The 139342-nt window shown below is 58.3% G+C and overlaps 2 protein-coding genes across 13 annotated transcripts; one reads left to right on the top strand and one right to left on the bottom strand.

Annotated features, from left to right (window-relative positions):
• Positions 1–70708: 70708 nt before the first annotated feature.
• DLL1 (delta like canonical Notch ligand 1) lies at positions 70709–78774 on the bottom strand. Of its 4 annotated transcripts, none has more exons than XM_036425557.2 (12): positions 77812–78774; positions 77653–77780; positions 77243–77536; positions 76704–76764; positions 76277–76534; positions 74578–74638; positions 74008–74138; positions 73727–73896; positions 73405–73621; positions 71948–72719; positions 71437–71551; positions 70709–71295 (listed from the first exon to the last, which is right to left on the bottom strand). In XM_036425557.2, the coding sequence occupies exons 2-12, from the start codon at positions 77704–77706 to the stop codon at positions 71260–71262; spliced, it is 2169 nt and encodes a 722-aa protein (XP_036281450.1). In that variant the 5' UTR covers positions 77707–77780; positions 77812–78774; the 3' UTR covers positions 70709–71259. The 4 variants fall into 4 exon arrangements, with proteins under 4 accessions (XP_036281450.1, XP_036281451.1, XP_036281452.1 ...); XM_036425558.2 differs by having other exon boundaries at positions 71437–71548; XM_036425559.2 differs by having other exon boundaries at positions 70709–71347; positions 77812–78773.
• An 11981-nt stretch (positions 78775–90755) lies between these two features.
• FAM120B (family with sequence similarity 120B) lies at positions 90756–122523 on the top strand. 9 transcript variants are annotated; one of them, XM_036425546.2, is made up of 11 exons: positions 90756–90847; positions 99746–101142; positions 103544–103724; positions 108199–108297; positions 108993–109165; positions 111525–111617; positions 114443–114649; positions 115552–115660; positions 117197–117289; positions 119996–120044; positions 121841–122523. In XM_036425546.2, exons 2-11 carry the CDS (start codon positions 99766–99768, stop codon positions 121851–121853), a joined length of 2394 nt encoding a protein of 797 aa, XP_036281439.1. In that variant the 5' UTR covers positions 90756–90847; positions 99746–99765; the 3' UTR covers positions 121854–122523. The 9 variants fall into 9 exon arrangements, with proteins under 9 accessions (XP_036281439.1, XP_045433042.1, XP_036281440.1 ...); XM_036425547.2 differs by lacking the exon at positions 90756–90847 and adding an exon at positions 91979–92061; XM_036425554.2 differs by lacking the exon at positions 90756–90847 and having other exon boundaries at positions 100842–100952; positions 101026–101142.
• Positions 122524–139342: the final 16819 nt, after the last annotated feature.

Genomic DNA, 139342 nt, shown 5'->3' with positions numbered 1-139342 from the left:
ATGGCCCCAGCTGGTTTGGCTTGGGTAGAGCGTCGGGTTTGATTCTGATCAAGGGCATGTCCCTTGGTTGCAGGCTCCTCCCCAGCCTGGGCCCTGGGTGGGGGCTGTGCAGGAGCAACCAATCGATGTTTCTCTCTGTCTTTCCCTCTTTCTAAAAATCAATGGAAAATATCCCGGGTGAGGATTAACCACCAACACTGCTGTGGCTGCAGGCCCAGTGACCCAGCACTGATAGCTGAGGGGGCTGTGAATTAGTCAGGCCAGAGAGAGGCCTAAAGAGATAAGCAGGGTCTGATCTGTAGCCTCTGTGGCAGCTGTTGATCAGCACTTGCCTCTCTCTTTCTCTCCTGGCTGTGCCTCCATTTTCTCTCCAGACCTCCATTTCTCTCCAGGCCTGCTGATCAGGCCCCCTTTCTGATCAGGCCCTGTTGATAGGACCAGAGACGCTGACTGGCATAGAAACTGACTAATCAGAACCAAATTGACTGGCAGAGGCAGGCAGTTGGGGAAGGCAGTTAGGGGTGATCAGGCAGGCAGGCAGGTGAACTGTTAGGAGCCAGTGGTCCCTGATTGGAGAGGGTGCAGGCTGGGCTGAGGGAACCCCCCTCAAATTTCATGCACCGGGCCATAGTAATATATAAATCCCCTACAAGCATGTGAAAATATGCTCCATGCAGTAATCATTAGGGAAATGCAAGTCAAAGCCACAATGAGACACAACCTCACACCTGTCAGGGTGGTTGTCATTAAAAACAACAACAAAAGGAAGAACAGTGTTGGGAGGATGTGGAGGAACTGGGGTCCCTGTGGGTGGGATGTAAAGTGGGGCAGATGCTGTGGACGCCAGCAGGGTGGTTTACTCCAAACGGCAAACTCAGAGCTGCCATTTGCCACAGCACCCCTGCTTCTGGGTGTGTGCCCCAAAGAGATCGAACCCGTGTTCACAGCGACACTATGACAATGGCTAACACACAGAAGCCACCCGGTGTCCCTGGGCAACGGTGAGTGGACGGGAAGTGCCGGCCACCCTGTGACAGGTGTGACTCAGTGGACTCCGTGCTGAGTGAGTGAGCCAGCCCCAGGAGGACGAACCCCATGTGATCCTCATGAGGGCACCCATCCACTCCCACCCGGGAGAGGGAAGGTGAGAGATGTGCTGGGCAGGTGGACAGCGTGTTCTACAAGATGAAAAGTTCGCAGGGCTGCACAGCAATGTGAGTGAATTTGGCATGCCTGGACTGTACACGCAGGGACTGTACACGCCTGGAATGTACATGCAGGGACGAACAAGATGGTGAGTTTCCTGTGCTGCTGTGTTCAGTGAATAATGCCGAGTGTCTGTGCTGCGTGGACACAGTGAGAAAGCACTCCTGCCTTCAGGAACTCAACGTCTACAAAAGGCAAAGCAGCCGGCCAGCGTGGCTCCGAGGTTGAGTGTCGATCTATGAACCTGGAGGTCACGGTTTCATGCCCGGCCAGGGCTAAGGTGTGGTCTCGTCCCCAGCAGGTGCCGGGAATGGGCAGTCACAGGTCCAAGGGGCACGCACCGCCCTGTGACCCAACCCTGAGAGAACCCAGCCCTGCCTGACCCAGCGTCCCTCCGGCTCAGGTCCCTGACCGTGGAGGGGGTGGGGTGCACTTTCTCCTCCAGCCGAACTCCCTGCAGCCTGGAGTGTCTGTCCCACTGAGCTTCACCTAACACCGAATGCCACCGGCAGGATGGAGAGGGGAGACGGAGTCAACGCCCAGGAAGCCCAGCGCACCAAGTCTGTTTCTGACGCGCCAGGAAAGCTTGTTCTCTGGACGCCCCGCATCCACGGGTTCACCCCGAGCCTGGCTCCGCGGGGAGGAGCCGGCTGGCAGCCACGGCCACGCGGGCGCACACTCGGGACTCGGTGTGAGCCTTTTGTTTCTGTATTTACCGGACATTAGAGATGTGACTGGGGGAAACGTGTCTTTGGGACCCGAGGCAGAGGGCGTCCGTGCGCCGTGAGTCGGGGATCCGGGCTAAGGTTTCAGAAATCATCTGATGAGTGTGACAAGCATATGGTCGCGGTGGTCTGTGCCAGGTGCTTTAATGAGCCTTCCGCGGACGGGCGTCTCCTGGGACCTCCCGGTGGGCGGCTCTCACACAGCCCCGCCCCCCTCAGGTGGGACCTGGCGCTGCACACATTAGCATGACAAAGGCTGCCTGGGCCTACTCCTTTTAATTGTGCTCCCGGCCAGTGGCTGCAGGTCTCCCTCTGGCCTGTAACCAGGCAGCAAGTTTGTGCTCAAATAGACGTGCTGGTAATTGCTCCGGGCCACCCTCAGGGCTCTGATAACGAGGGAGCCTCATCCATCAGGCCCGCCCACTCCGAGGGACCCTAAGCCGAACACTCCAGGGTCTCCGGAGTAAGATAGGTGAAGTTCCAGCGAGAAGAGGCTGTTTCCCCTGGACGTCTCCACTCACATGTGTGTCTGCCTTCCCCCCTCACGTGTGTCTGCCTTCTCCCTCACATACATGTGTCTGCCTTCCCCCCTCACACCTGTGTCTGCCTGCACCCCTCACGCGTGTGTCTGTCTGCACCCCTCACACGTGTGTCTGTCTGCACCCCTCACACGTGTGTCTGCCTTCCCCCTCACACGTGTGTCTCTCTGCACCCCTCACACGTGTGTCTGCCTTCACCCCCTCCTGTGTGAGTCCTGTGCCCTAAGGGGACAGGTAAATGCTAATTCATGACGCAAGGCAGAGCTGCCAGAGGCAAGGCCGCTCCGGGACTGGTCTCTGGTCCCGGAGGTGGGTGGGCGGGTGGAACTGGGTCACTGGAGGGACCATGAGGGAGTGACGGGAACTGAGAAGGTGCATCTATTTTTAAAATATATTTCTATTGATTTCAGAGAGGGAGGGAGGGGAGAGAGAGAGAGAGAGAGAGAGAGAGGAGAGAGAGAGAGAGGAGAGAGAGAGAGGAGAGAGAGAGAGGAGAGAGAGAGAGAGAGAGGAGAGAGAGAGAGAGAGAGGAGAGAGAGAGAGAGAGAGGGGAGAGAGAGAGAGAGAGGGAGAGAGAGAGAGAGAGAGAGAGAGAGGGAGAAACATAATGATGAGAGAGAACCATGGATCGGCTGCCGCCTGCACGCCCCCACTGGGGATGGAGCCCGCAATCCAGGCCTGTGCCCTGACCGTGAATGGAACCCTGACCTCCTGGTTCACAGGTGGATGCTCAGTCCCTGAGCCATGCAGGGCTGAGAAGGTGGGTTGAGAGGAAGAGGCTCCTGGGCATAAGACAGGAGAGCTCAGAGCCACAGGCCCAGCACCAGCCAGTCCGGTGGCTCCCAGGGTCTGCCCAGGGTCTCAGTGTAAAGACTGAGGCTCCGGGGTGCCTGTGCTGCCTCCTGGGAACCCCTTGAAGGCACCCCAACGCTGCTGCGCCCGCGGGTGGACAGGGCTCCAGGCGTCCTGTCGGGGAAGGACTTGCACGCTTTCGGGGGTGGAGAAGGGGGAAGGGGGAACCAGGGCGGGGGAGGAGGAGGGTTGAGGGGGGCGGGGTGTGAGCGAGGCAGGAAGCCCTCAGGGAGAAGAGTCCCAGCTGGACGGCTGCAGGAAGCAGCCACTGACCTCTGGAGATTCTAGAAAACAGGCGTTCCTGCATTTGCTGTGTTTCTAGTAAAATGAAAGAAAGTTCTGGAACCGGACTGGGTGGCCCCATGGAGAGCGTGGAGGACGTCAGGGTGGGCCTCACCGGGAGCCCCGTGGGTGCGCCTGTGTCAGTCCCACCAGCCCCAAGCCCCTCCTTGGCTGTTGCTCTGATCTCTAATTTTGTATGAGACACAGAACTGCTTCTAATTAAAATGAAATCTGTTAATGTTTTGAATTCAGAAGATAAGAAAAATTCACTTTGCACTGAATTAAGGTATTGCTTTCTTTAGATGAAAACACGGCAGTTTAGGGGCATTGTGAATGAATATTTGAAGAACAGGTAACGTGAGGGCAGCACCTCCAGGCTGACAAACATTCAGGCACAAAGAAGGTGCTGAATGTTTCCAATACTCACACAGGCCCCACCACACACACACACACACACACACACACACACACACACGCACACACATGGCAAACACACAGGGCACGTGATTCCCTCCTGCTGCTGGGACGAACGAAGAGAGTCCAACCTGTGCAGCCACGCTGTCGGCTCTCGGACACAGAGGGGTTCTTTCCGATGAACCCCGAGAGCAGCGCGGAGCCCTGTGATGTGACAAAGCGAACAGAAGCCACACAGCTGGGCCTGGCTCTCGCCCGCCCTCCCTGTGCCTCTAGCAGGAAGCTGACGGTCTGATCAAAAAGAAACAAAAAGAATCAAAAGAAAACCAGCGCTTCTTGGGAAGCTGTGCTCTCTCTGACGTCAGCAGGCCCGCACGCCTGAGGCCACACGCTGCCAGCACACATGTACGAGTGTGCACGCACATGTGTGCACACACATGCACACGCGCACACACGGAATTCAGCTTGGTCATCCTCCTCTGCAGCTCAGAGGCTAAGCCGTAGCGAAGGCACTGGATCACGGACCCCAGGCCACAGTTTTGCCACATCTGTGGCCAGTTCTGTGGCCGCGTTCCTCCTGCCCCCATGTCATGGAGAGCCTCGCGCTGACCGCGCAGAGGAGCCTCCTGTGCATAAGACACGATGCTGCTCTGGGCCCAGCCTCTCCTCTGGGGAAGGTCTCAGGCCTCCTCTGAGACCCCTCCCCTACGCTAACCCCCCGCCTGCTGTGCCCCTCGGAGCCCCTGCTTGCACTGCCTGGGACGGCAGGGCCAGAGGGAGGCGTCAGCAGGAAGGAATGAGAGACAGAAGGAGAGGAGGAGGCAGGAGCCGCCAGGCCTGGGAGCACAACCCTGAGTGAGACAGACACTCCCAGGCTCCGTGGACGAGCAGGTATCAACCAGCATTTGATCTGAGGTCACAGGGCTGTGTGAGGTCACAGGGCTGTGTGAGGTCACGGGGCTGTGTGAGGTCACGGGGCTGTGTGAGGTCACGGGGCTGTGTGAGGTCACAGGGCTCTATGAGGTCACAGGGCTGTGTGAGGTCACAGGGCTGTATGAGGTCACAGGGCTGTGTGAGGTCACAGGGCTGCTGGAGGTCACAGAGCTGTGTGAGGTCACTGAGCTATGTGAAGTCACAGGGTTGTGTGAGGTCACATGGCTGTGTGAGGTCACAGGGATGTGTGAAATCACAGGGCTGTGTGAGGTCACAGGCTATGTGAGGTCACAGCTGTGAGGTCATGGCTCTGTGAGGTCACAGGGTTATGTGAGGTCACGGGGCTGCAGTGAGGTCACATGGCTGTGTGAGGTCACAGGGCTGTGTGAGGTCACAGGGATGTGTGAGGTCACAGGGCTGTGTGAGGTCACAGGGATGTGTGAGGTCACTGAGCTATGTGAAGTCACAGGGTTATGTGAGGTCACATGGCTGTGTGAGGTCACAGGGATGTGTGAAATCACAGGGCTGTGTGAGGTCACAGGCTATGTGAGGTCACAGCTGTGAGGTCATGGCTCTGTGAGGTCACAGGGTTATGTGAGGTCACGGGGCTGCAGTGAGGTCATATGGCTGTGTGAGGTCACAGGGATGTGTGAAGTCACAGGGCTGTATGAGGTCACAGGGCTGTGTGAGGTCACAGGGCTGGGTGAGGTCACAGGACTATGTGAGATAGGCTGTGTGAGGTCACAGGGCTGTGTGAGGTCACAGGGCTGCAGTGAGGTCACAGGGCTGGGTGAGGTCACAGGACTATGTGAGTTAGGCTGTGTGAGGTCACAGGCTACAGGGAGACTTTCTTATGGAGGAAGCTGCTCCCTCCCCGAGTTCCTCCCCAGAGGACGCTCCTGATTTGCTGCTGGCAGGGAGACAACAGGACACAGGCCCTGCCAACCGGGAGGGCGGAGGGTGTGTCGGGGACCAGGCCAGGCCTCTAGGGGAGGGAGGAGGGGACTCGTTCCTGGTGGGGGAAGGGCAATCTGCTCCGCCCAGGGCCCCCTCACCCCGAGGGCGGCCGGCACTCCGGACGGAAGGACACGCTTCCTCCTGGCGATGACATCACCGCGTCCGCGGGGACCGGGCGGCACCTCCGAGGGAGCACAGAGCCCAGTGACACATCCTGCAGGGCAGCCCCACGACCTGGACTGCAGGAGCCACCGTGGGGAGGACACGCTGGCCCTTCAGCCACCGAGGGTTCTCCCTCTCGTCCTTCTGAGGGGATTGGTCCCCCCCTCCTCGTCCTGGAGGGATAAGTCCCCCACACAGACCCCACCCCCACCCCCTCCTCCTCGCCCTGGAGAGACTCCCCCCTCAGGCCCTGGCGGGGGGGGGTCTCTCCACTCAGTGATGGTGGGATGGAGTCTGTCCTACCTCAGACTCTGTCCGGGAATGTTTCAGACGCAGCCGAAGGCTGAGGGGACGAGGAGCCGGGGTCGCAGGCGTGCGTGTCTCCCCTGGCCGGGTGGCCTCGCTGTGTGTGTCCCGGGGTCTCCCCGTCCTGCCCCTGGCGAGGGACATGCAGATGGGACATGAGTGTCTTGCAGGAAAGAGGGCTCCGGCGCCTTCTCCACAGGGACGGTCATGCGTCACCTCCTGTCTCACACGCAGCCGGTCATCACACAGGGAGCCAGCCGTCGGTCCTGTTTTTAAAGTGTGAGGGTCTGGCGGAAGCAGGAGGACCCTGACTGCCTGCGTCTGCCTGGAGCTCCCGGCCCCGTGACCGCCGGTGGTCACAGGACTGCGGGGGATAGACTGTGGTGCCGGCGGCAGAGGCCACGGCGGCTGTGCGGCCCCAGCTGACGCACAGGAAGCTGTCGGAGCACCCTCCTCCGGGGAGCGCTGCTGAGCGGTGACCGGACGCGAAGGCTCCTCCAGGCGGGGCGGAGGCCGGCCTGGTGTCCAGCCGCGGAGCGTAGACGCCAGAGCAGCCGCGGCTGCCAAAGCCCCGATCTCTTCGTTCCCGAAAGGGCACCAGTTCCCACTTCTGGGCTTTTTGGAAATCCCCGAGCCCGGACCCCCTCCTTCACGGCCGGCCGCTGGCTTCCCACGTGGACACCACGGCCAGCCGGAGGCGGAGCATTCAACTCCAGTCAGCATCTCACCAGCTCGCCCGCCTGGGGTCTCAGGCGGCAGCGGGACAGATGCCCAGTGCAGGGCTGGGCTGAGGGGCATGGCTGGGTGCTTGGGTGAGGGCACTGCACACAGGCCTGCCTGCGGGTAAGCAGAACGTGTCTCGTGTCTGCGGACGGACAGACAGATGTGAGGCAGGAGGGACCCCCCCACCTCCCCCCCCATCCCAGCGGTGCCGCCCCCAGGCAGGAGGCTGTGCGCCTGGTGCTTGCCCTCGGGGCCGCTCCTGCGAGGTGGCGGCCTCGCCCACCTGTGCCGCCCGCCGGGGCTGCGTGTGGCCCGTGGCTCCACGGTTTCTCACCAGGTCCCTCCTGGGCCGCTGCCATGTGCTGCAGTGTGGACCCCCTGTGGGAGACTTGGGGCTTCGTTTTCTCCCCTGACTTTTGTCCTTTCGAGCTGCACCCCAACCCCAGCGGGGCAGGCAGTGGGGGGAGGCGTCGTGCACGGTGGCCAAAGCAGGCCACCGCCGAGGGTTTGCACTTCAGCAAGAGGCCCGACCCCAGGTCTAGAAGCTTCTAGAAGACAGACCAGCATCCCCCGTGAGTCTCGGTGAGTGCCTGCCCAGAGGCCGTGGCTCCGCCCTGCCTCTGAAGCCTGTGCTGAGTCACCTCCAGGAGCGGATTCCTCAGCCGGTGCTCCTGCCAAACACCTGCCGGGGGCCTGCCCGTTCTGGTGAGGGGTGCAGGGGTGCGCGTGCTGGAGCGGGCGGGAGGCAGTACCCGCCTGCAGCCGTGAGCATGGTGAGAGTTAACATGTTCGTACACGGGATTGTGCATAACTGCACAACACACACGTGTGCCAGGGATCTACAGATCCCGCCCGAGCCAGCCGGCACGACGCTCCGAGAGGTCACCTGACCCTGGTGCGGTGCGCCCTGTCCCCCGAGCTCGCTGCTCGCGCTCTCGGCCTGGTCAGCCCCAATCCTCACCGCAGACACACCCGGCGGGAACCAACGGGCCTTCCCCTTGGGACACGAGGACACTCAGGTGCGAGGGCGAGAGCCCTGGCCACAGGCTGGGAGCCCAGGTGACCGACTGCCTGACAGCGGGGCCCACACGGGGCGGCCAGCCCGCCTCCACCGCCTCCCAGGACCCTCCGAGGTCCCGTCCGGTTGTCTGAGCCTCCGCAGCCCACGAAGACAGGTCCGGTCCTTCTCTCGGCGCCGCCTCCCGGCCCTCCCGCTGGGCCGCCTCGCCTGGCTCACCCACCGCTCAGCCTCTCCTGGCTCCCCCCTCCGGGTCCAAGACACCGCCCTCCTTGTGACACACAGGTATGTTCCAGGGTGCACACGCATGCACACACGTGCACACACAGCACCGCCGCACGGCCTCTCGTGGCAGAAGCCTGTAGGACGAGGACCCACTGGAGCCCACGGGTAGCACCTTGCAGGGCAGTGCCCGGCACTGTGGGGATGCCCCACGCCCTGCCCGGTGTGCCCCAGGGTGGGGGAGCTGACTTCCTGGGCCTCCTCCTGTGGATTGGACTGCGGAAGTGCTAATGGGGGTGCCTCCTGGGCCCAGGACTGAGACCCACCCCGTCGGGCCCTCACCGAGGCCTGGCCTGCCCGTCCTCCCAGCCCCACCCGCTGGGCCTGGCGAGGCCTGAGCAAGGCGCTGAGCTCCAGGCGCCTCTGACGTCTGATTCTCAGGAACCTACCGCTCATCTGGCTTCTCTGTGATGTAGCAACAGCCCGGACAGCCCGTAAATATTTACAAAGCCCGGCTGCCGGCCCTGCGGGGGGGGGGGGGGGGGGGGCTCTGCACACTCACTTCCGCGGAAGCAGGAGCCCGCCCCCACCATCTGGGGCTCAGAGCCCGGCTCCGTGTGTGGGAGCTGCTGGGCGTCCCTGAGGCGTTCCTCTGAGCAGCACTCATGTCACCCACACAACAAGCAACCCACCTTCCCAGTGTTATAGGTAAACTGAGGCACGCCGAGAGCCACACAGGCCCCTGCAGGTCACGCTCCGCTGGAGGCTGGGAGGAGGGGAGGGACCCAGCCCTTCTCGAGCTGCTGAGGCTCAGCCTGTGGCCTCCAGCTCCTGCCAGGACACTCGACCTCGGCTCCATCCCAAACTCTGGGCTCCATCCACTGCCTCCCAGAGGCCTGGCCCTCAGGGCCTGCCCGGCCAGGGGGGCGGGGCGGGGGGGGGAACCCTGTGAGCTGCACCCAGTCCCAGGAGAAACCCGGCCCCACTGGAGACTGGGCTGGGGGCACCGCCCCCTCATCCCACCCCCGGCCAGCTCCCGGCCGAGGCCTCGTCTCACCATGGGATTCCTCTCGTCGCCCCCCTTCCGGAGGTTTCCAGGCTCCTAACTTTCCAGCAAATAAGACACGAGGAAAAGCCTTGTTTATCTCCCTAAATATCTCGATTAAAACATTCCGTTCCACAAGCGTGACCGGCCTGGCACCTCCCTGCTACGCAGCCGGCCTCAAGCGGGGGCGCTGCTCCCTGCCCTCCGCCACCATCCCTCCTGCGGGAACGGAGGCAGCACCTCACCAAGGGGCGAGGACGGTCCAGAAGGCCGCTCTCCCCGGCCGACGGGGCCTCAAGCCACCTCCATCCCCTGAGGCTGGACTGCAGGACCAACCGGGAACCCAGCCCCCAGCCCCGTGCACAGGTCCCTCCACAGACCTGTGTCCAGACAAGGAGCTGCCCCAACAGCTCAGATGCCCCCCGCCCCCCCCCAACCCCCCAGCCAGCTCAGCTGCACCCCCCGCCCCCAGCCAGCTCAGCTGCAGGGCGGAGCCTGCCCATCGTCTGTGTGTCTGGGTCTCTGTGTGGCTGTGCGTCTGTGTGTCTGTGTGGAGACACAGGGGCAAGCCCCCTGCAGGCCCTGTTCTTCCTGCTGGCACGGCACCCACAGCATCAGCAGTGGTTTCGGCCCCAGACCCTCCTCGCCGGCTCCCTGTGCTTTATAATCCACCAGAGACCTGGGGACACTCCCTCCAGAGCCTGTGACCTCGGCCTTCACCTCCTGGTGGACTCCATCTCAGCAGTCCCCACCAGAGGGGACAAGGTCAGCTGAAGTCATGACAGAGTCGGCTCAGGTCTGGTTCTCTTCCTGAGGAGAGGGCCCAGCCCCACAGCCCCGCTCGGCCAACACCCAGGATGGCATGGCCTCCGCCTCCGCTCCGCCCACACCTGTGCGTGTCTTAGCCACGCCACCCGGGGAGTTTCGCCAGCCGTGCGTGACCGCACACGCCTGGCCCGGGCAGCCGTCCGCTGTGGGCATGTTGGCATCTTCACAAAAATGGGGTGTGGGTGACCCCCTGGGAGAGCAGCAAAGGGGGTCCCCTGGGAACTGGCTCCCGCCACGTCCAGTCCTGAGCTCTGGGCCAACCTCGTGGCCTCCTCCGTGGCTCCCACATCGTGTGATCGTGATGGCTGGCTTCCAGGTGGCAGGGTCTGTAGGCGGAGGGAAGGCGTCAGCCAGGCGTGCAAGGAGGACGGGCCGGCGAGCCTCGGGGCCTGGTTCCAGGACTGTGTCTTCCCAGGGAAAATGCAGGAGGGTCTTCGGCTCAGGCCAGCCGGGCTCTGCCTCTGGGGTGAGCGGGTCGTTAACCAGCCGTGATTTCACAGAACACGATGGATCACGCCTGCACTGCCCCGCCCCCACGCGTGCAGATGCTCCTCCAGCCCCCGGCGCCATCTGCCTGGAAAGGGAGGGACTTTGTTCAGGAACCGTTCTTGTCGGAGCTTCTGAGCTGGGGCGGCCCCGTGTGGCCTGGGCTTGGGGGAAGCGGAGGGAGGTCCAGGGGCCTCTGCCAGGGGATTCAGGTCAGAAGCTCATTGCACAACAGGCTGGCAAGCATCTCTGTCCTGACCCAGCCCAGGAGAGGCCAGCACTCAGTGCCAGGTGTGTGTCCTGCCTGACAGCCTGCCCAGGGCACCTTGTGAAAGGCCTGGCAGCGACCCATGTCCCAGGGAATCCACACGGAGGCACTACCAGCCCATGCCTGTTGCTTTCGGGGTGCAATTGGGCCTCCCCAGGCAGAACCTGCCTCCCCTGTCCCTGGGGCACTGATTCAGGGGTCTCATGCACGGGGCCAAGGCCAGGAGAGGGGTGTGTGTTGGGGGACAGCCACACTCCTGGCGTCCCGTAGGCGCTGCTCCAGGAACCCTGTGAGTCGGAGCCGTGTCTGCTGGAGGGCGTCCGTTGGTCCTGAGACGAACGGACGGTCTGCGGAGAGGACAGTCCAGAATCAACACGGACACCCGGGGAGAGACAGCATGTGTGGGCTTCTCCCAGCCCAGGGCCGCTCACCCGTGAGTTCCCGGAACCACCCCTGCCCCCTGAGCCGCTGAGAAGGGAAGTCCCACCCCATGACGGAGGACCCATGCCTTGACCCACGGCCACGGCCCCAGGCGGACGGGCTCTGGGCGAGGCGTGGCTGCCTGGTGCATCTGGAAGGTTTTAGGCTGCAGCTGGCTGGTCAGGTTGCGTGTTTGTGCACAGAACACGTCTCGTCTACACGCACCCGCCAGCGCACGTCCGGGTGGAGTGACCCCTCCCCCCAGTCGAGGGGCTCCCGATGTCACCAACGCCTCCCACGCTCTCGGGTTCCCGGAATGGCCTGCAAACGAGGTGACTGGCTGCCCCGTGGGGCCTGCGTGTGCTGAGACACGGCTGCCAGCTGGGGGGCTGGGGGCTGGGGGGCTGGGCGGGGGTGCCGAGCTCCACAGCCACAGCTGCTCCCCAATGCTGTGGCTCCTCTCCTCTCCCAGCCCCAGGTGCGCTTCCTGAACGCTGGGCGTCCGGGAAGAGCCAGTGAGTGTGGACATCGTTTCCTGCCTGTGCGATGACGGACTGATCCGTGAAATCCCCTTCACCCCCTCAGCACGCGCTCTCTGTGCTCTGCCCGCGGAGCTTCGGGAGCCGTGTCATCAGGCGCGGCCGTGTAATAAACAGGAGTGTGGGGAGGCGGGGCCCGGGGGCCGGAGCTGTGAGGCGGCAGCTCTCACAGCCGACAGAAAGAGCATGGAGGCAGGGCTCTGCTGAGCCGGACAGCCACACACATCCCGCTCCGCCGGCCGCTCGTCCTGCCGAGAACGGGTCCGAGGCCTTCCCCGCGCCCCCACCCACAGGCCGCATGGGCAGCACGGGGCAGCGTGTCCTTGGCAGAGCTGCCGGCCGGAGCACGCTGGCGCATGGGCGGGCGCACGGTCCTCCAGGGCCCGCCTCCTGCTTCCGGGCCCCCACCCCGCTCCGTCTCACCTCTCCGTCCCTGCACAGTTGCCCTTTCTCCGGGGGACACATGCCAGGACCCCAGAGGCACCTAAAACCGCAGACAGTTCCAACCCCCGGGCCGACCACGTTTCTCCTGTGCGAACAGTCACACGGTTCGCATGGCCCTGGCTCCTCACGTGGCCAGCACATGGTTGGCCGGCACGCAGGGCCTTGTCTGTGGCTTCATTTGCGTTTCCTGGGACTGACGCCCCCGAGAAGCTCTTAGGTGCATCTTGGAGGTTGTGTGTCTTCTCTGGGGACGTGTCTGTTCACACATCTTGCTGACTTTACTGGCTGGTTTGCTTCTGATAACGGAGTTTTAAGAATGTGCCCTTTTCATTCATCCCGAACTCAGGCGCCTGTCAAACACGTGGCTCCCTCTCCTCCCGGTGGTGTTTGCTCAGAGCACATGCTCATCCGTGGATGAGCTCTGGTCATCGTGGGGTTTTAACGATGAGTCAGGGTTTTGGGGTTGCAGCTGAGAAATCTTTGCTCAGTTGGGGAATGCCCTCCCATGTTTTCTTCTAGAAGTTCTATGGCTTTAGGCTCTACGTTCAGGTCTAGGATTCACTCCGAGGTCCCTGCATGGGGCACAGAGAACATGTTGAAGATCACTTTCGAACAAGGCCACCAGTATCCCCGGCACCTCCTGGTGACCGGACGATCGTGACTCCATCGAATGCCGCTGCCATGCCGTCAGAAACCAATAGCCTGTTCGCCCCTTTCCTCACCGTGCGCCAGCTTCCCTCGAGGTGTGAGTGTCAGGATGTCAAGGCCTCTTGTCCTGGGGACGGCGGCCCGGCAGCGGGTCTGCGAGAGGGTCTGTGGGTCCCGTCTCCTGCCGTGTGCGACCTCCTGGCCTCCAGGCCTGTGGTTTGCCCGGAGAACGGAGAGGATGAAGGACAGGGTGAGCGTGGGAGGCAGGGCGAGGTCAGGGCAGAACAGCCTCCGCCCACAGGAGCCCAGCTCTCCGGGGCCCAGGGACGCCCGCGGCGGACTCGGCCACGGCTGGGCAGACCCAACCACAGACCAAGTCCCCGAACCAAACACAACATTCCTCCGTCCTCGCACGGCCGGCTTCCCTTCTCCTGGCAGGAGTTCAAGGGTGAAAGGTCGGTTTTCTTCACCCCGCCCTGTGTGGCTGGCCTCGTCGGTCAGACCCGGCGCCTGAGGACATGCAAGGGGACTGTTCTAGAACTCCATAAACCTCCTGGGTTTTGAATTCCCGAGGACGCAGGGGTGTTTTGTAGTTTGATACGGTTTATTTCAGAGAACACAGATCCACTTCCTGTTTTGCAATAAATCCTTTCATAAACCTCCGTGAAGGATCGGGCAGGGAGCTCAGCAAAGCCTGCTCCAGCTCCTGCCCCAGTGAGGGGAGAACAGGGGGTGGGGGGAAGGCCCAGCTCTGACACTCATCCAAAGCCCAGCTCAGGGCCCGTCGCTGCTCCAGGCTGCACCCGCTCTCCCTAAAGTCGGGTGTGGGCACCCACCGTGGCAAGGACATCGAGGCTCAGAGGACTGGCTCTGCAGTCACACCAGGGCCGCCTGCTGAGGCGTCGGGAGGGGGCATCTCGGGCTGTGGCCCTCACGGGCTCGCTGCCGACCATGAGCAGCTGGCAAAGACATCGAGGGGTGGCTCCATCTCCTCTCTCTGCCCTCACTCCTCGGAGGGCCCCCCTCCAGGCAGGAGTGGACTCCCAGGTCAGTGACCATCACCTCCGTTGCTGTAGAGCACTCGGGCAGCCTGCCCCCCTCCCTCCCCGCCAGTCCTCCACTCAGCAGGACAGCCGGCCGCTCCCGTGCGCCCACAGCTCCAGCCCAAAGCCAGGGAAAGCTGAGCCCGCTATGTGCCCGGCAGGTCATCTGCAGGTCACTGTGACGGGAAGATACGCGGACGAGGTCGAGGTGGGTGTGAAAATAGAGCACCTGCAGCTACAGTTAGGAAGAAGGTGCCTGTGAGCATGCTGGCTGCTGCCATTGCCGCACATCCCCACTTCCGCCCACCAGCTCACTCCGAGGCCTTTCCTCTGGTTTGATGATCATTATAGCATTAAAGCAAAACACAGAGGCCGCCCATGTCCCTCCGTCCTGCCAGAGCTGGCTTCAGCAGACCCAGCCAGGGAGGCTGGTCATGTGGGCTAAGGGCTGACTGTGCGCTCAGGGCTGACCCTGGGCTCAGGGCTGGCCGTGGACACATTCCCTTGGTCACATGCCCACCTCCTGGGGCCTGAGTCCAGAAACAGCTCTGCTGGCCACGGGCTGGGTGAGGGCCAGAAGGACAGGGACAGGGACAGGGGCGTAGGGCTGAGCCGGGATGGGAGGAGGGGCGTGCTCACAGAGGGAATGAGGGAGGAAGGGAGGAGGCATCAGATTCCATCAGACCTCTGACTTCTGGCTTCTGGGTGCATCCACAGCACACCAGGTCTGTGAGCTACAGACCAGTGCCCGTGGCCCAGGCCTGCCGGTGGCCTGGGTGCGGGGCTGCTGGGCATCCGAGGTCCAGGAGGCCTGGGCCGCGGGCAGCGCTCCCTCTGGGCGGCTCTCCGGGAGCCGCTGTGTAAGAATGGTGGGCAGCCGCCCCGCACAGATGGCTCTTTGTCCTGCTGACACCTGCCATCTGCTTGTTTGTCTAAACGATGCTGCAGGGGCAGGGCTCCAATCTGCTGCCAGGCCCCTCCCACCGCAGCGACCTCCTGACCCCGGCAGACAGCGCCCCGAGTCTGCTCTGGAGCAAGAGGACTCCCCCGTGCCCACGCCCAGCCTCTCCCGGGCCGTGCGCGGTGCCGGTGCCGGGTGCTCAGCGGAGCGGGGCAGGAGGTGGCCAGAGGAAGGCGGCAGGAGCAGCCCACGGAGGAGAAGCTGCAGCAGCAGCAGCTGCGGCCGGGCCTCCCGGGGCCTCCTGCTCCGGGGCCAGGCTGGAAGCTGGTGCTTCTGAAGCGCAGCCCTCGCACCTGTTAAGGAAGGGCCTCGTCGGACGAGGGCTTTGTGGGGAGAGTCCGGGGCAGATGCCGGAGCTGCCTCTGGGCTGAGCCCGCAGCTGCAGGGACGCAGGGCCGGGAGAAGCGCTGCCCGCCTGGCAGATGTGCGGGGGGAGGGGGAGGGGGAAGGCTGTCGCGGGCGTGTAACAGGATGGAAACTCCCTCCGCCCGCGGGGCAGCCAGGCCTGCAATGCGGAGAGGGGCCCGGCCGCATCTGTGCTGTCCCGCGGGCCACATCGCCACTTTCGCAGCTGGGGGCCGCACCTCCCTCCACAGCTGAGCTCCCCGAGTCTGCATGGAGGCCAGGCTGGGATCGGGGTCCTGGCAGCGGGAAGGTCGGCGGGTCGTCCGCGAGGTCGCACATACACCAGAGTGGAGGCCGGACGCCCCGAGAGGGTTCCGCCCAGAGAGGGACACGGGTGAGGACCGTGCGGGTGAGGACCGGGTGGGTGAGGACCGTGCGCCGAATCCTCGGGCGGCTTCAGAGTGACCTGCGCAGCTCCAGGGAGGCTGTGCGTGCCAGGTGATGGGAGCCTCCAGTTCCCGTGACCTTTCACCCCTGGGTCCTCACACCAGGACAGGAGCGAACGCCCATCTCCCAGCGCCGCTCCGTCCCGGTTCTGTCCGGATCTGTCCCAGCCGTGGCTCTCCCTTCCACCAGCTGGCTCTCTGAGCACCCGCCTGGCTTGGTGCCAGCCCAGTCAGCCCCAGTGAATGCGCAAACAGGGTGCGGACGGCTCATAGCCGCTGCCGGTCTTTCCACGGACCCCGTCTTCCCGGGGACGAAAGGCATTTGGATGGAGACATCCCTTGGAGTTCCGTCCCTGCCCCTGTGGGTGACCCACTTTCCGCCCCAGCCCCAGGCTCCCAGAGGCTATTGTGTGACAGGAATTAATTTTTCCAGTCGCTGGAAATAGAGTTCCACTGAAATAAAACCTTCCAGAACCCACTGGTGGCTGGGACAATGTCATCAATCTCGTTTGTATTTTTCAATTAAGTGTTTCCAACTGTCTTTGTACTAATTGTGTTTGCAGGAGATCAGAGCGGGTGCGTCTCACATGGAAACACAAGAAGTGTGGTCTCGGCCCCACCAGGGGCAGGACGGAGGCTGGTTCTCGTGGGAAACGAGGGGCCAGTCCGCCAGCAGGAGCTGGAGGCCAGGGGGCCATGCCGGAGAGAAGGGAGCGACATGGACGGGCACAGGAGGCACAGCGAGCGGGGGACATGGGCCTGATCCTGAGGGTGCACGCTGGGGTGCTCCTGTTCCCTGGGGGCTGCTCCACCCAGGTACACAGACCTGGTGGGTGGGAGGAGGGAGCCTGTGGCCTCATGGGGCCAGTACCCTCCCACTGCCCCCCACACACGGGGTGAGCCCTGCCGATGCCACCAGAAAACACAGGCCAGGGCGCTGGCAGTCCCGCTGGGAAGATGGGGTGCAAGGGCTGATTTCCCCAGGCCTTCGAGGCTCAGTGCTCACTGCAGGACTGACCCAGCAGGAGGACACTGGGGTGGCCCCAGCGGGGGGGCAGCACAGCTAGCATGGACCTGGGGGCTCGGGGCCCAGGGCAAGGACGCAGGGGCTGTGGAGTGGAGGCAGAGGCAGATGGGGGCGATTACGGGAAGGAGTGTGGCCGGGAGCCGTGGCAGGGAGCCGTGGCTGGGAGGGGACGCTGTGTGGGAAGGGGGCCTGCCCGGGAGGGAGGCGTCCTGAGCCTCCGTGCGGAGCCTGTGTCATCGGCACAAAACCGTGTTGGATGGCGATGCCGCAGCAGGACTGTGGTCCCCAGCTCAGCGCGGGGCACCCCTGGGACACGGGATGGTGTACGGCCCGGCTCAGGGGGCCTCCGCCTCCGAGACACTCGGGTCTGAGCGGACAGTGGGGGCCGGGCCTTCCCCCTCCCCCTCCCCTCCCGCCTGCCTGGCCCGGCCGCCTCCGGCTCCTGCTGGCTGACTGGCCCTGTGGATGGGTGGCACCTGCAGGGTCCCGCCAGGGCTCCTCGGGGTCTGCAGTTGGGTGACCCATGCCTCAGTCCTGGGTTGACCGTCCACAGTGCCCCCCGGCCACGGTGTCCGCTCCAAAGGTCTTCTTCTTCGCCTGAACGGGCACCAAGTGGAACCCACAGCCTCCGTTTCAGACACTGCAGGTGCCTCCCCGCCCCCCGCTTCCCCTCCCATCAGGGGCTCCGGTTCCCAGCTCCCCGCACCTTCCCTCCGCTGGGCCTCGGAGCCTCCAGCACCCCACACCTCTGGACTCCCCGCGGGCAGCCTGGGCACACACGGCCCTGCGCCTGTCCTTATCGGGACTTCCTGCTGTGCCTGTGGGCTTTCCAGCCAGGGCTGCTGATTGTCCCGGACAGGAAATGGCTCCTACTCCTCACTGTCGCCCAGACATCGCCCTCCTCCTTCCTGTCCCACAGCGTTCACTCCGTCTCCAGGCAGCTCCCCCGCATGCCCGCCTCACAGAGCGAATTGCAACTCTACCCACCGGGTCTGAGAAACGCACCTCCATTCCCGCCCTCATGTCCGCGTCCGGTGTGGGAACCCACACGGAGGCAGCACCCCTCCTGCCCGTTCACCGTGGCTCTCAGGAAGCCCAGGCTCTCCTGGCTGCCCCGTCCCTTTCTCTCCCTGTGGGGTGTCTCGGGCCCCCGTGAAGCTAAGGGGTCAGGTGACTTCTCTGAAACACTGGCCGTCGAATCAGTTCCTCACCTGCTACGCCGGGACGGGGGCCATGCCAGGTCGCGGCTCCTTCACGCCGGGTCTCGTGGTGAAACCGGGAAGTGTGTCCATAGGCCGACACGGGAGGGACGCCCGCAGGTGCCCCTGCCACCCCAGGACGAGCGTTCCCCCATGGCCCCCTCTGCTGCCCTCTCCCCAGAGACAAGAGCAGGAAGTGGAAGGCGTCCTTTCGAGTGGAGAAGCCGAGGCCTGAGAGTGGGACGGAGGCAGCACTTCAAGAGCCAGAAGGGGCACTCCCCAACGGCCCATACCCCAACATCCCCACATCCCACACCCCCACGTCCCAACACCCCAACATCCCAACACCCCACACCCCAACACCCCAACGTCCCACATCCCAACACCCCAATGTTGCATATCCCAACACCCCAACATCTCAACACCCCAACATCCCACATCCCACACCAACACCCCAATATCCCACACCCTAACACCTGAATGTCCCACACCCCAATGTCCCAACACCCAACGTCCCAACACCCCAATGTCCCAACACCCCAACACCCCAATGTCTCACACCCCAACGTCTCACACCCCAACATCCCACACCCCAGTGTCCGACGCCCCACATCTCTTCTCCTGGCCTGTGTCTGGACGCCTCTGAGCTTCCCATGGCCGCCCTCGCCCAGCCCTGCCAGCACCGTTGGACCTGGTATCGCCCTCCCTGCGGCAAAAGCGAACAGACATGCATTTTCCCGGACCACGAGGACCACGCACGTCGGGGACGGCATCTCATTCTGGGGGACGGCCTGCGGGTACCATGTGCACCGGGGACTTACATTCCACCCGGAGTGAGCAGCAGGTGGAGGGCGAAAATAAACTACAAAGTCGGAGCCCCTGTGCCTCCATCTGATCTGTGGGACCGCTCGCAGGGCTTGTTCCCAGCAGCCTGGTCACCCGGAGCCTGCGCCCCACCCCCTGTTCCAGCCCCCTGCTCCCCAACCCCACTCCAGCCCCCTGCTCCTCACCCCCAGCTCCGGCCCCCAGTGGGTTCTCTCCGCCCTTCGTGGCTCTCAACAGCCTCATCACTTTTCCCAGAGGAGCCTGAGCGCTGACTCTGTCCCCCAGGCCCGCTGGAGCACCCATGTGGCCGAGGTGAGCAAGCCCTGCAGGCGGGCAGCCTCCCTCAGAGGCACCTGCGCCTGTGAACGGCAAGAGCCCTGGTATACCTCCTCCTGGAGCCGGAGCAAGAGGTGCCACTCGGTGGGTTCACAAAACCACCAACCACAATGTCCCTCAGGGGCTAGAGTGCACCCTGCCCCCTCCTCCCTGCAGACACCCTGCACCCTGCCCCCTCCCTGCAGACACCCTGCACCCTGCCCCCTCCCTGCAGACACCCTGCACCCTGCCCCCTCCCTGCAGACACTCCACACCCTGCCCCCTCCCTGCAGACACCCTGCACCCTGCCCCCTCCTCCCTGCAGACACTCCACACCCTGCCCCCTCCCTGCAGACACCCTGCACCCTGCCCCCTCCCTGCAGACACTCCACACCCTGCCCCCTCCCTGCAGACACCCTGCACCCTGCCCCCTCCCTGCAGACACTCCACACCCTGCCCCCTCCCTGCAGACACCCTGCACCCTGCCCCCTCCTCCCTGCAGACACTCCACACCCTGCCCCCTCCCTGCAGACACCCTGCACCCTGCCCCTTCCTCCCTGCAGACACCCTGCACCCTGTCCCCTCCCTGCAGACACCCTGCCCCCTGCCCCCTCCCTGCAGACACTCCACACCCTGCCCCCTCCCTGCAGACACCCTGCACCCTGCCCCCTCCTCCCTGCAGACACCCTGCACCCTGCCCCCTCCTCCCTGCAGACACTCCACACCATGCCCCCCTCCCTGCAGAACCCCCACACCCTGTCCCCCCCTCCCTGCAGACACCGGCGCCCTGCCCCCTCCCTGCTGACGCCCTGCCCCCTGCCATGGGATCCCAGGCCCTGTCCTCGTGCACTCGTAGCAAGAACAATGGCTGCCGCGGAGCAGCCCTGTCATCAGCGAGAGGAAATGCCGTCTTCTGCCGCCTGTGAATCCAGCGTTTATGACCAAATGACTACTTAAGTCTCAGGCCTAATCATTACCATTTGCTTCCTAAAAATAACTGTCTCTCTGTCCGCATTTAGAGCAGACGGCTCTGCCCCTGGAGGCTCTGCCCCTGGATTGTGCGAGGGCTTCGGTCCTCGTCCCCTTAACCCCTTCCTGGCTGTGACCCGCCCTCCCCCCAACACCCTCCCCCCCTTCACTGCATCAGGCCAATGAGAACCGGGGGCAGCCGAGGGCCCCCCTGGGCCTCCGAGCAGCCTGGTCTTGGTGACTCTTGGGGCCCGGCCTGCAGTGGGGAGACCGCAGGGGCTGGGAGCCTGACGTGCAGCCATCCGAGGAGGGAACACATGTGCCCTGGTCCCCCGTCCTCCCAGCAGCGTGGGGGGTCGGGCAGCTCCTTTTCCAAGAAACGGCAAACGCTGACTCAGAGTGATGGCTCGTCCACCCTGTGTCTTCCTGCCGGGAGCCGCCCGGGCACCGAGGGTGAGGGTGGGCCTCCCGGGAAGGACCAGGGCCGGGACTGACCCAGCCGGCAGGAAAGGGCAGGGAAGGGCGGGGGCAGGGACAGGCGGGAGCTGATGCGTTTCCTCCAGCTGCAGCGGGCGGCAGGGGCATCTCTGGGAGCCGCACCCCAGCTCCCGGTGACGGACCAGGGCCCCACGAGCACTGACGTCGGGGCAGAGGACCAGGCTGATGCAGTGGCCGGGCCGGTGCCTCAGGCCGGCCAGGGTCCGGGCGTCTTCCCACCGGGACCCGGGTCGTGCAGGGGGCTCGGGGGGGAGGGAGGCATTAACACCCTCTCTTCTCTCCCCGGAACTCCCCTCAGCGGGGAGCCAGGCCTGGGGGCTGAGGGTCTCCCGTTTGCAGGCTGACGGGAGAGGCTGCCCTGGCTGGGTCAGGATGGAGAATGATGGTGACAGCGATGCGTCCTGCCCAGTCTGTCGGGATTCTCTGTGCCAGGTCCCCAGCCCCTCCCGCAGGCCTGCCGAGCACCAGGCGCCAGGGGCACATACGTGCTGGAAACGTGTGCCACAGGCGAGACCCGGGTCCGTCATGGACACCTGTCCTGGCAGCCCGGGGACACACGTGCTTCCCAGGCAGCAGGACAGCCTGGCCCCTGCTCGTGGGACGAGCGGAACAAGGGGAACGAGAGCCTCAGAGAGCTCCCCAGCACCAGGCTGCCGCAGGCCACCCCCATTTACTGCACCGGCCGCAGGGACACACCGGACCAGGCCAGCCAGGCCCCCTCAGCGGCGGCTGCACAGACTGGCCACCCAGCCGCGCTGGGAAGCATGATCAGCAGCCTGGGGAGGGAACGAACCGCCTTCCACGTGGACAAGCAGCTGCGGTTCCACGCCCTGTGCCTCGGAGGGAGAGCAGGTAGGAAACCAGACCGCCTGGTCACCTTCCGGCCCCAGGCTCTGAGTGAGTCCCGTCACTCGCTTTTGCTCCTCAAGATGTGCTGGTAACGTGAGGAGAGGCATTGCTCTGGGGAGTCGGTGAGTGAATGACCGTCTGTACGACGGTCTCTATCGCACACGCACAGCACGGAGAGGCTGCGTGTACACGCGTGGCGCGGGCTCCAGGCCGGTGGCCAGACCCCGGGGCGACTCTGAAGAAACAGCTTCACAGCGGCATGGGGTGACCAGCTACGCCCAGGCCCTCGGAACGCCCTGACGCCTCCCCGTTCCCCGCAGTCGGTTGGTCGGTCGCTGAGACAGTCGCCGGGAGGAGGCCGTGGGCCGCCCTGGAAGCAGCCTGGCCAGGCACCCGTGTTCTGGCGACGGGGACAGAAGCACCACCGGTCCAGCCGACCTTTCCCTTCAGCCCCAGGGCTCATCGTCCAGTTGCCGACAGTAGTTTTCACTAATCACAAGGTCATTGTCCCTGATTTGGAAGAAATTGCCCTCAAAATAAAAGGGGGAAAGCCTAGAAATGTTAACAAGTGATGGACACGCCACCCAGAGCTTCAGACAACCCGTACCCGCCATGTTCTCTGCGCGACGTTTGATAACAGAGACTCGGAAAGGAAAGAAGGAAGGAGGGAGAGGGCCAAGGAGGGCCCCCCTTGCCCTTAAAACTAGAAACTGGAAACCCGGATCCCCACCCGTCCTCTGCCCAACGCCACCCTGCCGGCCCCGCTCCCAGCTTCCCGGTTCGTCAGGCTAGGAAGTTGCCTCCAAAGCAGAAAATTGTAGGGAATGTGGTCCTTGCTGCTCAGAAACAAAATGAGCTTGTTTATCGGCCACAAAAAGAGTGGACATTCAAGCTGGGGACATTTTGCTCCTAGGGGCTGAGGGGAGACTGTGTCACCGCTGAGGGCGGAGGATGCTGGTGCGGGAGAGGAAGGGGAGATGGCGGGCACCGGACGCCCATCGGTCGAGGGCCCTGCTGACCCAGGAAGCACGTCCCGCCTTTGCCTGTTTCCAGTTCAATAAACAAGAGTGTGAACCAGGAAAATCTGGGTCTCGTGGTCCTGGCTCTGGGGGACGGGTGGGACATGGGAGCCTGGCCTGCTGGCCGGGAGGGCGCAGCCTCGGGACCCAGCCAAGGAGGACGTGGGCGGCCGGGGAGCCAGCAGACCAGGACGGCGTCGGAGACACCCACTGGGCACAGCCCCGCCCGGGGTGCGGACGGCCGGACGGCTGAGACACAAGGGCCGGGACTCGGGAGGAAGGACCTGGCGCCCTCAGGTGTGGCTGGAGGTGAGGGTGGTAGTAGCTGCGTGTACGTTAGGCATCGGCTCTGATATCAGCATGTGGTGGGACTCGACTGGTAAGAGTCAGTGCGGTGTCTTTGGTGTCAGCTTAGCCAGGGACACGGCCTTCGGGCTCAGGCGGGAGGGGACGAGCTCCAAGCCCAGAGGGACCTGCCTCCAGGGGCCAAAGTCCCCTTCCCTGGTCTCTGACTCTGTCCTCATGCAAATGAGGACTCCCAGTCCTCACAGTTCGCACTGTCCTGAACTGGACGGGGGAGCCTCAGTCCTGTGGGTTGAAGTGGGACTCCAGGAAACCTGCCGAAGGGCTGGCTCAGGCGCAGGCATTGGCAGGCAGCTCCCTGCAGGCTCCTCGGATGTGGGTTTGATAGAGGCCCCAGTGCAGACCTGGCTGCAAGGCTGTTTTTTTATTATTATTATTATTTGAGGACAGTTAGACACCAGAAGCCCTTCTTAATAGTTGTCTTTTTTTCTCTCGGTGTTCACATGCCTGATTTACCCCCACACCTGACAGGTCAGTGTGTGCATGCATGTGTTTGTGTGCACGTGTGTACATATATATGTGTGTGCACACATGTATACATGTGCATGTGCATGTGCATGTGAGTGTGTGTGCCTCTGTGTGTGTGTGTGTGTGTGCGCACACACGTGCAGGCGCCTACCTTCTGGCTCAGCGCAGGGTCTGTGATCATGGACCCCAACCAGCTTTCCCAGGAGTGGTGAGGACTGGGAGCGGGGAACGGGCGGGGTGAGCAGAGGAGGGGAAGGTTGTTCTCGCACAGGAGCTCCTGCTCGCTGCCCCACAGGCTGCCCCATACGCTGGGCAGGGTGCCAGCCCTTCGCACCAGAGCCCCTGGACTCCCGCCAGCTCTGCTGGCTCCCTCCGGGTGCGACAGAACGTGCTGCTCCCAGGGCCCGCCCGCCTGCAGACACCCGGCGTGCTCACCGCGCCACATATGCACAGAGGGAGGGCCGCTGGTTCCAGGTCCCTGTGAGAGAGGGGCCTTCGTAGAAGGAGCCTGGGATCTGCAGGTGGAGGCCCATCTGGGTGCCCCTGGCACGTGGTGGCATTTCCGTCACGTCCTGGAGGGTGAGGGACATTCTGTTCCTCTCCAGCTGCCGGGAGGGCCCAGGAAAGGGGAGGAGGGGCTGGGGGATAGAGGCCCAGCCGGCCCTGGCCTTTCTCAGAACAGCCCTGAGACCACTCACAGTGTGACCGCTGCCCCCCAAACGAAGTGAACCCCACGTGTGACAGACTGTCCTCCCAGAAAAAGGGGGCTCTCCGGGGATGGTGCCGCCAGCACGCAGGCTGCTGAGGGGTGACCTGTCATTCGAACCTTAGCCCAGAACAGACATGGACATGGTTTTCCTCTCTGCATTCGTTCTGGTGCTGAGCGAGGGGGTGCTGAGGCGGCCTTGACCAGCCCGTTGGCCTTGGACCCGTGAGGAGGGCAGGCTCCGTGCCAGGGCAGTGGTCCAGGTGGGATTGTGTGGCTCTGCTGCCTCCATAGACGAGGAGTCGGCAGGCTTCTGTCTGTAAAGGGCCCGAGAGGAAATGTGTTAGGTTTCATGCCATCCAGTCTGCTCAGCTCTGCGGGTCTGGGAGGAGCGGCGTGGACCCCTGCGTGTGTTCCAGTAACATCTATGGAGGGAAGCCGGCTGGGGACCACTGTGGCTACGGATCCTGAGGGAGGAGCCTGCCCAGGAGGATGTCCACGCACACCAGGCGGTGATGTTGCTGTGTCTCAGCCAGAACGTTCTAGAGGGAATCCCTCATGTCCGTCTCCTGGTGTGCAGGATGTAACTGGGCCGGCGAGGCCAAGGCTGTCCCCGGACGGAGGTTTTTGCAGGAAGCGTCAGTCAGGGTTTGTTCAAGAAAGACGCGTCGTCCTTCCAACACCTGCAGGCGGTGACTGCCTCGCGGGAGCCGGGAACCGGGCCCAGACCTCAGCGCCTCTCGCCCTCACAGCCCCCACAGCCAAAAACAGACACCGTGTCAGCGCACGCCAACGGGAAAATAACTCAATTCCCCCGAAATCCAATTTCCAAGCTGCATCTGGGGGTCTGGAGCTGGTGACGGCATAATTGCGCCCGTGGCGACGGCAGCTGCCGGGCCGGCGGGCGGAGCATGTCACCAGAGACTGTGCTCGGCGGAGACTTTACCTCTCACCTCCGGGGTCCCGGCTCCCCTTGGCGTGGCCTCCTGGAGGAGTGTCCAGTCCTGGCTCAGGGAACAGGAGGGGGCCTCCACAGGCTCACACGATTCCCCTTCTATTCTCTGTGCTTCACCCATGCTGCCCTGGGCGGCGGCTGGGGCTGCCTTCCTGACTCCAGGGCCGAGTCCCAAGAGGCCGTGACCCCTGCTCGGACCTCTGGGCCCTCTGTCCCAGGCTGGCCCCTGTGGGGCTCCCCATGGGACGGGTCCGAGCAGCATTTGAGAAGCTGGAAAACCGAGCTGGCATTAGAACCACAACCCACGGGGCCGGGCGGGGACTTTCACTTCAATCCAGCCAGACCACCTGCCAACTCGAGGGCCGTTTCCCAGAGGCCTCAGCGATGCCCCAGAGCAAGCAGTGTTCATGATACTCCGGGCGGATTTCTGTCTTTAGAGACGCTGACTTTAAATGTGTAGGAAAGAGTGAAGCAGCGCAGGCAGAGCAGTTTGGAGGGCGGACTCGAGCTCAGGGCTCTCGCCCGGGTTCGGGCTGTGGGAGCTCGGGCAGCGGGGACGCCCCGGCTCTGACGCGGGTCCAGACTCCTCCACGCAGGAAGGAAACTCTCGACCCAAAGGCCCAATCCACGGAGAACTGGTCCATCAGACTTCCTGAGATGGAGAGCTTTTGTTCTGTCAAAAGCACCGTGAGGACGATGAAAGGATGACCCCGCGGTGACCGGAAGGTTCACGGTCACATTTCCGGCGCAGAGCGTGCTGCCCGTGGGGACGGAACAGCCGAGCTCAGCGGCCGGGAGACCGGCCGCCCCGGGGAGCGGGGCGAACGCTTGGCGACGCCTCCACAGCCGCCGCCTTGTCAGGACGGAGCGAGCAGGTGGAGGTATGTATATCCTCCCAGAAGTGCAGACGGAGCCGGGCAGCCGGCCGCACACCTGTTCGTTTTAAATAAAACCACGCACGTTCCTGGTGGACACGGGAGCAGGCTGGACGTCAGCGGTTCTTCCAGGGCTGAGCACCCGTCCTTGACCGGGCGTCCGCACCATGGTCCTCACTGTGGGGAAGCTAAGACTTTCTTTCCCCGACTCCTACCCCCGAAACCTGTGCTCACACCTGGCAAAGACCAGAGACAACGCCGTGTCCCCACGCGACAGATAGGCACTGGGCCGTCCCCGCGGCGGTGGATAGGCGCTGCGGTTGTCTCTGCCCGATAGGTGACAGAGAGGCACCGGGCCGTCCCCGCGGCGGTGGATAGGCGCTGCGGTTGTCTCTGCCCGATAGGTGACAGAGAGGCACCGGTCCGTCCCCGCGGCGGTGGATAGGCGCTGCGGTTGTCTCTGCCCGATAGGTGACAGAGAGGCACCGGGCCGTCCCCGCGGCGGTGGATAGGCGCTGCGGTTGTCTCTGTCCGATAGGTGACAGAGAGGCACCGGGCCGTCCCCACGGCGGTGGATAGGCGCTGCGGTTGTCTCTGTCCGATAGGTGACAGAGAGGCACTGGGCCGTCCCCGCGGCGGTGGATAGGCGCTGCGGATGTCTCTGCCGATAGGTGACAGATAGGCACTGGGCCGTCCCCGCGGCGGTGGATAGGCGCTGCGGTTGTCTCTGCCGATAGGTGACAGAGAGGCACCGGGCCGTCCCCGCGGCGGTGGATAGGCGCTGCGGTTGTCTCTGTCCGATAGGTGACAGAGAGGCACCGGGCCGTCCCCGCGGCGGTGGATAGGCGCTGCGGTTGTCTCTGCCCGATAGGTGACAGAGAGGCACCGGGCCGTCCCCGCGGCGGTGGATAGGCGCTGCGGTTGTCTCTGCCGATAGGTGACAGAGAGGCACCGTGGCCGTCCCCATGGCGGTGGATAGGCGCTGCGGTTGTCTCTGTCCGATAGGTGACAGAGAGGCACTGGGCCGTCCCCGCGGCGGTGGATAGGCGCTGCGGTTGTCTCTGCCGATAGGTGACAGGCACCATGGCCTTCCCCACGGCGGTGGATAGGCGCTGCGGATGTCTCTGCCGATAGGTGACAGATAGGCACTGGGCCGTCCCCGCGGCGGTGGATAGGCGCTGCGGTTGTCTCTGTCCGATAGGTGACAGAGAGGCACCGGGCCGTCCCCGCGGCGGTGGATAGGCGCTGCGGTTGTCTCTGCCGATAGGTGACAGAGAGGCACCGGGCCGTCCCCACGGCGGTGGATAGGCGCTGCGGATGTCTCTGCCGATAGGTGACAGAGAGGCACCGTGGCCGTCCCCACGGCAGTGGATAGGCGCTGCGGTTGTCTCTGCCCGATAGGTGACAGAGAGGCACCGGGCTGTCCCCACGGTGGTGGATAGGCGCTGCGGTTGTCTCTGCCGATAGGTGACAGAGAGGCACCGGGCCGTCCCCACGGCGGTGGATAGGCGCTGTGGAACACAGGCAGCCGGCAGGAAGCTCGCATACCCCCACACACTGACAGACACGAGAGAGAGCGGCGGTGCCAGGCCTCTGGGGACGTGGGTGGGGCTGCTGGGCCCGGCCAGGGGTTGGAGGTCCCAGGTGTGTCCTGACTACAGTTACATCCCCACGTGTGTGAGCAGCCACAGAACCGTGCACCTTCGCACGATGAGGCGTGTGGTCCCGCCTCAAGCGACACGCATCTGCTGTGCGCGTGTGTCCGGGCTAGGGAGCTGGGTGGTGGCCTCACCGGGGAGGTGGGCAGCGCTGGGTGCTGGGTGCAGGCCTGGACCCCCAGAGCTCTGCCCAGAGGGAGGCGCCTGTGGGGTTCCCCAGCTCAGCCCCTGACCCCGGCTGACAGGCAGCAGCTGCCTGGTCTGTGGGAGGAGGCAGCAGGTCCGGACCTTGGAAACCCCCGGGGCCCAGCCGGGAGGGGCCTGGGCTGCGAGGGCACCTCCTCTGGATTGTCGGGTGGCGGAACATGGGTTCCCTGACAGGACTGTCCTCTGGGGTCCCTGGGAGTGGCCGCTGCAGCCGAGAGCAAGGCCTTCCAGCCACGGCGCCTCCATTGCTGCCCTTAGAAGCCACTCCGCTTCCCACATGGTGATTCCCACGAGGCCGCGGGGCTGCTGTGCACATGGTTAGCTCTGACCGAAACCCCAGCTCCCCTCACTCACAGGGTGCCCCCTTCCTGCTGTGGCTGGAGTTGGACTGTCACCTGCAGAGGAGAGGGTGGTCCCGAGGGCAGGGTCCAGAGCCACACCCAGGCCACACCCCAGGGCCACACCAAGAGCCACACCCAGGGCCACGTGGGTCTGTGGGATCAGCTAAGCTGCAGGTGGACCGTGTGTGTGGATTTGAGCAGAGACACAGTGTAGCTACCCCCCTAGCAGGTGACCCTCCTGCCAGCCCCCGGCCGCACCTCACGCAGGACTCAGCTCCCGTCTGGGCCCCAGAGGAAGGGGGCTCAGTGTGTGGCTCCGCCCTCACCCAGCCGGTTCCTCTCTCCTCACTGCCTCTCAGGGTAGACCTGAGCCGTAGCGACCGAGTCAGGGCTCCTGCAGGGAATGTCCGCCAGGAGGGCAGGCGAGTGGGGAGAGGGGGCAGGGCAGCAGCTGTTGGAAGAAGAGGAAACTCTGCAATAAATACACCACAGGACTCCAGAATGTTCCGTGACATCATCCGCATAATCCCGGTGCGGGGAGCCAGGCCCAGGCAGGCCCTGCCGGCGGCCGGGTGGTGGTGCCGGTTCGGGCGTGAGGAGAGGAGACGGGTGGGCTGCAGGGGCCTCCTTCCATGAGCTCTCTGGGCAGCCTTGTCCCCGATCTGTGGCCACCGGCAGTCGGTTCTGCTGAGCGAGGGGCACAGTCGGAAGACAGACAGACGGACAGACACGGCCTCCCAGCATCTCGGACACCTGGGCTCTCGGCTGGTCAGGAGCGTGGTGCCCGCCCCAGCCTCTTCCTTCAACCAAGCGGTTCAGCCTTCCCCGCGGCCCTGTGACAGCCAGCTTCTTCCCATTGGCCCCAGTTGTGAAGTTGAGTTGTTTGTTTTTAAATAAAAATGTTTGTATGTTTTTCTTTAAAACTTCTCAGGGATGCCCTCCCTTGGGAGGGGGCTGCCTGATTCCCCAGAAAGGTCACCGGGCAAGGGCCCAGGAGCCGGGAGGGCGATGGTGCCGGGTGGTGAGGGTCGGTGGGTCGGTCGGTCGGTGGGAAGCTCTGAGCCGAGTGCCGAGGAGAGGCGCCAGCGAAGAGCCCCGTCCTGTCCTGGGCACAGCTAAGGGGGTGAGGCCCTGAGGTGTGTGAGTCCCACATCCGGCCAAGGTGGGCGTCCAGCGTTCCCACGGCAACGCCCTCCCAGCTTCCCTCTTTCTGGGGTTTGGTTGTGGATTAACGAGTGAATGGGGGACCTGCCCTCGGAGGACCCTGGATAGACCAGGAGGGCGCAGAGACCAGGGCCGGGGCTGCTCAGGGATGTTTGAGCAGATGCAGCCTGGGCAATGCCGGGTCCGATCGAGGACACCACCTCAAAGGCCTGAGCTTCTGGGGACGGTTAGAAAGGGCCGGAAGCTGAGCCTCTCACGGAGACACTGTGGCCGTGGAGACCCCGTGGCCGTGGAGACCCCGTGGCCGGCCCTCCCCAGGCGGAGAGGGCTCTTCCTGGGGTTCTGGCTGAGACCGGCAGCCGGGCCCAGGCCCCTGGGAGCGGAGTGCTGGTCCTCGCTGGATGACAATAGCAGAGAAGGTCTGAGCCCTCTCCTTTCCTAACCGGGAGCGGCCGAGAGAAACACAACGGGTCAAGCGCTGGTGCCCCCCCCCTCCCCCTGCCCCGGCACTGGTGCCCCAGGAGGAAGTGGCAGGGCCTTGAGAGCAAACCTCTGAAAAGGTGGATGTCCCGGGTGGGACCGTGCTGAGCAAGGTCGAGGCACTTACTCAAGGTCACCTCCACGCACGATGCTGCTGAGACACACCCTGCACAGACGGGTGTTCAAAGAATCATCTCTGACTTTGCAAAAGGCAGAATTGGTTTCAAAATTAAACTCAGGCCACTCCAAGACGTAGGAGCAAAAGCAGTAAGAATGTGCGTGAGTCCCCAAACCATTGCCTGGACTTCCAGAAACCTCAGCCCCAGAACCGCTGCTGGGGAGCAGGCACGGACCGGACTGTTTGGGGCGAGGGTGGGTGCAGCTGGCACATCGCTGGCCGCCGGTCCCTCTGAGGCTCCCGTTGGGCTCGTTACGTGGGAGACGCCAGGCCTGCACCCTCAGAGCGAGAGAGGGCGGGGCGGGCGCCGTGGGCACTCGGTGTCACCGGCTCGGTAACCAGGAGGCCGGCCCAGGCCCGCGGCAGCCCCTCCACCTCCACACTGCGGGCTCCTCACTAATTAACGATGATTGAGCATCAGGCCGAGCCGTTGGCTTCCAGATCCCCGTTTGCCTGAAACAGTCAGAGATGCTTAACCTTCGTGAGCAGCGCCAGGCGGAGGCGGCCGCGGCCGCGCTGCCCTCGCCCCCACCCTCCAGCAGGTGCAGGCTCGCCCCCTCCCCCCCAGTTTGCTGCTTTCCTGTCGGTGTCCCTCCAAGAGGCCTGTCAGAGCTGCTCCCAGCACCCAGCCACGGCGTGTAGGCCCGTCTCCCACCCAGTGAGCTCACTCCCCTCCCTCTGCAGCCCCCGCGGGTCCAGGGCCGGCTCCAGCCCCCCAGGGAGGAGCCCCGTGGTGGATGAGGACCTGGGGGCGGGGAAGGGTGTCAGGCACAATGTCCGCTGACTCCACTCGGATCCTCAGTGAGGAAGAGAGGCTGGCTCCCGGACCGTCCCGGCTAGCAGCCCCGGTGGCCCCGGTGGACCGGCACGGCCCACGGCAACGCTGTCTCCTAGCGGAGCAGGCGGCCGTGACGGGAGCTGTAGCGTGATGGCGGCTACGGCGTGACGGCGGCCCTGTGAGGTGGTGGCGAGTCTGTATCAGGTCTCCGTCCCGAACCTCCCCGGGGGAGCGGGTTCGGGGGATGTTCCCGGGCCGTGCGCGTGTGACACCTCCCTACGGGGACACGGAGAGAACGTGGGGGGGGTGACACCTCCCGACGGGGACACGGAGAGGACATGGGGGGGTGACACCTCCCGACGGGGACACGGAGAGGACATGGGGGGGTGACACCTCCCGACGGGGACACGGAGAGGACATGGGGGGGTGACACCTCCCGACAGGGACACGGAGAGGACATGGGGGGGTGACACCTCCCGACGGGGACACGGAGAGAACGTGGAGGGGTGACACCTCCCGACAGGGACACGGAGAGAACGTGGGGGGGTGACACCTCCCAACGGGGACACGGAGAGAACGTGGGGTGACACCTCCCGACGGGGACACGGAGAGAACGTGGGGTGACACCTCCCGACGGGGACACGGAGAGAACGTGGGGTGACACCTCCCGACGGGGACACGGAGAGAACGTGGGGTGACACCTCCCGACGGGGACACGGAGAGAATGTGGGGTGACACCTCCCGACGGGGACACGGAGAGAACGTGGGGTGACACCTCCCGACGGGGACACGGAGAGAATGTGGGGTGACACCTCCCAATGGGGACACGGAGAGAACATGGGGTGACACCTCCCGACGGGGACACGGAGAGAATGTGGGGTGACACCTCCCGACGGGGACACGGAGAGAACGTGGGGTGACACCTCCCGACGGGGACACGGAGAGGACATGGGGGGGGTGACACCTCCCGACGGGGACACAGAGAGAACGTGGGGGTGACACCTCCCGACAGGGACACGGAGAGGACATGGGGGGGGGTGACACCTCCCGACGAGGACACGGAGAGAACGTGGGGGTGACACCTCCCGACGAGGACACAGAGAGAACGTGGGGGGGGGTGACACCTCTTGACGGGGACACGGAGAGGACATGGGGGGGTGACACCTCCCGACGAGGACACACAGAGGAAATGGGGGTGACAACTCCCAACGAGGACACACAGAGGACGTGGGGGGGGTGACACCTCCCGACGAGGACACACAGAGGACGTGGGGGTGACACCTCCCGACAAGGACACACAGAGGACGTGGGGGGGGTGACACCTCCCAATGAGGACACGGAGAGAACGTGGGGGGGGGTGACACCTCTTGACGAGGACACACAGAGGACGTGGGGGTGACACCTCCCGACGAGGACACACAGAGGACGTGGGGTGACATCACTGACGTAATTCAGTCCCATAGCCACACGCAGGTTCGGGCACAAGCACCCCTTTGGGCCACAGGCCGGTCGGCCGAGGAGCAGGTGTGACGGGCAGCCGTGGTCAGGAGCTCGGCCTCGGGCCTGCACTGAGGGGTGGTGCTCGCTGACCACCCGGAGGGGGCAGACCGGCACACGGGCAGCGGTCAGGAGACTGTGGGTGTCTTCGCAGGCAGAACAGCACGTTTTGTGCCCTGGCTGGTGTGGCTCCGTGGATGGAGTGTCGGCCTGTGGACGGAAGGGTCCCAGGTTCGATTCTGGTCAAGGGCACATGCTGGGTTATGGGCTCGATCCCCAAAAGGGGGCGTGCAGGAGGCAGCCGATCCATGAGTCTCACCATTGATGTTTCTCTCTCCTCTCTTCCTCTCTGAAACCAATAAAAAATATACATATTTTAAAAACTAGCACATTTTGTGACAAAAACCATTCGGCCCAGGTCTCTCTGTGCAGGGGAGTGTTCCCAGGCAGCCTCACCACGGGGCCCGCCAGGCACACGTCAGTCCTGTGGCCCTGTCCCTGGGCGGGGATCCGCCACACGGTCAGCTCCATGGCTGTGGTACAGTGGGCTTGCGTGGCGGCGGAGACGTGGGCCGGCCTTGCCTGAGCCTGCCCCGGCCTCGGCGAGCCGGGCGGTGAGCGGCAGGCGGGCAGGCGTCCGGGAAGGCCTGCCATCCGGCTGAGCCGCCACAGGCTCGGGTGGAGGGCGTGTTTACATTACCGAGCGGTGATTAATGGTCGGAGACTTCGGGGCTTCCCTGAACGTGGAGAACACGCCGGAAGCTTCCAGCTCTCTAAATCCCTCCAGAGAATTCCCATGTCAGATATTTACTTTATTTGGGGGATTTCTTAAAAACTGAAAACCCGTTTTCATTTCAACAATGATGTGTATACATGTGTGTGATGCATGTGTCATATCTGGTTGTGTGTAATTAACATGAATGATTGCACCGCCCGCACAGAACTCTCCTTCAGACCAGCGTGTGGTCAGGGACACGGGAGTCCCGAGGTCCTGAGAGTGGGAACAGACTCCTCGTCGCCCGACCGTCCTGAGACCAGACCCACGGCCTGTGAACCTCCATCTGTGGGGGCTCCCGTCCAGAGCCGAGGAGGGTCCGGCACCATCCTGAGCGTCTGCAGGACACAACACAGCTGCCCTCCGGCCGCGTCTCCCCGTCCCCACACCCGGGCTCCTCCGGGGAGAGACCACGTTCCAGGACGGGGTGCTCCTGCCGGCCCCCAGGGCAGCGGGGGGTGCAGGGCACGGGGACAGGTCAGGTTTGGCCGCCTCTCCTGCGGGAAGGGGCTTTCGGTTGAAATTTGGGGAGTTTGCGGGAACCACTGTCGGCGATCTCCCTGCACCAGGACTCAATGGGAGATGCACGAGGCACTGCTCAGCCTGGTGCATTCTGGGACCTGCTTGAGGTGGAACACGAGGGGCCCCCAGCCCCCCTCACGGTGGGCACAGCCTCCCGGGAGAGGGGCCCTGGACCTTCGGGAGGCCCTCGTTAGCCCCCCACCGAGGGCAGCCCAGCAGCAAGCAGCCCCTCTGCCCCAGCCCTGCCCCGGCCCTGCCCCGGCCCAGCCTCCCGCAGACTAATTACCCAAAATGACAAACTCCAGGGCCGGGGGCCGGGGTCAGTGTCACCCAGGGCTCTGCCCGGGGTAGGGGCTGCGGACGGGGGGAGGGGAGGCGGCCAAACACCAGCAGGTGTGACTCGGCCCAGACAGGCGTGCAGGGAGAACACGCCAGTGACACAGCTCGGCCGGGCCCCCGGGGCTCCCCGAGTGCCGGGACTGGTGTACCGATTGGTAAGGAGAGCAAACCCACAGGGCATTGGCGCTTTGTGCAAGACTGTGCTAACGGCGTGAGCAGTGAGGAGGGAGGCAGGCCCCATGGGAACGGACCTGGAGCAGTGCCAATACCGGGGGCCAGTACCAAGGGGCCAGGAGCCAGAGGGCCAGTACCAGGGGCCCGGTACCAAGGGGCCAGGAGTGGGGGGCCAGGAGCGGGGAGCCAGGAGTGGGAGGGCCAGGAGTGGGGGGCCAGGAGTGGGAGGGGCAGGAGTGGGAGGACCAGGAGTGGGAGGGGCAGGAGTGGGAGGGCCAGGAGCAGGAGTGGGAGGGCAGGAGTGGGAGGGCCAGGAGTGGGAGGGGCAGGGGTGGGAGGGCCAGGAGTGGGAGGGCCAGGAGTGGGAGGGCCAGGAGTGGGAGGGCCAGGAGTGGGGGGCCAGGAGTGGGAGGGCCAGGAGTGGGAGGGCCAGGAGTGGGAGGGCCAGGAGTGGGGGGCCAGGAGTGGGAGGGGCAGGAGTGGGGGGCCAGGAGTGGGAGGGGCAGGAGTGGGGGGCCAGGAGTGGGAGGGGCAGGAGTGGGAGGGGCAGGAGTGGGGGGCCAGGAGTGGGAGGGGCAGGAGTGGGAGGGGCAGGAGTGGGGGGCCAGGAGTGGGAGGGGCAGGAGTGGGAGGGGCAGGAGTGGGAGGGGCAGGAGTGGGGGGCCAGGAGTGGGAGGGGCAGGAGTGGGAGGGGCAGGAGTGGGGGGCCAGGAGTGGGAGGGCCAGGAGTCGGGGGCCAGGAGCGGGGCAGGGGAGCCAGGCGGGCAGTCTGGGCACCAGGAGGGCTGGGCCCACAGCAGGAGCTTGGGCTGCTCTGCAGACCTGTCTGGGCAGGAAGACCGCAGAGCCCAGAGCAGAGGCCACTCCACGTGTAGCCGCAGCCCAGCTCCCGCCAGAGAAACACACACGGACCAGCAAGGCCAGTGTCAGCCCCGCACACGGGGAGGCGGCAGCTGGGCCCGCGTCCTGCTCACCCCTTTATCCATGTGAGCAGCCGCCTGCCCTGACCTCAGTGCATGGGCCAGGGTGCCATGGTTACAGGGGCCAGGGTGGTGGAGGCTGGGGTGTGGGGAGGCACAGCAGGCAGCAGTGGTGATGGGGGGGGGGGGCGAGGGCATCGGCAGGCCTACCCCCCTCGGCGGCAGTGGGCAGTCCTGGCCTCACAGAGCTCCCTCTGGGCTGGGTGTTGTCCCTCTTCCTATGGCTTTCCCCCAGTGCAGTCACTGCAAGATGCCCCCCTTTTTCTCAAAAAACTAAAAATAAAGCACTTATTTGTTATTTTCTGAGAGATAATTGAAAGCAGCAAATTGGACATAAATGGCGGTGACTGCCAAGAGGAGACGCATTCACAAGCTCTGGTCCACTCAGTGCGCCGGGCAGGTCACGCGGCCTCTCCTCCCTTCGTTCCCAGTGTCTGTGGGGCCCCTGCTGTGGCCGGGACCACAGGTGTGGGGAGAGGGTTTCCCTCGGGTCCTGGGGCCTCGTTTGACCCCGATGCTCCCTCCCCTCCCAAGGCACAGCCTTGGGCTGCACACACCCCCAGCCCCAGGTTCCAATCCCCTTACTCATCTGGCCCAGCGTCTGCCTGCCTCTGCGGAAACATCAGCCTCCAGGTTTGACCTTAGAAAGACCGGCTCGCGGGGACCAGGCAGAGCACCCCAGGCTGGTGGGGGACCGGAGCGCTCCGAGGAAGGGTGCTTCCAGGCGTGAATGTTTCATAGGACAGCGAGCCTCGAGGGAAAAATTATGGAGCCTCAAGCCACCAGAGGGTCCTGTTTGTGCATTCTCCTCAGGCCGTGCCTGGTGCCCTGTCTCCCAGGATGGCCTGGGTGCAGGAACCGAGGACAGGGTGCAGGGACCGAGGACAGGGTGCAGGCACCTGTGTCAGGGCGAGCGTGTCTCCCAGAGCCTGAAGCTGTGGACATGCAGCAGCTTCTCCTCCAGATGCTCTGGCCCCTCCCACAGACCCATCCCTCCGCCAAGCTCCCACGTTCTCCATCACAGGCCAGAGCGGCGAGGAGGCGGCCAAGCACCCCAAGCCTCGGGGAGACTGGCCGAGGCTCCCACCGCCCCCTCGCTCACCGAGTCTGCACCCACCCAGTGAATCTCCTGCCAACCCCCACCCCCCTCCGTGCTCCCAGAAACCCCACCTGACACGTCCTTCAAACTGCAAAACATTACATCAAAACAGCGTTTCAGAATCCACCATCAGCGTGCAAACACGCACACCTCGACTTGTGAAAACCCGGACAGAACCCCAAGGACACACACTGAGCGCGGAGATTCTGGCCACGCTGCTGCTCGGCGCCCACCCACGTCGACAGGGGGCCTCAGAGCTGGGGTGCAGGGCCACCCACGAGGAGCCCAGGACAGGACGCGGGAAGCTGAACCGACTAGCTGCAGCCCCTCTGCCTCCAGCGCACGGCGCACTGGCGGGTCACCAGCAGATCCTGGTGGGACATGGGCCACATGGACGTGCAGGGCTCGTGGGCCAGGTCCGGGCAAAGCTGGAGCCCTGAGCCCCTGCAGGCCCTTCTCGCGTCACCCCCACCCCCGCCGGCCCAGCGCCGGACGTGGGCCAAAGGTCACTGTCCGGGACCCCTCCCACCGCTGGCCCCTGGACATGTGGAGTGGGGTGTGAAGGCTGCGCCCACTGGGCAGCTGGAGGACACAAGATGCAGGACCAGGGTCTCTGAGGCAGCTGGGCACAGGCTAAGTCTGAGGGACTTCCTGTGGGAGCACAGGACCCCCCGCACCCTGGTCACCCCGCCTTTGTGCCACAGTCACTTAGAGGGACAGAGCACAGGACAGCTACTCACAGCCCTGGGTGCTTGTGACACCTCCTGAGGTTCATGCAGGGCCTCTAGCCCAGGGATGGCCACAGGCCGGGCACCTGCACAGAGGTGGGCACAGGCTGCACTTGCACAGAGGTGGGCACAGGCTGCACCTGCACAGAGGTGGGCACAGGCTGCACTTGCACAGAGGTGGGCACAGCTAGGCACCTGCACAGAGGTGGGCACAGGCTGCACCTGCACAGAGGTGGGCACAGCTAGGCACCTGCACAGAGGTGGGCACAGGCTGCACCTGCACAGAAGTGGGCACAGCGAGGCACCTGCACAGAGGTGGCACAGGCTGCACCTGCACAGAGGTGGGCACAGCTAGGCACCTGCACAGAGGTGGGCCCAGGCTGCACCTGCACAGAGGTGAGCACAGCTAGGCACCTGCACAGAGGTGGGCACAGCTAGGTACCTACACAGAGGTGGGCACAGGCTGCACCTGCACAGAGGTGGGCACAGCGAGGCACCTGCACAGAGGTGGGCACAGGCCGGGCACCTGCACAGAGTGGTGAAGGCCCGGCACCTGGCCCCTTGCCCAGAGGTTGTGGGACCGACCGGAAGGGCACATGCTGTCAAGCACTCGGTTCCTCTTGGTGACAAAGCTCTTTAGAGGCTGTGAGTCTGCCTGTCAGGGTGCTGTGGAAGCCCAGCAGCCTGGGCTCAGCTGACCGGCTGACAGTCAGCCATGTTTGTCCTGGAGGTGACCCTAGAGGGTCGGGGTGCCGGGGCCTCCCCACGGAGAGCCGCCTGGAAAGCATGGAGGTTCTATGACACCGGTTCCTCTCCCGCCGGTTGCACCGGGAGGTGGGAGGCCGCGTAGCCTAGTAAACAGCCATTATGCTGATCAAAGGAGCTGCTGGGACCTAATTACAGAGTCTGGAAATGGAGGGGGAGAGGGTTGTGCCCACGGGAAAAACGTGGAGTCAGGGCTCCGTCCTTGTGACTGCGTGTGGGCAGTTCCATGGCCCACATCTCATCTCGAGGGCAGGACTGGACACCCCTGGATTAGCATGGACAGTAGGCTGGTCCTCCGGAAGCTGGAGCTAATGGGAAAGCTGGGCTTGGGCATCGTGGAGGGGACATGAGTGCAGGAGGCCAGCCGTGATGGGGCCGGAGACCAACCCACCAGGCCTCGCTGCTTGGGGGTTGGCCTGTCTGAGGTGTTAGTCAGGGGCTGTGGGTCCCAGGAAGGCAGCAGACAGTCCCTAGGGCAAGTCAGAAAGCTGGGTCGTCCTGGCCTGTCTGATGGGCTGGGCCCCTGGGAGGTGAGAGATGAGAGTGACCTCCTGCAGGTGCTGGAAGCAATTCTGCACTGAGGTATGTCCCCCGAAATGTTCACCAGACAGCGTGCTCAGGGCAGTGCTATGTCACAGCCCAACCCTGGACACACGAATGCCCACATCCACGGGGAGCATCCGTGGGACCTGGCCAGCAGCAGGAACTTCAACGTGCAGAGCGTAATGAGGAGGAAACTGAACAAGACACACACAACACAGGCTGTCTGGTTCCCGTCACAGAAAGCTCAAACCCAGGGAGAACTTGTTGATAGCCAGAGGTCAGCTCTATGGTCGAGGGGAAGGACACGGTGACCATGTGGTGGGACAGGCCCGGGAACCAGGTGCTGGGGCCCCGCACACTCACTGTGGGGACTTCCTGGGGACTTGCACTTAAGATGTGCATACTTTTCTCTTCCAATACAAAGGTTTTTCTTTAAATTACTCCACTTTATTCTTATTTCGTTTTACTTCTGTATTTTTCTTCACATCCTAAAGTATTTTAGCTACATGTGCTTCTCACCCTTTTTAATGTTCAATGAGCAATGACAAGCCCATCTGTGAAGTTCTGTGTCTTCCCGAAGAGGTCTCTTCAAAGACCTCTTTGAAGAATGAAGGACATTCTTCAAAGAGGTCTTTCCATGGTGACCATGGTGATGGTGATGGTGATGGTGGTGATAGTATTGATGGTGATGGTGATGGTGGTGATAGTATTGATGGTGATGGTGATGATGATGGTGATGATGGTGATGGTGATGAAGGTGATGATGGTGATGGTGATGGTGGTAATAGAGATGATGATGATGGTAGTAATGATGATGGTAATAATGATGGTGGTGATGGTGATGGTGGTGATAGTATTGATGGTGATGTGATAGTGGTGATATAATAATGGTATTTACCTCAGAGCAAGTAACAAAAACAAATGAGTAATATTAATGCTTGAATTATTAGATGAAAATATATTGGAACCCAAAATGTTGCGATTCTGTGTCCTGTTTGCAGCCCACTGGGCTTCTGCATTATGGTTTATGCAGCGATGTGCAGGAAGCCTCTTCTCTCCCGATATTAGGAAAGATCTCAGAGGGTGCAGCACCGCCCGTCACCTTCTCATAGTAAATCCATGAGGACACTTCCTTGGGATGTCACTGTCCAACACAGACCCCCTTCCACAGCCAGGGACCCCTCCCTCATCTCCGTTCCCACGTGGTCATCAGAGACTGGAGAAGAAGGGGGGGCCGGAGCAGAGAGCCACCCTCCTGCCTGCAGCTCCCCATGCCTGGCTCACTCACTGGGCAGTGAGCGAGGCAGGCTTGTCTGCCAGACAACAGTGCCCGCTAGAGCTGCATGAGGGCCACCTGCCCAGGACCCTGCTGCTCGGCCACCGCCTTCCTGGGAGTTTTTCGCTGAGTGTCTTTGTCTTTGTCTGCAGCACGAGGGTCCCCGAGGGCTAGAGCACGTGGCAAACAGGAGGAGACTCATTCCACTTCCTCGCAGTGAGTGGCTGCCACCTTGGCTGAGTGGGTGGCACTGCTCCACCCATTCTCTCAGGTCCATCTGGGCAGAGCCCTCCCCATGCCACCCACACCAACACTCGTGTCTGCTCTGCCCTCCACAGCCGGTAGGGGGGTGGGGAAGGCACCAGTCCCTGCTGGTTCAGGGCACCGTCTCTCCTCTGTGGGCGGGGAGCTCAGGCTGAGGAGCCCCGAGGCGCGGGCCCAGGTGGAGAAGCGGGAGCTGAGCTGAGAAACAAGCCACAGCGCGGCCAGCTGTGGACCTCCTGGGGGAGGGCGTGGCCTGCAGCCTGCACCATAGCTCTCTTGGGACCTTGCGCTGAACCCAGCCGCGTGCCCAATGGGGAAGGCTGAGCTTTATCCGTTAAGCCGCCCAGCCCACAAATCTCCCCTGACTTAACGCCGAGGAAAAACAAAACCAGCTCTGGAGCCCGGCCAGGGCTGAACAGGCCGCAGCCGCACACCCCACGCCCCACGCCCCGCGCCCCACGCCCAGGGCCAGGCCACCCGCCAACAGGCCACTTGGGGCAGCTCAGCAAAGGACGCTGGGCATGGGCTTCTGGGGCTGAGCTCCCCAGCCAGCAAGGATCCCCCCTCCAGGAACAGTGAGACCTGCACCAGGAGGTGGGCAAGAAGGGCCCGAGGCCCCCGCCCCGTCCTGCCCTGAGAGCCAGGCCCTGCAGCAGCGGGACCTCCCTGAACTCATGTCCGTTTTCCCATCGATTCCGTGTGATCCCGTGTACAACCCACATGCTGTGTCCACATGGGTTCCAGGTGCTGACACAGTGGTGGGAGCAGGTCAGTGTAAAGGTGCTGGGGGCGGGGACAGCTGAGCAGAGCTCCCATGACACAGAGATGCACGTCCCCCTGTGGGTTCTCCAGGGGCCTCCCAGGAGGGGCAGCAGGAAGTGAGGAGAGCATCCCCCTTTTCATCCATCTTCACAGTGAGACGGCTTGATCTACTCACAGAACTTACCGGCTGATCAGGCCCAGACCATTCGTGCTGTCCAGGCCTCGGGGAGTGCCTGAGAATAAAGAAGAAAGAAGAAGGAAGGAAGGAAGGAAGGAAGGAAGGAAGGAAGGAAGGAAGGAAGGAAGGAAGGAAGGAAGGAAGGAGAAAAGGAAGGAGGGAAGGAAGGAGAGAAGGAAGAAAGGAGAGAAGGAAGGAGAGAAGGAAGGAAGGATGGAAGAAAGGAGAGAAGGAAGGAAGGAAGGAGAGAAGAAGAAGGGAAGGAAGAAAGGAAGGAAGGAGGGAGGGAGGGAAAAAAGGAGAGAAGGAGGGAGGGAGGGAAAAAAGGAGAGAAGGGAGAGAGGTAGAGAGAAAGAAGTTAGAAGGAAACACAGTTGCATCATTGCTGCATAAAGACCTCAGTGTGCACCCAATGCCCACACCAGCTTTCACCCAGGCCCTGCACCCTTCCCCCTTCTTCCCCAGCCTGTGCCCTGAATCCCACAGGACCCAGGCCTTCCCTTTGCCCACTGCCCTGCCTCCATGGCTGCTGCCCCTGTCTCCGGGGTCCCGCCAAGCCTCTGCACCTGCAGTTGGGGGGTCCTGGGCTCCACCTGAGGCCCCTTGGCCCACCCAGCCAGCCCGGTCTGAGGGCTCTGTGGCCCGCCTGGGGCGGGATGCTTCTGCCTTGGCTGTGATTGGCTGAGTCCCTCAGACTTGGAGAGAGGAGGTAACTGGGGAGTGCACACAGCCCGACACTGTGGGGTGCATTTGCCCAGGGTGGTGAGAGGAGCCAGAGCAGCAGTCCTGGAGGCTGGGGCCCTAGGAGAAGAAACAGCCCACTCTCCAGATGGAGAGGAAACCCCTTTGCTCCCTGGCCTCGAGCCAAGTCTAGGCAAGTGAACACAGAACGCTCACTCCTCCCAGGGGGCGGCAACAACTTCCCCAGAACCTCTGCGACCCCACTCCCCGCAGTGTGCCGGCCAGGCCAGAGAGGGCCTCAGAGAGAACATGCCCTGTCACAGCCGCTCTTTCTCTGTGTGAGCGACCGATTCAGCTTCGTTTTAGATGCGAAGTGGTTTCTTGCCTGGACAATGGCAGGGGTGAGGCAGGGCCAGACTCTGGTGGCCAGAGAGTGCCCAGGCTTGAGCAGCAGGTGGGCAGGGAGGCTGGTCACTTCCCTCAGATGGCTCCGTCCAGGCAGCCTCTGGGGATGGGATGGGCTGGCACCCCAGGGATTAGGTCCAGCCACAGGAGAAGGCTGCTTTTCAGCTGACTCCCACCCCGTGGGGATGTGGAAGATGAAGCTGACCCTGTCGCCAGCCTGGTGACACTGAGGGGGCCACAGGGCCACAGGCAGCCACCCTGGGACACCCGCTGGGCCCGCCAACAAAGAGGCTGTGGCTGCCTTCCAGGAGTGAGCGCTTCTCTCTTGCTGTTTTCAAGATTTGTTTTTTATCTTTGTCTTTCAGAATTGGATTATAATGTGTCCCTGGGGGCCTCGTCGAGTTTCTCTTAATTATAGTTTGTTGAGCTTCTTGGATGTGTATACTCATGTCTTCCATCGATTGTGAGGGCTCCACCACTTTCTTCTCTCAGACTCTCAGATGCTTAGTTTTATCCACTGATGGGGTCCCTTAGGGCCACTTGCTTTTCTTCAATTTATCTCTTTGTGTTCTTCAGACTTGGTCATTTACATTGTCTATCCTCAAGTCGGGTGATTCTTTTGTCTTCTTAACTGTACCTTTGAAGCCATCTGGTAAAATTTTCCATTTTGCTATTGTGCTTTTGCTCCAAATTTTCTTCTGAATTTCTTTTTAGGTTTTCTGACCCTGTATTGATATTTCCATTGTGTTAATGCATGGTTTTCTTGACTTTCTCCACCTATTCCTTGAGTTTTTTGAGCATAGTTAACACTGTTCTTTTGAAGTCTTTGTCTAGTACAGTATGTCTATCACAGGACCTCCCTCAGAGGCAGCTCCCGGTTTTCATCTTTGTTTTCTTTAAACGGGCCATACTTTCCTGTTTCTCTATAAGCCTTTTGAATTTTTTTGTTCAACACTGGACATTTGAATTTTAAAATGTGATAACTCTGGAAATTAAATTCTCCATTTTCCCCAGAGTTTGTTGTTTTGTGTTATATTTTTCATGTTTACTTTTCTGTGTAGGCTGTCTCTGTACCAAGGATCAACCTGAGGTGTGTTTTTTGTTTTGTTTTGTTTTTGTTGTTTTTTTAGTTTTTAACAAAAGTATAGGCAAGACTAGGTCAAGGAAAAAAAGTACAACTTTCATGAAAAGGGAAGACTAATTACAATTTAGAAGACATTTTTAAATTACAAGAGAATGCTATTAAACGCTGTGCATTGATAAGTTTGAAAACTTCAATAAAATTAACTAAATTTTTAGCAACATGCTGTTGAAATTCAACCATGGTAAAATGGGGCACTAAATGAAGCTATAACCATAAGACCACATCCAGATTCAAAGGAAGTAAACCGTGTCACTCCCAGTTTTCAGCTGAATTTGGATCCAAGACTGGCAGGTGCCACCCCCGAGAGGTGCCCGTCACCCTCAGTGTGAGCAGAGGCTCAGCCACTCGCCCCCCCCCACCCTGCCCTGGCACAGAGGTCAGGTCTCTCAACCATCCACCCAACCCCGGGAGCTGTCTAGCACCCACCCATGGGCAAGGGAGTTAGCCCTCATGTCATGCACGGTCTCCTTGTGTGAGCACATATGTGAGTGTGTGAGTGCTTATGTGTGTGCCCGTGTGAGTATGTATGTGCACACGAGTGCATATATGCATGTGTGTTGGTGTACGCATGTGTATGTGGGTGTGTGTGATTATATGCACAATGTGTGTGGGTGTATTGTAAATGTGTGGCTGTGTGCGTGTGTGTACATGTGTACGTGTGTGTGTGTGTGTGTGTGTGTGTGTGTATGAGTGTGGCTGAGTGCCCTGTGGGAGCCGTGTGTGAGCACGTGTATGAGCTGTGTGGGAGCACGAGTGGGAGCCATGTGCATGTATCTAATTGGAAACTGAGCTGTGCAGTTTGGGCTCCCCCTCCCCCTGCTGCTGCCTAAACAGACGTTCCTGCTCTCCCAGTGCATCTGTCCTGCCAGTGGCCGTGCGGCGGGCTGGGCAGGCGGAGGTGAAGGGCTACACTGAGGCGCTCGCACACCCCGCGCTTGTGGGTGTTTAACTCCAGATAAGCTGATGGGCCCAGAGCCAGCGGGCAATGTGCTTCCCGCCCTGCCTTCCCGCTTCTGTCAGAGGGCATCCTGCGCTGCCGGGCTGGGGACTCGGCGCTGCAGGTCTGCCTGGGGCAGCCGTCGGCGCTCGGGCCCGGTGTCTGAGGAAGAGCCTGAGCCAGCCCCGGAGGCTGCAGGCTGGGACCTGGGGCCACTCGCCTGCCCAGACGGTGCCCCACAGCCGTGCTTGGCCCTGGGCGTCTGCTGGAGGCGGCGGCAGTGTCTACCCGGCAGTGAGGCACAGTCACAGGAGCCGTGGGCTGCAAACATCAGGAGCAGTCAGCACCCACAGCCCACCCACTCAGGGACACACTTGTCTGATCGACCAGATTTCAACCAAAGCAAATCGCTATCTATTTATCTGGCACGCTCTCCGCGAACTGGGACCACGACGTTCCAGCAGGTCTCAGGCTTGGAGATGAGATCCAGGCGGCCCAGGGCACCCCTCCCTCTGAGTCCCGCTCCAGGGGCCAGAGACCAGCCGTGCTGACCTGTGACCCACATCCTGCCAGGTTGCACCGAGGGTTTGTGCCAGGGTTCCTCCCAGACCCAACCTCTGTTCTCTGATTTCGCCGGCACCACCCTCTGGGCCGGGCCGTGCCGGACCCGGTCCCCACGTTGTAAGAGCAGCTTGTGGTCACAGTGCAGGAATCAAGGATCACCTTTCCCGAGAACCCCGGGCCAAGTCACAAACAGAGCCCAATAACCATGAACCGCACCCCCTATGTTCCCCTGCCCCTCCTCGCCTCGGCCTCTGTCTGCTCTCTGCAGGAATGTGGGCCTTAAACAGCCTCACAGCCCCGCCCTCAGCCCTCAGCCCAGCCCACAGCCCACAGCCCCGCCCTCAGCCCCTCCTGGTCTCGGTGCAGGCTGCACCCCATCCCCTCAGAACCCAACGAGCAGTCCCTTCCTGTGTGGATCCTGATTGGAACGGAATAACGGTTGGAAGCAGACATTGTGTTTAGTGAAGCCTCGCTGGGCCTCACGGGCAGTGCCAGGGCCGTGCCAGGGCCGTGTGCCTACCTACCAGTCCCTGCAGGAGCCATCCTGTCCCTGCCCACACACGGGCAGTGCCAGCTGGGCTCTCATACCTTCACCCTCGGCCTCACCCTCACAGTGTCCCAGGGGAGGACGGCCTCCACACGACCCTGTGACCGTCTCATGGGGTACATCCTCCACCCGATCAAGGCGGGGCCTTCCCCACTCCCATCCCAGACAGCTCACATTTGGGCCCCGCACTCTCATTTCTGCACAGACTTCGCTGCCACAAACTCATCGGAAGTTAAGTGCTCCACGCAGTCCCTGTTTTACAGTGGGGACCCCGAAGGTGATGTGGGGTTTTTAACATTTCTGAGCGGGGGCGGCCGGAGTCAGGGCACAGAGCAGATCCAGGCAGTGGCTGGCTGGTGCCGGAGCATGTCCTGGCTGTCCTCTGCATGGGCGCTGCAGGACCCGGGGCATGGACTCCAACACTGCTCCCCCCTCCCGCCCAGGCCCCTCCGCGCTGCTCTCCCTCCCGGGAAAGGGCCTGGTGCCCGCTCCGCCCGCTGCAGCAGCAGGTCGGGAAGCTGTGCCACGTGGGCAGGCAGGCCGCCGCTTGTCTCGGGTCACTGGAGGCTCTGGGCACCGGGGTCAGGGCTGACACAAGTCCACGCCTGCATAGGTAGGCGTCTGGCCCTGCTCGATCGTCCCTTCTCCCCCTGCCCCGCATTCTTGGCCCTGGCCTGCAGCCCCAAATTCCTGCCCTGCTGCAGGCAGGCTGTGCTCCGGGAAGGCACACAGCTCAGGAATCCACGCTCCTGGCCTGTCACAGCCTGAGCCCACGCCTGCGGCTCCGCACACGTCCCATCTGCTCCCCAGCAGGCAGCAAGAGGCCGTGATTCAGAGAGGGAATCCCCTGGGCCATGGAGCACGCCCCGACCAGCAGCCCGGCACCCCCTCTTCCAACGAGGGGCACGAGCTCTGCACCCCAGCTTGGAGAACCGCTCTCAGGTGCTGGGAGGGCCATGGCCGCCCTGAGGGGGCCTGCCGTCCGTGGGGAGCTCCTGGCCTCAGGTGTGCATGCCCAGAGCTGTGGGCTGGGATGGCAGCTGCCGCTCGGGCCTGGGAAGCTGCCAGCCCACAGGAATGCCGTCCGCGGGGAAGGGCCGAGGGCACGGGCACGGTGCGGCCTGCACAGCACACTCCAAAGTCAACACGCTCTGGAGGAGGCCTCGCCTTAACCAGCGCCTAAGGCCCAAGCCCCGCCCTCCCCAGGTGCACAGGATGTTCACGTGGTCTGGAACGTGGGGTGCACTCCGTCCTGGGGCACCACCCACCTTCCTGTCTCCACATCCAGGGCCCCGGAGCCGGTGCAGCTGGGAGCAGACCGGAGGACGGGGCTCGGCTCCGCCTACCCCACGGAGGACGCCACGGAAGTGCCGTGCCGTCCTTGCCTCCGTGAGTGCGTGGACCTTGTGGTGGTGTTTCTTCGTCTTCATCGTGTTTTCACGGAGAATGGGTGTCCTTTCTCCCCCGCTGCCACGAGCCAGGAAACCAGGCCCGGCTCTTCCCACGTGGCTCACGTCCTGGTGGCTCACGTCAAACTGTCTCAGACCTGTGTGTCGAGGGCTCCAAGGCCTCCAAGGTCACCTGGGCCAGCGCTGCCCTGGCACAAGCACAGGCACACAAGGGAAACAAGGACCATTTCGGCCGAAACTGGTTTGACTCAGTGGATAGAGCGTCGGCCTGTGGACTGGAAGGTCCCAGGTTCGATTCCGGGCAAGGGCATGTACATCGGTTGCAGACACAACCCCAGTGGGGGGTGTGCAGAAGGCAGCTGATCCCAGTGGTGGGTGTGCAGGAGGCAGCTGGTCAATGTTTCTAACTCCCTGTTCCTCTCTCCTCCTCTCTAAAAAATCAATAAAATACATTTTTCTTTTAAAAGCCATTTCACTGCCAGTCACAGGTCACCTGGCTGTGGGCTCCTGGGTTGCTGCCTCCTGAGCCGTTGCTGGACCTCAGTGGAGCTGCGGCCCGCGATGGATGTACCGACCTCGATGAGTCAGCATCACAGAAATCGGGTTCCTGTGCAGCGTGGACACCTCTTTGCACGAGCTCCCACTCTCCAGGGTCCTGATGCCGTGCTCGAGGCCCTGGCATGAGCCAGCAGGCATGTTCGCGGGATCAGCTCATGGTCCCCGTTGACACGCCAAGCAGAGGGACCTGGAAGCAGCTCCTATCCAAGGCGGCCCTGTGGCCCCCAGAACTCTGGTCTCCACACAAAGCATGGTCTCTGGGTTCCATCAGCACAGGTGCAAACACACGTGAATATAAGACGTTTTTGGGAAAGCCGTGAGACTGAGTACTCATGAGCTGGACCCTGCATGTCCCAGGGCAGCCACCTCACGCCCGGGTTGGTATTTTCCACCAGGGTCTCGTGTCCTTTGACATGTAGGGGCCCTTTCTCCAAACATTTGGCACACGGGAGCCTCGGCACTGTCCTGCCAGGCCCTACGTCCTGCCTGTGCAGGGCCAGCCTGAGAGCCACAACGGAGCGGCGACCCTGTCCTGCCCCAGCACCTGGCGGCCAGGACTGTCCTGGGTCGGGTGCTGATCGTCCGCGTCCTGGGGAATTGCCTCCCCTCCGCCCTTCCACCTGCAGCCGGGCTGTTGGCCACCCTCTCCCTGGAACTGACCCCACATGCAGCGGGTTTCTACATCACAAAGCTTTTCCACAGTTCACTTGACGTGGAGAATGTGAGCAGGGTGAACTGAGTTTGGTCTCGCATTCGGGGATGAGAGGGAGCAAACCCCTTTCCGAGAAGCTCTGATTCCTCCTCCCCCCTCAGGAAACGTGTGAGGTGGTTACGCAACACGTTCCAGTCCACGGTGAGAGGAGGCTGCCACTGGCTCCTGCGTCCACATTCCTGCGCTGCCACCAGCAGGGGGTTAATGCGGAAGGCGTTCAGGCTGAGAGGCGGCCAGCACCGTTCATGCATAAACATGGCGCTAATGGTCTCCCTGGGCCGGCCCTGCGGGAGGGATGGGGAGCGCAGGCATCTGCCAGCTGCTCCCACCGCCAGCCCCGCTCTCCGCACCTCTCTCCGGGCAGCGCTGGGCGGGACCAGCCTCAGCACCTGGTCCCTGTGTGGTGGGGACGCCCAGGGTGGCCTTGTGTGTCCAAAGGGTGCTGGGCTGGCACGCTCTCCGGGGAGACTGGGGGAAGCCACACGGCCAGTTTCCAGGGCAGGACCTCAGCAATGCTGCCGCCACCGGGTCCTCGGCCATCTGGCCGGCGGCTCGAGCTGCTGCCAGGACGGCACGGAGCCCAGGGGCAGTCTGGGTAACCCAACCCAACGTCTGCTCTGATCTTGGACAGACAGGGAGGGAGCTAAAAGCCCTGGGACATGTACATGTGTGCGTACATGTGTGCGCACACGTGCACCGAGCTTGAGGGGAGTGGGAGAGTCAGAAGAAAGGCCATGCCAGTGGTCACCTTGAGTTCAGGAAGAAGAAAGACAAGAAACATTATTCAAAGATGAGAGAGGAGAAGCAAGGGATGGTCCGGGAAATGCTACATGAGAGTAACAGGGGAAGAGGGGGGAGGGGAGCCCCCCAAACTGGAAATAGATAGCGGGGTCGACACAGCTCACCCGGGCTAGTGAGGCCCGCCCAGACTGGTGCCCACCCCCTACACACACCATGGCTCTGGGTGCACTTTCTTGTTTATGTTCACTTCATGCATTTACCAGAAATGAAACATCCAAGACTCACACGTTTAAAAGCTCAGAATAAGCATGTCCCTCCGGGTGGGCAGGCATGGAACAGGACACAGAGGGAGCTTCCGCTCCTCTCGCTCATTCATGGTGAACTCTATCCAAGAGCCACACACCTGACGCAGGCTCCTCCCTGTGGCCTGCCCTCTGCTGCGGCTCCGGCCAGCAGCGCCTGGCGTTGTGTGACCACAGCCACGGAAGCTGTGTGTCCACACCGGCCTCAATGGCCCACAGGAGTAAGGCACCCGGGTCAGAGCATCGGGGTACTGCCCTTGTCTGCACTCAGACCCCAAGGCCGAGGATGAGGACAGCAGGAGCCACCAGGGAGGCAGGAACATCTGATGAAGCACCAGCACACACACTGTAACATGTCCTCTGCAGCGGTGGTCCCAGCGGTGGTCACACATGCACTCACACACATGCACACATGAATGCACACTCACATCTACACAGCACACAATTATTCACATGCACCATGCACACAAACACATGTGTGAGTGTGTGCATGTGTGAGCATGCATGTGTCCTGTGTATAATGTGTACATGTGTGGCCCTTTGCTGATCCTGGGTTGCAGGCACTCCTGGTGCCAGATCCTATCTCAGCTCCACACAGGAACCCGCACCCTTCCCTTTGGGCTCCAGGGCCTCGGTGATGGCAGGGACAGGTAGAGGAAGCACCTGTGAAAAGGCAGCACATGGAGTTCGTGGCTCCCACTCACAGCCCTGAGGACCACTGGCCGATCAGGTGAGTTCAGCATCAGCCCTGAGCAAAGGTGGACAGGAGGCCTGCAGCCCCAGAGGGCGGGCGCGGGGCATGGAGCAGAGATGGACAATCTCACGAAGGGCCTGGTCATGAGTGGGAGGAATGAGGTGGGTAGGCGGACAGCCAATGGGGTATGTTCAGGCCTTTCCTCCACGCCACATGCCCGGTTCACCACCAGACCCACCTGACGCCATCCTACCTGCCTGCGAGTACCTACACCTCAGCCTGAGACAAAGGAAGGGGGAACAGGTGGGAGGCTGGAGCAGCCATGAGCTCCATGGAGTCAGCACCTTGGGTGTGGTAGCACAGGAGCAGTGAGATGCAGCTGTGGGAAGACAGACCTCCCGCCAACCCAGGCTCTGGCGTCTCAGTAACCCGACTGGTCCTCGGGATCTTGTGGGGGTTTTTTTCTTCAATTTCTTTACCCTCACCAAGAATACAGTTGTTGTTTCTTTAATTGATTTGAGAGAGAGGGGAAGGGAAAGAGAGAAACATTGATGTGAGGAAGAAACATCAGCAGGTTGCTTCCTGTACTTGCCCTGACCAGGATGGGGCCTCCTCCATCTGGCTGCCCCGCCAGGCCGTCCTTGGGGTCTGGTGGGCACAGTGGTCTGAACTCGGTCCTCTCTCACTCACAGTCAACGTGGGATGCATGTGCTTCAAACAGGAAGTCATCTCGTGTCTAAGAGGAACGGATGCTGCCGAGCTTCCGAGTGCAGGAAGCTCACCACCCGTTAGAGACAATCTATAAATCAAGATGTTGTTTTTTTCCTTAAAGTCTGGATCATGAATGCAAACAAACAAACAAACAAACAAAAAAAGCCTATATTTTATCATTAAACGTGGCTTCTTTCTCACATGGTGGCTGGCTCTTCCTTAGTGTCTTCTCTGCTCTGGCTCTGGGCACACAGTTTGCCTGGAGTGAGCAGCCCTGTCCTTGGTGTCCACGCTGCTCGGTCCCTTCACTCCGACAGGACCATCGGTTTCCGTTTCGTGTTTTCCCTTCGTTGTTCTGCACATCCTGTGGTTTTAAAGATTATAGGACTGACCTACCATCCTAAGGGCTGAACTTCAAAATCCCTTCAAAGGAATTCAACAAATTTCTCAACAAAATTAGTTCATTTCTCCAATAACTGTCACTCACCCTTACTAGCTGCTGTTACGAAAGCTTTGCAGCCACGAGCATCTGAAAGATGAGTTTGAAATCTTTGAGAAATATAATGTGACGGGATTTTAGTCAACGTGCTGACACCGCCATTAAACTATCGGGTAGGAAAGCATTCAGGGAAGACCTGTGGCCGTAAAGGCACACGTTTGGGAGAAAACACGAGATCCCATGGAGGGAGAGCAGGAGAGGCCTCAGGCCCTGCTGCACTCAGCGGCTGTCTGTCCTGTCTCTTTTCTCCCTTCCCTTTGAAACACTGCCAATTAGCTGGGTGTAACATTCGGCCCAGGCTTTTCTTATTCAAAGGCGAGCTTTCGTTTGAAGAGGAACGGATGTAAAGCAGCGGTTCTTCCCCGCTGGGCCTGATCGGCTATTGATTAGGGGAGGGCCGCCCCGGCCTCGTCAATGTTGGATAATAGGCTCCAGCAGGAAGGGCTGCCTAGCACCCTTGTTAGAGGCCAGGACGGCCTTTGTGGAGAACCAAAGGCTCCGGCCTCTAGTGAGGAAAGAAATGTTAATTGAAAAATTCCTCAGATAGGTGAGGGCTCGGCTGCTCCACACAAAAGGTGTGAACACCAGGACCGGGAGGGGAGGGCGGGGCAGCGGGCGCTCCCTGCACCCGGCGATTAGCTCCCATTCACCGCTCCCTGCCCGGGCTGCTGAGGGTCCTTTCAGCCCAGGACGTGACAGCTGGGCCTGTGCTCGGGAAGTCTGAATTAATTGGCCCCTTGACAGGGAAAACTAAAACAAAGACACTTCCTATAGGGCGAGTGAAAAGGGGCTGGAGATTTACATAAAGAATCAATGCCCTGCCTTCTACTCTGCCAGCCGCCTCGGAAAATAGTGTGCCGCCGTCATTAAGGCTTCTCGGTGACCCTTAAATCGCATTTGGGCCCGGCCGGTGTGGCAATGTGGACAGAGCGTCGGCCTGCAGACTGAAGGGTCCAGGTTTGAGTCTGGTCGAGGGCACGTACCTCCGTGGCAGGCTCCTCCCTGGCCCTGGTTGGGGTGCGTGCAGGAGGCAACCAGGTGTCTCTCACATCGGGTTCTCTCTGTCTCTCCCCCGCCCTTCCATTCTCTCTAAACATCGGTGGAAAAATATCCCTGGGGAGGATGAACGACACAAAACAAAATCTCATTTGGGAACATGAATTCACTCCCCTCGGACCCTCTAGATAGCACCTGTCCGGACCCGGTGTGTGGGTGCAGACGAGCCGGAGCCGGGCGGGAGCAGCTAGAAGCCCGGGCCAATGACACCGGACAGTAATCAGTTCCCGTGGAGTCCCTCAGCCGCTGAGCGGAGACCCTAAGGCGGTCTGAACCCGTGCAGCAAGCTCGCCTCTACCCCCATGTCCCTGCACCGTCCCAGGAAATTCGCCCGAGAAATAAACCGAGCTCCAGAAAAAAAGTTCACAAGTGCACGCAGAATTATGAGTAAGAATTTTACTGCTTTAAATATTCAGATATTAACGAGAAGAAAATGTTCAAAAGCCACGTTCTGAGCCGACGGAGGATTTCCTAGCAAGACAGTGAGCAAAGGGCAGCCAGATGCTCGCGTCAGCACAGAGCCAACAGCAGAGACGCACCGTGGCACAGGTGCCCGTCTGTGACCGCAGTGCGTGGAAAAGAAGCGGGAAGGACACGCCACGGCAGCACACGGGGCTGCAGACCGGACGTGGGGATTTATTTCCCTGCTTCCTCCAGGTTGTCTACAAATATTAGCAGCTTTACTTTTGAGTTTGACGACAACTGCACCTTATTTTTAGGTATAAAAATCGTACCTAGATTTCCATCCACAAGAGAGAAACTTTCTCTTTAAGATCAAAGTCCTCAAACTCTTTCCCGTCACCCCTGCTCGGCCCCCAGGATCGGGGGCGGGGAGGCCAAAGCCGTCTCTGTGCCCAGAACAGAAACCCATGGGCCGGGGAGGGGCGCCCTGCTTCCTTCCAGGAGCGCAGCCTTCCAGGTGTGTCTTCCCCAAGACCACACACAGGGCGGGCACACGTGTACATAGTGTGTCCAACACTCGGGGTCATCTAGTCCATGGCAGACACGCTCCATCACGTGTGGCCAGGGCTCCCGGGAGTCACACGCGAGGAAGCAGGAAGGGCCCTGAGAAAGCCACCAATGTGGAATGTCCACGCCCTGGAGGCCACGGAGGCCACGCCCGTCCTCTGCCAGGAGCCCACGTGTCCATGAATTTCCTCCTGAGCACCCGGGACAGCGTGAACACGGAAACTTCCTAAGTGCCCAGGCCATGGCGGAGGTGGAAGGGGTCGGACACACGTGGGCTCCGTGGGCAGGGAGCGAACCTTGTCTCGTGATGAAACAGCGGAGGCCACGGCAGAGGACTTGGCTGATGCCCCCACCGGACAAGAGGGCCGTTAGAAGGACCATCAGGAACTGGCCACCATCACGTATTTAAACACAGAGTGAATTAGCAGACCGCCCCGCGGATGTTCTGTGGAAACTCTGCAGAGGCTGTGAGGCTTCTGGAGCTGAGGTGGGGTCTGGGCAGAGGCCCCTTGCTGGAGGCCCCGCCCCTCCCACGGCCGGCCGGGGAGAAGCCGGACTCCCCCGCCTCCCGGGAGGGTGATGAATGCTGCCACCACGTGCATGCCGTACCTGACCCAGCTCATCAAATCATGCCGCCACCATCTGCTGCTGCTAATTCCTCCGCAATATTTGTGTTTGGGCGGCCCCCACCCGGGGGCGGGGCGCGGGCGGGCTGGGGAGCCGGCCAGAAGGCATCTGTTGCTCCGGGTCCTGCAGCATCTGCTACTATTTCTCACTTTCCCGCACGCGGGGGGATATGGTTTCTCCCGAAGGTGGCCTTCCCCGTGCACTCAATCCCGCCATTGTCTGCCCCGGTTCCCACGGTGCCTCCGGCTTGGCTGCTGGCTGTCTGCGATCCTCTGTCATTAACCCTTCGCCTGTACGTCCAGCACCAGCTCAGCGCTGCCGGCCACGGACTGGGAGGGAGAGCCGAGCCTGCAAGTCTATGAGGACCGTGATGGCGCGACCCCCGAGCGGTCAGAACAGCACCTGCCTGGCCCCCTGGGCCCCAGAAACACGGGCTTTCTGATGGCAGCTCCTCCTCTCTTGCTCCCTCGTTACCCTAACATGCTGCCCCTGCTCCACTCGCCGCTGAGCGCTGTGGTAGGCTGTGAGCGCCCTGTTGCTGATGCCTCTAACCCTCGAGACACTCCTGCTAGCCTGATGGGAATAGAGTCCCAAACCATCACCTTTTCTGGACCCCGGGCCCCACAGGGCTTCTGTGGGGATCCTGAGAGACTCGCCGTTCCTCCGAAGCTGCTTCTAACCGCGCCCAGTCCTCCGTCCCAAAGCCACCTCTCCGCCAGCGCCGGGTCCTCGGGTCCCCCGACACCTCCAGCAGCCTCCCCGAGGCGCCCTGCCTGTGGTGGATGTGGGCTCTGCACACGCTCCCGGACACCAGCAGCCGGAGGGACAGCCCTGCCCCGCGTCCCACTCCCGGGGCATCTTCGTTTTCAGCTGCCAGGCCCACTGCATGTGCTCAGAGGTCAGGGAGACCGCATCTGGAAGAACATGCACTGAGCAGGAGGTGGTATTGGATTAAACCACCTCTGCTGTTCCTGAGCCAGACAATTCTGAGGTCAGCTCAATAATCCTGCACATTTTTAACTTGTCAATAATTGGCAATTTTTAAAGAGAGGCGGACATCGAGCGGGTGCCCACTGAGGACCTGGTATATGAATAGTCAGCACATTTCCCACATGTGCCAGCGCCCAGGAGGCAGGTGGCTGCCCGGTGACAGACCAGAGACGCCGGAGGGCGGGGCCGGGCCGGCCCGGGAGGGGCAGGTCGTCCGCCCAAGCTCACCCACAGCCTCTGCTGCCGGGGACGTGGACGGTAAATCGACGAAATGCAGGGCGTGCGGCTGGGCCTCTCGGGTTAGGAACTTGGCGTGTCCTGGGACAAGGGAACGTGGTGTGAGGTGGAGAGGCCACAGCGAGGGCCTGGGGCCTCTCCGTGGCCTTGGAGTGTCCTCCCGTGGGGCTCCCTCTCTCAGTGGCCAGTCAGGCCTGGGAGCCCGTGGTGAAAGTGGTTGTTTTTCGACGGGTGAGCCGTGGGAACCAGGTTTTATAGTTTGGTTGTTGCCTCTCTGACCAATTTACGTGACCACCCATTACCCTGCTATTAATTACAACGCGTCCAGTCCAATTAGCATTTCAGTGCCGCGTGAAACTCAGGTCGGGGCAGGGAGGTTTCGGTCCCTGGGAAGAGGCGGTGTGTCGCCCTGTCCCAGCCCACAGGGACCCGGAAGCACACGGGTGAACAGAGAAGCACCGTTTGGGCAGGCGTGAGGTGGGTGCACGGCTCAGGCCTCCCCAGAACCCGGGGATCCAGGGTGGGGACACAGAGGGCCACCCTGCCCGTCGTCACCCTCACACGCCTCCCGACGGTCCCAGGCCCAGCTTCGCAGGGGCCGCCTTCCTTGCAGGAGGAGACGTGGGACTGACCCGCTGGGGTCCTGGCATTCTCAGCCCCAGCAGCAGGCTCACTCTGCAAGGCGATCGCTCAGCAGCCTTAAGCGAACCCTGCAGTGAAAACGCAAAAGCAGGCCCCCCGGGGAGCCGGCGTCCCTGGGTGGCAGCCCTGAGCTGCCAGGCCCCCAAGGAGACTGCTCTGTGTGGGGCCTCCTCCTCCAAGTGGCAGGGACCGGCCCCACCCTGACCTCAGGGCCTCAGGTACAGTCTGGACCACATGAGCCTCAGATAAAGTCTCGGGCTTTTCCCACAGACCCATCCACAGCACGTTCTAAACCAGAGGCACGAAGGCGTGGGAGCGAGCGGGCGGGGAGCAAATATGGGGCACAGGAGGCCGGACCCCCCGAGCTGAGGAGCTCCAGAGGAGGGACGGGTGGGAGCGTCCTCCCAGGGAAGGATCGGCAGCGGTGGGTGTCTGGCTGGGCAGGGCTCTCCCATGGGGTCCCCACAGCTGAGGGTTGGGCTGAGCGCTTTGGGGGCTCCACTGTGACCCCAGACCCCAGGCTCCCACCAACAGCAGGAGACCTGCCCCCAGGGAGGCAACAGCTGTGAGCCCTGCAGGGCTCTGGGCAGAGCTTCCTTCTCAACTTTCAGTCTCTCTGTCTCTGTCTCCCTGTCTCTGTGTCTCTGTCTCTCTCTGTCTCTGTCCCTCTCCATCTCTCTGTCTCTGTGTGTCTGTGTCTGTGTCTGTGTCTCTGTCTCTGTCTCTCTCTCTCTCTATCTCTCTGTCTCTGTGTGTCTGTGTCTCTGTCTCTGTCTCTCTCTCTCCATCTCTCTGTCTCTGTGCGTCTGTGTCTCTGTCTCTGTCTCTTTTCATCTCTCTGTTCCTGTGTGTCTGTGTCTCTGTCTCTGTCTCTCTCCATCTCTCTGTCTCTGCGTATCTGTGTCTCTGTCTCTCTCTCTCTCCATCTCTCTGTCTCTGTGTGTCTCTGTCTCTGGCCCTGGCCCTGGCCCTGCTCTGGAACAGGAAGTCACTGCTGGCTGAGCCGGGAGCAGCTATGGCTGCCACGTGTCCAGGCAGATTCCTAACTTGTGTCCTCGCTGTCCGCTGTGTGAAACTCCTTGTTTGGGGTGAGGTCAGAGCGCATTTGCATATCGAAAGTGCTCTGCTCGTAAACGCCACGTCCGAGATCATAATTACTGCTCACGTCTCGGAAGCTGCTATTGGAGATGGCAGGAACCCGAGTTCCGGGACTGAGAGCCAGGCTCCCGGCCCCCGAGGGCCTGGCCTCATGTGCAGCCGCCGGGACCTCCAATTATTCTCCAGAAATGAGCTCTGACCACAGCCGGGCTTTGAGTCCCTTAAAAGCACAGACGGCGGAGGGAGGGCCTCCCTCCCTAGAAATAGATCAGCTGTTTCGGAGAGAAGGCACTTCTGAGGCTCGAACTAAGCTCGGGCTGGGGCCGCTGCTTAAAATACCTCACCTTGTGTCGCTATAAATCAGCCCCCAGCCCCACGCTTGTGCTCTCTGTCACCTGTCACAGGGCCCCACCTCACCACCACCCCAGCCCTCCCTGGCCCTGGGGGTCAGCGGCAGGCAGGGTGTCCTGGCCAGAAGCAGCCAACAAGAATGCAGACCTTCCAACCACATTGGAATAAGCCCGAGCGTGACTCATGGAGTGGAGGCACTTACAGGAGAAACGATGGTTTATCTGACGTCTGAGTCTCTACCTGCCCCGCCCAGGGCCTCTGTGACGAGGCCTGGTCACCTGGGGCAGGGATCGTCTCACAGCCTGAGAGGGCACAGCTCAGGGCCCAGAGGGTCACCTGGGCTGAACCGAAAGGACCCAGATCACAGCAGATGCTCTGCAGCGGGGTGTCCTGAGGCTAAGTGAGGGGGCATCCCTAAATGGCTCTGCTGAGGTCAGTGGGGGTCATCGGAAGGGGCCCATTCGCTTCAGTGACGTCAACCGACCATAGTCCACACCACAGCCCTTTCCCAACAAGAGGCGCTGCCTGCGGACTCGAAGAGACCCCTTCAGCCATGGCCCAGCCCCTCCCCCGCCTTTTCCAGGCTGCAGGGCCCAGGGTCCTGCCTCCACACAGAGCACCTTTGGGAGGCAGCCTGGACATCCCAGCAGAGCCCTTCCCTCTGCGGGCCCGTCAGGCCTGGAGGTGTGCACACCCCCACCCCGGGCACGGCACAGGTCTCACACACAGAGGGCCCAGGGCCCAGGTGAGAGCCCACCGACATGCACGCTCTCACCCCTCAGATGCCCTGAGTGGGACAGGAACACCTGTCACCACCCACACCCGGGTGTCAGGAGCGCTGACCTGATGCATCCTGTGGACCCTTTAGACACATTGACAGATAGACAAATGGACGTTAGAGTTGCAAATCTATGCTCTTCTAGAACCGCTAGTCCCATTCACCAACATCAGGGCCTAGGACCACCGCCCCGGGTGTGAGGGAGCAGTCAGCCTCCTCCGCGCCCATCTTCCTTCCTTCTCCCGCGTTCCTCTTTGTGGAAACAGAGGTGTGAACCGCCCCCTCGCCCTCCCTGGGGCCTCCCCGCCCACACCTTCCCTAAGGCTCCTTCAAACGCCCTGAGGACCTGGTGCCAGCACTCGGCTGTGACGCGCTTATTGGTGACTTCACCCCACAGACACCAAAGCACAGCTCCGAGCAGGGCGAGGGCCCGTCGCACAGGCCCGGGTCTGCCTCACAAACGGCAAAATGCAGCCTCCCGCCAGCCCGTGACCAAACCAGACAGAACTTCTCTGGGTTCTTTGCTGCCACACAGAGCCCCCCGAGAGCCACGCCCAGAGCTCCAGGCCACCCTCACGTGGCCCTGAGCGTCTGGGGAACGAAAGGCTGTGCCCTGTCGGCCAGGGGGGACAGGGCACAAAAAGTAACCTGTATCCTCCCCCTTCTGAGTTCCTCCAGCGGCTAACCGTCCCGCTCAGAGAGGAGGATTCTCGGGAGAAATCCTAATTTTAACACACACCCGTGGGGACTTCCCAGGAGCTGGGGCAGCGTCCAGGGGGAGACAGAAGAGCCAGGCACCGGAGTGCGAGGGAGACTCACGGGAACCGAGGGGGAACGGGACTCACGGCAGAGGCCCCTGCGGGCGACTCGGAACCAAGGGGACCAGGTGCCTCGTGCCCAGGCCCATGCAGCCCAGTGCGTGGCACAGGAGCTGAGCATCACCCTGGGGAGCAGGAGACTCCAGTTCGATTCCCCGTCAGGGCACCTGCTTAGATTGCGGGCTCCATCCCCAGCAGGGCGTGCAGGAGGCAGCCGATCGATGACTCTCTCTCGTTGTAGATGTTTCTCTCTCCCTCTCCCATCCTATCTAAAATCAATAAAAGTATATAATAAATAAATAAATAAACAGGCCCAATTGCCGCCCTCCCACCCACCGCTCAGTCCAAACGGGGCTGCCCAGGTGGGGTCCGGGGCAGATCTTTCCTCCGAGTCTCAGGCAGGAAGTGGGCGGGTCCAAAGTCCTCTCTGGGTCTTTGGTTAATTAGCAGCTTAAAATCAATATCTTGACCAGCAGCCCTTCTGGTCCCCTCCGTCCGAAGGCGCCTGCTGCTGCCAGGCCTGCTCCCTGGCTGAGTGGACACAGGCGTCTGTGGGAGCCTGGCCCTCGTAAAACACCTCAAGGTCCGAGCGCTCACACCTCTGAGAGGGCCTCACCTGGCCCAGTGGGGCCGGCCTAACCACTCGCTGCCTGAGAGGACTGTCTTCCCCCTCCCCGCTCTGAGCGCCCGAGCAGCGAGAGCGTACCTGTCGGGGCGTCCGGGCGTCTGCGCTGTGCTGGGGGCTCACTCCTCGCGGGGGTCAGGCTGAGCCTGGGAAAGCGGGTGGACGTGCCCGTGGGGAGTGAGTGCCTTTTTCCGGATGGAAGAAATGAAGCGGCTGGAATTCTGTCGTGTGTTTCTACTGAACGTGTGGCGTATGTACATGTCACTGAAATTCAAGGCGGACGAGGATTGTCACCCCTTTCTGAGATGGGGAAACTGAGGCTGGGAGAATCTAGGAACTTCCTGAAGGGGACCCGGCAAAAAGAGACTGCTCAGAGCAGGGCCGCTGCCCCCACTGGCCTGCAAGGCCGGCTCTCGGGCCCAGGCCCAAGACCTAGGAGAAAGGAAGCCCTTGAACCATGTGAACATCACAAAACCAAAGTGGTTCCGAGCTCCCAGGCGCCTGGCCCTGCTGTGGGAGACTGGCCACCGCCGGGGGGACGTGGCTGTCATTCCACCCATCGAGTCGATAGTGGCTTCCTCGGGAAAAGCCGTGCCTCCTGCCGGGCCCACAGCTTCATGAGCGAAGCACCCGCTTCACAGGGATGTTGAGAGCAGTCCCTGTGTTTCCTATAGCTGAAACTCTTTTACTCACACACACACACACACACACACACACACACACACACACACACACACACCTGGCTGAGAGCCGTGGACTCGGTGGCCAGGGCATGAACTGCCGTCAGACAGGTGCGCGGGGCCCGCTGCCTGCCCCCCAAAGATGTTTACCCTGAGGAGCCGCGGGTCTGCCTGGAGGGCGGGCAGGGGCGGCCTGGGCCGTGTGGGCACCGGACGGCAGGGCAGGCGGGGTGCCCAGAGCAGTGCCTGGCACACAGGGCTCCGGGGCAGCGGCAGATTTCACAGATCCCGCTTCCTCGGGGCTTTGGGGATTTCTAAGAGCCCCCTAAGCACTGGGTCCTAAGGTGACTTTGTAACCACCTCCCGGTCGCTCTGTGGCCCTGGGACAGATGGAAGAGGACGGAGTCTCCTGCCCACCCTCCACCACCCCGAAGCCCGAGCATGGCTCCCTCACCTGCAACTGCACCCCAGAAGATACAGGAGGGGCCAGGATTCCAGCCACCTGGGAGGGGACGTGGCCGTGGGAACCTGCACCGATTGGCTAACGTGAGGTCTGTACTTGGGCTGGAATTAAGTCAGAGGAGATGGTGCACCGGTCGTCCAGCCTCTTTGGCGATTAAATGTGCCTTTGATCCAGAAAGGGAACACACATCAGAGCGAACACGGACATGGCTTCATGGGGAACAACAAAGGGCTTCTGGTGAGAAAAGACTGAGGCGCTCCTGCTCTCACTGAGTCTGACCGCCCTGAGGGGCCGAAGGTTCCAGCAGCGCTGAGGGCGGCTCTCCTGACCCGATCAACCACTGAGAGCAAGGCCATCTGAGGACGGCGGCCACATGGAAATGCTAACCAAGTGGAACTGCTAACCACGTGGAAATGCTAACCACGTGGAAATGCTAACCACGTGGAACTGCTAACCACGTGGAAATGCTAACCACGTGGAACAGCTAACCACGTGGAACAGCTAACCATGTGGAACTGCTAACCACGTGGAACAGCTAACCACGTGGAAGAGCTAACCACGTGGAAGAGCTAACCACGTGGAACTGCTAACCACGTGGAACTGCTAACCACGTGGAAGAGCTAACCACGTGGAACTGCTAACCACGTGGAAGAGCTAACCACGTGGAAGAGCTAACCACGTGGAAGAGCTAACCACGTGGAAGAGCTAACCACGTGGAACTGCTAACCACGTGGAAGAGCCAACTATGTGGAAGAGCTAACTATGTGGAAATGCCAACCAGACCATGTTGGGGAGGTGATGGAAGGATGTGGAATTGCTCGTCGACTGATTGCGGTTTTATGCACCTGGGAAGACGAGACACGAGGAAACCCAGCACGTGGCGTGGGTGCGGGTACGAGCTCCAGGCTGGGACTTGGTTTCCCCACTTTCTGCACCATGTCTTTATCCATTTAGGTTTAAAGTACTTTTTACAACAAAGAGTTTGGGGTTTCCCTTCTTGGGAGTATTAAGAGATGGCTCCAAGCCAATACAGTGCGTAGGCTGGGGGCGGGGACAGGGATGGAGAGGGGGGCCACAGGGGGCAGCCCCCACCCACCTCCTCAGCTGGCACCCAGCCAGCTCCAGGGTGGAACTCTTCTGGTTGAGGATCAGCATCATCAAGACTTCCCACCACCACATCACAACAGAAAGTGCAAGTGCCTAGCTCAAGCTTACTCGAACTCGGTCCAATCTGACCTGCTTAAAGCTTCAAGGCTCATAACATGCAATTACCTTGTGGGTAACTGCCCACACCCACTCCAGCAGGTGAAATGGCTCTTGATGTACAAGTCAGAGCTGCATTTCTCTTCTTCTATAGAACAGTCTTTTCAAACGTTTTGGCTCAGATCACTGAAAAAATCACTCGGTGAAGCAGCAGCTCTTTCACAGAGACCATCACACGCATGAAACGCTCATGGCCTTTCCCGTGCTTCCTCCCCGACGTTCAGAGCCATCTTTCTGAAGACGGGCCCTTCCCATGTGCTGCCAGGCTTCGCCTCGATGTCTCCTCTGCGGGCTTTTGGGGCGTGAAGACCTGTTTCCTGAGATGATCGAGATGCAGTCCGCCTCTGTGAGTCACGAGAGGCACATCGAGAGGACACGCTGGCTGCCTGCCGTCTTTGCGACTGTCAGCACCGCCATTGAAGGTCACATCCTCTCCACACAGAACCTCCTGAGCCCCCCGAGACGGCCCCTCGCTCCCAGAGACAGACCTCAACCTACCTGTGTCGCCGGGAAGCCTCGGGGCTGGGTCCAGGGAGGGCTCCATGAGTCTGTCACCTCGGGGAGACTGAGCCAAGCCGGGGCCCGTCCTCGTGGTGAGGGTGTGCTGCTCCTGAACAGGGGGCTGTCCCTGCAGACCTGGAGCAGGCTCTCCGCCCCAGCGGCTGCCCGGCAGCCCGCAGACAGCTGGGGAGGACTGTCCCCAGCGCCCGCTCCCCTCAGGCCGTCCCTGTAACTGGCCCGTGCCAGGAGCGTTCGTGGGGAAATCATGCACAGAAGACAATTCCTGGGGATTCGCAGGAATAATTAGTGCAGCCACTTATCATTATTTAGTTTTTACAGTGAAGGTAAGGGGCTGGGGAAGAGGAGGAGGAAGAGAGTGTGAGGCATAGGGTGTGGGGTGACCACAGCCCAGCGTGGGGGACTGGGGCTGAGCGGGCTCCTGCTAGTCTGCCCTCAGCGCTCCCGACACCCTCGCCATCGGAGCTCAGGGCACCCGCTCTCCCATCGTTTAATCTGAGCTGAAGTCCCTGTCCATTTATGCTTTGGTCAATAGCATCACTTCACGTTTTGTTTTTCCAAGAGATCAGAGGTTGGGGGTCAGAGGGTGGGACCAGGAGACCGGGGTTGGAGATGTGCTTACCAAACCCTGGAGAAAATGCTTCTGTGGCAGAATGTCGATGCTGGCCAGATTCCCCTGCATTCATTCATTCATTCATTGCATATGTCCCCAACAGCTAGCGAGAGTATCAGCTCAAATTATTCACCACAACACATCTCCCAATTACCTCCAGAGAAAGGGATTGGAAATCCTATGCCCTGACCAGTGTGGCTCAGTGGACAGAGCGTCTGCCTGCAGACTGAGGGGTCCCAGGTTCAATTCCGGTCAAGGGCATGTACCTTGGTTGCAGGCACATCCCCGGTAGGAGGTGTGCAGGAGGCAGCTGATTGATATTTCACTCTCATCGATGTTTCTATCCCTCTCCCTCACTGTAAAAAGTCAATAAAATATATTTTTTATTAAAAAAAGAAATCTTATTCATCAAGAAGGGGTGGTGAAGACTGTGGGATGGATATTTCTAACCTCTTCCCACTGCCTGGAGACTCGGGGGAGCTCTGAGAGTCGGCACCAGCTCTGTGTCCGGGTGCTGCCCCGCCCCACATGCTGGCGGCAGTCCCAGAACCTCAATCACCTGTGTGGGGAAAGAGACCGTCCGTGGCACCTGGCATCTCCTCTAGAATGTCCGTCCGTGTCCGCCCATGCGGACCGCTGTAGGGCCTGCTGGTTCCGCACAGCGCCACTCGGGGCTGCCAGTGCGGCACTTACATCCCTCATGGGAACAGGGGCCCCAGGAAAGTGCTTGTGGGGGGAAAGGATAACAGAGGTGTTGATGATGGCAACAAGAGGATCTGGAGTAGGCTGCATGGCGTCCCCCAAGCCAGAGCCCAGAATGTGGCCTCGTTTGGAAATGGGGTCTTTGGAGACAATTAGGACGGAGATGGGAGGGTATTGGTGCGGGTAGGCCCTAAACCCGTGATTGTGTCTTCCTAACAGGAGGAGGAGAGAGCCACGGGGAGCTGGCCACGGGAACACGGAGCCAAAGACGGTGGTGAAGACACGACCCAGAGGGCAGCCAGGCCTGCTGCCGCCAGCCCCCAGCCGCCAGGAGAGCGGGGACCATGTGACCTCAGCCTCCGGAGGAGCCCCTGCCCACACCTGGACGTGGACTGCGAGAGAACCTTGCCGTGGCTCGAAGTCACGTGGCCCCAGGACACTAACACGGCACCTGAGAAACAGAAAGCTCCCAGCGGCTCCCTCGGATATGAGAGCCTGCGAAGCCGCCCGCCGCCCGAGGGACCTGGCTGCCTGTGAGGTGGCCGCAAGGCGTGTTCTGAGCTCCACCGGCAACCTGGCCGCCTGCCCCGTGGCTGGGCCAGAGAGCAGTGCCCGCCCACAGCCCTGCCACACCCTCTCTGCACACGGACTCCACCCAGGGAGTAGCGCCCGCACCCAGGCCCTTGGGGTGACCTCGCTGCCGCCAGCAGCTCAGGGAGAGCCAGGCACGCGACTGCCTTGTGCCCCACAAGGCGTCCTTGGCATGGCCTGGGGACCGTGGCGATTCCCGTTGCGCTGGGAGCTGGTCACCAGCAAAAAGGCGAAAGCCCAGCGCTCCTTCTCCACATCAGCGCCTGCAGATCTGCCCCAAGCAGGGCCTGGCTGGGAGCCATTTGGTATCTGCAGACGCAGAGCCTAACCCGCAAGCTGGCTCAGAACCGGCATCCGAATGCCCTGCGGGGTGTGAGGAGGGAGGTGCCGCCGGTGAGCTGGCTCCAGGTTCCTAATCCCACACACCGGGCCTCAGGCACAGCGCAGGCGTTCGCCCGCAGGTTAGGACACCACACACAGGCAGAGCCCGGCTCTGCCAACAGTGTCTGCGTCTGGCCCTGAACCCAGCCTGGGCCTGGGGCGTGCAGGCGGCAAGTAAAGAAACAGCGTACGTGGCTGGGCCAGCCCTCCAGGACCTGAGAAAGCGCACACGGGTCAAGTAGAAAGTCTTGGTATTTGTGCAGCTCAAAGTCCAGGCCGGTGGCGTGGGTGCCCCGGAGCCGGTGATAACAGGGACCCCGGTTGGGCAAACACTAACCTGCTTTATCTCCTGTCAGAGAACACATTGCACATCTGTCTCCTGACCAATAAAAGCCGACCCGGAGCACAGAATCCTGTTTGCTCTGCTCGCCAGCGCAGGCCCAGCGCAAACGCCGTTGGTGTGAGCGTGCCCTCGCCGGCCTCGGAGGCCGCGGTCGGCACCACCCAGCCTGTGGCAAAGTCGGCACCATTTCCCCTTCTGTCTGTGGGGACATTCAGCCTCTGCTCCTGAAGAGTCAACATTCTGCCTCAGAAAGGCCCCAGAGAGAGCAGAACGCTATTTCTCTTGCTGTTTTTGTTCATCCTCACCCGAGGACAGTTTTCCCATTTATTTTTAGAGAGTGGAGGGAGGAAGAAGGGAGAGAGAGAAAGAAATATCATTGTGAGAAACATCGATTGGCTGCCTCCTGCACCCGTGCGGACCAAGATGGGGGCTGAAACTACAGCTCAGGTCCTTGACCAGGAATCAAACCAGTGACCCTTCAGTGCGCAGGCCGGTGCTCTAACCACTGAGCCACCGGCCACAGCCAACAGCTACTGCAAATCAGCTGAGGGCTCATGCCTCAGGCTTTCCTTCCTCCTGCGGTACCACTCTGGTTTGCTGCAGGTCTCAGGACTCAGTCTTTATAAGAGATATTCCATGAGACAGTGGCTGTAACTGGAAAAAGCAAGAAACATTCTTTGAATATTTCAGAGCAAAATGCCCTGAAAGCCCTGGGTTCCCCCAGAAACATAGTGGAAAGCAGAAGAGCCATGAGTCAGGGCAGCTGCCCCACACCTGTTCCGATTCTCGCCTGGAGGGGAGAACAGCCTTTTCCTGCAGAAATTCTCGGTTCTGTGGACACTGCTGATGGCACCATTGTGAGCTGAAACAATGGGCCTGGAGGTGAGGTGCAGGACAGAGCCAGCCCCCCACACCACCAGGAGACGGGAGCTGAGCCAGCCCCCCACACGCTGAGAGCCACTTGTCACCCCAGCCCAAGGGCCCATCTCTGCTGGACACTGGAGCTGCTGTGATCGGGCTCCTGGAATATTCTCAGTGTCCTCAGGCCACTGCGGACACCTGGGAGGACAACGCTTTCTGTCCCCGGCCCCCGCCCCAGGATTGGGTTCTGGGAGAGAAGGCACTGGAGATGGGGAAGGAGCCCAGGAGGAGGGGGGCCGCCATGGGGCAGTTACAGAGCCGTGGCCCCTGCTGGGATGATTCGGGAAGACTCTGGACGGGGTGAGCCGGCAGATGCATGGAGCCTGTACACAGAGCCCCCACACGCCCAGCGCCAGCTCCCTCATCGACGGAGCGGGAATGTGCCTTCCACCTAAATCTGGGTCCTAGATCCAAGCGTCTCGCAAGCACAGACGGAATCATCGTCACACGTTAGCAACCGTTTTTGGAAAGACATTCAGAGGGAGCCCTGCATGGTGGGAGAAACGTCCATGGCCGTGTGACCTTGAGCTTCAACCTTTAACCTCACATCTGAGAACAAGGACTGATGAGGCGGGCATGGTGGGAGCTGGCAGAGCAGGCCGCCGAGGGCAGGGTGACGCTGCCTTTCCCACAGGAAGAGCTCCGAGGAGGGGGCTTCCCCCCAAAGGGGTCCCAGCCTCAGCCTCTGGCCGTCCGGGTGGGGTTCCTGGAGCTGGAGGAAGGAGACGGCTCCCGAGCAGCTGTGGGCTAGGCCCGCCGCGCTGACTCAGCCCTGATGGGACCAGCAGTTGTGGTCCAGCCCCACCTCCTGTGGCCAGGACAGGTGTCAGGGCCACAAGGCCGCACACGGCCCAGGTCCAGGCCCCTACCTTCTATTTTTGGCGTAACAATGTCTTTCCTATGGGAGTCTCCTTCACAGCACCAAGGTGGCTTCAATGACAGGTTCATTTAACCCAGGTTATCTGGTCTTTGAGACAGAATATTGAGTTTAGGGTCTGAATTACTTTAAAATATTCCCAATTAAGTGGACACTTGCTCCAGGCCTGTCTCACCTCAGTCAGGTGGAGATCACTTGAGAACAGGGTTTGGGTTTGGGGTGATGCCACAGGGCCGGCTGCCCTGACTAGAGCTTTCCTGGGAAGAGGGACCATGGCTACTGGCCACAAGGGCAGCACAATGCGGCCTCCCGTGGGCCCAGCACGCCCACCTTGGGCTGCTCCTCCAGCGTTGCTGAGCTGTGGGCAGTCTCAGCGTCCACCTCAGGGTCATGCTGGCCTGTCCCCCTCCCGCCCGGCACTGCTATGGGGACCAGTGAGGACCACAGAGCAGCGACTTCCAGCCACAGAAGGAGCCACCAGGTGTTGGGCAGTTGGACAAGCCACATCCTGGTTCAAAAGAACTTGATCTTAGCCCGGCTGGTATGGCTCAGTGGTTGAGCGTCGACCTATGAATCAAGAGGTCACTGGTTCTAGGGCGCATGCCTGGGTTGTGGGCTCAATCCCTTGTACAGAGCATGCAGGAGGCAGCTGATTGATGTTTCTCTCCCATTGATATTTCTACCTCTCCCTCCCCCTTCCTTTCTCTCTTAAATTTATATATATAAAGAAAAAAGAACACTGACTGGTTTGGCTCAGTGGATAGAGTGTCGGCCTGCAGACTGAAGGGTCCCAGGTTCGATTCCAGTCAAGGGCATGTACCTTGGTTGCGGGCACATACCCACTAGGGGGTGTGCAGGAGGCAGCTTATCAATATTTATCTCTCATTGATGTTTCTAACTCTCTATTCCTGTCCTTTCCTCTCTGTAAAAAATAAATAAAATATTTTTTTTAAAAAAAAGAACTTGACTTTGAGAAACAGAAAGGTACCTAGCATTGCTTTTTCATTTTAAGTGAAAGACCCAAGTAGAGGATGTTTCTCCTCTATAAATGTGCCCCTTTTAATATTGCATATAACTTGATTTTTTATGACAAAGTTTTTTCCTAAAAAAGGGCTGAAATTCAGTCAAACAAACTCATTCTCGATCCTAAAGGACCTGCTGCCACCCTGCTCACAGACCTCACACAGTGTGCCCTCCTTCCCATTCCCAGTTGGTGGTCGCTGGGTTCAACGTCAGACCAAATGGCAAGAAGCCTCGGGCCCAGTTCTGTCCGCACAGATGAGTGCTCACCAGGCCCAGCGAGGGCCTCGCAGTGCCCGGGGCTGCAAGCAGACAGGTTCCTCTGCTCCACTCCCTTCCCAGTTCCAGGTAACATAGAAACAGATCTTTGTTACACTGATTCGCTGTGATAGGGGTGAAGCCAGTGCCCATGCACAGGCCTGGCTGTCCGAAAGGAAGGAGGTGCCCGAGACTCCGACGGGATGGCTTACTGTCCAGCCCTCGTGCCCGCGTCGGCCGGAGTTACCACGCAGCGTTTGCCAGAGCAGCTGATGTTTCCTTCAGAAACAAGATGAGAAGGAGGGCGTGTTGTTTTTCAAGGCTTCTTGCCAAGAAGTCACGGACGACAACTTTCCGCCTCCCAGCAGGAAAGTGACGTGGGTCAGAAGAGTCCCTAAAACGGGAATATTCATGCCCAGCGGGTGAGACGCCCCTGCCCACAGGCCTGAGGCCCGGCCCACACCTGCTCGCAGGTCCCTCGAGGTGCCAGCCTCCACTTCAACCTTCTGCAACCTCGGCTCGGCAGAAACACCACTTATCTTCCTCATAGCTTCTCCATGAAACGCACACGTTGAGGGAATGCAGCGGCATGCCACTTTGCTGGAGGCCGAGCAGACGCCCTCAGGTCCTACACTGCATCCAGGCGCCCGTGTGTTAATCAGAATAACAGCCAAGTGACATAGTGCTCCCCTCAGCAGATGCCAGTGTACGGCTCCATGTTATGGCCCCAAACTAGGAGTGACATTGAGAAGCGTGAACACAGAATAAAACTGCCTTCCTGATCAGTGTTCTCGCACACTGTTACACATGTCCCCCGTTCATGTGAGTGTGAGTGTGTATAAGAGAGTGTGTGTGTGTGTGTGTGTGTATGTACACACACGATCCCGGGGGTTAGCCCTCGCTGGCTCAGGCACACAGCTGGGACTGGGTGCAGCTAACAAGCTGCTGGCCCTGGTCAGCCGTCTCCCGGGACACGGCCCACAGAGTGACCATGGCCCACGCGTGAGAAGTGCCGGCCTTGGCCTGTGGGCTTGGTGGGTTGGAGCATTGACCCGTACGCCAAAAGGTTGAGGGTTCAATAGCCCGTCGGGACACGTGACTAAAAGTGGTTCAGATGTCCACGCTGGCGGCTCAGCATCCTAGCCCAGAAAGCCGACGGACACAGGGTGGCGATGGACAGCCGTGATCGCGAGAATTCTTCGTAGTGTTCTCGCAACACTTCCGGAAAACGTGCGGGCGTGATGGACAGCCGTCACGTACACCCATGTGGAAAGGTAAAGAAGAAAAGAACATGGAGCTCCACCTTCTCGCTGGTTCCCCTGAAGTCCCGGCCGTGGAGCCCGGAGCGCGGAGCCAGGCAGCTGGGAGGGGCCGGCCACTTCCCAGAACTGGACCCGGAGCTCGGCCGGCTACTGGGCTATTTTTAACTCGGGGCTGAGAGCGCGTGGCTGTGCCTTCCTTCTCACGCCTGGTGGCACACTTGGCACTGGGGGCACATGACCAAAGGCTGACCATGGGCACGGCCTGGTGTGATGGTCACGGCTGGTCTGTCATGCCTGTACGTTTACACGCCAGTACCTGGACTTCCTGCCACAAACGACACAAACCCAGAAACTGAGGGGCCAACTGATTCCACGTCTAGTTAAAGCGTCGTTGCCAGAGAATGTGGGAGCCTCGTCCACAGAGCACTGGGACCCCCACGCTGCCAGGGGGGTCTGCTTGGCTCCTCAGGCAGGTCCCATGCTGGCGCTGGAGGAGAGACAGGAGTATCCCCGGTGGCAGGAGGCGGGAGGATGCAAGGGTGATTACCTGACTGAACTCGGAGGGTCTTCCTCTTTCCCAGAATGGACGTGACAGCAGTCCCAGCATAACCCATGGTCCTGGAAAAAGACTTTATTGCCCATATCTGCCACTTCTGAAAGTAAAAGGAAGTGCTTAGCCATTGCCAGGGTAACGGTCATCAGCGACCGTTAGATGAGCGGCAGACGACAGAGAACCCGGGTCAGCGCGGGGCAGGTGGGGGAGGGAGCTGGGAGCTGCTGCCGCCCTTCCTCCCGTGGTCCTTCCTCCCGTGGCAGAGCCGTCCACAGAGTCCTTGACTTAGGAGCTTATTCAAAGCCAAAGCCGGGCAGCCGTAGGGTCAGGTTCTGCTTCAGATACAGAAGTACCAGCCACGTGTGCCCTCTGACCCTGTGTGCAGGGATTCTGTTGGTCTCAGTCTACCGTCTCCACCATTCTCTCTCTCTCCCTCTCTCTCTCTCTCTCTCTCTCTCTGTCTCTCTCTCTCTCTCTCTCTCTCTCTCTCTCTCTCTCTCTCTCTCTCTCTCTCTCTCGCGCGCGCACACACACACACACACACACACACACACCAGCTTCTCCTCCTCAGGAAGATCCCAGAACTTCTGACTGTACAGTCAGGACCAGTGCAAAGACCTCCTGTACCTGGGACCAGGAAGTCTGCCAATCTGTTCCCTCCAACCCAGAAACATACCTGAGTTCGAGGGCTGACCCCTGTCCTTGGAACCACCTAAGACCCCAGTGATGGGTCTCGCGCCCGAAGCAGTAGCATTTCTGGCGATGACTAAGGATCACTCTGGCGCATGGAGCCAGCTTCTCAGGCTTCAAGGCTGGCCTGCTACTTACAAACCCTGCACAAGCCTGGCTGGCGTGGCTCCGTAGTTGAGCATCGATCCATGAGCCAAGAGATCCCAGATTCAATTCCCCGTCAGGGCACATGCCCAGGTTGCCAGCTTGGTCCCCAGGGTGGGACACAGAGGAGCAGCTGATCAATGATTCTCTCATCATTGATGCTTCTCTCTCCCCCTCTCCCTCCCTTCATCTCTGAAATCAATAAAATATTTGTGGAGAGGGGAATCCTGCACAAGCCACTTCCCTCAGCAATGACGTCACTCTTGGGACCACCAGGACCAGCGAGATGGCTCGCAGAGGGCATGACCAGGGGCCTGGCCTGCAGCAAGCACTGGTAATCTTACCATTACTGTCAGCTAACCCACCAAAACTCGAGTTGGATTAGAAGGCAACTAACTCTTTTGAATTAACTGGAAATAAACCCACAAACAAACCGAGAATCAGTATCACTCTGAGTCAGGCTTTGCCGTGGCGTTCCTCACAGTGTCTGCTCCGTCCTTAGGAAGGAAGGAAGGTGGGAAGCAGGGTGGCCGGGCCGCCAAGTGGCGAGGCTGCTCCGGGGTCCGGCTGCTCCTCAGGCTGACCCCACAGGGATAGCGGGACGGTTCTCTGAATGGGCCCAGGAGCCAGGAAGGCTGCTTTGACTCGATCCCAGGAAACCAGGAAAGATGTTAAAAATGGAAAATTAGGGCCCGGCTATGTCTGTTCTCAGAGCTTTGGGCAGAAAGCCAGCATGCCACAGGCTGCCATTCGTAATATTTATTTGGAAAAATATTTTAAAAAGGGATTTCTTCATTAACAAAACAGTAAAAAACTCAAATAACATTTGCACAATATTCCATAAATACATTTATATACAAAAAATATAGTCACATAGACCCGAAGTGCCTTTGTACATATTTACCAAAAATTTAAATTATAAAAAAATGAACATCACAAAATACTCAAGCTTTACAGATATCATGAAAAATATTTTTACAAGTCAAAAAATAACACACATCTTTTCCCACCTAGAAAAAAAACAACAACACATTTTAGTATCAAAAAGGACGATAAAGGCAGTGTTTGTGATTCTAGTTCAAGAAAGACTGGCTCATAAAAATCCAAAATATACACTCCGGGCAGTGCATGCGTCTCCTGTCGTCATTCAGTCCACTCATTAAATATATATTTCTCAAAAGCAACTGTCCATAGTGCAATGGAGGCGTCGCGAAAAGGCAGAGTGCAGCAGGCATCCCGGAAGAGCCCGAGCCCGCGGCCGCGGCCCACCGCCTTCACAAAGCCTCCTTCTCCCTCTCAGCAGCATCCGTTGGGGCATAGATCCTTGGAATTCTATGTAGTTTAAGAGAAACGGGAACTTTGCCATGTCACCTCAATTTTATACCTAGAGGGCCAACGAGACAGAAAAGGAAGTTAGCTCTAAGTCCAGACGGATGTTTCGCTCCTGCCTTCGAGGGCCCTGCCCACACCCACCTCAGTGGCTATGACACACTCGTCCTTCTCTGAGATGACAAACACCGACTGGTACTTGGTGTCTTTCGACGTGGAGTACACCGAGTCCCGCCTTTTCCTGTCAGGTGCTTCCCTGCTCAAAGGAAAGCAAACCAGAACCACAATAAGCATGTGCCAACACTTCCTTCTCAACGTATTCCTCCTGGTTTCAGAGAGGAGGTGAGAATGGGAGAGAGAGAGAGAGAAAAAGAGAGAGAGAGGTATCAATGATGAGAGAATCATGAATCAGCCCCTGCATAACCCATCCTGGGGATGGAGCCCACAACTGGGTATGTGCCCTGACGGGGAATCCAACAGTGACCTCCTGGTTCATAGGTCGATGCTCAATCCATTGAGCCACACCAGCCGGGCAAACATGTTTGAACGGGGAAATGACCAGAACTCAGAGAACACTCTTGCCCAGCTCGGCTCAAATCACCCAAGGCCCTCCCCAGGGGGCCTCCCAGACGCCTTCCTGAAGCACAGCACTCACCCCCTGAGTGTCGGGGCGCCCTTCTCCTCCCCGGGAGAGCCCTGCAGCTGGCACTTGGCATCGCGCTTGCCGTGAGGGTCCCTGGAGGTGGAGTCCTCGCCGTGGGGCTCGGGCACCAGGTTATAGTCCACCCCGGGGTAGCGGGCCTTGGGGCCGTTCTTGTCGCTGCCGTGGTCCCCGTGGAAGTCCACCTTCTTGTTGGTGTTCTTGATCTGCGTGGCCCCGATGACGCTGACGGACACGGCCTTCTCCCGCTGGCAGCTGGCCAGATTGTTCATGGTCTCCGTCTCCCCGTGGCAGGGGTCGGCGGGGGGTGGGCCCTTCTGCAGCCTCAGCCGCACACAGACCCCCGCAGCAGCACAGCCCAGCAGCAGCACGAGCACCAAGACCGCGCCCGCGCAGACGGCCACCCAGGGGAAGGGCCCGTCCGGGTCCACCACGGGGGCCTGGGGCGGCTCGGGGAGCAGGAACTGGCAGTTGGGGCCCCCGTAGCCCCGGGCGCACTCGCATAGGTAGCGGCGGGCCCTCTCGTGGCAGGTGGCGCCGTTGTGGCAGGGCGCGTGCTCGCACCGGCTGACGGGCGTGCTGCAGTTCCTGCCACCGTAGCCGGGCGGGCAGGTGCAAGAGAACTCGTTCACGCCGTCCCGGCAGGTGCCACCGTGAGCACAGGGGGAGGAGGCGCAGTCGTCCACGTTGTCCTGGCAGTGCCGCCCCGAGAAGCCGGCCTGGCAGCGGCACATGTAGGCGTCGCCCAGGTCCACGCACTGCGCACCTGAAACACAGGGGCCCGTGCTGTGTGTCCGCTGCCGAGGTCCCACGGGAGAGGCCAAGGCCTGCGGCCTGAAGGGGCTGCAGCGGCCCCCGTTCCTGCACCACTCTCACGCCAGGGGGAGCTGCCGGCTCTGAGACTGATGACACCCCTCGAGACCCACAGTGGCCGCGCTGTGATGTGCGGGTGCACAGCCCCGCCTTCCTCCCTGCAGCCCAACAGCCACCAACGAGGGACCAGGTCACGGAGACAGTGAGCAGTCCAGCGAGGAGCCCGGGAGGGGGCAGGGTGAGCGGGAGGAAGCAGGGCCGTGCGCTCACAGAGCCCTCGGCTGGGCCTCCCGGGGCCACAGGACAAGAGCGCAGCCGTCCGAGCGACTGGCACGCCCCCTCCATCGGTGCTTAGCATCCCACCCACTCTTCCCCACAGACACACCGGACGGCTACTTGGTTGACCGTGCAGGGCTGGGCTTCCCTCCAAACCAGGTGGCTGGCTGGAGGGTGGCACCTGCCTGGGCAGCGTGGGACTCGAGCGAGCTGTGCCCTCCCCCATTTTCCCCTGCAGCATCCTAGAATGTCTCTGTGTTCAGATCACAGGGCTCTGTAAGCTCATGGTGGCTCGCAAAGCCCCGGGCCCAGCCCGAGGTCAGACGTGAGCTCCCGACGCCCTCGTCAGTGGCTGCCCTTACCGTTGGCGCAGGGCGAGGAGCTACAGGCGTCCACCTTCTTCTCGCAGTTGAAGCCGGAGAAGCCTGCGGGGCAGCGACAGGTATAGCCTCCCTCAGGGTTGTCGGAGCAGCGCCCCCCGTTGAAGCAAGGCCCGTCCGCACAGGCCATGGCGCTCAGCTCGCAGACGCTGCCGTAGAAGCCGGGTGCACAGGTGCAGGAGAAGCCATTCTCCAGGTCCTACGGACGAGGACGATGGAAGGTTCCTTAAAGCTTCTCCGCAGACCCGCGGGGTCCGGGTCCAGCCAGGGCCCACGCAGCCCCAGCCCTCGCGCCCAGACTCACCGTGCAGCTGCCCCCGTTCCTGCAGGGGCCGGGGCCGCACTCGTCCACCTGGTCCTCACAGGTGGCCCCGGTGAACCCGGGCCGGCAGGAGCAGGTGTAGCTGCCCTGGCCTGTGTTGGTGCAGGTGGCCCCGTTCCTGCAGGGCCTGTGGTGCGTGCAGTAGTTGAGGTCTGAGAGGGGTGGGGGAGGAAGAGGAGGGAAGTCCAAGGTCAGGCCGGGAAGGCCGCACCTTCCCAGGAAGGAGCTGGAGTCCCGCTGCCTGCGGGGGACGGGAGGCTCACCCTGGTTGCAGAAGAGGCCCCCCCAGCCCTCCTGGCAGGTGCACTGCCAGGGCTGCTGGCAGGTGCCATGGAGACAGCCCGGGTACCGAATGCACTGGTCACAGTAGCGGCCCTGCCAGCCCACTCGGCACCTAGGGGGCGAGAGGACAGGGTCAGGGGGCATCGGCCTTTGCCCAGGGCGACAAAGCATCTCCTGCTCACAGAAAACTGCCTCCCAGCAGCACCTGCTCCTGGTTCTCAAACAGGCAAGATGGGAATCTCCTAGGGTCCTCAGGGTCTGCCTCCTGGGTCATCTGGCAGCTCCCTGGGGGATTCTACTGCACACCAAGTCTGACCCCAAGTAAACTGTCATTTTTCAACTACTGTCTATGAGTTCCCACAACCAGGGAGCTGAGCAGACTGACAAGCCGTGACCTTACACATTTCCATACACGTATGGAGTAGAAACACCTGAATCACAGCCCACCAGCTAGTCTCACACCAGTTTTACAAACGGTCGCCTGGAGAGCTTACACACACACTCGCTGTACAAGGACCACCGGACAGGAAAAGCGGCTTTTGCAAACTTACTTGCATTCCCCTGGCTTGTCACAAAACCCATGCTGCTCATCGCATCCGGGCAGGCAGATTGCTACAGCAAAGAAAATACCAGGGTCAGGCTGCGCTCCTGGGGCCACAGGGCCACCGGCCGCACTCCCAGGGCTCCCTCCGGCCCCTGAACTAATCTCCGTCCTGCCTGGTAACCGTGGACTTTACTCAGCCGGGCGGGTGAGCATTCTTCTTAACACAGCCGCTCAGGGACAAAAGATGGAGGAACCCCCTCCCCCTCCCCATCCCCTTTTCTTCTGAGAGAGGGTCAGAAGTCCTTCCCCACCTCCTCCCCCACTTCCCAATTCTATGCACAAAGCTCCACCTCTTAATACCCAGAAAGTGTGTGTGTAGATAAGGGTGGACAGCTGGTCTGCAGAGACCAGGGCAAGACAGCTGCTCCATTGTCTGCTCTCTCCCAGCAGCTGCCCCGTGCAACAATACGGCCCTCACCCCGGCCCCCACCCCACACACCCCGGCGTGTACACACCACACACACACACATACACGTGCACGCGCGCCCTTTCCGCCAATGGGAGCCGGCGTGCGTCCCTGCGCCTATCCCTGCCGGCATCTAATGGATGGCACGCGCGGGCTGGGGGCGGGGAGAGACTCCAGTGTTTGAATAAGAAGAAAAAAGTTTGAGTCTGTGGCTACCCCACAGTGAAGAAGAGAGAGGACAGTGAGGAAGGGAGCAGCAGGCCTGGGGGGGGGGCCTGGCTGGCTTCCTGGTCTGGTTATGCCTGGTTATGAAACTCATTAACAAGCCGCTCCACAAGTTTTTAGGACAACAGAGCCGCTCGGGCCAGAGTGGAACTCCAAGTGCCTAAGGAGCTGATGGGCGTGGAGTAAAGGGCACCACACCCCAGGCATAGACCCGTCCCGGAGTGCACCTCCGGGGAGGCTGCCTGCCCCGGGGGTCTGGGAGCTCCGGGACCCACCCTGACTGCAGGGGAACCAGATCCCTGGCTGTGCCGGCGGCAGGGGGTACATTGCAGGCTAGGGAGAGGCCTCCGGATCCACCTGAACCAGGCCCAGGAGCCTTCAGGTCCTCACAGCCCCCACTCCCAGCTCTGGTTCCCTGCGGCTGCAGAGCAGCTGCTGGCCTGTCCTGGCTGCCAGGACAAGCGAAGACGGGCAGGAAGGCCTAGGTCCCTCGTAAAGGGGTCCCCCCCACGCAGGCCTGGTACCCCCGGCCTCCACATGCACCCATCCCCACAGGTGACAACATCAGACAGCCTGTGCATATCCCACAAGCTCTGAGAAGAGGCCAACTGCCCCAACTTCAGAGAATTAAGCACTTTGCACTGAGATGCTGTCCCAGCAAAAAGAACTGGTTCACAGCGGCCAACAGACCAACGCCAACACCCCATGCTGCCCTCCGTTCCTCCCTTCCTTCCTCCCCCCTCTCCCTCACTGACTTCCTGACCCCTGGCCTGTCTCCAAAATCCTCCCTGATTAAGAAGGGCAGCTTCCCATAGAGGAAGTTAAAATGTCTGAGTTGACCCAACCCCACAACCAGTTGACCGAAGTTTTGGCAAGTCTCCAGGGCTCCCCAGACTCTGTTCCCCACGGAACCCCTCTCTAGTGCTAATAGCCTGGATCCAGGCCCACCAAATGCCCCTCCGCTCCCTGGGAAAGGAGTAAGCTGAGGGGAGCAGCCCTCGGACCCCGGACCCACCTTCGGTGCAGTACTGGCCCCTCCAGCCGGGGTTGCACACCTTCTCCCCCCGCTCCCCGCAGGTGAAGTGTCCGAAGGCGTCATCCCGGGGCCGGCAGAAGACAGAGCAGCCCTCTCCATAGTAGTGCTCGTCGCACACAAAGCGGTAGGAGTACTTGAGGTCAGCGCGGCCGCTGCTGTGCAGGTCCTGGGACCACTCCTCACCCACCGTCAGGTGCCTCTGTGTGGCCAGCCGGCTGATGAGCCGCTCGGGGTTTTCTGCGGGAGAGGCACCCTGTGAGTGCTGGCTCTGCACCTGGGACAGGCCAGGGAGGCCCACCCTGCAGGGGGACCAGACCCTCTGCCCTGTGGCTCTGCAGAGTGAGGGCACAGACTGAGCCATAGGCACAGGGTCGCAGAGTTCTGGGGTTTGGGGGGAAGTGTTTACCTGTGGCGAGGTCGTCGGGAGAATCTGTGTGCAGAGCTTCGATGATCAGAGAGAAGGTGCCCTGGGAGAAGGGGAGACAGGGAAACTAGAACCTTCTCTCAAACGCTGAGCCTGGGCACACATCAGGCCTGGGGCTGTTAGCGACCTGGGCGGTGTTTTCACTTTCCTCAAGGAAATGGAAGAACTTTTTAAAGAGTGATTTCCTGGCGTGTTTTTACAGCCTGTTAGTACAGGATATCACGTAAAAAAAAAAAAAAAAAAAAAAAAAAAAAAAAAAAAAAAAAAAGGAAAGAAAGGGACTGCGCAGAGCAGGCGGGGCCGGCTGTCCTCGGTCTGCAGGGGATGGACCCGCGAGGGGGGGGACCACGCGCAAGGCAGGCCGCGCGACCAGCCCACTCCGCGGGGGACGAGGGCCTTTCCACGGAAGGGCTCGTGGGGCGGGGCTGGGCCCCGAGTCCGGGAGGGAGGGTCCGCCCAGCTTGGCCTCACCCGCCCCGCTGTCACCGCCAGCCCAGGCCCGCCCGCCCCAGGTGGCTCACCGGCCAGGTGAAGCCCAGCGGGAAGCGGATGGGGTTGCTGAAGGCGGGGTGGGCGCTCGCGCCGTCGGGGAGGCTGAAGGAGCCGACGCCCAGCACGGGCGTGACGGCGCTGCCATAGGTGCAGGGCGGCTCGGGCGACACGCTGGCCTGGTAGTGCTTGAGGCACACACGGAAGAAGGTCCTGCAGGCGCACGGCGGACCCGCGGACCCGCGGCAGCAGCTGCGGTCTCCCGGCGGCCCCTTCCGGGTGACGAACTCCTGCAGCTTCAGCTCGAACACCCCCGAGCTCCAGACCTGCGGGACAGCGGCGGGGCAGCGGATGAGCGCGGGGCCGGGCGCGGGGCCCTCTGGGCTCGCCTTCGCTCCGGGGCGCGCAGCGTCCTGCCCCGGCCCCGCGGCCGGACACTCACCTGGCACAGCAGGGCCGCGGCCACGGCGAGGGCCAGGGCGCCCCGGCGGCCCATGGCCACCGCCCGCCTCGCCGGCCCCCCTGGCGTCCGCAGGGCCTCCCTCCAAGCGGCGGCGGGGTGCGAGGCCGAGCGCGCGCCGAGCGGGGCGGCAGGAGGCCGCCTGGCCTGCGGGAGACCGGACTCCCCGGGTCCGGCCGGCTGGTCCAGGCCCGGCTCCCGGTCGCCCTGCGGCTGCGGCCCCGGCGACGCGCGAGGACAGGGCTCGCTCGGGGAAGTCGCTCCTGCAGCGGCAACTTTCGGTTTCCTCTCGTGCTTCCAATCCACGAGTGGGCGAGGGTCGCCCGCTTCCTGGTTTTGTCTCCGGCGTCTTCGCAGGAAAAAGACGAGCGGCAGGAGGGAGGGAGGGAGGACGCGTCCAGGCGGTCGGTTCAGCGCCCGGGAACGGCGGGGGCCGCCCAGAGCCCTGTGGGAGGCGCGGTCCGGGGATCGAGGCGCGTCGGGATCCCGGCTGAGCCGGTCACTTGGCCGCGGCGGGCGCTCGGGGCGCAGCCCGGGGCCCCGTTGCCGCCCGCGCCACCCCGGAGAGTCGCGTCGCTCCGAGGAGCCCAGCCGGTGCCATCCGAGTGAACACGCGCGGGGCGGGAGGCCGTGGGAGGAGGCTCCGCGCCCAGCCCGTCCTCGTAGCTCCCGAGCGCCGGCCGCCGGTCCGCGGGTGCGCGCCGAGGGTCTGGCTCCGCCGGCGCCGCGCCCTTATATCCCGCCGGCCGTCCGCATGGCTAATGAGATGCAAATGAGCGGCCCCCAATCTGGCGGAGCTGTCACAAAGGAGCCACTCTCCAACCCTCCTCTCAAAGGCTCGCCAAATGGTCAGTGAGCTGTAAAATGTGCAACTCCCTCCGCCCTCCGGCCCCCGCGCCCGCCCCGCCTCCCCGGGCGCTCATTTACATGCCGGCGGAACGCTGCCGCGAGGATCCCCCCGGTTCCGGCGCCGGGGCCGCGGCCCGGCCTCCGCGGCTGCCTCCCGGCCACGGGCGCGCGGAGCCCGGGGACCGCGGGGCGCGCGCCTCCGCCCGCCGAGCGCCCCGGCCTGAGCGCTGGACGCGGCGGGAGAGACAGTCTCCCCGCGCGCGGGGGCCGGAGCTCCGGGAAGGGAGGGGGCGAAGCTAGAGGCCCCGCTCCCCGCGGGCCGCCTTCCCGGGCGGCCTCTTCCGAAGGCGGAGTCTACGGGGAGGGGGCCGGGGCACCGCAGGACAGGAGCGGGCACCGCGGCAGCGGGTGGCGGGAGACAGGGCAGTTTCGAGAAGTTTGGGGAGGTCTGACCTCATCCACCTCCCGGCCGACTGCGGCTTTGCGTCCGGGGACGCAGGGCCCGCACGGAGGGGGCCCGGGGGCGAGCCAGTGGCCGGGGACCGGGATCCCCGCGGCCGCTGGAGGGCGGGGCCGTAGCGCGTCCCCCGCCCGGAGACACCGACGCCGCCAACGACAGCCCTCCGCCCCGCGTTCACGCACCCTCCCCGCGCTGCCCGGCCGCCGCCGCCGCCTGCCCGGGTCCGGCCTCTCCGGTGTCTCCCCTCGGCGCCCTCCCGGGTAAAAGTGAGTTCGGTGTGTGCCGCTCGCGTGGCTGTCATTAGGGCGCCTGTTATTGTGCAGGCGAATCAGGGGCTCTTTGTGCGCTCAGCTGTATGGTAATGCGGCCGCACCTGCTCCGCACAATGCGAGCTCCCTCCGCCCGGCCCGCCGCCACAATGTCCGGCACAGGCCCGGGACCCGCCGCCCCGCCGCCACCTCTGCGCACCATCACCTGATGAGGTCTACACGTCCATCAACACTGGAACTTTGTTTTCATTTATTTTAAAGGGAAATGAGTTTATTGGGAGGGCCGAGAGTACCGTATCACACAATGAATTCTCCAAATTGCTCTCCTGCTCGCGTGGTGAGCAAGAAGGAAGGTGGGCGCACACTCCTGCCCTGGCACCACTCCGAGGTCCCCACCCCCCGCTGCTCCGCCTTCACATTCCCAACACACACACACACAGCTTCCTCCTGCCACAGGGTGTGAGCGGGAGGTGTCCCTTAGATCGCAGCACAGCCAGGTGCGGCCGCCTTATTGGTGGGAACCGCTCGCTCTTCCTGGCCAAATGGGCTTTCACTGAGGCCGACGTCAGGATCACGAAGTTTGGGATCCTCAGTCGGTCCGCTGTGCACACAATCTGAGAGTCTCTTGTGACTTTTTCCACTCGGGGTCCCCGCTGCTGCCTGTGCGGTCACCGGAAATCACGTTTAAGGCCGTGGTGAGAAAGGCTGGCTAGGGCCCCACCAGAACCCCCTACTGTGTGGTTCCAAGCAAATGGAAGCTTCAAAAGTGCCAGAGACAAACAGAGGCTCTCCCAGCCCAGCCGCCCCGGTGACTTTGCAGGACTCACCACCCTGGCGCCCTGGCCAATCCTAATTTAATCTTGCCACCTAGTGTCAGCATCCTTTTTCCAGGACATCCATGTTCCCTCTGCAACTCTGCGCCCCCACAGCATGGGAACTGGTGTACTGGGGCGGGGGGGGGGGGGGGGGGGGGAGTGTGCATGTGAGTGTAGTACGGGTGTGGGGGGGTGGGGGGGTGCGTGTGCATGGGGGGAGAGGTGGAGGTGTGGGTGTGGGAGGGGTTGTGGTGCAGGGGGAGAGGTGGGAAGTGCAGGCTCACAGGAGCAGAGAGATCAGAGGAAGAGTGGAGTGTGGACTCTGAATGCTCTATGCCTCAGAGGCTGGGAGTAGACTCCACCAAAAATGAAATATCAGGAACCTTTTAATTAGGAAATGGAATAGGAAACAGGCCCGTTTGCATGCAGGTTAGAAAACTGGAAATAAGTTCCACACGCAAGGGCTTAAACCTTGGGCGGGGGGAGACTTGCCCCAAATCTTTAACAAACCCCCTCAGCACCGAGTATTTGTTAAATTGACACGGCACAGATTTCTCGATTACAGCAGCAAAGCGGAACTGAAAGGCGTCGTAAAATCCATCAGAATCCTGCCCAAAGCGCTCATTCTTCCCCCACTTAATTTATGCCACGCGGTTCTGTGTCGGGGAAATCAAGCAGAACGGGTCTTTCTCCTTCCTCCTCGCCTGCTCTTCTTTCCTCCTTTCTTCTTCCCCTCCTCTCTCCTCCTCCTCCTCCTCCTCCCACTCCACGTGGGCTCCCCCTCCCTCCGAGGCCGGGTTGAGGAGACTGTTTAACTCTGTGTTTCTATGGGAGCCTGTTGTAGTTTAACTCCTGCACACCAGTAGCTGGGAGGAACAAAGGAGAGACTCGAGGTCCAACTATTCACCCTTTCTTTGCACTTTAATTTTCATTGATTGGGAAGACAAGGGGAGCCCTTGGGGACTCAGGCTGAAGGGGATGACACGCCTTTAGACGCCATCAGCCCCCTAGCCAGCCATCTGCTCCGAACCAAATGGCGTTTTTTCACTCCCTAACTGCATGTCTCTATACTCCCACAGCCCAGCGCTCCGAACCCCCCAAAGGCAGCCAGGAGCTTAGGCCACCGTATGTTAAATAGACTCACTCTGCGTCGGCCCTCACACCCTGTCTCCTTCCCCACACGTCATAAATCCTCACCTTGCTCATTAGGAAAAAGCAGGAAACTTTCTTTTAAATACTTTTTGATGTCTCAGCAAATTCACTGTACAACGTAAAGCTCATTAGGGCTGAGAAGGCACCAATATATCAGACAGGAGAGGGGAGGGATTTCCTGCTGGGTGGTTTGTTCCCACCAGGCACAGGCAGCTCAGAGCCCAGATGGCCCAGTGGTTAGGGCAGGACCCAGAGACACCACAGCCGAGCTCTCTGCTTGCTGGACACCCTGGTTATTTCACCAACTGTGCTAGTGGGCCACGTGATCATACAACACATGCCCATCCTCGGTGGTGAGTGTGACCTGCGCCTGTGGGCACCCAGTCTGGGGTCAAACCCTGTCCACCCAAAGGAAGGTTCTCTTCTCAGGTGTGTGTGGTGCTGGCCATGGGTGTGGGCGGCCAGGCAGGCTGCAGTACACAATGCCTGGGTTGGGCTTCCCACTTCAGGCCGGCCACCGGCTCAGTGTTCTGTGTAAACAAGTCTGGAGACTGGAGTGGGGTTTGTGTTTTCGTAGGCCATCCAAACGCTGTATACCCAACAGAGAGGTTCCCTTATTCCGAGGAAGAATCAGGGTCCTTGTTCAGAACAACAAAATGAAAAACTTCCAGGAAGCAAAGCTGCTGTTGGTCAAACATGCCAGCTTTCTTGAAAGGGAAGGAGCCCACAGCATGTGTACTCATTAGTATGAGCCCCACATCCCACCCACACCCTCCTCTCCTCCAGCCACAGGCGGTGCTGTGGTGAGGATGGAGCCGTGAGAGCCCATGTGGCCTGTGGATGTCATGGGCGCCTCCTCCCTTCTTCCCGAGGACCAGGTCCCGAAGCCCAGGCGCCGCTGGGGGCCCAGGCCTGTGTGGTGGAGACATGGGACACATGGGTCATGCCTGGACCGCCCTGGCTGAGGATGCCTTCTCACCTACACCAGGGATCTTCAGCCAGAAATTGGTAAAGCATGCCATACCTCCCTCTTCAGTCAGGGCACTGACCTCTCTTTTCCCTTCGATTGTCAAATAAAATAAATAAATAAATAAATAAATGACAGCAGGTAACACAATAGCTGCTGGTGTGAGTGAATCCAAATTATGTCTTTTTTGGTCAGGTCGATAAAGGATATATATTTTTGGTACTGCAGCATTTGAGTCATCAGTTTATGTGCCATGACATGAAAATGTTTGAAATCGCTGACCTCAGCCAGCCAGCCGCATCCGTAAAGAGAAGGGGCGCATCTAGCGTCTATTTAGACACGGGGCTCCCCTCTGGCTGGGGGGTCAACAACGCAGCACACTCGGGGCCTGTCCCCCCAACCCCCCCACTCACACCCAGGATGGCGACCCCTGCCCGCAGGTTAGACTGAGCGGGGGCGGGGGATGGGGGGTGAGGGGAGACCGAATCCCAGGGACAACCACCCCTGACAGCTCCTTCGAAGTCTTTGCTTTCCCATAACCGCAGGCCGGGCCGCGGAGTGGGTGCCCCGCGGAGTGGGTGCCGGCGTGTTTCCTAACCTCTCCTTTCCTCCAGGGGCAGCGGCGGGGGAGAGGGAGGGAGGGAGGCCTCAGCCCACGTGCTCTGTTTTGTTGTGTGGGGTGCGGTGGTTTGGGGCGCCCCACGTGAGCGGGTGCGGAGCCAGCGGAGGCATGTGCGCATTTGCATGAGAAAGGGCCGGTCGCGTGGCTCCGGCGGCCCGGGCAGCCCGCTCGGCCCCTCCTCCGCGCCCCCTCCCTCCGCTCCCGGTTCCCTGTCTCCCCGCGTACCCTCTGCCCCCACAACCCGTTCCCTACCCCCGGCCGCGGCCGTCACTCCCCGAAACCGCGGATCATCTGCCGGGGCCGCGCGCCCATCTCCATGACAAAGCGCGTGTTTACCTGGCCCGGGCCCCGGACGCCTTTGTCCGGATCAGATGACCGCGCAGCTGCTCGGCCGCGCTCCCCACCCCCTCCCCCTGCGTCCCTCGGTCCCTCCCGAGACCGAACGTGCCGGGCCGGCGGGGGGCATGATGGGGGGCTGCTGTACCCCGACCCCGCACCGCAGCGCGCGGAGGGCTTCCTGGAGGTGGTGGCGGCCTCTCGGAAGGACGTCTCTGCTGGGCAGGCAGGGGCCCGGTCGGCTGGGACCTACGGCCCCCTCCCCCGGACCCTGACGGCTTTGAGCGGTGTCACGCCGCGCACCCCTGCGCCGGGGGAGGGGGCGCGCTTTAGGGCGGCCCACGGGTACCCCAGGGGCTGCCGTGCGCACTGCTTTTGGGGTCCGCTCCCCGGACCCCGACTCCGGGACGCGCCGCGGTCACCGCATCAAGGCTCGGACCTGGACCAGAAGGCCTGGGACTGAGACAATGGAGGAGGGAGAGGAAGGGCGCCGCGGCCGGCTGCCCCAGGCCGCGCTCTCCCGGACGCGCCCCACCCGGGAGGTCGCGGGCACCTGTCGCCGGTCCCGGGAGGCCCGTCAATCACCGCCGGCGCCCCGGGCTCTGCAGCGCAGTCGCCAGGGAGACGCGCCCCCAGCGCTATCCCGGCGCGCGGCGCCCGGGCTGCCCTCCCCGCGGAGTGTCCCCGCCAGACCCGGAGCCTGGGAGGCGGGGCTTCGGCAGCGCCTCCTCCCCCTGCCTCCCCGCCCCCTTCCTGCGAGCATCTGCCCGGGAGAACAGATGTGGGCACCTGCGGTGACAGGCTGCATATGCTCCGTCCCATTCACAGGCATTCAGACGCGGCCACAATGGGCGGCCTTTGTGCGCGGTCACTAAATATATTAATCTGCGCTCCCAGAGCACCGGGCTGTTTAATTTTTCACCAGCAATAACATCTGATCTAATCCTTAAATCGGCTCCCAAAAGCCCGCCCTCCGCCCCCTCTTCCTCTCTCCCCACCCCCTCTCCCGAAAAAACGTGTGAAGCTATTCAACCTTCCACCTGTTGCCGCTGAACTGGGCGTGGGTTCCTGCAACATCTGATGTTGGTGGGGCCGCAGTGAGGGCTGGGGGCCGTAGAGCCTGGGTATGTTTGTCGGGAAAACACACACCAAGTGCTGAGCGTGGCTCCCCAAATGTTGTGCAAACAAAAAACGATAATTATTAAATAGCTCCCACTGCAACATGGCCGACCCATCCCTTCGGTGTGGGTGCCTTTAAAAATGTACATCGAGTTCCCGTTTACCTTTTTGCTTATCAAACTCTAGAGGTTTTTATAAAGCCTGGTCAACTAGGCCCCACAGCCAAGAGGTAACATAAATCCCAGATGTAAGACTTGGACTTTTTTAGCAATTTTGCTGCATGACTCTCTTATCTGAGAAGCATCCCTTCTTCTGTTTTGATTTGTTTTCAGCCACAAAGCGTCCTTAGTGCCATTGTGGGTGTCACAAAGCCCACGGACATCAGGCTGTGAATGAAGACAGAGGCAGTTTAAACAAACCACGCTCTTTCTTTCCTCTCCGGCCATTGTAATATGAATGGACCTTCTGCATTCGCTGCTAGGAGACCGGCTTTGCAAAGCTCTGCTCCAGTCAATGGGCTGGAGAGAAAGGGACCCCAATAAACAGCCCAAGTATTGGAGGAAAAAGAGGGTGCACACGTAGGCAAATGTCTTCCACCTTCCGATCCACACGTTTCCTTCAACTCAAAAGCAGGACCTACTCTAGCACCGCATAAATTCCACAGTTTCCTTCCTTCTCCGAATTTTAGGTCTTAACCTCTCCCCTCACCCCCCTCCCAGGGGACACAGAATGCGGGGGCAGGGACTGTTTCTCAGCCACCACCACCAATAACTGACTGTGAAGTGCTTTCATCACTTGCACATCTGGCTGTTGCTAGGAAAGCAGGGGCACGGCTGGGCAGTCGGGACTTTGGGGAACAATCACAAACTACCATTTGCTTTAGTGGCGTTTGGAACTGTTCCTGTGAGCAGTAGCAAGTTAATTAAGGCAAGAAATGCAGCTGTTTTCAGGTTCCTGAGGGCCCAGCAGTAGTGTTTCTCCATGGCTAGAACTAAGTCCACAGTCTACCAAATGGAGAGCCAGGCCCCTGATGGCAGCCACCTTTCCAAGCTGCGGCTGGAGTCAGACCTGGCTGCACCCTGCACTTGGCAGCGAGAGGGCCACTCCATGTTCTCCTTGTTACTCATCCAGTCGCTGTCTTGGGGGCTGGAGGTCCAAACAGAAATGAGAGCTGCTCTGGTGACTGCAGGACCAGCTCCAACTGGTCCTATCCTGGTCTAACCAAGCCCAGAAACAAAGTGTACCCCCTCATGAGGCACACCTGTGAAGAACCCAAGGCCTGGGTTCTGAACCCCAGAACTCTCTCCGAGTCAGGTCCACTGCCGAGGAAGACGCAGAGCTGGAACCCCTTCAGTCTTACCTCAAGCCCTGCATCCAGGTTGAGCTTCGCCTCCCGTTTTCTCCCGGACAGAACAGCAAACCTTGCTGGGTAACACTTTCCATCATTATCTAATCTGTAAGTGAGAAAGATCTCTGCCTACTCTTTTATTTTCATAAAGAGTGTCCGTAGGATTAATATGTCTTCCTCACATACTTGAGAGAATTCACTGGTGAGTCCAACAGTGTCTGGAGTGTTTTTCATGGGAAGTTTTTACTTGCAAATTTAATATAACAAATAAGGATAGCATCAAGAAATAGAGGGTTACTTGGGTTTTTTATTTCTTCTTTAGTCAGATTTGGTCATTAGTAAGGTTCAAGAACTTTCTCCGTCTCAACTTCAGTTGCTCAAATAGTCTCCTCCTTACCCTCAGGACGATGAAAGCCAACACCATCTTCCAAGGTCTGCCTGGGTAGTCTGTCATCCATGCTTTGGTCTGGATCAGTACAGCGGCAGGTTTATCCATTTCACTGTTTTTACTAGTAGTATCATCAGGGCAGTCCTTGGGCTCATCCCATGGTTTCCTTCCTTTCAGGAATCTGCTTCCTTCACTCCCTGTTGTCTCCTATCTGAAAATAGTAAACTCATATACTTTGTCTAGTTTCCTAGTGGTTTAGAATGGAAGAACGAGTTCTGTAGGAATTATTCCTTCATGGACAGAAGCTGAAACAGACTTTCAGCTGTAAGGAACAGAACACCCTAACTCAGTCCTCTTAACTATTAGAGCAGTTAAGTTTGGCATTCAAGTAATGAAAAGACAATGTCTCCTAGAACTTACAGCATTAGGAGTAGCTTGGTCCTACTACATCTTATTTCCACCTCCTCATAAGGGCACAGGAGGTGCACTCCCCAGCTCTACACTTGTGGATTGTGGGTTTAGGCTTTGCCCACTCCCGCCCACCATGCCCATGGGGCCTAGAAGCCACAGCCAGACATAGGATGGCTCTCAGAGGAAGAGGACATGTTCTCTCAATATGATACTACATATATATATATATATATATATATATATATATATATATAAAATTGATTTTTGTACAGAGAGGGAGAGGGATAGTTAGAAACATTGATGAGAGAGGAACATCCATCAGCTGCCTCCTGCACACCCCTACTGGGAATGTGCTTGCAACCAAGGTACATGCCCTTGACCGGAATCAAACCTGGAACCCTTCAGTCCACAGGTGGATGCTCTATCCATTGAGCCAAACTGGTTAGTGCTCTATATGACACTTTTTATCAGCAGTAAAACACTTGTCATATTTGACATGAATCAACCATGTAGAAGTCAATATGTTTTATGTGCCTTTTTTCCTCACCCAATTTTCAGATGGTGAGCTAGTATTTAAATAAAATCTAGGGCCCATGTGGTTGCTACATTCAAAGAACTTCAGTTCAGGATTCAAATAAATTTAAAGCTAATTCCAAATAAACCTTGATGTTGAAGGCTATTTAAAAGGTCAATTTGTTACCTTGAGAAACCTGTCCTGCATCCACCCTTTCCCCAGGTCACCTCATCTCTTCATGTTCCAACTTCTCCTTAGTTTCAAACTTCAGTTTTCCTTTCCTTTCTTGCCTCTCCTATTTTCCTCTTTTTCATAAATTCTTAATTCCCTGTTTTAGATTTTCTCCCCACTGGTAAAGCTGATGTGTACAATAGAGCACATGGAAGTGTCTGTGTGTGTCGTAAAATATGTGAATAACCACACATTTTTTTTCTCCTGTTATGCTGATTTCTATGTGCTTCTTTTAGTCTCCCAGGAAAAAAATCTGCAAGCAATTTTTGGGTTTTCCTTTCCTTCACTGAAGTGTATTATAGCATTAAAACAAATTAAAAAGCCTTTAGAAAGCAACAACTGCTCCACTTAACAACCACTTGCATTAGTTAACAGTTCTTTAAACTAACATTTAAAGCATTTTCCTTTTATCAGAATAAGATACTTACAAATTTCAAAATTCAAATTGTATTTCCAGATTTCTAAGAAAAAACTTCCCACACCACACATTTCCACCCCAAATTCCTTCCTCTACATGTAACTATGAAGTTTCTGATGTGATGTCTTTCTTTTCCAATTATGGGGATTGTCTGTGGACATTCTAACCTAGCAGATGAGGGTTTAACCCCCACCCCTTTTCCTAGACACTTTCAGGTCAAAGGAAAATCACTTTCTTTCTTTTCTTTTTTTAAAAAAATATATTTTATTGATTTTTCACAGAGAGAAAGAGAGAGGGATAGAGAGTTAGAAACATCAATCAGCTGCCTCTTGCACACTCCCTACTGGGGATGTGCCTGCAACCAAAGTACATGCCCTTGACCGGAATCAAACCCGGGACCTTTCAGTCCGCAGGCCGATGCTCTATCCACTGAGCCAAACCAGTCCCGGCAAGAAAAATCACTTTCTCCACCTTCTAAGTTCTTCTGGCTGAGCTAATAGTCAAATTAGCATGAGGCCAATTAATGCACAGAGAACATGTCCAGAATTTGCTATGGATGACTTGGGGGTGACATAAGAATAGGAGACCCACAGGTGCATTGGGTAGTGGAGGTTTATTTGCCATTTCGAACAAAGGAGGAGGCAGGGGTGTGGGATTTCAAAGGGAAAGCAGGCAATTCACAGGTAGAGGAGAAAGAGCAAACTTGTGATAAACACCTTCTTTATTGGGATGCTGAGGGGATGCTCTCCTGCTCTAAGCAGGTTTTTCTACCTGGATTCCTCCAGGCAGCTAAGGGGAGGGCCAGAGGTTCTTTCTGAGTCTTTTGTTTCTTAAAATAAACTTCTTAAAATCAATATCCCAGAAAGCATATTTTGGGGTGGCAAAACTTTGGTCCCCTTCAACACATGTTTATGAATACAGATGTGTTCTGTAAAATCAGCTCCCATTTCTCAAAAACAGTTATATTATAGTATCCTTTTGATTAACTTACTATTCGCTATTTACCTTATTAAATTATGTAATCATTATTGATAACTAAGACCTATGCTATTTAATTGTCTATTACTTATTGTCACCAGACTCTACAGATCTTTGGAAATATTCAAACACATCAAATATTTGCTGGGTCACACTTTTCCTGAAGTTATGTCTCCAGTGCCTCCTTCTCCCATCTAGATGGTCCTCAGCCTGCATCCTGGGACTTACTGCTTCTTCTCCACCCGATTCCTGCTCTCCAGGCCCCAGAGAGTCCTCTTTCTTGACTTCTTGATTTTGGAGAATATCCTCCAGCATGTTTCTGGAATGAAGTATTTGGTGGATAATATTTCTGAGCTGCATGTTTGAAAACATCTTTATTCTGCCCTCCCACTTAACTGTCTCATAGAGAGTAGAATTCCATGTTTGAATTAATTTCTTCAGAATTTTGAAGAAAATGCTTCATTGAATTTCAGCTTCCCGAGAGTTTGTTGAGAACTTCCATGCCTTTCTGATTTCCAATACCTTAAGTACGGCCCTTCTATTTCTTCCTGAGGGAACTTCTAGGTCTTTATCACCAACATTTTGTGATGCTGTCCCTGGGGGTGGACCTTTTCAGGTCTGTCCTGTGGGGGATCTGGATTGCCTTTCCACGTAAGAACATGTCTTTACGTCTGGCAAGTTTTCTTGAATTATTTCATGAGTAGTTTCCTCATTTTCTCTGTTCTCTTTCCTGTAATTGCTATTTTCGGATGTTGAAATTCTTAATCTTCTAATTTTCTTATGTTTTCTCTTTTCCTATGTCCTTTTTGTTTTATTGTCTAAGAGATATTTATTTTAACTTACTTTATCAACTTTCTCATTTAAGTTATTAGTTCCTGACTTTTCCAGAGCTCTCATTTTAGAATGCTTTATATATCTTTACTTATTGATGTAATGTTACCTTCAGAGACTGTAGATAATTAAGTTTTCTATAACATTTTTTCTTCCAGTTTTTTTTTTCTTTCAAATTTTCCCCCCTATCTTCCTTGAATGTCTGTTGATCCTTGATCAGCTGTGTATATTTAGGAGGGAGGCAGAAATTTTTTTGGAAGCTCTGCAAGGCAGATGAGGACTACCCAATGGCAGGACTCACTTAGCAATGAGGGGCTTCGGCCACCTGCCTCTCTTGCCGCCACTGCCTATGAGTTCAGACCTCCTGCTCCTGAAGTCCAGAGTCCCTGGATCCTCCCCCACACAAACGGGATCCCTACTTCCATCTCTTTCCGAGGTTTGCTCTGTCTGTCTATAAGTCCTCTTCTCATCCCGTCTCAGATCCTATCCCTCCTCCTGGCTCAGTTCACACATCATTTCTTTGCCACCTTCTTCATCACACATTTATAGGCCTTATTCTAGGCTTCGCTTGTTTTCTAAACTTAACATTTGTCTCCTCAACCACCCTGTGCAGAGGCTCCCTAGGACTAGAGACCACTTCACACTTCCTGGTGTAACCCTAGGCACCCAACCAGTAATAACTGTGGAGCACGATTAGTTGATTTTACTTAGGAAAAATAGGTCAACAGGAAAGGAAAGCCTGTATGCCAAATGGAGAATCCCTTCCCAACCTGTCTAATGCTTGCATGTGGTGTCCTGTCCATTCGCTAGTTCCCTGAGTGCTGGATCTGTGCTTTGACTCCTCAGAAGCAACATTCCACGGTTTCCTGCTCCCTGGGGCTCGCGTTCCTGACACTGTGCATGAGCGTGGGTTTGGGATGCACCCTAACCGGGTGTTATTGATAGCTCGTTTGTCAAAATCAATGAGATTGGTTTCAAGGCTATTTTTCAGCCATCACACTTGGCTCCAGGATGTTCTCTTGGCTGCAGAGAAATGGGTGGCGTTTCAGGGGGAGGAGGGGAAACTGTGCACGAGGCAAAGGGAGCTCAGCCAAAGGCGAAAAGAGGCCGAGACGTGGCCTCGAGTCCACACTCCGTCCCTTGAGACAACGCACTGCAGGACGAGGGGTCCCGCTCACCTCGGTGTCCGCCCATTCACTGAGCCCCAATCCGCGCCGGGAGCTGTCACAGCGCGGCCCACGCTGCGGCCCCGAGCGCCCGCGTACAGACGCCGCTCTCCGCCTCACCGCGCAGTTTCCCAGGCAACGGGCGCAGCGCATGCGCACCTCGCTTCCCCCGCGTCTCGGCCCCGCCCCACGCCCGGGCGGTTCCTGCACCGAAGCCTCCGAGCGGAAGCGGAAGTGCGCGAGCGGCCGCGTCGGGATACAGGCTTTGCGGGCCCGTCTCCGGCTGAGCTGGCGCATCTCTAGGTAGGGCCGGCCTGCGAGTCCCCTGCCGGGAGCCCAGTTCCCGCGGCCCCGCCGTTCCCCTCCGTCCCCTTCCCCGGCCCGTCTGACCGTCGCCTACCCCCACCCCGCCGCCGTGCTCCCGCCCCTCGGGCGGCCGGTGCCGGCGCCCTCGCGGCCCGGTCGTCGCGTCGCCCTCTGCGCCGCCGCTGGGTGCACCTCACCGTCCCCTGCGCTGCCCGGCCCGGCCCGGCCTCCGCCCTCCAGTCCTGGACCCTCGGGTCCCGAAGGGTGACCCTCGCGCCCAGGAACTTGCACGAGGGCGGCGGCTCCGTCGTCCGGGAGGGCTTTGGGCCGAGTGTGGAGAGGGGGAGGGGAGGGAAAATCATCCCGCCCCGCGGGGCGGAGGAGGATGTGGGGGTCAGGTTGAGGCGAGGACACTGAGGAAGACGGGGTGGTCGCGGGAGTAGAACCGGAAAAAATCCGGAGGCGAGGTGCCCCGTTTCGTCGTGTTCTCTCCCCCGCACCCCAGAGGCTGGACTGCAGAGCTCAAGGCTCCCTGGCAGCTCGCAGATCTTAAGTCTGTCAGCTTTCTTTACATTTATTTATTTATTTATTTATTTATTTATTTATGCATGCATGCTTCTCCCAGATCAGCGTTCCCCATTCCTTCGGCCGAGTGTGCCTGCCCCGCGTGCCCTTCCCATACTTTTTCCCTGTGAGCTTAGGAGCGAGTTGTTAGAACTGGTAAGTCAGAGCCTGAGGAAGTCTCTGATGAATAAATTATTTTTAGCTTTAACTCATGAATTTAAAAGTTTATATTGGATTCTTATCCTGAAATCTGGCTAAAAGGCATCCATGGTTACAGGTCTGCACACATTTTCCTTTTCTATGACAGTGGTGTGGTTCGTTGGCCCTCGAGGGGGATTGGGGAACTCTGGGGGCAGAGGTCTCCCCAGGGGCCCAAATCTGGGTTGTCCCGCCCTCATGATCATTCTCTCAGGGCCTCAGGGACTGACTGGGAGAACCTTCTGGAAGGACAGATCTCTGGACTGACATGCAAAGTGTTAGGTGTTAGAGCCCTAGTGAAAGGAATACAGACTTTGGAGACAGGTTGGGTTCCAGTCCTCGTTACCGTTACTGTCTGTGACTCAGGCAGGTGACAGCAGCACACTACTCTCCCTGCTCTCCTGCCTTTGCTGGCAGAAGTGCCTTTTCCAAGAGTCTGCACAATACTGGTAAGTGCCAGAGGGACTGAAGAGGGTGTTTGCTATGGGGCTTTCTGGTTGTAAAAAGTAGCCATGTTCTTTGCAGAAAATTCATAGAACAAAGAAATGTTTTAAGTGTATGATTTTATGCATCTTGACATGTGTACACACACACACCCGTTTCTTCTTTCTTGAACGACTCTGAGTCTTTGCTTCCCTGTTTAAAGATCCAGATCTGAGACAGGGACTCTGTCTGGTTCACTGCCTTGTCGGCAGCTGCTAGCACATGGCCCAGAGCACAGTGAACCCGAATGTACACTGAATGTACACTGAGCACGTGTGGGAATGTGGGTCCCATGTCTTTGGTTCGTCTGGGGGACCAGAGTACGTTCTCTCTACCCTCCTTAGTCTTTTTTTTAATATATATATATTTTATTGATTTTTCTTAAAGAGAGGAAGGGAGAGGGGTAGAGAGCTAGAAACATCGATGAGAGAGAAACATCGACCAGCTGCCTCTTGCACACCCCGTACCGGGGATGTGCCTGCAACCAATGTACATGCCCTTGACCGGAATCGAACATGGGACCTTTCAGTCCGCAGACCAACACTCTACCGCTGAGCCAAACCGGTTTCGGCCCTCCCTAGTCTTTTGATGTAGGAAATAGGATTCTGTATCCCTCTAGTCTTGGGGTTCTTCCAGAATAGGGAGGGTGTGGGATCTTGGGCAGCCAGTACCACCAGCGTCCCCAATAGCCCCTCACTTATCTTCATCCTGCCTGCCTCCATCCCTTCTCCACAACACAGGCAGGCAGTGCTTCTGAGGTGCAGGTGCTTGAGAGCCTTGACTGACACCTGCTTTCCTCTCAGAAGAAGTATGAGCATCTGTGTGGTCTGCACTCCTTTGCTGCCTGGCCCTGCCCACTGAGCTCAGCTCACTCCTGTTCCCTTAAACAGAGCTTCTAGCCACACTTAGCTTTTGGAGTTCCATCCCCCCCCCTCCCCGTTTTCCATGTTTGAGGAAAACACAAAGTTGCAGGTTAAACTATTTAATAGAACAGGTATTTTAAGCACCTTAGAAACATCCATTTAATAATAAAAAAGACACCTTATGGACTTCAAAGAATGTATCCCTTACCACTCTTGCTTCTGGCCTCGCCTGCTCTCCTGTCTCCATCTGGACACTCAGGACGGCCATTGTGGGTCCCAGACCTGGGCTGGGTCTTCCTGCTGCGTGTTCTCCCATTCACATGCTTTGCCCTTGTCTGCCCTACAGTTAGGCCAAGTGCTTGTTGCCTGTGGGACATTTTCCTGCTGGCGTGTAAGCTGCTGGAGGGCAGGGCTGTCTGTCTTACTCCTTGTTCTGTGTCTACTGTCATGTTTGCTGAAAAGCTGCTCACTGCCTGAGTAAACCAGATTTATATTCAGATTACTGCCCTGGTGGTGGTGAGGGAGCTGAGTGCTAACGAGTTCCAACTGCAGACTGACAGCCTGTTGGAAAAAAATTACCAGGATGTGCTTTTACTTGGCCTCAGCAGTTTCACATCTAAGATTCATCCCAAGGGAAATGATCCAGGATGTGCTCCAAGATTTTTATGCATGAATGTGATTGGCATTCTCATGTATGGCATGTAATATAGGAGATGACATAAATGTTCAGTAGTAGGGTTGAGATCTCACTTCACACCACTCTGTGCACCCATTAAAAAAATCACACCGCAACAGATCAACCTTCTGACTTGGCAACATGTATCACCTAATAAATTAAGACACAAAATAGGTTATAGAGAACTATGATCCCAATTTTTAAAAACAGCTAGAAATATATGTTTATTGTCCTATTTTTGGAAGATAAGTATTTTTTTAATATATTTTATTGATTTTTTACAGAGAGGAAGAGAGAGGGATAGAGTTAGAAACATCGATGAGAGAGAATCATTGAGCAGCTACCTCTTGCACACCCCTTACTAGGTACATGCCCGGAACCAAGGTACATGCCGGAATCGAACCCAGGACCTTTCAGTCCGCAGTCCAACGCTCTATCCATTGAGCCAAACCGGTTTTGGCAGTTTTTTCTTTGTTCTATGAGTTTCTGCAAAGAACAGGGCCACTTTATTTCTCCTGGCTACTTTTTCAGAAAAAAAAAAAAAATTATTTCCAGTATTAAAAAGTAATCTAGCTTATAAAAATCAGAAGTGTAATAAACCCTCACTAATATTTATATGGTTTTGTTTTAAGTTTTAAGATAATTTAAGAATTTTGGGCCGGGCAGATTTTACTAAACCTGAGGCAACCAATAAGTATTTAATGAATAAATTTATAATCTAAGTGAAATCACATCACACCAATTTATGAAGATGGTCTTTAGAGCTCACTTTGTAAGTAAGAAAAATGAAGCTTATAGAATAAGGTAACTTGCTCAGAGTTTCATTGCAAGGAAGTGGAGGTTAGACTCAGTGTGGTTTTATTCCAGAGCTTTTCCTTCTGTCTTCAGTACTGCCCAGCATCTGCCCGACTTTCCAGGATTCAGCACTCAAGGGTCTGCCACCAGCTGAGTGTCTACATCCGCTTTGCACCAGTCTGGCTCTTGATCCCAGTGGTCATGGCAGCTTTTGGGGGTCTAACAGGGCATCCTGAGTCTGGACATGTGTACCTGGGCATAATAGAGTACATCATGATAATGCCAGGCTTCCCATTGTGTGAGTAAGTTGCTTATTCTGACACGTGGAAAAGTAAGGAAGACTATTCCAGACGTAGAGGTGGGGCTTAACTTCAAAGAGGGCAGAGGCATCTGCCAGCCAGCAGAGGGAAGGACCAGCAGGAATCAGACAGGGGATTCTCTGCCTAAACTGACTCAGCAGGATTCTTGCTAAAACTGGACTGGGCAGGGCCAGCAGGAAATCTAAGGCCGTGCCTTGCGGAGAAGAAGGCTCTGGGAGCCTGCTTGACTTCGGTCCAGGAGAGTGTTGGGTCAGTGCCCAGGGAGCCTGTGGGCAGCCCTCAGACAGGTGGAGGCAGCCCTTTGCTTACTTGCTCGCCTGGTATTCTGTGGATCCTTAAATACTCGGGAGACGTGGAGCCAACACTGTCCCACAAGCTGTCCTGGGACAAACCTCTTGGAACTCTCAATCCCTGTTCATACCCTTCTGTGTACGGAGTCCCCATAACTTGCTTTTATTTTTTTTTTTTGGGGGGGGGGATGAGAGGAGGTGGAAAGGAGAGAAGAAAACAGACTTTAGATACCCCATGTGAGCCATGAGGGGCCTCCCTAAGTGGACCAAGGCTCAGCCAGCATGTGGCCATTGAAGGCTCAGGAACGATGCATGGAACGAAAAAGACTCATCCTCGTCATCCCGGCCCACTGATTAACATCCACCCGACACTGTTCGCCTCCCAGGTGTGCCTCTGGCTTTCCTCTTCCCTCCTGCTCAGAGACCAGGCACTGGTGTTGCTGCTTGTAGATTTTTGGCTTGTGGAGACAAATTATTTGATAAAGATAAATCCAAGGTTATGGTTCTGTTGCTCTGTAGGACATGAGCCCGCTTTGTCTCCAAATTGAAAGACTTGATTTAATCAACTCCAGCTCTTCCACTGCCTCCTGCACAGTGGGGCTCTGGCACAGGGGTGGGAGGGGGGAGCACTGGCCATGCCATAAGGAGTGCAGCCACGGGGACTGGATGTCCTGCAGAGGCTGCTCTGCACATGGATGTGTCCAGTGGCTGGCTTGTGAGTCCATTTGTCCCTCTGTCCGGATTGGCTCCTGACCTGTTGGCACAGATCGGGCGGATATGTTTTTGCTGAGGCATGCCATTCCATTTCTCTGTCCATTGAAGGGTTATGACTAAAGGAGCTTCTTGACTTGACTTCTGTCCACTTATTTACTGCACCCAGTACCTGGGATTGGTCTGGCTGCCAGGACAAGGAGGCCATTTCTGGCGGTGAGGCTGCCTCTGGGCTGGCTCCCTGTGTGCCTGCCCGCTTCTCTTCTGTGAAATGTCTGGCACTGGTGCTACCTGAGGACACAGGCCTATGTGTTATTCTCCCTGTGCCCACACTTGGAGTCTGTACACGTGGTGATTCCCGGGCTCTCTTTGAATAAATCATTTATTCATTCCCAAACGGCAGGCACTGCTGGTGTCAGTGTGACAGTACATCCTTCCGGAGGGCCCACATTGAGAGAACTGTTTCCCAGGCTGTGTTTGGGGCAGTAAGACTCCTGCCACAGGAGACATAACTTTTCTTTCTCGACAACAAAAATTTCCTTATAGTTTACAGGCAGATAAATTATATATACCATACATTTAAATAATCTTTAATGGTAGAGAGTGAGAAAAACCTCAGTATTACTCTTACCAATAAAAGGCTTAAAAACAACAAAAAATGTTTAAAAACATAATGGCCACAAAATTATCTTTTTATTCTTTAATTTATTTATTTTAAATATTTAAAAAATATATTTTATTGATTTTTGCAGAGAGGAAGGTAGAGAGTTAGAAACATTGATGAGAGAGAAACATTGAAGAGCTGCCTCCTGCACCCCCCCCACTGGGGACATAACCACAACCAAGGTACATGCCCTTGACTGGAATCGAACCCGGGATCCTTCAGTCCGCAGGGCAACACACTATCTACTGAGCCAAACCGGTTAGGGCAAAATTATCCTTAAAAAATTTTTTTTTAATTCTCATCAGATGATATGTTTTTTTAATTGATTTTTAAAAGAGAAGAAGGGAGAGAGGAAGAAATATCCTTTGGTTACCTCCTAAGCGCCCCAACCAGGGATCGAACCGCCACCTGGGTGTGTGCCCTGTCCAGGAATCAGACCTGCAGCCTTTTGATGTGTGAGACTATGCTCCAACTACTCCAGGCACTGGCGGCCAGGGCCACAGAATCATCTGGAAGCATTTCATTTCCCCCACTCGGCCTGCGGGGACAGGTGGTGGTGTGTGTGTAACACACTGAGCTGAAAATGGAAGGCCCTACTGCTGTCACAGGTTCCCAGATCTTTGTGTATCTGAATTTTCCTTTGCAAATGCCACACAAGAGCACATTGTAAGGTAACGTTCCTGAGGTAGTTTGTGATTCAAAATGAGAGAGATTGGCAGTTTGAAAAACGGGGGGAAAAGTGCGTGTTTAATTAAAATAGTGAGCTTTTCATTGCTGGGGTGAGAAAGGAGGAAAAACATCTGAATGAAATCAAAGCAGAGCTGAGCCCGACTCTGTAAAATAAAGAGGAGAGTGTTTTGGAAACTCAGTGTTGTCACTTGCAGTTTTAGTAGAAAAATGCTTGAAACAAAAATCCTTTTTGTTGGTGAGGGAAGGCAGCCAGCCCAAGCATGGTGGGCGGCTGCACAGATGGGGTTCCCGCCTGTGGGAGCTGGGTGTGAGGGAAGGGTCTGCTGTGCTCCTGCCTGCCTGGGCGCGGGGGTGGGGGGGCAGCATCCAGCCTGGAGCCTGGTGAAAGTATGGAAACCTAGTCACACTGTAATTTACTTTTGCTTCCTCATTGTCAACAAACCTGACCAGCCTGCTCTTTTCAAAGCTAGACCTTGAACAATGGCCTGGCATTAGAAAGGCCTCTGACACCCTTTGCAGACTTGTACCTCGCTGCGGCTGGGGTGTCATAAGAAAGCCCCTCTGCTTCAGAAATGGGGTGTATCCTTCCTCCGTATGGGATCCGTGCCTGGAGGTCCAAACTACAGCCACCCTCTCATTGAGATAATAATCAAAAGTCGCATTACTTGATAATGCTCTCAAGGTAGACACCTGTTAGTCTAGTAAGAGCTCTACAGTGGCCTTGGTGTGGATGCATGTGTTCCATTATATTTAATAACTCAGTGAGCAAGACTTCTCTACATTTCAACATCAATGTGTGTTATATCCATTCAGTTGTTATGTATTTCTCACTTAATGGCTATTAAACAGGTAACTTCAGATTCTAATGGGGCCACTGCCCATCCACAGGCAGTTAAATGATCACTAGTGCCATGCTTTTTCTCTGATAATCTACTCATAGCTTCTTTACCTGTGACGTGACTCGGACTTGTACCTGTCAGGTTGTGGTGGAGATGGAGGTTGTGTGCCATGCTCTGGTGCAGGCGTCTTCAAACTACGGCCCGCGGGCCACATGCGGCCCGCAGAGGAATCTGATCCGGCCCGCCAGGTTTTTTGGGCAGTGAGCGCAGCCGAGGTGTTACAGTAGGAATTAGTAGTTCATATAGTCCGGCCCTCCAGCTCTCTGAGGGACCGTGATCTGGCCCCCACTTTAAAAAGTTTGAGGACCCCTGCTCTGGTGTGTGATGGGAGTGGGCTCCTGGGGAGGAGTCATCGCTGGTGGAGGGGTTGCAGCCGCTGGTGGAGGGGTTGCAGCCGCTGGTGGCCACTGTGCTCAGGCCTGAGGCCTGGAGAGTCCGGCTTGTCCTTGTGTTGCTTTTGCATAACAAGGATTTTTGTTTGTTTTATCAAAGGACACTATGCCCTGATGAAGTAAAGAAAATGAAAGTGAAAAGAACAGGCGTTAAGATAAAGACGTTATCATGGAGTTTGTCTGACCTCCTCAAGTCTTGCCTTATATTCCATCTTTTATTATAGAAGGGGAACTTAGGACACAATGCTCTGGCTGGTGTGGTTTTCTTAGATTTTGAATTCTAACTCTCTAAACTAACTACATTGTATGTTTTCACATTTTAGAAAGAGCAATTTTCCATTCAGAGTTATTCACCATCTCAGATGTTATATACTTTTGCCTTAGTAAACTTTTTATTAAAAATATTTTTTAATTGATTTTAGAGAGAGGAAGGGAGAGGGGTAGAAACATTGATGAGAGAGAAACATAGATCGGCTGCCCCCTGCATGGCCCCTACAGGGGACTGAGCCTGCAACCCAGGCATGTGCCTTGACTAGGAATTGAACTGTGACCTCCTGGTTCATGGGCCAATGTTCAACCACTGAGCCACACTGGCTGGGCCATAGTGAACTTTTATTTACTGAATTTTTTTTTTAACTGAGGTTGGAGAAGGCTGACTTAACATATATGTGGATTTCTGACTGTGCAGGTGGGCAGTGCCCTTGACACCAGCGTTGTTCAGGGTCAGCTAGTGTCTTTTCAACCCCTATATCAAGGTGTAGTTGACGTACAGGAAACTGCACAGGCTTAGAGTTTATAGGTAACATGTGCTCACCCATGATATCATCACCACAGTCAAGGTAATGAATGGAACCATCACCCCAAAAGTCCCCTTCGTAAATCTGCCCTCTCACCTGCCCCCGCCCAGATGCTCTCTGCCACTACAAATGAGCTCAGCTCTCAATGAACCAAAAATTATATTCAAATGGAATCATAGCCCGTACTTTTTTATTTTATTTTTTTGATCTGGCTTCTTTCAGCAAAATTATTTTGAGAAATATCCCTTTTTGTTTTTAGGTTTTCAGAGTTAACTTCTATTTGGGTTCCTAGATGGAAAATACTACTTTTTTTAAAACTGTTAGCCTGCTTTGAATCCAATTGAGAAATCTCTTGAATAATAGTCCTAGCTAAAATCTTAAAAAGAAGCTACACTGTGTTGTCTTTGAAAAGTCCAACTCAAGTAATGTACACTTAGCTGAAGTTCCTCGCGTATTTTGTGGAAAACGTTAGGCTCCTGATAGAGAATGGCTATTCACCATTGTCTGTGGACTTTGTAAGGTGCCATAATAACTGGTTTACTTTCCTTTCCAGATCCTTCTGGGAGGTCAGCCATGGGTGTGAGAGGCTTGCAGGGGTTTGTGGCAAGCAGCTGCCCACGTGTATGTACAGTAGTGAATTTCAAAGAGCTGGCCGAGCAGCACCAAAGCAAGCATCCCGGATGCACTCCCACTGTCGTGGTGGATGCCATGTGCTGTCTCCGGTACTGGTATATCCCTGAGTCATGGGTTTGCGGTGGCCAGTGGAAGGAATACTTTTCTGTCTTGCGAGATTTTGTGAGAATTTTTACAGATGTTGGCATCAAGTTGGTATTCTTCTTTGATGGTATGGTGGAGAAGGAGAAGAGAGATGTTTGGGTGAAACGGAGACTCAAGAACAACAGGGAGATTGCCAGGATTTTCCAGTATATCAAGAAGCACAGGGAGCAGCCCAGCAGGAGCATGTTCTTCATCCCCTCGGGGCTGGCCATCTTCACACGGTTTGCTCTGAAGACGCTGGGCCAGGAAACTCTGTGCTCCTTACAGGAGGCTGACTATGAGGTGGCTTCTTACGGCCTCCAGAATAACTGTCTAGGGATCCTCGGAGAAGACACCGACTACTTAATTTATGATTCCTGTCCCTACTTCTCAATCAGTGAGCTCTGCCTGGACAGCCTCAACACCGTCATGTTCTGCAGGGAGAAGCTCTGTGCAAGTCTTGGCCTCTGCCTGGCAGACCTTCCGCTTCTGGCCTGCCTGCTGGGCAACGATGTCGTCCCGGAAGGCATGTTTGAAAACTTTCGGTACAAGTGCTTGTCCTTCTATACCTCCGTAAAAGAGAACTGTGACAGGAGAGGCAGCATCATCTTAGCTGTAGCAGACCACATAGCTAAAGTCCTTCGCGTGTATCAGGGTGAGAAAAAGCTGGAAGAGATGTTACCTTTGGGACCAAACAAAGCTCTTTTTTATAAGGGGATAGCATCATATCTTTTACCAGGACAGACATCTCCATGGATTCCCCCAAAAGCCAAAGCTATAACAACTTTGCACATGCAGGTAGTATCCGTGGGTTCAGACCCTGAGTCCAAGCAACAAAGTCCTGAGAGTTCAGACCCTGAATCCAAACAAGAAAGTCCTAAGAGTACAGATTCTGAATCCAAACAAGAAAGTCCTGTGTGTACAGACCCTGAATCCAAGCAAGAAAGTCCCATGTGTACAGACCCTGAGTCCAAGCAGGAAGACCCCATGTGTACAGATCCTGAGTCCAAGCAGGAGGTTCCCATGTGTACAGACTCTGAGTCCAAGCAGGAAGTTCCCATGTGTACAGACTCTGAGATCAAGCAGGAAGTTCCCATGTGTACAGACCCTGAATTCAAGGAGGAAGACCCCATGAATATGGAGCCTGAAAGCCAGCGACAAGTAACCATGGTTACAGACACTGAAATCTTAAAGGTAGGTAGACATGCCCACTCTAATGTAAGACGGCCTGATGGAAACACATCTATCAAGGAATTGGTCAGTGAATATTGACCCCCTGTATAGTTAAGGTGCTGTGGGAATGCAGAATAGGACCCAGGAGTTTAGTTAGGAGGTATGACATAAGCCCTGAAAAAGTCACATTGTAAACCATATTTGACATTGTCACATGACTGTTTCAGAAGAGGGCTCTGAAGGAAAGAGATCCCTGTGGATTAAGGGATAGAGAGAAGCTCCCAGAAGAGGTAGAGTGTGGAGCCAGACCTCAATGGGGCTGATGTGCTTCAAGCAGGAAAGATTGTGTAGTTACCAAAATTTAGTATAATATTTCTCGGTAGGGTCATTATAACTTCCTAGGTTAATTTGTCAGGATACTAATTTGTTTGAAATAAGAAGAATCATAAATGATGGAAGAAGGAAGAAGGGGAAAAAATGGGAGCTATTGCTTTAACAGGGTCATGAAATAAATAACATTTCTGATAGATTCTATGTCAGAAGGAGCACATAGGGAAAGAGGTCAATTCTGATGATCTTCAATTGGCTAGAGTATGAAGTAATAGCTCTTTAAAAACATTTTTTTTTTTTTAAATCTTACCTTAAAGCTGCTAGCTTGTGCTCTGTCGAGATTTAAAAACATTTTAGTGGGGGCGGGCACCAGGTGAAGGGAATTAAAGTGGGGAAAGAAGACATGTGTGATACTTTGAACAATAGAGATAAAAATTTTTAAAAGACATTTTAGCAATGAAATGGGCATCTTTGTAGTCTGTCTAGCCTTATCTATACTAATAAAAGGGTAATATGCTAATTAGACCGAAAGACCTTCCAGGTGTCCTTTCAAACAAAGCCATGGTATGGGGCCAAGGCAGAGGTGGTTAGGGGCGATCCGGCCAGGAGTGGAGGGATGTTGGGGGTGATTAGGCTGGGCTGGCAGGAGGGGCAGTTGGGGACGAGCAGACCCTCAGGGATGCAGTTGGCGAGCAGGCTGGCTGGGGGTGGGGGGGCAGTTGGGGGCAATCAGGCTGGCAGTTGGGGTCAAGCAGGCCAGCAGAAGGGGGCAGTTGGGGGCAATCAGGTGAGCAGGCAGAGTGTTTAGGGGCTAGCAGGCTGGCAGGTTTACAGTTAGGAGTCAGTGGTCCCGGATTGTGAAAGGGATGTCCGACTGCCAGTTTAGGCCCGAGGGATTGGGCCCAAACTGGCAGTTGGACATCCCCTGAGGGGTCCCAGGTGATGGGTGCATGCCGGGCTAAGGGCTAGGAATCTCGTGCACCAGGCCACGAGTATAATAACAGTTGATACTCACTGAGCACACAGGATGTGTCAGCCAGGTGCGTTTCCTGTGTTACCTCTCTCAATCCTCAGTAGTTTTGTGAGGTTGCCATTTCTATTAAATGTATTTTATATATGAAGAAAGTGAGGAATAAAGAGATTAAGACTCAAGTCTGCAATAATGAATCAACATTACTTACTATTGTGTATAAACAACAAGACAATCTGATTCACCGGATTTTTTATATTCCAAGTTATCCTGATGCCACATTTTAAGTGCCGTAGCTGAAGGCTATTTAAACTTAAATTTTGAGTAGTAATGTAAATGAATTTTTTCCTGCAGTAATAAGAATGTTGTTCACAGGAGAATAAGACCTGTATGTAGGTTTATAGCCCTTATGAGTTTAGTTCTTATTTGATAAGAAATTGGAATCATTTAAATCATTCATCTCTTCACCTGCCATCAATTATTCAACAAAGGAATGAATGTGACCAGCGTCTCCTCCCAAGGAGTTTACAGTTCAGTGGGGAGATCAGACAGGGTCACCTCTGCAGGGTCAGTGTGAGTCTAGTCCCATGAGGAGGGGGCAACACTGAGGTCAGCCCTTAAGGGAGAGGGGCTGGTAGCTCAGGTGCAGGTGGGAGAGGGTTGAGCATTCTTGGGAGCACTGTGGATGTGCACCAGGGCTGGTGATGGCAGGTTCTCTGAGGCCAAAACAGTTTGTGGGGGGAATGGATTGAGGCCTTGACTGTTAGTGTGAAGAACTTGCTTGGAGGAGGGCAGTGGTTGGACCTGCTTGCGGATGGTGGGGAGGAGTGAGACTGGCTGAGATAGGTTGGGCAGAGCCTTTCCCAGCATTCTTGCTCTCAGGTGGTCAAAGGACCATGCTACTGAGTCAACAAGTCTGGCAGGTGCTTGGAGCTGGAGAACAGGGAGCAAAAAGGCTCTCACCCAGAAGACAGGAAACACAAATGCCTGTTTGCGTTTGGGGGACAGTTATTCCTCGCTGTGTGCCTTAAAACACTGGTGTGTGACCTGAAGTGCTGACTTTTCTGTTTGAATGTCCTTTTGTTTGCAAGAAGAATTCCATTGTGTCTCAACTTTGAGCAGGTTGCTAGAGCCCAGCACGTCCAGGCGGAGAGCTACCTGGTGTACAACATCATGGCCAGTGGGGAAATCGAGTGCAGCAACACCTTGGAGGATGTCCTGGACCAGGCCCTGCCCAGCCAGGCTTTCGTCTACCGCCCGGTGCGGCAGCGTGTCTACTCCCTCCTGCTGGCGGATGGCCAAGGTGAGTCTTGTGACAGTACAGGCACAGGCGGCGTCTTACACTGGCCCTGAAGACACAGATGCCATTAAACAGGGTTTGTTCCTCAGTGAAGGCTGCGGTGGGACACCTCGACATCTGCGTAAGGTGAGGTGAAGGCCACAGGCCTCTGAGGCTCCTCAGCCAGCAATTGGCCCACAGTCATTAAAAAGAGCCTTGTTTCTATGAAGTGCTTGTTGTTCTGCCCTAAAGGTCTGTGCTTCTTCGAATGTGAAAGCCTTTTCCTCTGTAGAGAGGAGCTGTGTCTATCATTAGGAGACAGTGTCTACTTACTGTTCCTCAAAAGGAGATTTTCATAAAATATTATATAAAATCTAGTACATCGTATCTTAAAATATAAACAAAATTTTCCTTTAGGGTATTTGTCACAAGTTTACGTGTCTCCCCATATTTCTGTCCGTTGTGCAGTAGCAGCAAGTATAGGGAGAGCACATCAGTAGCCAGGGCAGTCACCTGGGATGCCTTCAGCACTGAGGAGTCCATCAGGCCCCAGCCCTCTCTAGGAATGGTCTCCGAGAGTGAGGGGAGGAGAAGAGCATGCAGGTAGCATCTGTCACCTCACTCACCTGAGAGAGGCCGACTGCACCGTCCTATCTGACATGAGGTGATGAGATGAGAAAGCTGATTTAAAAACAAATGAATCTATGTAACAAGCTTTGGGGACAAATAATTTTTTTCTTAAATATGGCTCTTTCTGAACATGAATGATTGCACATTGATGATTTGAAAAGATATTTTCATCATGGAAAGAATTTACATTATAGAATAATACTTGCCTCAAATTATTTTTAGAGTACAGTTGGCCCTTGACTAAAACAATGCAGGAGTCAGTGAGGGGTGTCAACCCCACACTGAGTCAGAAGTTCACCTACAACTTCAGTTGGCCTGCATCCTCAGATTCCTTGAAAAATGGGGGTTTGAACAGCCTGGGTCCACTTACTAAAATCTGCATATAAGAGGACCTCCGCCGCTCAAACTCATTGTTCAGGGGTCAACTGCATTTTATTAAATGACGTTAAAATAGATGCCTGGCCAGCGTGGCTCAGCGGTTGAGCGTTGACCCATGAACTAGGAGGTCACGGTTCGATTCCCTATCAGGGTACATGCCCGAGTTGCAGGCTCAATTTCTACTGTGGGGTGTGCAGGAGGCAGCCAGTCAGTGGTTCTTTCTCATCACTGATGTTCCTCATTCTTCTCTCTGAAATCAATGAAAATGTTAAAATAAAATTTAGAGGTTTAGAGTTCAGGTGTCTTTACCTCCACTCATCTACTGATGGGCATTTGGGTTGTTTCCAGATCTTGGCTACTGTAAATAACAGACTGAACACAAACCCCAGGCTTTGCACAGTGCACTGAGCCGGGGGTCACAGGTGCCAAATCGATACCTTGACACTTCGAGTCCCTTGTTGTGGGGACGATGTGGATAACGACCTGCTGGACGTTCCAGATCTGATGGTGCTTGTGTGGCTGGTTGATGTCACACCTACATGTATGTTCTAGTTGAATACATGGTGTTTGGATGGCTAGACAGCGCTGTGCCAAATGTGGGGAGAGCCCGGCAGTCACTCGCCCCTTAGGCCTCCCTGGCCTTCTGCCGGTGTTTCCGGTCTCTAACTCTGTCTCTGAGTCAGTCTCCCCACTGACCATCTAGCTGACGTCACTGAGGGGAAGCTGCTCCTCTGCATCCTGGTGGCTCCCGGTGCTGGCGCAGAGCCCAGGTGGCAGTGCTCTGACGGGGTTAGCTGTCCTGTCACTGGGCACCTCCTCACTTCGCCCAGTGGGCTGGCAGGGCAGCTAGTATGATGGGCACTCACCCTGTGGTGCGGAGTCAGTGTCCAGCAGGCCATTTACTCAGAAATCCTAGATACTGACCTAAAAGGCAATTAAACACACACACACACACACACACACACACAAGAATGGAAAGTTATTCTGTTTTTTTAAAGACCATGAGCACACACAATTGTAGATTAAACAGCAGCATAAAAATATTACAGAACTCTAAGGACATACATATGCATATGTTTTTAATTTTACTTTATTGTTGACAGTATTATAGATGTTTCCCAGTTTCTCCCTTTTTGCCCCTCTCCACCCAGCCCAGGCCTTTCCCATGCTATTGTCTGTGTCCATGGCTTATATGTTCTACCGTTACTCTCTTCCTTTCCCTCCCTCTAACCCTCCCTCCAAGATCTGTTGTTCTGTTCTTTGCATCTATCCCTCTGGACCTATTTTGTTTGTCAGGTTTTGGGTTTTTTTTTCCTTTAGAATCCATTTATAAGTGAGATGATGTGATACTTGTCTTTCTCTGACTGGTTTGTTTTGCTTAGCATAATATTCTCCAGGTTCCTCCATGCGGTCTCAAAGGGTAAGATATTCTTTTTTACGGCTGCATAGTATTCCTTGGTATAAAGGTACCACAACTTTTTTTTTAATATATATTTTTTATTGATTTTTTTATAGAGAGGAAGAGAGAAGGATAGAGAGTTAGAAACATCGATGAGAGAGAATCATCAATCAGCTGCCTCTTGCATACCCCCTACTGGGGATGTGCACACAACCAAGGTACATTCCCTTGACCGAAATCAAACTTGGGAGCTTTCAGTCCGTAGGCTGACTCTCTATCCACTGAGCCAAACCGGTTTCAGCAACACAGCTTTTTTTATCCACTCATCTACTGATGGGCACTTGGGTTGTTTCCAGATCTTGGCTACTGTAAATAACGCTGCTATGAACATAGGGGTGTGTCCATTCTTTCTGATTGGTGTTTCAGGTCTCTTAGGATATAGTTCCAGAAGTGGGATCACTTGGTCAAACAGAAGATTTTATTGATTTTTTTACAGAGAGGAAGGGAGAGGGATAGAGAGTTAGAAACATCGATGAGAAAGAAACATTGACCAGCTGCCTCCTGCCCACCCCCCACTGGGGATGTGCCCACAACCAAGGTACATGCCCTTGACTGGAATCGAACCCTTCAGTCTGCAGGCCGACACTCTATCCATTGAACCATACCAGTTAGGATCAGAAGATCCATTTTTTAATTTTGAGGTAACTACTGTTTTCCACAGTAGCTGCACCAGTTTGCCTTCCCACTGGTAGAACAGGAGGGTTTTCTTTTCTCACCAGCATTTGTTTGTTAGTTTATTGATGGTAACCATTCTGACAGGTGTGAGGTGATACTTCATAGGACAAATATATTTTTTTAAAACCTAGAAGATTGTTACAAACTTAACAATCCCAGTAATTGAGAGGTTGAAGTCCACATTGCTTCTTGCTCTCTCTTGCCCCATACACCCCAAATGTTCCCCCAGACCCACATGGGGGGTGGGGGAGTTGGCGCTGGAGGGGGGTGCATAGTCACCCATGCTGCTCCCAGGGAGACGTGTCTTGGAAGCACGTGGATTTGACAGAGCCGCATCGTGTGTCAGGATAACAGGAGCAGGATTGAGCCTCCTTCCATCTCCATGCGATGTTCCAGCGGAGGGAGAGGAAATGATAAAGCGCTTTTCCGAGAGGCCTGCCTTCGCTCATTGACCTCAGAGCCCAGCCAGCGAGTTCCAGAGAGAGGCAGCCTGTTCTTCCAGGACTGCCAGGCTGTTCCTCTTCTCTTTCTTTATAGGCATCAGGATTATTTCATCTTAATTCAGACAGACCAAATTATTCGCAAACATGTCTGCTATAATTTCAAACTGATGACAGATTAAAACCTCTGAAATGAAGTGGCGCCACAGAGAATAGCTGAACTCAAGGGTTTCCCAGGAAAATAGGTTTATTATTACTGAAGGATCTCAGATAACACTTTGCATTTGGCTTGGGGGTTTGGAAGGCATGGAGCTGGGGCTGTCTGTAGGAGGGGTGACCCAGTTAAAAGTGGAAATGGCCAAAACCGGTGTGGCTCAGTGGACAGAGTGTCGGCCTGCGGACTGAAGGGTCCCGTGTTAAATTCCGGTACCTTGGTTGCGGGCACGTCCCCAGTGGGGGGTGTGCAGGAGGCATCTGATCGATGTTTCTCTCTCATTGATGTTTCTAGCTCTCTATCCCTCTCCCTCTCTGTAAAAAATCAATAAAATATATATTTTTTTTAAAATAAGTGGAAATGGTGCCATCTGGAAGTTCAGGGTAGTGAGGACAGTCCGCCCACTGCCAGACGATCCTGGTGAGGGCAGCCTCTGCCCTCACCTCTTGTGGCAGGGGCACACGGTCTGTGCAGCCACCTGAACTGTTGCCTGTGACACAGAAGAACACGCAGAGGGGCCTGGTGCTCTTCCCCTGCCTCCGCCTGAGGACAGTGGAGGGGAGTGTCTGATGCTGGGGAGCGTGGGAGGCACCAGGCTCCAGACAGGAGGAAGCACTACCTCTGCTTGGAAGGGTCCCTGGCAGAGCTGAGTTTGGGGACGCTTGGCCCTCATGCATCTACTGATCCGCTGTCTTTCCTCAGACGGCGCCAGCTGCCCACCCGTCCAGGAGTGGTTTGTGTACTCTGGGAACCCGCTGACACACCCAGACCTCGTCAGGCCTCTGCAGATTAGCCTCCCAGGTACAGATGGCCTCGGCCAAGCAGGTCCCGACTGTTCCCGGAGCGGTAGAGTGCAGGATTCACCTGGAGACACATTTCCAGAGCTGCCCATGCACTAGTGACCAGTTCGGTGGGCTGGAGGGGGGCCTCTGTTTGTGCGTGCCAGCCTGCTGCTGGGCTCCGCTCAGGGTTTCAGACAGCCCATCACCGCCAGACCCCAGCCTGACCCACTGAGGGTTGGGTTTCTCATAATCTGCACGAGTCAGCTCTTCTTCCCACTACTGAGAGCATATTTTAATGCATGGAAAGTCATTTTAACTGAAAGAATAAGTTCCCTTTTTTACAAGAGGCATCCTGTTGCTCCCTGGAGTTTGGCAGCTGCCAGGCAGAGTGGAGAGAGGGACAAGGAGCTGGTGTCAGCCCCGCCTCCTGAGGGCAGCGCCTGGGAGCATCCTCCAGAAAGCATTCTTAATCTTGCGGGCACTGTGCGGGGAGGAGAGCCGTGCCCTCAGAACACGGAAGCGCAGTGTTGTCTGGGAAATGTGTGTGCGCTGGCCTTCAACCCAGCCTCTGCTGACATTTGCCTCTGGTCCCTCTAAGCTTTAGAGCCCCGGGTGTCAGGAGGGGAGGCTTGTGTCCTTTGCTCTCGCACTGTTCCTAGAGAAACTCGCTGGTGCGGAGGCTGATGTCATGGACTCTGTGGACTTTTTGTGCAGGGGGAACGCCTAGTTTGAAACTGCTGTGGCTGAACCATGAGCCTGGGACCCAAGCACGGCGCATGGAGGTGCTCCTCGCCTGCTTCGACCTCTCCTCCTCGAGCGAAGAGCTGCAGGCCGTGGAGAGCCCCTTCCAGGCGCTGTGCTGCCTCCTCACCTACCTGTTTGTGCAGGTAACTAGAGCTCCTTGTGGCTGCTCAGTTGCTCTCACTTTTGGGCTTCGTCTACCTTGAGAGGCAGCACTCAGTGCAGCCAGGCGGTGGCTGCATCACTGTCGAATGCTGGTCCTTGAGCGCCGGCTCTGCCGGGCCTGCCTTCCAACTAGAGGAGCAAGTAACGGGCTCAGGAGCCCTGCTGCCCTTTGGTTCTGCTTCCAACACTTCAGGACGGGAGGCCCACTGTTGTGACTGCTGGGTGGTCCTTCCTTTCCTGGGCACGGGGTGCAGGGAGGGCCCGGCTCTGAACCGCCCTGCTGGCCGTCAGCAGTCTGCGCTGCTGGAGTGACATCAGCTTTCCTAAGTCACCGCCAGCCACTCCTCCAAGTCGATCATGTCCTTCACGCTCAGCTGAGGAGGAGATAGCAGCTTCCTCCTGAGCCCAGGACCGTGCCGGGAGAGAAGGCTGGGGGTGGGGGTGCTTTGCAGGAACGCCTGTGAGAAGGCTGCGCTCGCCATCCCATCGCCTTCAGTCCTCAGCCCGTTGCAGGGGGGCGGTGGGTGGGGGTCCCTGTCAGACCCTTCAGCAGCCTGGACAGCTCCTTCCTCATTCACTTCACACTTAGCTTACATATGAAAGATACAAAAGCCAGTAAAAAGATTTGCCTTTTGGTAGTTTCCATACACACAGCAGCGTCCATGCCCAGCCCCACCTCCCTGCCCCCACTGTCCTTTACATTCACTTCTGTCTCAGTTGTCCCAACCACAAGAGCAGAGGGTCTGTGTCTTTAGCCACAAAACTGTCTCAACCTCCTCCTCCAGGCCATCTGCTTTGGCTCTGATCTTGGGTCGGTTGGGCATAACCATGAGTTTTATTTGTCTGGAGTGGGAAGTTGTGTGATTCTGTTTTCAATCTAAATTCACAAATAGCTGAGTTGCATTTCGGGGACCTTGCTGCCTCCTGGCCTCAGTGCTCACTGGGGTGTCCCTGGAATAGCGAGGTCCTGACTGTCACTCACGGGGTAATTATTGCCCTAGATCAGTCTGCTAAGAAGGTGCACTTATAGCATTCTCACACGCCTATATAGCTGTGCTTAAATTAGATGCTTTTGGGTGTGATTTGGGATAAAAGTACGTTCTGTTCAGTGTACAAACTGCACAGAAACTAGTCTGGGAAGAGCTCCGTGAGGGCATGTGCATCTGAGAAAGGGCGCTTAACCACTAGCAGAGCCGTGCTCTCCCTGTGACACTGGTGTCACTAAAAGTCTGCAGTCTAGACTTGTCTGCTGTAACTGGCTGCTGGATGTGGGCGGTGAGAAAGCAGGGCAGGAACAGTGCCTCAAGGGCCCTTTTCTTTTTTTTCTTTTTTCTTTTTTTAATATATTTTATTGATTTTTGACAGAGAGGAACGGAGAGGGATAGAGAGTTAGAAACATCGATGAGAGATCGATCAGCTGCCTCTTGCACACCCCCTACTGGGGATGTGCCTTAACCAAATTACATGCCCTTGACTGGAATCAAACCTGGGACCTTTCAGTCCGTAGGCCGACGCTCTATCCATTGAGCCAAACTGGTTTCGGCTCAAGGGCCCTTTTTAAACCACCTTCTTCAAACGTGGCTCAGGGCAAGAGGTGGCATCACATGGCAGCAAGCCCAAATTAACGCAGAGGTGGGTTGTGGATTTAAAACGACTTCCTCTGCTGGGACCTGCGTCTGTAGAGGTGGTGGTGGTGGGGGGGGGTCCTTTCTTGGTCACAAGTACCACTTCTTTACACAAAGGCAACAACTACTTTGGAATAAAAATGGAATAGGGAAGTGAGGTGGGTAGTGGGAGGCGGAATGTTCAGAGCTTAGCAGAGTCAGTTTCCCCATGCTGGGACTTCCCACAGGGCGCACGTCCTGTTTGGAGGAGCTCCCAGGTCCTTCTGAGGGAGTCACCAAGCTGGTTCCGGCCCCTCCCCTCTCTTGAAGAGGCCCGAGGAGTCTGCGTCCATCATGGCTCTTGGGTCCCCTCCCTGCCTCCCTGCCTGGCTCTTCTCTGCATTTCTGCCTCCTCGTTTCTCCCTCATACTTCTCCTAGACCTTTCATTCCACGAAGGGTTGGTGGAAACTCCTTTTGGGGGTCCTGATTTCCTTTAAATTGGGATTCGAAGGCACAAGCTTCCCCTGGGGCTGCTGAGGGTGCGTTCTCATCCCAGCTCTAGCCGCCCAGTGCGGCCATGTCCTCCACAGGACACTGCTGTCGCAGGCTCTCTGTCCAGCATGGCCTGGGGGGAGGCCCTGCTCACTTCCACCTGCGTCTGCTGCTTGAGATCAGCGCCATGTGCCTGGAGCACCGTGTCTGAGAGAACTAAAACCAGCTCTCCTTCCCTCGCAGGTGGACACACTGTCCCTGGAGGACCTGCATGCTTTCATTGCTCAGGCCCTGTGCCTCCCAGGGAAGTCAGCTGGGCAACTCGCAGACTTACAGGTACTGGCCCAGGGGACGGTCTCAGTGCTGAGGACACCTGGCTGTGGTGGGACCCAGCAACGTTAAACACCAAACTGAGTAGAAGGAGCTCAGGCCCTCTCCTGTTTACAGGTGGGAACTGAGGTGGAGTGGAGGCTGGATGTAACTTCTCATGAAATGAAGGGACGTTGACGCAAGAGGCGCCAAGTGGGCCTTTCCTTGTCTAGTGACACTGGGTCGCCTCCCACCACCCTGCTGTTGGGGTTGAATGGACTCAGGGCCTTCCGTCCAGCCACTTCTTGCCTCTTCCTTTTCCACGAGAAAGACTGGCTTCCCAGGAGGGAGGTTCGGAGGAATGCCCTGGACAGCAGGCTAAGAGAAGCTGTGAGTGAGGGAGGGTGCTCTCATTTAAAGAAAGAGAAGCCAGCTTTCTGGGGTGATGCAGAGAGGGCAGCCACACAGGCGAGGAGGCACTGGTCTCCCTGACACAGCACGGGAGGAGCTGGACATGTGGCGGGGGCGCTGAGTGCTCCAGACATGGCTGCCCCTGCCCAGCTGCAGCTGTCCGTGGTGCTCAGCCGACAGCTCCAGAGCACAGAGTACGTTCCTTGTTCTAGACGGGCTCATGCCGCCCGAGTGAGACACGCAGAGGGCGATGGGATTTAGTGTAGAATCTGCAGAGTTAGAAGGGAAAATCATCTAAGCAACTTAACTAGAGTTTCCAGGGTTCCCCTTTTTAAGCAGCAAGAACACCCCACTCCCTTCACCCCCCACTGGCTTTGACGCTACCCTCCTTCCAGACGGAAGTTCTCCTTTCAGAATGGAAGAATCAAGAGGACAGACGTCGCAGCTAAGCAGGTGGACAGCCTCTGCCCTCATGTGGTCCTGACAAACTCACTGCAGACAACTCAGCCAGACCTGGAACCTGAGGACCAGCCCTAGGACACAAGGGCCAGACGCACACCCGCTGACCTTGGAGCCTGCCGTCCTCAGCACTACACGTCCGCTCAGACGGCCCGGGGGGCTCTCCCTGAGGGCTGTCTTAGACGGCTGTGCCCACTGCCACCCAGAGACCCTGCCGCGGGAGCTCCGTGTGGGACCTGCAACATCAGACCAGAAAGGTGACCTAGAGCCTCCGACTTGAATGAATGCTGTGGCCTGTGAAAGTCTTCACTTGGCTTCAATAAGGAGCTTTCTGTCTGAAGCACCTGGAGCCGGGGCCTGCTCAGCCAGCTTCCCACCAGCCCTGCTTCTCACTGGTTTCAGTCATCGTCAGCCGTTTGGTGTGGTTCTCTTCCTGAGTGGCTTGTCGAGGAGGAAAGCAGAGCTTACTTTCCAAAATCTGACATTGGAATTAGAAAAACAAAACAAGGCAGATGTGACTGGACAATACTTTACTGGGGAAAATGTGTTCTGGGAAATGAAAATATAGAACCACACCAATTTTAAACAGGATCCTCGCCTGCAGACACCGGGAAGCTCAGGAGAACACCCTGGACATGCGGGTGTTTCTGGGGTGAACACATCACTGCTGCTGTGGCATGGCCGGTGTGGAGCCCGAGGACAGCCGAGGGTCAGGCCCGGCGCCTGCCTCTCTCCCACGCGCAGTGTGCCTGCTGCTCCTGTTAGGTTCCCTCACGTACAGTGGCGAAAGAGTCGTCCTAGGAATCAGAATTAAAAGCAGGGAGGAGGTGCTGGCTCTGAAGGCACCTGTCTCAGAGCTGACAGGTGCCGTCTGGCCAGGTTGGTGCTGAAAGCTTGCTGTGGACTCGCTGAAGATCTCAGAACAAGCATTGCCTATCACTTGGGTTCGTTCTTTCTCAAGAGCAAACTTTCCTGTTTAAAAACCAGTGACGTCTCCCCCTTCTTTGGTGCCTGCCTGGCTTGTGGAGCCCATCTCTCTCCCAGCAGGGAGGGAGCCTGACCTTGAGAACATCAGCAGGCCATGGTTTTAGGATAATTTGGAAGCAGTCCTGGACAGCAGATGCCTTTAGAGCACCTGGTAATCCCAGCTTATGGTGAATTTCCCAAGGTGATCAAGTATTTTTTATGTCAACTGATGAAGTGAAACCTACTTATAAAGGGCATAAAGTGTCACGTTTCCTGCCTTTTTCTGGCTTTGTGACTAAACTAGACAGGTATCCAAGTGGTGGCTACTGAACTTGAGCCCGTCTGGCCGGCTGAGCGGACGTGTAGCCTCAGCAGAGCCAGGGGAGTGTGCATGCGGCCAGAATCATGGACGCCTGCGAGGGGTGGTGACCTGTGGGCCACATGGCCAGAGTCCCGCTCATGCTGCTGGGAGGCGAAGGCTGTCACTAGCAGGTCCCTGTGGCAGGGAAGCCCCATCTCGGGGAAGACAGGATGTTGTCCATCAGGGAGACTTGACAGCAACAAAGAAGTACTTTTTGTTGGAAAGGTCGTCTTAATTTGTAAAAATTGTCAGCGCATCAACCCTGTAAGCCATTGTGTCCTCAGTGATGAGTATTAATTTAAAATGATCCTTGGGCTGGCTTTAGCTCAGCGGTTCATTCGAGTAAAATGATCCTTTCAGTGACCACACTCAGGCTTAGAACAACCGAGTGTCACTTTTCGTTCACCAGGAGCCCATCGCAGAGTGCACCTCAGAGCCTGCCCGAGGGCTCAGCTTTGCGGGGGACAGGGCCACTCAGGGCATCTGGGTGGGTGGGCGGGCAGGTGAGCGAGCGAGCAGACGGGCGACATGGGTGTCAACTCCTGCAGGCCTTTGCCTCTGTGCCTCAGTCCCGAGTGGCACGGTTGTGTTGTGAGCACAGGCTCGCATCTGTCCCAGTAGGGCTTCCTCTCACCTCATGGTCTGGTCTCCACAGCTCGACCACGTGGACCCCAGAGCCGTGCAGCTGGGCTCCCTCCTGGTCCGAGGCCTGACCATGCTGCTGCTGGTCAACAGCGCATGCGGCTCGCCCTGGAGCACAAGCGACCTCATGCCATGGAACCTCTTTGACGGGAAGCTATTCCATGAGAAGTACTTGCAGGCTCAGAAGGGATACTCGGTGGAGGCCCTCGTGGAGCAGAACGTGAGTTTCTGGTTGTCCCAGAGGCGGGGCCAGCGGCTCGTGGAAGTCCAAGTTCGTGGCCTGGCACAGGAAGGTCAATGCTGTGTCCTCACGCCCCTCCTGTGGATGGCAGGCTCTGAGCCAGACACACTGCCTGTCACTCAGGAGCCAGAGAGTCCGGCTTCCGTAACACATGTCCCTGGCCTAGGACCCCAGATGTCTTGAGGGGGCAGCAGCGCACCCCAGTGCACCCACAGCTCCTGCTGGGTACCCCCTTGTGTACAGTGGCGAGAGAGAGCCGTCCTGGGAAACAGAATTAAAAGTGCCCTGAGGTGCTGCTGCTGCCTCTCCCAGCCCAAGGTGGCAGAGCTGGGCCACGTGTTTAACTCTCAGGCACATCCCTCTGCCCCCTTTCGAGTGAGAACAGATGTTTCCTGCAGAGGTGCCTCTCTGGGCTCCAGGCAGGAGGCGTGGCCACTTACTAATGGGAAAGATGCCGAGGCTGGAGGGTAGGCCGGGGCACAGGCTGTGGTCTGGCATCGTGAACGCAAAGCATGCGGTTCCTGGAAGGTCTCCAGTGAGGCTCAGCCAGGCTCGCTGTGCTGCCCATGGCCCATGCGGGGGGCGCATGCCCCTGGCAGGGAGGCAACTCTGCGCTCCCATGGTCGAGTCACACACAGCAGGGCGTCTCAGGGACTTTAGTTCGGAATCTGGAAGCCGCCAGGGCGTCGGGCAGGCGATGGGAGCCGGATCACAAGGCAGCGGTCGCTCCCACGGGCTGGTTACCACCGCAGGGACAAGGGGCGGAGCTGCGAGGTGGACCAAGGGTCTATCTGCTCCCTCCAGTGTCTGGACCCTGTGTCAGAGCCTGAGGGACGCCCGCAGTGTCCCCAGCCACGTGTCTGACGCTGGTCTGTTCGCAGAGGGCGCTGCTCACCCATTTCCACCAGCTGAAGTCCGTGGTATGCAAAGCCTGCCAGCGGGAGGACCGGCGCATCGCCAGCCGGCAGCTGTGGCAGCCGCTTCACTCAGGTGGGTGGAGGCAGGGTCTTGGGAGGAAGGCCGGGCTGACGACATGGCTTTACCTTTGGTTCCTAAGGCGAGAGCACGTCAGAGGGTTCCTGGGTGAATTCGTGCTTCAGAGCTGCTTTGGGTGGGAGCCCTTCTGGGGTCGGGCACAGGCCCTGCCAGTGGCATGTGCTTCTCATGGGCTTGTGTTTCCTCACACCAAGCATGCATGCCACAAAAGCAAATGCAGAGAAGACAGTTAAACGGGGAGCAGTCACTTGAATCACGTAGATGTCGGCTGAGGACAGTTGTGTGTCATGTGGTGCCTATGCTTCCATCGCTGTGCTCATCTCTGCAGCTCTTTGACCGGCAGCACTGCCAGCAGTGTGGGCGCCTATCGGCAGCAGGACACCTGGCTCCCACCCACTGAGCTCCCCTCAGCTCTGAGGTTGCTTTTGGTTCTCATACGTAGGACTGTCACCTGATCGTTTCCTTAGAACGAGGACGACAGTTTTTACAGAATTACAGATCAACACGTAATTGGAATTGGGGTAAATGCCACTAACTTGTCACTTCCACCTCCGCCAGCAGCGATGGAGAGCTCCTGCGCATGCGCCCTCAGTGACCGACAGGTGGAGGAGGCAGAGCGTCCTCTGACTGCTCCGTGCCTGCCCGTGGCATGGGCCTCTTGTTCATCGTGAATTCCAGTGATTTCATGGCCTCGTTTGGTCAGCATCCACGCCTGTGGCCTGAGCAGCTCCTTGTTCTTTCTTGGTGGATAAGAGGCCACCAGCTTCCTCCCCAGAGGGCTGTCCTCGTTCTGCTCGGCATAGCCTTGCACATATCCTTCCGGAGCCTTTGTGTACGAGGTCAGGACAGCACGGGGGCACGTCAGCTCCTGCTAGGTGCCATGTGGGATCTGATGCAGGGTGGAGCCTGGGCATCAAGGGACTGAGGGCAGCGAGGACCGTGGGGGCGGGGAGGCTCTGGCCTCCCATCTTCTCCCAGGTGAGCCTTTCCTGCCAGCACAGGCAGGTTGCCCAGGTGGGACTGCAGGGCTCTGCCCACTGAGGTAGCCACACGGGAAGCCTCTGCGTGTGCAGAGCATGGTCATGCTAGCAGGCACCTTCATTCCTTGTGAAACACATGTTTTTAACACACATGTACATCGGACCTAGTCAGACCTCCTGTGTTAAAGTTGGTCAGGACAGATGTTTAAGGAGCTGAGGGGTGGGAGTGGGCGGTGAGGACGCGTGGGGTGAGGGTGTGTGAAGGACGTCTGGAACGTTGGGTCTGGTGACCGAGGCCCTGCGCTGGTCCTCACTGACGGGTCCTCGCTGGCATGGATCCTCCGGTCACCATCACAGGCCTCAGGGCACATATCCAACCACAGGTCTCCGTCCCCCAGCACTGGCACAGGCCCCACCTGCGTTTTCATGGGCTCTCCCTCTGATGATAAAGACAGAAGGTGGACGCTGCTGCCCCTGCTCCAGGCCTGCATGTGGCATTTCACGGGGTCGGGCATTGGTGCCTGCTCATGTGCTGGTGGTGTCCCCACAGGGAGGCAGGGAAGACCGGGATCTGGTGCCCATAGGAAGAGCTTCGGAAATAGCCGTTCGGACCAAGGACAGCACTGGAGAGAGCAGGGCCCAGGTAAGAGGGCGCTGCCCAGTGTCAGTGCCTGTGTCAGAGACGGGTGCTTACCAGGGATTAGGCAGGTGGGCACGAGAGCCCCGCTCACTGCACAGTGAGGCAGGGACAGGTCCTCACCTGCACGAGCTGGTCTGTCTGCTCCTGGTCACTGTTTTCCACCTGTCAATCACCTGGTCAGGGCCCTGCACCCCGCGGACCTCGTCACCTTGCAGGGAAGGAGCCGGACAGCCCAGGCCTTGGGCCTCTAACTGAGGCTCAGTGCACCTGCTTGCCCAGGACAGCACAGCCTGAGCGCGTAACGGGAGACCCAGGCTGACCTGGGACAACCTGGAGCCACGGGCCACATGTGTCCTCCAGAACTCCTCTCTGCTTCCGTCTCCCGCTCTGTGTCCCACACACGTGGCCAGGGGTGGCGGCCACGGGGACCCTGGCCTGGGCTTGTCTCCCTCCCTTGTGGGTCTTAGGAAGTCAGGGAGATGATGCCAAGTCCTGCGGGCGAGGATGGGCCTGGAGTGGATAGGCCATGTGTTCTGTGTGGATACCACCTCTGGGCCCGGGCTTCCCATGCGTACTCGTGCAGCATCCTGCCCCCTTGCATTGTGTTCGCCCAGCTTCCCTCGGTGCCTAGCTTGGGGCACATTGGTTCTCTGGTTCTGCTCTTTCATGTTGGAAAAGAAACAGGAATGAAATCAGCCCATTGAACGTCAGCTATGATTGAGAAATAAAACTTGAAAGGAGGAGTGTGAACAGCTTGCATGTGGCCCAGGCCAGGTGGACGTGCCTCTAGGCCCTTGCGTTTGCAGCCTCTCAGAATAGGAGGCATTCCACCCCCTCCCCAGGCAGCCAGGGTTCCCACCGAGACACGGGCTCAGCCTGCGCTGCACAGGCAGCATCCTGAGCCCCGAGTGCTGCTAGCGCAGTGCCATGTCCTCCAGGTCTTTCCCGAGGTGTTTTCACTGTTAGTTTCCTGGCTTTTCCCTTCATAGTTAAAGTGAACTGATTCAATAGAGGGTTTATTTATTTAAATATGTGTTTTGTTTTTCAGAGAAGAAGGGAGAGAGAAGAGAGAGACAGGGAAACATCAGTGATGAGAGAGAATCATGGATCGGCTGCCTTCTGCATGCCCACTACTGAGGATTGAGCCTGCAACCCAGGCATGTGCCCTTGATCAGGAATCGAACCTGAGACGCTTCAGTGTGCAGGCCGATGCTCTGTCCACTGAGCCACACCAGCGAGGGCTCAGAGTTTTTTCTGTTAAAAACCAGTGTCAGTTGTGCCGAAATAGCCAGAATGAAGCTATGTTTTAAAAAATCAATATAGACAACAGCCAGACCCTGATCATGGTACTGGCCTGGTCACCCCAGCAATCACTGCCCACCTTTCGAGGCCGTGCATGAGGACCCAGCCTGCCCAGGCACCGGCACCCGGAAAAGCCGTCTGCCCTTGCGATACTCCTTCAGCCCCGCGCTTAGCCCCCACTATGCTCAGTGCCAACCCCTGCGAGTGCCGAGTGCGTGTCGTAGGACCTGGGTGACTGCTGCTGGGCACGGGGAGTCCAACTCCAGCAAAGCTGGGCCAGCACTGTCCTGTGTCCTTCTCTGGCCAGGGGTGAGGCTGGACACTGGCCTGGGGAGACCGTGGCTGCAGGCAGCACAGGGGGTGCAAGTAACCCCAGGTGACACAGAGGAGGTTGTGTTGCTCACTGCATGAGGCAGTGCCATGTCTCTTTAACTTCCGGAGTTTCTATGTAAAATGGGTTTTGCGTGCACACACAGTCTCATATTGTGCTCAGAACATGTTTTTTTTTGGGTCAGGTAATCCAGTGTTTCCATTTAATCACCTGATTGAATTACATCTTTACTCAGCCAGCACGGTTTTTGCTGGGCTTTGTCTGCCTTTGGCCACACCGTTTGGAAGTCCCAGGGCTCCTCCTGCCTGGGAAGCTCTGAGGGCAGAGAGGGCGGGGAGATGTGGGCATGAAAGCTCCAGGACCTTTTAACCTCCTTACTGGTGTGAGGGCTGAGGTGTGAAATTCCACAGTCAGCAGCTACCAATTGGCTCTGATTTCTTCAGGTTGTCACTCGGTGCTTCTGAGGGTGCTTCTGAGGGAGCGGCAGCTATAAAACTGCCTCTGATCCCCGGGGTAACAAGGGCAGGGCAGGCCCCGAGCCTCACACTTGGGAGAGGTGTGAGCAACAAAGACACCCCTCCCCACCCCCCCGCCCGCCCGCCCACCCCTCCCTCCCAGGGCGTCATGACCTCAGGAGCCCGGCTGATTGTGTGGGAAAAGCATGATCTGTTGAGTGTTGGACCTGTCACCTATGGCTACCCTGTGCGGGGAGGGATGAAGGGGAGGAGGGTGGCGGCCGCATTGGACGGGCACCCTGCCCCACTGTCTTTTCTGGACTTGGCAGGATGTCCGCATGGGCGTCTGCCTGTGAAGCTCCAAAGTCGGGGAAGGGGGTGCAGGGGGGTGCCTGGAGTTGGGAGCGGCACTGACACTCGCTTTCCACCGTGAGGCTGCCTCCATATCACCATCACGGAGTCTGTGTGAGTAAAAGTGCATTGCCAAGTGGGCCCGCCGGGGGAGAACAACCCAAGCCTGCAGATGCCACGCATGGCCTGGCACCTGCTTAGAGATGGTGGTTCCTCCCATGTGAACTTTAGACAAAGTCCATTCTCACGTATGGTTTCCTGTATGTGCAGGAAGCAGACAGCAGGAGTCGAACCCGTGGAGAAGGGGTCCCTCGTCTGGGTAAGTCGCCCTTCCATTTTCTGAGTGAGCCAGTGCGCCAGACGTTGGCGTGAGACACATCTCTACAGCAGACTGCACGCCAAGGGCCTAGCGTGAAAGGAGTCCAGGTGTCAGGTCCTGTGGACAGGCCACTGAGCTAACTTGGTTTCCCGAAAAGTCTTTTTTCTCTAGAAAAAGGGTGGCGAGAACTGATGGCGAGTCTGGACTTGAAACCCCAGTGGCACCTTCCTTCAGTCGTCGGAGCCGTGGTGGTTCTGCCTGAAGAGAAGGCTTGGGGGTCTAGACCTGGCTTTCCACAGGGAGGGAAAGAGGGAGGGCATCCTTCCTGCTCCTCCCTCAGGCCCTCGGGAGCCTGGGGGCTGGTGTGGAGGGGTGTGTCTCCCTCCCGTTTCAGCACCCTGGACCCACGTCCTCTTTCAGATTAAGACCACAGTTCTCACAGGGCATGTCCCAACTGTCTGCTTGGGTCCTCGTTTCCTCCCTGGCGGAGGGCTCCCTCTGGGGTGGGCTCAGGTGTCTGCTGTGCGCCCTCCCTTCACTTGTCTTTGCCGGCTCCAGCTCGGAGAGTGCTGCGGGCCTGTGCCAACTGCCGGACTCCAGTAAGGGTTCGCTCTCAGAGTCAGGAGCCTGACCGGGTCCCCTGATGAGGGGTGTTTGCTGCTCTTGGCTGTGAGCACCATAGAGCTCTTAGCTTAAAAGACACTGAAAGCAAGTCCCAAGCAGTCCTCCGCGTGACGCATTTCCAGGAAACCCCGGAGCTGGCTGAGCCCAAGACCTCTGGTTGGTAATGACTAGAAGTTGAAAGTCAGCCATAGCCCAAGCCCTGGCAGGGGTCGGGGGCGGGAGAGGGTAGGGGTGACCTCCCCTGCCCCACTCCCTGACTGACCCCCAGCTCCCAGAGGGCTCCTGCACTCCCCCCCGGGCCACCTCCTCCAAGCAGGACCCCTGCTGCCATGCCAGCTCAGTGTGTGGAGCCCCGGCCCTAACTTGTCCTAAACCCCCATCTTGCATTTCTGGACGTGGGCAGTCTCCAGGGGTTTCAGTGTGTGTTTCTGACGTGTGAAGGAGCCGCGCTCCCTGAGCTCCTCGGTGCAATGTTATAGATCTGACTGCTTTTTAGGCGCATCTGGTAGGACCTGATTTCCCAGGTTTCGAAACACCCCCTTTAGTTCCTCTTAGGGGTGTTTTCTCTCTAAATCCTAAGGTTTTGATCCTTTAGTTTCTGCTAAGTTGGGACCGCTACTTCCTCTACAACTTTTGTCTTTATGCTGCTCATTTGTACAACTTGGAAGTACGTTCTCATCCCCTAGACGTCGGTCCGCCCCCAGGATGATCCCCTTCCTTCCTAACAGCTCAGGTCTCACTGGTCAGGGAGCTGTCTGTGCAGTCAGCAAGCGGAGCTGCCATGGTGGGGAGCAGGGAAGGCGCAGGATCTCTGCTATTCTTTCCAGTGTTGGGTAGTTTACCAGTGAAACCGTCTGGGTCCTGTGCTTTTGTTCGGGGAGGTGAGGGTTGACGATGTAAATAAAGCAGCCTCCGTGCAGAGGCCCAGCTAGCGTCAGATGATGCAGCATTGAAAGGTGGGAGACCTTCAAGGAAGAAGACAAGGTGTAGACTCTCAGCAGTCCCGTTTGCCCTGGCTCTGGAAGTTCTAACCAGACCAGCCAGGCAATGAAAACAGTAAAAGGCTCTCAGGCCCCCCATTTGGGGACTTGCCCCTTGGAGGCTGTGGGGAGGTGTGGCTCATGTCCCAGGCTGGCTGAGGGGCGCTCACACCACCAACCCCTGTGTTGCAGGTGGTCCAACTGACCTTCCACCGGACCCCAGGCCCCCTCAGCTGGAGACAGCCCCTGCAGACTTGGACATGGGACAGGAAGTGGACACATCCTGCTCACGGACCACCAGGATGTAATAAGGCACCGAGGCTCTCACATCGCCAGCACGCGGCACTGGGGACAAAGCTGTTTTGGCTCCTTCCCCTGACAGCAGTCAGCGGTCAGAGGGACTTGGGAGGACGGCTTCTGGTGCGTCGCATCCCTGAGGCCTCACCTCCCTCGGCTTGCCTTTGACGAGGGTGGTTATACGTGTGAGATGCCACGGGGTTAGTTGCAGGGCAATCGTTACAGCTGCTGGTCTAACAAACATGGAGAGAAACCTGCAGCCTCAGGCCACGGACACGAGTGTCTCCCGCCAGCGGCCTCGGGCTCGTCACACTGAGGTCAGAGTGGCGGCTCCACAGTAGCTCGTCCCCAGAGGCGGCCCAGGCCCTGGCTAAGGGCCCTCGTCCAGGTTTATTGGTGCACACACCCTCTCTGCTGGATTCCTTGTTCAAATTTGTCAAAAACGCCATTGGTCACCCTGGCTGGTGGGGCTCAGTGGATAGAGCATCGGCCTGCGGACTGAAGAATCCCGAGTTCGATTCTGGTCAAGAGCACGTCCAGGTTGCAGGCTCGATCCCCAGTGTGGGACGTGCAAGAGGCAGCTGATCCATGATTCTCTTTCATCATTGATGTTTCTCTCTCTCCCTTCTCTCTGATGTCAATAAAAACATTTTTAAATAAAAAATGCCATTAGTCACGAGGTTCGAGTTTCCACTGATACCTGGTTTGTGGCCACTGCTTTGCCCAGACCTTGCTCATGGCAACAAAACCCACAAGGCCACGTGTTTCCTGCTTTGTCCAGCACCAGCAGCCGACGGTCTGGCGTCCCTGCTGTGCTGTGAGGAAGGTCTGGTGCGTTGCCAAATGTAAACAGTCAGCTGTTACCAGTGAGAAAGGGACTGGCTTCAGTTCCTCGTTTGGGCCATTCACTCACATTCTAGACCAGAAAGAACGGGGACTGCAGTGAGGTTCGGCAGGGTCACCTGGGGCTGGGACCCCCTCCCCCGCTTTGTGCCTCTGGTGGTGTCTCCAGTTGACGGAGTTCCTTCCGTGTAGGGTTTCCCAGATGTGTACACACTTGAGAGGAAAATGGTGGTGATTTCTGTAGATTTGCTACTGTGGTTCTAACGTTGCTTTAAAATGTCAAACGCATCAGACCCTCATGCCTGGAGCTTCCTCAGCACGGCGTTCCCTCGAGGCGTTGGGTGAGTGAGGGAAAGCAGATCGTAGCACAGGTGTGTTGCGGTCACAGCCCCAGGGGCTCCCAGCAGGCTGGCCAAGGCTGGGGTCAAATCCAGGCCATTGCACGGAACTGGCTGCAGCCACCACAGAAGGGACACATGTGGCCTGAGGGGAGTCAGCATGGTGGGGTACGGGCACAGGGAGGCTGGGAGACCCTGCCTGTGGCATGGCCACAGCCCCCCTGGGGACCCTCCTGCCCGTCTCCCCACGGGGAAGTGAGTCCCACTGGGGGCACCCTGCTCTTGAACCCACAGAGCCTCCATGTGGCGCCCGTGCCCTGTGCCTGCCAACCGAACGGCTCCTGTGGGGCTGGTCGGGGGACTGCTGCCTCGTCTGGGCTGCTTGGGTCTCTGCAGCCAGAACGGCTCGGGGGACAGGGAGGGTCCCTCAGCGAAGAGTAGGCACCGTGGTGGCCAGTGCTGTCTGAGGAGGTGCCACGTCAGACTGAACACCTCTCAGCCTCTCGTAGCCTCACTTGGCTCAGGCCTGAGAGCTACACGCTCGTGGTTCTCAGCTCTTTCAGCACCTGCCACAGCTCAGGAAGAAAGGCAAGTTGTTTCCCGACTATCACAGGAAAAGAGACGGTGCAGGCAGAGAGCCTGTGCTGTGTGAGAGTGTGTGTGTGTGCCGTGTGTATATCTCTATGCCATGAAAGAGTATGTGTAGGCCATGTGTGTGTCATGTCGCCGTGTGCTGTGTGTCATGTGAATGCCATGTGTGTGCCGTGTGAGTGTGGGTGCCATATGTGGTGAAATGTCAGCTCAGACATACAGCTTGGTGGGAAGAGCAGGGCCTTCATGTCCCGTGTGCCGTGTTGGGGGCCATCCCTGCTGTGTCCTGGGCCGAGCTGACCACTAAGCGGGGCCTCTGTTGGAGGAGGACCCTGCACTGCCCTTGGTAAGCTGCAGCTCTTGGGGAGTGCCAGCCAGCGCCCCGCTATGTCCCCCTGGAAGCTGGGTGCCCCTTGGGCCTCGCTGCACATGACTTGTTTGGTACCAGTTGAACACCGGCCTGAGCTCGACCAGCTGGCCGTGTTCACTGATGGGAAAGCTGACCCAGCTCTTCTGCAGCTCCGGCTCCTGAACTGGGGCCCTTGTGAAGCACTGAGCAGACCTGGACAGGAGCGGCCCTGCAGGCTAGCCATGCTCGTCTGACATGATGAGACCAGCCGTGCTCTCAAACACTCCTTTCCTCCCATGAGCCAAGTGCACAGGGAGGTCGGTGCTTAGAAACCATTCGTCCACATCCCTCGCAGCCTGGGACGGTGAGGGCTCCCCCGGGGACAGGCACGTGCCCCTGGCCAGTAGCCTCGCACAGAGCAGTCTGCCCGAGCCCACGCCACTCCGTCAGCCTCTCAGTCACAAACCTTGTCTTGGTGGCAACTTCACGCTCAAGTCGTTTTGCATTCCTGAGGCCACAAGGATCTCCCCGGTCTACCTCCTCCTGAGGCTTGGTTTCCCCAGCACCCTGCATCCTCACCCCTCGCTCAACCACATTCATTGAGCAATTGCCCTGTGCCGGGCACATCAGGAACACCAAGGCCTGTGCTGGAGTCAGGGCCGCGTACCGCTGACTCGGGCGCAGTGGCTTGTGGGTACGGTTTGATGGGGACCAAGTCCCAGGCGTGTGGGGCATTGCTCACGAGAGACAGGTCTTGCTGTGAGTGCTGCTCACTCTGCTCACGGCCACACAGGCAGGCGGGCGTTCCGAGACTTCATTTCTGAACCTGGAGGCTGAGCCTGAGACCCTGGCAGCATGGTCAGCCTGGGGGAACAGGGCCCAGGGGTCGGAGGAGGTGGGGATGAGCCCTGCTGGCCCAGCCAGGAGCACAGGGGCTGTGGGCAGGTGCACTACCAGCCCAGCTCACCCGGAGCGGCTCCCAGGGCCACTGCTGGGCACTGCCCGTTTGCTGGGTTATCCAGGGGAAAGTGACCTGGAGGCCTGGCCTCCGAGAGGCTGCCCATCGGGCCTGGAGGGCGGACTCGGCCCTGCCCTGGTGGCTGTGCTCAGCACAGGCAGCTGCTGTGACGCTGGGGTCCCCCGGGGCCCGCCTGCTCCCTAAGCCCAGGGTGGCCTGGGGGATGTGGGTGTTCAAGCCCATTTCAAGGGGCCTCATGGGATTCAGAGAATGTTCACAAATGAGGCTGCAGCCCCAGAGATGACCTCGAGCCTCTGTGCCTCTGCCCCACCCCCACCGGTCTCCTGAAGAGATGGGACTCTGGTCCCACTGGGGGATTATTTCTCTCGGGGTGGGGTCTGGGGAAACGTCCTCAGGACCCGTCCTGGCTTTGTCGTGCGTCCAGCCAAGCCCTGCGCCCTGGGCCATTGCGGACGCTGAGCAGCCGCTAACCTCCAGCCGGGGCAGCGCAGGGAGGCGCAGGGAACGTCAGGTCCCCAGCGAGCTGCCCACCCTCCATCTGTGCCCGTGTCAGGGCTCACGGAGCATATGCTGCCTGTTGCTCACTGACCATCTGCTGCTGAGCTGCTGAAGTGTCCCTGTTACCGTGGTGACAGAGCCCTTGATTGGCGGTGGCACCACAAACATTCCCTACTCAGGTTTCACTTTTATCTGTGCTCTGGAATGGGCTGGGGGAGGGGGACCGTGAGGCTGGGAGGGGCTGCAGAGGGGGAGCTTTGGGTTGGGGGGGCACGGGTTTGTGCAAGGGGAGGGTGGCTGGGGCAGGTGTGGGGATGAGTTTTTCTCCACCTCCCCTGCTCCCCTCCCTGCAGCCCCTGAACAGGTACAGTAGGAAGTTTCAGGGTCAAATCAGAGCGTAGGGTGGGGTCTTGTTTCTGCCTGGGCCTGGGACTCCAGGGGAACCTTCTAGAATCCAGGCTGGTGTCTGAGGGCTGAGTCTCTGCCAGAACGTGCCTTGTCTCCTGGAGATCTCTGCCCCCGCCGCCCCCGCAGTTAGGGGAGCTGTTGGGTATGATGGTCAGGCCTGGGCCCTGATCTGGGTCCACCTTCCTCCCAGGCCCCCAGGAGCCCTGAAAACCTAAAGGGATTCAGGACCCCAGCCTCCCCAGAGGAGGCGGAGGGCCTCCTGGGTTATGACCGTGAAGGGCTATTTCAGTAAAATTAAAGTCTGGCCTCCAAACAGCCCCCACATTAACCAGGGAACATGTGCTGGGCACCAAGTAGACGGAACAGCAAGTCAAAGGTGGAATTTTACCAAAAAGCAAAACTGCTTTCAGACTCAGTAGCTCAACTTCTTATCTCATGTATCTCCTAATCCCCACCAGCTGCGTAAGACCTGTCTCTAGTTGCTCAGGTAAAGGTGGAGGGGACTTCACTTCCTTCCCTCAGGGTCCCAGCCGCTGCCACAGAAGGCCAGCAGAGACCAGGGAAAAGAAAGCCTCTGAAGAATCCGACGTTTATAGAGCACATGCAAACGTAAAGAAACAGAGCAGAGCCCAGTGGTGTGTGCACAGGATTACATTCCGTGACTGTTTTCCAGCAAAGGTGACATAGCCATGGATATAAATCAGCCCTTCCTGGAGCCAGGAGGAAAGTCTGCTCATTCCTGTAGATTCTGAGGAGCCCTGGGTGACTCGGACACCACGTCTGCTCCTGAGATGCTCCTGGTGACGGAGGTCACGCTGCTTCAACACTTGCCCCTGACGACCAGCCTCAATGGGAGCACACTGCGTCCCTGCTCGGCACAGGCGGCATTGCAGCAGCCTACGCCGTCACCTCCCTGGGGCACTGGCCGTGGGATGAGTCCAACGGGGAAGGATTAGCTGGAGGGATCCTTGCGGATGGTTGTGTATGGCGGAAAGACAAGCATCAAGCAGCACCTGCAGGACTGCGAGAAACTGAAGCAGAATGTGGATCAGCAGCCAGCTTCGTGGGAACCAGACCCCAGGCTGTGTGATGGGAGCAGGCTGTTTTCAAGAAATCACAGGGAGAGCCGGGCAGCTGGGTGGAAGGAGATGGGGCTGGGCACTGCTTTGCGGGCACAGCTGGGCACATAGCAGCCTGTCGACTCGGCAGGGCCGCATCTGCGCCCAAAGTTGTACTTGGTGGGAGTACACCGTGTGATGCCCAAGGGTGACAACAGGCACACGCCAGTCCTACTGGCAGAGGCAACCTTCATGTGGTAAGAACGTGTGACGAGTAAATTGAGTGGATTTAGCACTGTTTTTGGAAATGGTGGACACTGACAATGCCGTGTTGTGGTGTCTGGGTCTCAGAGTCTGTGTGTGAGCTTGTTTGAATGTTAACTTTGCCTCCCCCAGTGCTGCCAATGACTGCTCCCCTGCTCCCAGGAGCCCACTAGCACATGTTTATCGAGCGGATGACCGTTTGGACCTTCCCCCAGGCAGGCACAGGGACCACTGCTTAGTCAACCACCCCATCCCACATCCCTCAGCTCAGGCAGAGCATAAGCCCTCCGGGCCACCGTGACCCCCCCCACACACACACACATTGCAGGATTCCCTGCGATTTGGAGGGCACAAGGTCAGGCACCCATCCTCTGCTTCAGCCGGGGTGCCCCCTCCACCCCCCAGTTCTGATGCCTTTCCTCAGTGTCCTCACTGCCTGTCGGGTCACAGGACCAGGGCAGCTCCTCACCTTCTTTGTGAATGAGGAGCAGAGATGTGCCTGAACCTCCCAGGAAAAGGGGGCTGTCCTCACCCACTGGCCTGAGCAGAGACTGGGATCTGCCCCATGGCCACCAGCTTCCCGCTAACAAGATGTTGGGTCTCTTGCCTGGGACCCGGCAGGCATGGGGTTGATCGAGGCCTCCCTGACCGCTGGCTCAGCCCTCTTTGGCCTCATGTCCTAGAGCAGTTTTTTAGGATTGAACTTAAACCCTCAGCACCAAGTCAGTGGGTCTGAGAACCACAGACCTGGGCCTACCCAGCATCAGGACCATTTGGGCTAGAGAGCCTGCATGATAACAGGTTTTGAGAAGCTGCTGGTGCTGGGGCCTGGGACCGGGTTCTGAGAACCCAGGGCACATCCCTGATGGCGCTCGGCTGCCATCTCAAGGGCTCATTGATGGTGCTGGACACCTCAGCCCAGTGACAGCCCAGAGAGTGAAAGGTGCACATTACCAGATGACCAACCTTTGCATGTGCATGTACCTGTGTACACATGTGCAATCAAGTGTACATATACGCACACATGTGCATAGTGAGTGTGTACATATATACATACGTGCACTTGTGCATATGTGTACATATGCATGCACATGTGTGTGGGTCATCTGGGCCCTGGTTCAGAAGGTCTGCTCCTGTCAACCCTGCCTACTCCCCAACTTTTCTCCCCTATTGGGGACCCAGCCCAACGTCAGCAGCTGCTCTATGGTCCTCAGGTCCCCACCCCTGACCCTGATCCCCCGGGAGCCTGTTTCTGGACTGGTGGCTTCCGGGCAAACTCAGCCCCACAGTCTCTGCCCTCGTGTTCTCACCTGTGCTGAAAAGCGAAGGAGAGGCCCAGCCCAAGCCCAGTTTCTGCCCCAGCCATCTTTGGGCCCAGGACCTGAACCCTGCACAGGCTCAGAGCCCCACCCCAGCCTCAAATCCCCAGAGCCAACACCCCACCCAGGAGGCCCCCACATCCACGCAGGGGGGGGGGGTGGCTTGCTCCCTGCCCTCCCTCCCTACCTGGGGCACCTCTGAGTAGGACCCTCCAGGGCAGTGTGTGGGTGTTTTCCTATGGGCACCTGAGCCCCTCCCGGCCCTTGAAGGCAGGCGGTCACATGAAGGAAGCGAGCCGTCTGCAGGTTCCTGTTTTGGGACGAGTTACCCGTGACCTTCCATTGACTGACAGATGAGGGCCCACCAGGCTGTTCTCCAGCAGCTGGCCCTCCGCACCCCCAGATAGCAGCTCTGGTTCTGGTTTTGGTTCTGGTTCTGGTTCTGGTTCTGGGAGCCTGGTTGGCATCACATCACTTTCACGCATTCGTTCCCCCTGAGGAGACCATGCCCACCTCCCACCCCCGCCCCCTGTCAAGGCCCACAGACGCCTGGGAGCAGGAAGCGGCGACCTCTCTGTGTAAAGCCATTGCGAGGGGAGGTCAGTTCCTGCGGCACCGGAGCCACCCACACCCGGACTCCGCCTGGAAGCTCAGCCCTCTGCTGAAGTGGCCTCGGATGTTGGAACACCTGGGTGCCTGCTCCGGGATGAAGGGGATCACAGGTTTGCGCACACATAGGAAGGAGGTTCGCCGCCTGGGACAGCTGGTGTCCTGCAGCCGGGTTGGCTTTGGGCCACTGAGAAAGGTCAATTGTGGCTACTAGGAGTGGGGACCACACTGTCTCCAGCGACACCACTTGGGGAATCTCAGCAAAGCTGCTGCCAATCACTAGAAGGCAGTGGGGCAGGATCCCCAACTCAGGGTCTGCACTGAGCCTGGCTGCATTGCTGGGAAAATCAGCCAATCTTAGAGCCTCTGTGTTGTGCCCTCTCTCTCCTCCCCTCCTTCCCTCCTTCTCTCCTTCCCTCTGCTTTCTCTCCCCCCCCCCCCTCAAAATCAATGGGGGAGATATCCTTGGGCGAGGACTAACAGAAGAAGAGGCAGGGAGCTCAGGAACCCTTTAAGCTCCCTGGCCGCAGGAGAAGGGGGGCACTCCCCTCAGGGGCACAGCTGCAGCAGCCCCAGCTGTGCCCCCCAAAGCCCCCAGGGCAGAGGAGGGGCGTGAGTGTGAAAATGCCCAGCGGTGGGAGCCTCTGCAGGGAGCAGGGAGGAGGCCTCTCTGAATTTCCCTCTGGGCCTCAGGCGGGGCATCGGGCTGGGCCTTGGGCTAGGGCTCTGAGTGGGGACTGAGGCGTGTAAGAGGCAGGGGGAGAGATGGTGATAGGTTGGGCCTGAGAGCAGCCGGGATGTGTGTCCTTTGGGGGTGATGGGCCTCTGGATGCAAACAGAGAACACTTGTCCCACATGATGCAAAGGAGAAAGAGACAGACAGACAGTCCGGAGCTCTTGAACTGGCGTCTTCTGCTATCCCACCTCCTGCTGAGTGGAGGGCAGGGCTCAGCAGCCCTGGCACCTGGGATCCTCGGCAGGTGGCTAGTGGCACCCCATACAAACTGGTGAGTCTGGTGTGGACTTGCCTCCTTTTTTTCATGCTTTTGCAAAAGTGAATGAGTTGGCATAGAAACACTGAGGTGTCCCATTGCCCAGCTTCTGCTCATCCTCTCCCCTCCCCACCCCTCCGCCCCTGTCCCCTACCAGGAATCAGAGGCACAGTGGCAGTCAGGGGTGTGTCCAGAGGCTGGTGGGGAGGGAGTGGAGGGGAGAGAGAAGCTGCCACTATCCCCAGCTCACAGGCCATGGTTGGCTTGTTTATTATGCTAAGCTTCTTAGCCAAATAGCTATTAAACATATAAAACCGTTAAATACATACAAATCCTCGCACCAAATGGTGAGCAGTGATGAGAAGCTGACAGGTCGCTGCACAGTTTAATCTATGAAATGTGCGTGAGCGCATCAGACAGGAGGGCTGCCCCAGCTGTGTGAGCACAGACAGGAGGGCTGGAGCTGAGGCCCGTCTGGCCAATGCAGAGCCTGGGCCGACGTCCGCACAGCAGAGAAACGCTAAGGAAGCCTGTGCGCGGCACAACACGCATCAAGCCTGGCGCACAGCTGGTGCTTCGTGAACGTGTGTACAGGGCTGGGTGAGTGACAGGCATCTGTCTCCCGTGTAACATCTCTCGTTGCATCACGGAAACCCATAGTTCACGGCAGCGACACCTGAGACACCGGGGCCGCCCTCTGACGAGGACGCCAGCGCACTGGCCACAGGGGCCGGGAGGCTCGGGCTGGGGGCTCTGACTCCACATCATGGCCTGGATCCGTCTCCAAACGACGCTCTCCCTGAGTGAGACCCAGCCTCCCGCCCGCCTAGACCCCCAGGGCTAGGCACGCAGCAAGACTCCGAGGTGCCGCCGAGACCTGGCCGGTGACCGTGCAGGACATGGAGGTGGCCCGAGGGAGGCTCAGGTGGACGGGGTGACAGGAGAGGGGCTCCTGGAGGGAGGACAGGGTGACGGGGGAGGGGGTTGGGGGGAGCCGCGGTGAAACTGCCCCTGCAGGAGATGCGTGCCGAATGCTCTGGAAGGGGGGTGGAGCTCCTGGCCGGAAGAGCTTGTTCTGGAAGGTCCGGTGGCCCTAGGGGACTGCCATCCTGCGTCTCTCCCTGCGGACGCAGGCCAAGCCCTCAGCCCATCCCCACTTCCCGACATACAGACAACAGGGACGCCTGGGCCCACACTCAGAGCCCAGCCTCAGACACGCAGCAGCACCGCCGACAGCGCCGGTCCGGCCGTGAAGGCGGGTCTCCAGGAAGGTGCAGAGGAGGGTCTCCCAAACCTGCAGACCCTCCTTATGGCCCTTTCAGACATCACAGGGACTGGGGGCAGCTTTCAAACCTGCCAGCAGTGAGACTTCTGGGTTTAAAGGAACTAGAGACTGAAACTAGAGCCCTGCCTTGGTGTCCAGGTCGCTCCTTTGCATTTTAAGAACATCGTTACGTGGTGCAGTGTCCATGTGCTCTGTGGGTTTTGCATGTGTGTTTGCTGGTGTCTGGTGTCTGAGGCAGCACCCAGAGGCTGGCATGTTCTTTACTAAATAGAGAAAGTGAAGTGAGCAGAAAGACCACCTCTCCCAGCCAGAGGGATTTTAAATAATGACCCACATGTGTGGTGTCACCCACAAAGTCCATGGGGGCCAAGAGGGTGCCATGAGGGAGGGGAGGTGGGCTCAGCATGAAGTTCAGTCACAAGTACCATTTCTGGGGCGTGTGGCCCAGGACGTCCCCACCCCACCCCACCCGGTGTGACAGGGACACGTGCAGACACAAGCACACTCACACACACACCCCTCCCCCGGGGGACCGGCCAGTGACCGGAGGTTGGAGTTGGCACTGAGAAAAGACGGGCGGACCTCTCCCAGCCCCCAGTGGCTTCCTCAACGCCTGGCCCGTGGTCGGCCTCACAGCCCCTCTCCACCCAGACCCATTAGACTCAACCTGTTGGACACACGTTTGTGCATCAGATAAGTCGTGTGCGAAAAGCTTGTGGGCCTGGGCCCGAATGCTGAGTGCCAGTGCTGGGCTGATGGTGGTGGTGGGGAGGCAGACATGGACCTGCTCTCTTCCCCCCATGCTGATGGACAGCCACCTCACTGCTGAGACCTGAGGCAGGACCGTCAGTACCTGGCCCTGGGCCAGGGAGCAGGTCTGGGCCGACAGAGACGCCTGAACACTGGCCGCCGGGCTCTCTTAGGACGCTAGAGGGGAGCTGGTTGCTTAGGACCAGGGTGGCTTTCCCTGCCTCTCAGCCTCGGGCTGAAGGAGACACTCAGCCCCGATGACCAATGCCCTTGACAGACCACCATCTGGACAGGGACAGACACCGCACCTCACCCCCCATACCCCCCACCCACACCCACCCCCGCTTGTCCTCCCTCTGGCTGGGAGAGTGCCCAGGGAAGCCCCTCCAGGGCCACCTCTGAGGGGAAGGGACCCCTTTTCACTGGTGAATAATTTGTTTCCAATCCTAGGAGGCCAGTGGACTCCCAGGCCCACGTCATTCTGTCTCCCAGGCCTAGTTCAGCTGTCTCACCTACAGGCCATAGAGACCCCATTGCCCCGTGGCCTTCTGTCCCTCCCCTCCGCTGGGGCTGGGCAGCGGTGCCTCCAGAGGCCATCTGTCCGGCCCTCCCCTAGCTTCAGGTGCCCTGCAGGCTGGTCCAGCTGCCCCTCTGGGGTTCAATGAGCTGAGCCATCAACACTTGGCTGAGAAATGGGGCTTCTCACCTTCCTCCTTCCTCGGCCGCAAATGACCCCAGAGAGTCCGAGATCAAAGGGCCAGGCCCTCCCATCCCACTGCCCTCCATCACCCAGGGCAGGAATTCACACGCTGGGGGGCAGGGGTCCAGGTGTGGATGCTGTGTGGGGCACCACCTGGGAAGGTGGGTGAGGTTGAACTCTCAGAAGGAGGCTGCCAGCCACCTCCACAGGGTCTGTTCCAGGGGGTCCTTCCTTCAATGTCTTTGGCTTGAGACCTCTAACCCTGCTGTCCTCCCCCTGTGGCCAAGTCCACCTGGACCCACACCTCCTGGGAAAACGCCCCCAGCCGGGCAGAGCAGAGCCGGGCCCCACTTCTCCAGGAGGAGCCATAACTCGAAGCATAAAGAGGAGTGGGAGGGCGTGGGGAGGGGCCCCACAGACAAGCCCCACCCGTGTCCCCGACTTTCCTGCTCAGCTGCTGTGTGTTAACTGGAAAGTGCCCCTGGCGCCCAGCGCTGGGCCCCGGGTCTGTGAAGTGGGTGCTTTTCCTCAAACACGTCTCGAGGGGCCCCGGAGCGTGTGGGGTGCCTGGCCCATAGACGGGGTTCTGTCCCCTCGGCTCCACGCCAGGTGCTCCGTCCATTCAGACATCTGATGAATAGTGTCTGTTAACCTCAGTGTTTTGTTTGTTTGGTCAATCCTCACCCAAGGTTATTTTTTCCACTGATTTTTAGAGAGGGTGTAATGGAAGTAGGAGGTAGGGGGGAGAGAGAGAGAGAGAGAGAGAGAGAGAGAGAGAGAGAGAGAGAGAGAGAGAGAGAGAGAGAGAGAGAGAGAGAGAGAGAGAGAGAAGAGAGCATCAATGTGAGAGAGACATTGAGGCCCTTGACTGGAATCGAACCCTTGACCTTCAGTGTGCTGGCCAGCGTGCTAACCACTGTGCCACCGGCCGGGGAAGCCTCAGTTGACCTGTTAGTGCTCTAACCACTCAGATCAGTTAACCTGTTAGCGATCTCAGAGCAGCTGGTCCGTGCTGGTTCCCAGGACACGTGGGTTGTAGGTGGCGGCGTCTGTGTGGGCCCTGGGAAAGTTGTCTTGGGAGCAACGTGGCTTCTGTTTATGAACACAGGCCCAGTGATTGTTGGCATTTGCTGCCAACTAGTGAGAGAGCTGTCAACAGGAGATTCTTCCTACACCAGACAACTTTATTCAAAACCTGCCCTGTGGAAAATATGCACAAGCTCGCTGGCTCCTGGCCTCTGGCTGGCCTTCCAGGCCTGACTCGCGCTCAGGGTCCTCGGTGCCATGACCGGGCTTCGCGTGGGGTGAGGAGAGACCCTCCTGTGGCTGAGCCTGGGCCGACCTCCAGCGGCCCCATCCACAGGCCAGCCCTGAGCCCGGATGCACTGGCCTGTCCATCAGACCGGCCCTGTCGCTGGGCTCACAGTAGGTGCTCAGTGCCCATTGGTGCGGAGATGAAGGGGGATTAATGAGCGTGGAGATGCCGCCCTGGGCCCCGGTCGGTCGAAGGGCTGCCTCTGTCAGCAGAGGGGCAGAGGAGTGGCCGTGAGCAGCACACAGCTGTCCTCCCTCCAGAGTGAGCCCCTCCTCACACACACCCTCCCGGCAGCTGCCAGGCGGCCGGGCCTTTGGTGCCGGTGCCCAGCAAGCCAGACTCCGGCAGGTGGCCTCCGCAGGTGACGTCCCTCCAGCCTCTCTGGTCCCCCTCCTTCGCGAGGCTGTCCTGGGAACAGGGAGCCATTCCTCCTTCCTGTCTTCACCTCTGCTCCTCCCACAGGAGACGCTGACCAGCCCGCAGGACCCGCCTGAGGTGGGGGGCCCCCAAAGGTGCCGAGGAGGCGGATGGATGGTCAGCTGCCCACAGTGATGTCTGAGCAAACACCGGGTGCTCCTGACCATTCAGGCCCCAGTTGTGGGCAGGAGCTGGGGGACCCACCCCATGCCATCAGCCGGAGAACAAGACGAGGGAGGACCCTGGGCTCTGACTGGACAGCCTTGGGCTGCGCTGGGTCATTCATGGAGGGAGTCTGGGCCTGGGCGGGCACAAGATGTGTGGTCTCTGACAAGTGCCTCCCCCATCTGGTCCTCGGTGTCCCCTTCATTGAGAGGGGTGCCCCCCTGGGGGGTGACAGCGGTGGAGGTAGGACCAGCAGAGCCCGTGAATGGCGCCAACCCTGGCCTTCACCCGGAGTTCTCCCCCCACCGCCTCTTGAGCTCCCTTTCTGCCCATGGGCTGACCCAGTGAGATGCCCTGTCCTCTGAGACGAGAAGTTCCTTGAAGAGACACCTGACCCCCAGTCTCCTCATTGAAAAAAGAGAAGAGAATGTCAAGTAGGTTCTGCAAAGGGTGTCATGGTTTTAGGGACGTGGATGTCAGCGTCCTTGGGCCCTGGCCGGTGTGGTTGGTGTCATTGGGGCACCGGTCTCGTCCCCAGCCAGGGCCTGCACAGGAAGCAGCCAATGAAAGCACATGTAAGGGAAACAACAAGCTGGTGTTCCTCTCGCTCTCTAAATCCAGTTTAAAAAAAAATAATCTGTTGTCAGGAGATTTGGGGAGTGATGGCCCCCTATGGGGTGCTAATGCTCAGAACTAATGTCCTTCTGAAAAGTGTGTATTCAGTCACTAAATGCAAACACGAGCCAATGCCCCCTGCCACTCCCCTGTGGGGTGCCCTGTATGTGCAGTCCCACAGCCCTGAGTCCCACAGCCACAGTCTGCGGAGGTGTTTCCAGAAAAAAATGAGAAAATGGACAGGAGCGGCCTGGCACATGTTCCGTGTTCACGCTTCCTCGGCTCTGCCACCGGCTGTCCAGCTGTTCGCTGGGCCAGCAGGTGTCTGTTACACAGTCCTGCTGGGGCGGCGTCCGCAGGCCCTTCCTCACACCTCTCCTGCCCGTGCACGGGTGACTCCCAGCCTCCAAGCAGGAGAGGCCTGGCAGGCTCCCCTAGGAAGGCACTGAGCCCCTGCGGAGCCTTCTGAGTTTTCTCTCTGCCTCCTCCCTGCCGGCCACTGGCATGAAACATGTTTCCTTGTCTACTTGCCCAGCTGCTCAGGCTGGAGCCCAGCCCGGCCTCCGTGGACCTCAGGGAGTGTCTTCCACCAGCGACCACCACTGCCCCCCAGACCCACGGAGGGATTTAGTCAGCACAGAGCCGAGTGCTGGCCCCACTGCGAGCTCCTTCCCCGCCCTCCCAAGTGTCCCCTATTCTAAAGGATTCGGGTGCTTCTGCAGCCGAGGGCCTGGCCAGCGTGTGGAGGTGCAGCCCCCTTTCCCCTCACATTTCCCACAGCTGGTGCAGGAGCCCTAAGATGCTGAGGGAGGTTGGCAGTCAGACGAGCTGAGCAAACCCAGCCGAGGTCCCGATGTCCCTGAGCCAGTTTCCTCTATGCGAATGTGGGAGCCACACTCTAGCAGGCGGCTTGTGGACTGAGCCTGGAGGCTGGGGGAGTCCCTCCAGCAAAGGCTCCTGCCTGGTCCTTCCTGGGCCTCTGCTTCCACCTCCTCCTGTGCTGGGTCTCTCTCTCTCTCTCTCTCTCTCTCTCTCTCTCTCTCTCTCTCTCTCTCTCTCTCTCTCTCCCACCTCCTCCTGTGCTGGGTCTCTCTCTGTCTCTCTCTATTTCTCTCTCTCTCTCTCTCTTTCTCTCTCTCTCTCTCTCTCTCTCTCTCTCATTTCCCTCTCTCTTTCTGTCTCCCTCCCCTCTCTGCCCCCCTCTCTCACTTTGTCTCCCCCTCTCTCTGTGTCTCCCCCTCTCTCTGTGTCTCCCCCTTTCTCTGTCTCCCCCTCTCTGTCTCCCTCTCTGTGTCTCCGTGTAAAAGGCAGAGAGAGACAGGCATGGCCCAGCCACCCCCTCTTCAGGTGATGCCGTGTTGACCAGGCACCATGTGGGGCCCCTGCAGTGCCCAGGGCCTCTCTGCAGTTGCTTCTACTCAAGGGCCGACAGCCTGTGAATCAGCCCTTGGCTGAGAGGCAGAGGCCCCTGGGCTGAGGGAAACAGGCTGGACCCTCCAGCTTCTCTGCAGGAGCTGGGACACGAGACGACAGACAGAACTGAGCAGCTGGCACAGAACCAGAGCCAAAGGCTCATAGGGAACAGGTAGCAGTGCAAGAACCCAGCACAGGCCCAACAGGTTGACGGTCGTGTCCACCCTTCAGAGGCCTCACAGGGACCGTGATGGTGGCAGGACTCAGAGTGGGATCAGTGAGCCAGAGGCCGTGCTCAGTGGTACCTGGGGTGCACGTGCTGGGCCAAGATGCACATCCCACACCTTCCATCCCAGAAGTTCGGGAGGCACATGGCCTTGTGGACGCGGCACGTGGCTCCTCCCTTCAAGGACATCCTGCGTGTCTGGCTGTGTGGGCAGGAGGCACAGGTGTCCCTTTGACATTTCACAGAGCCGCTTAGTAACGAGCCCACAGGCCGCTGCCGCAGGTGGGCGAGCCCCATTGCATCACACGCCACCCACAGTGTCTGATAGGAGGCACCAGAGGACCACATTAGGTGGCTCATGGGTCGTGTCTCATAGATCAAGTTTGGATACAGCTACCACAGTGATGTCACAGCCTGTCCAGACTGCATCCCTCCTCCCACAGCTGGAGCCTGATCTTCTCCCTGGAGTGAGGTGGGGGGTTGGGGAGCCAGGGAACCCCACAGAGGGCCCTGCCCACCCGACAGCCTGGGGGTGCCCAGCTGCCTCCTTCGCTCACTGAGACAGGGAGAAGGAGGGAGAGGAGAGCCTGGCCGTCCTACTACGTGCATGGGCCCGAATATCATGTCAGGACAGCTCTCGAATGACTCTCACGAACAGAAAAAGCTGATCCCACATGTATGATTCCCTCTCTATAACATGCTGGTTTATTTTGGAAAAAGGAGAGTCTAGCCTAGCCAGTGTGGCTCAGAGGCTGAGCATTGGCCTAGGAACCAGGAGGTCAGGGTTCGATTCCTGGTCAGAGCCTGGATTGCGGGCTCCATCACGTGTGGGACCTGCAGGAGGCAGCTGATCAATGAATCTCTCTCATCGCTGAGGATTTTTTCTCCCTCTGCTGTCCTCTCTGAAATCAGTAAAAACATATTAGTAATACTTTAATTAAAAAAATGAAAAAAAATATTAAAAAAAAGAAAAGAGAAAAGGAGAGTCTAGGAAAAGAAAGTTGTGGGAAAGAATCATAGAGAGACAGGCAGGGAAAGGCAGGAAACATGGTAGTGACAGGAGGTTGACTTAAAGAGTCCCTCTGCGGAGCACCTGAGCGGAGAGGCCTGGCCTGGGGGAGTGGAAGGGGGGGTGGGGGAGGGAGAGAAAGAGGGAGGGGGCGAGGACGGAGAAGGGAGAGAGGAGGGACAGGGAGGGGACAGGGAGGGGGAGAGGAGGGGGACAGGAAGGGAGTGGGGGGACAGAGAAAGGGGAAGAAGGTGGGGGAGGGGCCAGGGGAAAGGGAGGGGAGGAGCGCAGGAAAAGGGGGAAGGGGGAAAAGGAGAGGAGGAGGAGGGAGGGAACAAGGAGGGAATGGGGAGCCAGGGATGGGGAGGGGACCAGAGAGGAAAGAGGGGAAGAATGGGCAGGTGTGTGTGTGTGGGGGGGGGGCGGGGGTTCAGGCAGAGGCATCCCTGAGCGAGGGTCTGAAGGATAAATCAGTCCCCAGGCAGACAGGGTGGGGTGGGTGCTGGGCACCCTGGAGTGCGGGACAGATGCCCCGAGGACACAATGTGGACACATCATCTTGCTCATAGGACGAAGTACTAGCATCTCTCTTGTCACAGGCAAAGAAACCTAGGCTTTGGCTGAGGCCACAGGGCTGGTGAGCGATGGGCCTGTATCCCAGAGCCACAACCACAGCCCGGTGCTTCCAGACACGTGGGCGAGAGGGAGGAGGTCAGTGTCTGGACCTGTCAGTTGTGTCCAGGCAGGGCTACGGCAAGGGGCTGCCACAGGAAGCTGGAGGAGGGCCCTCAGGGGGCCCTTTCCCATTAGAATTTCCAAAGTACCCTGGGCCCCGCCAGCCTGGTGTGTGTGACATCCAGGGGCGGTTCACGTGGCCCCTGGGCTCCTGAGCCTCCGGACGTTCCTCTCCTATGTCGCAGGTGAACAGGGCCACTGCCTCCTCACACGGAAGCTCATTGGGGTCAGTTGTGGAGGAAGCGTGAAGTCAGGCTCCTTCTTGGACAATCCCTCGAGGCAAACACTTGACTCCCAAAGGCAGCTCCTTTGGCTTTCCCCGAAGCAGACTTGACTTGGGCGACGTGTGGCCCTACAGGCACCCGCTGAGGTCGGGCAAAGGGGACCTTGGGCGGACCGTGTGGCTTTCACACTTGACCCCAGGCCTGAGGTGGGGGCACTGGGAACCCCAGAAGAGCAGTGTTTCTTTTTCTTTTTTTAAAAAATATATTTTTATCAATGTCAGAGATAGGGAGAGGG

Source organism: Pipistrellus kuhlii, unplaced genomic scaffold, assembly GCF_014108245.1.
Source record: "Pipistrellus kuhlii isolate mPipKuh1 unplaced genomic scaffold, mPipKuh1.p scaffold_m20_p_82, whole genome shotgun sequence".
Classification (NCBI taxonomy): Eukaryota; Metazoa; Chordata; class Mammalia; order Chiroptera; family Vespertilionidae; genus Pipistrellus; species Pipistrellus kuhlii.
This window is presented reverse-complemented; position numbering and strand designations above follow the sequence as displayed.

What these genes read in the sequence shown, in the direction of transcription:
- DLL1 (XM_036425557.2), bottom strand. Translation starts at nt 77,706, where the DNA reads ATGGGCCGCCGGGGCGCCCTGGCCCTCGCCGTGGCCGCGGCCCTGCTG. An exon ending in GGCGCCCCGACACTCAGGGG is followed by an intron (nt 71,552 to 71,947) that starts GTGAGTGCTGTG and finishes CTTTCCTTTGAG; the next exon opens with CAGGGAAGCACCTGACAGGA. An exon ending in AGTGTGTCATAGCCACTGAG is followed by an intron (nt 71,296 to 71,436) that starts GTGGGTGTGGGC and finishes TAAACTACATAG; the next exon opens with AATTCCAAGGATCTATGCCC.
- FAM120B (XM_036425546.2), top strand. Translation starts at nt 99,766, where the DNA reads ATGGGTGTGAGAGGCTTGCAGGGGTTTGTGGCAAGCAGCTGCCCACGT. An exon ending in TCACCTACCTGTTTGTGCAG is followed by an intron (nt 109,166 to 111,524) that starts GTAACTAGAGCT and finishes CTTCCCTCGCAG; the next exon opens with GTGGACACACTGTCCCTGGA. An exon ending in CTGGAGAGAGCAGGGCCCAG is followed by an intron (nt 117,290 to 119,995) that starts GTAAGAGGGCGC and finishes CTGTATGTGCAG; the next exon opens with GAAGCAGACAGCAGGAGTCG.